Below are 122,859 nucleotides of genomic sequence, written 5' to 3'. Positions count from 1 at the left end.
ATGTTTTCCGACGAGTCCAGGTTTAGCTTGCAGTCTGATTCACGTCGGACTTTCATATGGAGAACGCCAGGTACCCGTTACCACCAAGACAACATCATTGAACGACACCGTTACGGTGGTGCAGCATTGCTCGTTTGGGGTGGAATTATACTGGGTTCCAGAACAGATCTGCATGTTCAAACCGGAACCATGAAATCCCAAATTTATCGGGACATCATTCTGGAACAACATGTACGTTTGTTTAGGGGTGCCATGGGCGCAGAATTTGTGTTTATGGATGACAACGCCCGTCCTCACCGAGCAAACATCGTAAACGAATGCCTTGAATCTGAGGATATAACCCGTATGGAATGGCCAGCATTCTCACCTGACTTGAATCCGATAGAGCATGTGTGGGACATGCTTGGCCGACGAGTTGCAGCCCGTCAACCACCTCCTACATGTGTACCGGAACTGCGGAGAGCATTGCTTGCTGAGTGGAGTGATCTTCCCCAAGATCAGATCGATAATTTGATACTCAGCATGCCTAGGCGTTGTACGGACTGTATTTCATCACATGGGAGACATACAATGTATTAACCATCATACCAACCATGTAATAGTAAGTTTTTGTAAAGGAGATATTTTTTACAATTGCGCCAGGGAGCAAAAACCGTAGTTTTTATGAATAGTATCATACATACACCATCGTTTTTGTTCTTCATCTTTTGTTTAATAAATGGGCTTTATGAATAAGTAACGTTTGTTTTGTTTCTGAACCTTTATTTGCCGGAGCTGGAATTCCTTAATTTATGGACATGAGTGTATTTTTGCTCTCCCAAGAGGGACTCATTATCGAGGTTTAACTGTATATCAAACCTAGAAGTTTTATTTCTATCGCACGAGACTCACGCAGATTTAAAATTTTATAATTTTCATGGCGAGTATGTTAGTAAATATATTGTATTTACAAAAAATTTTTTTTTTCATTTTATGGTAGTCAGAAAATTTTTTGGATGTTGCTTGCCTCTGTAGGCAACAGATAACGCTACTACAGTAACTGATATTTTTGATTACACATGGTCAGAGGCCTGCATAACTAGACCAACCATATTTTCTCGAGAGAAATACGGGACATCGGGATTCCAAATACGGGAAAGTACGGGACATCGCCAATTATCGCCAAAACCAAACAAAGTTGCCAAATATTGTTGAAATTACGGAAAAATCACAATGGCGAGAAATGATGCATTACTGCAAATTGCAGTGGATTAAAATGTATTCCACGAAAAAAAAAAAAGTTTACCAAGGCAAATGTGGGAGATTAATATTCTCATATATAGTTGTAATTATCATAAAATAATTTATGAGTTGAAAAATAATTTCAATCTTTGACTTCAATAAAGAATAAAAATTCAAGTAGGCTTCGTGTGTAATACGAGAAAAACCGGGACACTTTTGCCAAAAAGTCGGGATGGCCAAAAAAAACAGAAAATACCGGGACTGTCCCGGGAAACACGGGACGTATGGTCACCCTATGCATAACCTTTTCAGTTTACGGGCTAAGCATGCGGCAATTCTGCTGCTCGCGGGCCAGAAACTTGTATTTTTGAGATCAAGAATTAAGATTATTTCCATGGCTTATAATGTAGGTTGACAATGTTATTGGAAAGTGTGAGGTGGAAGCCATAGATGATGATCAGAGCTGGTTGGAGCTCTTAAAGCAGCTTTTATAATCGAGTTGGTCTGAATTTTCTCAATTTGGTTTAAGTTAACCCTTACTGCGGCAATCCCGAGATATCTCGTCTAACTTGACCCGCTTTATTTTGGCCATCCCGAAATATCTCGGGTTCTTAAAACCTTCTCATTTCCGCATTGACGAGCAAAGAAGAGTTGTAAAGTTTTTCTGCTGATAACGTCCCCCCGTCCTGTCAGTCAACCCTTTCGCCAGGGACGACGGAACATATAATATGCTCATGTTGCTAAAGCAACATCAATCATTTGAATGGTATTGCTCAGCAACACCAATCATCATTCAAATATAGCTCATTCCCCCCTCAGTTCGGGCGATGGGAGATTTACCAAAAAACGGGACATTTTTGTTGGATGTGTGACGTATGGTCTTCATACATATTCAAGTGAACATTATGTTTATTACTCGAGCAATACCAAACAGTTTTGACTACCGGCGTCTCTGCCTTCCGCTCAATCATTGAGCGTAGTAAGCTTTTGTTCAAAGTTTGATAACAGAACGGAAGAGAAAGGATGTTTTTCCTTCCCCTTCGAGGTTGTATACGATTAATCCTACAGCATAAATATCAGAAAACGAAAGTTTTTTCTCTTCTTTGTTTATTTATTTTCATTTCGTGTTCCGGGTAAAGCATTTATCAGCTCCCACAATAGAAAGTATATATTCTTCTTGAAAATAGGTAGCAATTTTTAGAAGGTTTAGCAATTTCCACTATGGCAGATATAATGCGATCAGGAAAATTTTTAAAACAGCTTAAAAGGTTAAGAGAATCAATGTACCAGGTAGAAAAGTACTTAGAAAAAAAAAATTTGGTCATCTCTCTATCTCTAATTATCGGACATTTAGAATCCTGTTAGCTGTCCCTTTATGGTAGGTCCACAAGACAGGCAGGACTGACCTTTGGAGGCAACCGGGTGCATTGAGTTTTGGTGGGGGAAGGTGCAACAACGAACTACTTTCAGAGAATTTTGAGTTGCAAACCACAAAAAAAACTTTTCAAATAAACAGAAATTGATTAAGATAGCATACAATGGTATTTTCTTTCGATATTGTAATTATTTTACAAACATATTAAAAAATATTTTAAATTTTCGACCGTTTTGGGAAAGAGGCACGAGTTTTCTGTGTTTCTGTCTGCGTACGTCTCTGTATGTAAGTACACGTTATTAATGTATGTAACGTACCTAATTATAATGTATGTAAGTACACGTTATCAGCACACGTGATATTATTGTAGTAATTCAAACAGACTCACATGAAAAAGGAAACAAAAACAATTTATTTTGTTAGCTCGACGGAAAAACAAAGAGTTAATAATAATAATAATAATCCAACAAATAAATTGATGATCATCTAAAAACAATTATTCACTAACCAAATAAAAGACAGCAGCACAGATTCGTTTTATGAACCCAATCGAATATAAAAACTATTTTGATCTCCAATCAATGGCACAGAGAATCATTCATTTAAATAAAAGAGGAAGAGTATTATTTGATTTTCTAGTTAAGAAACTGTAGTTTCGATTTGTTATTTTGTGAGGAAGTCGATGGCATTCGAAAGAGAATTCAAGGCAATTTTTTTCCAGAAGCGTTCAATTCGGTGTTTCTAATCTTCAAACTGATCGCCTTTTGACGATTCGAATTAATTTCGATGTTTTTAAGTTCCTAAAATGACGGATAGATGGAGTATGGATATGTACCTTTGTTTTGTTTTTCCCTGTTGGGAGTTTAGAAAAATCGTTTTTTTTAATTGGATAAAAGCATCAACAACCTGTAATTATTTTGTGAAGTCGTCGTCTATCGTCTCCGAGAGGAAATAGTGGCTATAGAAAACAGAACAGGGTTTCTTTTTCTTTGTGCCGTGTGAGAAAAGTAATATGTACCTTCTGTTTGCGCACTTAAAAGAGTGTAAAGTGAGAATGTTGTTGGTCTGTTGATTCTGTGAGGAACGTGCTATTTATTATAACTTATTGAGTAACTATTGTCAGGGCCGTCTCAAGAGCACCCCCGTGCCAAGTGATTTTTCTGAGGCCTACCAGGCAATTTGACATGTATGCTCCTTGAAAACATCAACTATATCTCATTTTTGTGAGGCTCCTCCCTCTTTTCTTGAGGCCCCCGACCGTGTCCAGGTGGGCCCATGCGTCAAGACGGCACTGACTGTTGTATATTTCCAGCTATGTAGATCTTCATGCTTCATTTGATTTTACATGAATAATAATATACACCCATGCAGTGCCGTAACTAGCCATTCCTGTGCAAGAATTTGCATTTAGGGCTTCCCTTCCAAGTGGGCCCTGTGCTGGTGCACCTGCCTTGTTACGGCACTGCATCCATGGGGCGATTAGCTGAACTTTAATATCGTTTAGCGTACGGACATTAGCTTATGAAGTAGATCAGGAAAATGTGTGGCTTCGACATTTTCACGCGTGATTCTCAATTCCTATATGATCTTAGACGTGATGCGGAGATGAATATAATCATCATCACGAGTGGAAAATGGCATGAAAATGTGGTTAAATGGCCAGCCCCGGATGATACCAGTGGTGTGTGGAATTCCCACGCGAATCCAGTTGCCAAGGTCCAACTACAGGATGCACTGAAATGGACTGGTTTGAAAACAAAAATCACGAACGCACTATGTTAAAAAAAATGAAACTCTGTGGGATAGAGGCCGAAAAACTTATCCAGGAAGCTGTCCTGTCACCCGTACAAAATCCCATTGACAGATGGCACAACTAATTGATGACATGAAAAGTTCCTTAGATTATTTTCTGGAGACATCCTGGTAAGATAGCGCAAAGCTTGATCAGATTATTGAAGTTCTCGATTTTCTGAAGGAGTATTCCACAATAAGAAATGGAATTGCCACCACATTCAATGTTCAGTATTCGAATCCGGGTGCTGTGTGTACCCTGGGATGGTTTTGCTTTGGGCAGAGGTAGGTGACCGCCTGGGGGCACTTATCGTATCAATTTTTTTATGTGCCTAGGATAGGGTTACCAAACGTCCTCTGTTTGGAGGACATGCCCTCTTTTTTGATGCCATTTGAAGCGACCTCTTACGTTTTTGAAAATTTGCCATTTTGACTAATCGCCGTCAAATATCCCGTAATACAAGAACCAAAGTTGCCTTCAAGCAAGGCAGATGCTGTTGTAACCACGGCTCAGCTTGCTCCAAGTTAATATGAAAAAAGACATCCGAAAAACTGCTCTGGAAGAAGAAGAAGACGGCAGCATCCATTTTAAGAATGAAATTGTTTGCTCACCAACAGCTAATGCCGTATACTGAAGTGAGGAGTAATGGGGGTGTTGCCTCTTCCATTCAAAAATGAAGAAAATAAGATTCAAACAACACTAAATGCAAATTCCTACGGCGGAATCGTCTCTGGAAAAAAAAGCAGCGCTTGGAAAAAAACCTTCTCAGGGTAGAGAAAGTAATCCCTCACATTGCTCCAGGAAAGTAATCGTAAACTGACCAGAGAGTATTTGAACAATTCATTAAAAGCCGGGGACACGGGGGGGGGGGGGGGCGGCAGATCTTTATTTGTTCTTGTTCTTTCTTTTGCTCTTTTTAGAGGTTCTGTTACAGTTGGGAAAAATTATTGTGGGAATATTTTTTTGTTATTATAGTGGCGTCATCTGTTGCGGAAATTAGGAAAAGTGACGTTACTAAGGGTGCGCGCACGCAAGCGTCCTCTTTTCCCTGTTTTCCAATCTGGTAACCCTAGCCAAGTGATGCCAGAAACTTTTGCACAAGCTCTGTGTGCATCCGAAAAATGAGAAAAGGCTCGAGGAACTTCAACAGTTACACGGCATACGACCATGACTAACGGTTGACATTTTCGTACTATTATGCAAATGACAGTTACAGGTTTCGAAGCGACGTCTGTCGATAAGATCATGTAATAACAGAAAGGACAGATTCCTAAATATCGTGGCTTGTCCCGCAAAACTACTTTCTCAAAACCACATCAGAAACTAGCTTTTCAAAAACAATTAGTCCATTTCAGGACACCCTTTATGAGTACACAGTACTCTTATTACTCTAGTTGGGTTTGGCATACGATCGAGCTCGTTGCGCTACCAATTAATTAAAGGCCCGCCAAATGTGCAGACACAGGCATTCTGTGTCATTCATTATACAATGTATACGGTCGTGTCCTGGCGAAATTCTGCGCTGATTCGCAGTCGCGAGGCCACTTTTCGTGACCCCCATCGGGGAGTTAAAATTCCTCGCCCAATTGTTTTTGCGCAACGGAAGGAATTCCACAAACTGATATTATTCCGGTCCTCGTGAAGATGGGTTCTGCCGTGGTTCCCTGATGAATATAGAGAGAGAGTTTCGTTGTTTTTTTAATATAATTATAACTTAACACTCATACGAACTTAACGAACACGAGAGTCGAATTGTTTTCTTCCATAAAGAAGATGATCAGCTCAACTTTTGTTTTTTTTAGGGTAAAACAAAACGTAATTATCGTCTCCGTGCTCATTAGCATTCATTAAAGTCTCGTTATTCGTTTTTATGCTCAGAGCACACAGTCACACTCACAGACAAAAAAAAAAAGTTACTCATTCGCGCACACACGATGTATTTCGGATATGTCGGTCTGTGGTCGTGAGTTCGACTCTGTCGAACTCTTGTGTAATAACAATCTCTAGGACGATTGATCGGTCGGACAGGAGGATCTTTAATGCTGCTTGCCGTAGACTTCTTCGAAACCTGTCTTTCCGGTCCACGGGAAGGTGCTGGGACAAGGCTGGCACGTGCGCATGTTCCTGTTGCCGCCTTTGTAGGAAATGGAGCAGCTCTTCGGGTGGTGGCACAGACCCGGTCTGTCGTGGTTCTTCGGGCACTGGAACGGTTCGAACGACTTGATGTGAGAGAGAGGGGTCGGGTCCCTCATCCACTGGATGGCTTGCCAGTTGGTGACCATGTATACGTCGTCCTTGGAGTTGATGTGCTCGATGAACTTCATGTAGCCGCGCCTGTAGTGTTGGGTCGTGAACCAGGCCGCATGGTAGAAGAGTCCGAACGGAGCCCTGTTTGACTCGTAGTGTCGGTTGAAATTCTTCAGGAGCATCTTGTAAACGTCTTCGGCGTTGTCCGGGTTCGCGCATGCGTCACCCATCGAGCAACGACCTCCTCTGTAATCGTTCCACATGACCATACCGACCTGCGGAAACAACGATAAATGTTGTCAATTAATGAGTTTCATAGAGAAAACGGTACAAGAAACATTAACACATCTTTAGGGTGACAGCATCTGCTGCTATCATGAATTTCTGGTTGATGCACACACAAAATGAATGTGAAAGAATTAAGGCAAAATAAAGGTACATCAAAACGTACAGCTGGGTACGAAAACATTGAAAGTATTCGTTAATTTACGTACAGGGTATCGTAGAATGGGTTCAGTGTTTTTGAAAAGCAACGCTTCTGGTAACAGATTTGTGGGACAGGCTACGGAGAATTTAGTTAGGAGGATTCCCATTGTTAGTAGAAAAATATTCCGGCAGATAGCACTGCCACATCAGCAACTATGATTCGACAATAAATTGAAAGCCTATTACAATATTCTAGAAATGTCCATTGTAATCGAAGTTGTCGAAGGAATGAAATGTCCTGTAAAGCAGCTAATAGAAATGCTATACTTTAAAGGTGCGTCTACATAGCCTCACGTGCCCTCATCCCTGTTCGCCGTGCTCTTTTTTTCCTTCTCTCCACCTACAACACGGTTCATCCATAGTATTATCGATGACCATAAAATCGTGGAAAGAAAGCAGTTGTTTGCAGCAACTATCTATTCTTTCGGAAGACTTTGTGTTGGCAGTGGGACAACTTCCACACAAATTTTATATTCAGTCCCTCAAAATCAGCTTCCAGAATTGTTTTTCCAGCACCACGAGTTTTTTTCCCCCGTTATTGAAAACTATCAGTACATTTCATACGGCGATCCCCCTGAAAGAACTCTGCCGCTAGATTTATCCTGTTGCTGAGATCTATTCAGGCCCAGCTTTATGGCAGAGTCCCACGGTGACAGTTTAAATTTTCCAATTTACCAAGCAATTTAGTATTTAGACACTCCCTTCTGATATATGTATAAATGACATTGGGGAAAACAAAAATAACGGAGAGGTAATACTTGCCTCCCAAAGTCCCGGGAAGGATTTGGTTGGACAAGGAGGTATCATGCACTCGTGGCTGAGCTTGTAATCCAAGGTGTAAGGGTAGAACGGAGGATTGTTGTCGAGCACCGGCATCGAGGAGTCGTAGGTGAAGTTGGCCTGATAGAGCATCTCGAACATGCTGTTACCTCCGACCTGCAGGAAAGGGGCCCTCATTCCACGGATGTCCTCGAGCTTGACTCCTCCGTAAAGGTGAAGGATCTCTCGCTGTCCGTTGATCTCTTTTGTCCAAGAATTGACCGAGAACTTCTCGCCGTGGCTATGCCTGGAAAAATAGACGGTTTTTTTACTGTTAAAATAACTGCGATTTTTGTGAACAATTTCTGCGATGAAGAGATCAGAATATTAAGGTATGATTCTTGGACTCACGTGATCGAATGCGATGCCATCTCGTGACCTTTCGAGTAAAGGGATTGAACCATCCCGTAATCGGTCCACTCGTGAGAGACGTAGAACGTACCAAGGATCGGGCACCCGTTTGGATTGAATCTGTTGTCGAAGAGCTCGGCGTAAAGCTCGTAGTTGAGGTCGTTGACGGCATCGTCGAACGTTATGAGTACTATCTGGGGGACCTGCTGAGCCCTCAGTCCTCCTGGAATGTCGATGTTTCCACACTTGCAATCCGGTAAGGCGCAGTTGGACGGCGAGCACTTCGATGCCAGCGTAAGGGGCTGGGGAGTGGAGTACACTGACGGGGGCCTGGATGGAAGTCTTGGGAGTGGCCTTGGTCCGAAACTGATTGGTCGCTTAGTCGCCGGTCTGCTTATACCCATTGGCAAAGGTCGTTTGGCTGCCTTCGTTGCGGTTATCGCTGGCCTCCTGGTGGTGGTCGTTGGTCGTCTCGTCGTCGGAGGAGCGACTGGTCTTTGTGTGGTCGTGGTTGATGTCGTGGATGGCTTCTGGACTCGTATGACGACTTTCGGTTTGGAATCCGGGGACTTGTCGTCGTCGTCATCATCGTAGTATTCATCATCGTCATCGTAGTAGTATTCGGCGTAATCGTCATCATAATCTTCGTCAGAACCTGGTACATCTAAATGGTAACAAAATATAGAATCAATGAGCGAAAACAATATACAGACACAGAGAATGATTGATAGTATTACAGAGAGTCTTAACATTAAGGGGGGATGCACAACCCTTTCAGTCCGCGGGCCAGATATGCGGTATTTCTACCGAGCTCCTGTGCTGTTTGAGTGGTCATAGTGACTGCCCGCTCGTGATGGTCCGGCACACTACACATAACAAGCATTACACCGAAACAACCTCCACGCGTTAGGTTCGCAACACGTATATGCACATTTCAACATGTACCAATTCGTTAGAAGTTCCGCAGAAGAATATGGACGAATTGCATGCGCGGTTTAGTAGTAGTGGTATTTCTACCGCTCGCGGGCCAGAACCTTGTATATAAAGCGTGACCATATGATCTGTATTTTACGGGACACTCCCCTGATTTTGGGGGTCCCAACTTTTTTTATGAAGTGTGTCCCGTTTTTTCTTCCATTTGCAACAAAGCTTAGTTGAATTTTTGGAATGGAAAATTAAGATTATCCCCAAGATAATTCTGTGCTCAGATGGCAAGATGTCATAAGAGTCATTTTTCTCCAAAAAAGTTGAGTTGTTCGCATTCCGGAGTCTCGTTCGTAAAAATTTTGGAAGGTGGCAAAATTTCGCCTTTCTCGTTCAGTCATGAGGAAACAACGGAGTCAAAAGTCAAAATGCAACAGTAATTTTTGCATTTTGCAAAATATTGTTTGCAAATTCGCCATCGTTAAAATTTTAAAAAAAGTGACTCATAACATTTTGCTGTGAGTACAGAATTATGTACGACTCTATTAGAATTAATTATAGTCAAATAAACATATTCATCTCACGTATTTGTCAAACATATACTTTTTTTAAGTGAATTACATTTTAACTTGTGGTACCCATCACACACACCATTAATGTGACTAGCAATTTTTCAGCAATTTTATCGAGTTGGCAACTCTACTTGCCTTTACTACTAAGTGCCTACTACTGGCACTTACGTTATAATTTTACTGTTGGGCAACTTTACTTGATACTGAAAATTTTTTCGGCTATAAAATGGAAACTTTAATTATCTTTCCAATTTTTTTTGCATATAATTGACAACTTTACTTGCCTTTGGCAATTTTTTTTTTCCATATCCCGTATTTTTTTTATGAAGGTGGATATCACCAGCATAAATGATTTGATTTAAATCATATCCAATTATAAACTACATTTGTTAATTATTGAACTACATTTGTTAATTATTGAACTACATTTGTTAATTATTGAACTACATTTTAGCTTAAAGTGCCCATCATTCTCCGTGATTGGCGATTTTTCAGTAATTTTGGTGTTAGCTGGCAAACTTTACTTGCTTTTGACCATTTTTTTTGCTGCGAATAATAACTTTACTTGCGTTTGATAATTTTTTGGCTATTGTTGACAACTTTACTTGCCTTTCACAAATCTGTTTGGCTGTAAATGTGCCTTGACAAATTTTTTGGGGTATCCCGTATTTTTATGAAAGAAATATGGGGGAGCCTAGTATTTTTTCATCGTGTATAATTTCCAAACTTTTTGTTCCATCGCCCCCTTCATCAGAACGTTTTTCTCTCATCGCCCCCAACTCAAATAAACCCATAGGATCCTATGTTAAATCTGTAGCTTCTATCACCCCCCCCCCCGGACCATTCCATCGCCCACCAGGGGGCGATATTTTACCACTTTGAGAAAAACTAGTGCAATGTATGTTTTGATACTTTTCTACCGGAACAACTTTCGTGGGCCGCATGGAAACCTTCGGCTTGTCCGGGGGCCGGGGGTTGTGCACGTTGGCAACTCTGTGGACCTTGCTTTAACAGGATCAGATTTCGAGGGGCTCACTGAAGGCTGAAATACGTACCTTGGTATGAAGGCCTCGAAGGAACCTGATAGCGGACAGACGGTGGTGGTTGCAGCTGAGGTTTCGCCGGAGTCCTATGCTGGTTTTTCTCGGCTTTCTTGTCCTCGCTGCTGGACAGGAAGGAGTTCTGCCTGTAAGGAGCGTCGGGTAGGCTTATTGCTCTGGGATTAGTACCGAACTGAGCATCCAGGCTGTCGCCGCCGTTGTTGTGCGACTGGTAGGAACGTCCCCTGTTGTTTGATTCGGGTCTAAGGCGGATCGAAGAATCGGAATCCCTCGGACGCGAGGTGTAGGTGGAAGACAAAGCGTTATTCGAGTTCGCGTTCGAGTTTTTGTACATGCTGCCGTCGGCCTGCTCGATGTACGGTGGACCACGAGGACTCACGGTCGCCGTGTAACCGTTGGGACGATTGGGATTGGAATTACGATCGTAGGTGTACACGGTGGGTTTCCTCTCCATGGAACTCGAGTCGGAGACGGCGTTCTTGTTGACGTTTCGTCCTCTGAAGTGGAACGTCGTAAGCACCGGAGCGCTGGTCGGTTTGACTGCGTAACCGTGCGTCGTGATTCTGTTGGTATTGATACCTCTTTGCCGGTCGCTCATGTTATCCCGAGGACGGTACGACATCGGCCTGGCTGTCGTGCCCGAATACCTGGCGGTGTTGTAGTTTAAGGCCTGGAAGTACCTCGGCCTCATCGATGGGTTGGGGTCGATAGGTGTCACGTATACGTTATTGCCGCCCCTATAGGCATCCCTGTTGTAGAATTTTGGTGCAGGCATCGAGTCTTCGTAGTCGTCCTCGTAATATTCAGAGTCATCGTAATCCTTGCGCTTGTTGCTTGAGGACGAGGATGCCGGTTTCGTCCTGAGTATGCTCGCCCTGGATTCCTCTCTAGAGTCTGGGCTTTCCGGTCTCGGTGTCGGTCTTTGGGTGACGGGCTTGAAACTTGCTGGCCGTGGTCTGGGAGTAGTAGTAGTAGTCGTCGTGCTCGGAACCATCTTCGGCGGGGCTACTGTCAGAGCAGTTGAGTAGAGAGACGAAACGGGTCTGTAATGGACGTGGGTCGCGTTCCTGGAAGCGGCGACGTAAGATTCGCTGTTTATCGGCGGGGTGTATCGCGTCCTGGATTGGTGCGGTGCTTTTGTCGGTCTTGGTGGCGAGATCGAGTTCAGGCTTAGGATTTCTTCGTTGTTGTCGTCGCCTCTACTTCTGCCGGAGTGAGACCTGCTGCGGCCGCTTGTTCTCGGCTTCGGTGTCGTATTCCCGAAAGTGCGTCGGTTGCCAATCGTCTGCTCGTCGTCGTCCGACATACCTTTAAAATGTGAAAAAAAAATGTTGTATGAATTTCTATGAAGGCACATGAAACATAAGCATCCAAGCATTCAACATGTCTATGAGGTATACATAAGTGTTTTTCAAACGGGCTTTCATGGAACCATAAAGGTGGGTCCACATCAACTCGTGAGGGTCTTGCTCGATATTTTTTGTGCTCATGAGGGAAACATGTATAGCTTTCACCTTTTTTTTTGCTTTTCACGTAGCGATGGTAGACGTATCCCCATAAAACACCGACTAGGTGCTTGTCCCATAACTTGCCATTCTGTTCAGTAATCAACTCAGCACAAGAGCACCCGAGCACAGTGTGGACACACCTTAAGGTCTCGAGACATCACTAGGAGTTCCGCGAGACGCAAATTAGTTATATGGATAATTATAAGAACATGGATAATGTATTAAGGGTTTCCTGAACATGATTACAATTCAAAGGATTCCTTAGGACATGAAGATCCCCTTATAAAGTCCTTCAAAACATGAAGATTTTGTTCAAAGGTTAATTAGAAAATAGAAATTTATAATTTTTTTTCAATTATTCCTTAGAAAATAGAAATTATTTCAAGGGTTCCTTAGAACAGCGGTTCCCAGATAATTTTAGGCGTGGACAAGCCGGAATTCTTGGTGACCTTCACTTTTGGTCGTGGACTCCCTCCCGGAAATTTTAGTGTCTGCCATGAACCTCCATTTATAGCAGTAAAAACTATAGCCATCTCTCAGTGAGAACGATCTCGAACAATGGAGGACATTCTATCCAGTATTAGTAAATACGATGGGATAGTAATGCCATCCACTGGAACTGCAAAGATCTAAAACAACGTTTCATACTTCCGTCGAGAGATGTCACCACAAGTACAATTTTTGTAAAATCATAACAATATTATTAGCGGAGTCTACCAACGTCGTACTGGTACTTTTGTGCGTCAGTTTAATTGAAACTTTTCTTTCTAAGTAATTTATTAGAATTATTTTTTTTCAACTTGGCATTTATTTATTTTTTAATTCTGTTACTGGGCTGTTGAACCCTCAGTAAAATGGATACGTACACTTGGGGGCCCAGGACCCTCCGATTGGGAACAACTAACTGCCTTATAACATGAAGTTTGCTTCAGGAATTGTGAAAGGGTGAAAAGGTTGATAAAAGCTTCTAGGTATGAGTGAGTTCCTGTATTGGTTATAGGTAGGGAGAGAGAGAGAGAGAGAGCCATCCAGTAAATTATGCTGTTTTTCAGTCGGTAGTAATAAATAAAATGGTAATTATATTAAATAATTTTTCAAGCTGTGAGACAGGGGTTTCCAGTTTTTATCGAGTCACGAGCGCATCTATGCTCATTATTGAAAGACTAGCTCCCACACATGGGCGGAGATACAGGGGGGGGGGCGTGGGGGTGTATTCCCCCCCCCCCCCCCAGCGTCAAAGGTGGAGTCGACTGATCTAATGTATATATGTATATATGAATTGACATCATCATCATCATCATGCCCCCCCCCCTCGACTTCCAAGTCTATCTCCGCCTATGCTCGCACATGACAATTGTCAAATGAACGGCTTTTATATAAAAGGAAAAAACCGCCATTAATTCAAAACTGAGAAAAAGCTTTTTAAAGTTATCTGTAATTTTAAAAATAATAATAAATAACTCCTTTTGTGAAAAAAGCATTTCGATTACTTTAGGTACATATTCAGCTGTTTTACTGTTACACATGCCACTAATATTTCCCCCTCCCCTCATAGCTTCATCATAGAAAAAGGCTGTTGGTTCTCTTTAAATAATTTCAAATTAATATTTATCTAAAAGGAACCAAGTAAAGCTTGACAATAGGTATAATTGGGTATTAACATGCCATATGTACTAATTAATATGGAAAAAATACAACTACTTAAATAAAAAGTCCCACCTCTTTCAATAGTTCAGATGTCGATGTATCTCAAAAAATTTTAAAAATGGTACTTTGTTCTTTTTATATAAAAGCCGTCCAAATAGGCTCAACCTAAAATTTGTGTGTTCAGTTGTGATCTCGATCAATATCTCTCGAGTACAAGATGATGGTATCATAAGGACTTAATCGAGCACTGAAGTGCTCACGAACAACGCGTTTAAGGGCATGGTAGCCCAGGTCGATAAGATACTCACCTGAAGTACCAAAGGAAGTTTAGAGGTGTCGCGAGTTCGATACCCGGTTCGTCCTTGTCAGAAAATTTTCCTGACACAGGGGTACAACAGAAATGGCAACATGACCGCAGAAAAAATTGCTACCGCAGGGAGTCCCCATTGAAGGGTTAGCGCACCATCCTCAGAATGAATATAAAAAACAAGCGTTCGGATCAGCAATAAATTGTAGGTCCCGGTCTCTCTCTAATTATCCCTCGTGTGCAGAAAATGACCGCTGTGCGACAAAAATGATCAATGATCAACACGTTTAAGATGCCTACTCTAACTTTTTTCTTCATATATACGTTTAATATGTTAAAGAGAATTTTTTTTTCCACAAGAGTTTATGATTCTGGTGCAGTATCGCGTACGCACACATAGGGGAAAGTCACCCTTCCGGTCATCACAGAGAAGGTTGACCTTAACGCAAACTAGGGTAGAAAGAAAGAGACAAGTGTACCCATTTTTTTAAAAATAATAATATTTTCCTTTCCATGTAACAGGTAACGTTCGCATTATACGCGTAATTATGCTTATTTTTTATTCGTTTTCTGGTGATGTATTCATACCTGATCCATCGCAGTTCTTGACGTTTCGAGGCCAATCGCACATGCGGAGTTCGTTGTTGAAATAGAGGCCAGGAGTACATTTGTCGTGCAGGGCGTCACCGAACACGCAGATGTAGTACTTGTTGCAGTCGGACAGGTCTTGGAAGTAACCGAATTGTTGCGGACATTCGAACTGAGGCTTGACTGCTCTCTGGGATGATGCGACGCTCAGCAGCGCTGCGGAAAAAAATGAAAACGAAATTGTATTGGATTTTCATAGCAAAGAAACAGTATAATCTATCATAAATAATTTGTTGGTGATTTTTTTCATAGAACTAATTAGTGTTTACTTATGTGTAAATAATAGCCATATTAAAATTCATGTATTTAAAAAACTCAGATTTATCTCATAAACAAAAAGGGATAAGTAGGTGATGAAGATATATTTATTTAGAGGTAAATTACAGCAATGCGTGGGTACAATTAGCCTCAACAGCAGGCAGCTTCAACCCGTTCCTCGCGAGCACCACGGTGCTCCCTGAAGTACCCAAAGTGCTCGATGTTTGTGTCCGATTTCGTGCTCGCGAGCACTCGATCAACGTTGTAATTAAACACTTTGGAGGAATTGCATTCAAGGATTGAAATCATCGTCATTTTATGCATTCGTATGTTAAACTTACAGTAAGGGTTATTGTTATGAGTACAGGCAGTGCTCGCGACTGAAAAAAGGTTGAAGACCTCTGCTCTACAGAACATATTCCCCGAACTTTTCCTTTTTGCGAACCATCGTTCCCTTCTGAATTTTTTTTTCATCTCTGCCCCCCCCCCCCAACTTTAGAGAAAGAGGGAGTGTCTTCCATAGGATCCTATACTAAACCCACAGCTTCTACCGCCCCCTGGACTATTCCATCGCTCCAGAAGGGCGATATTCCCACTTCTGAAAACATTGCTCTAGCCCTATTTTAGACGATGTTGAACTGACACTGTTATTTGATGAAACCAATTCAAGAACCTGAAAAAAAAAGTCTTCACATGTAACATTTCTTAAAATTCCTTTATTACAAACTTTGTCCCGCCAGTAGAGGGCACTGTTTGGCTTGAAATGCTTTAAAACTGTCACTCTGATACAACATCCAATAAAACGTCTTTAACTGGCACTTACCCAACGACTCCCTTCGTCAAACACCGAGGGGGACCAAATATGATCACCCGAAGGGTGAGCTCTGACATGGTTGCGGCCCCGGTCCGGGGCGATTTATCGTTGACAAAGGATATATTTATTTGGAGTTGTGGACATATAACGGGTCCCATTACTTCAATAGCCTAGACCCCTAAAATCATATAGAATTCTATGGGATGTAAAAAAAAAAAGATGGCGACTCATTCTGATCGACGCTTACGGAAGTTTAATAAGCATTAATACAGTATATACGTATACAACGAGAAAAGAAGTATGTACAACTATTATGACAAGGCTTCCGAATGTTATCCTTGAAATTTGTAAGAAAGGAACGGAATATGGTCATTATTTATGCCAAGGACAAGGCCTTTTTTCAGTTAATAGTCAACGCCCCAAACGGACATCCTTGATTTTTTACAAATATTATTTTCGGAACATTTCGTAGCCCTGAAATCAGCTGTAGACGAGAGAAAATGTGTGCGTGCTCTCAAGGATGCACCACTTATTCCACTGCTCTCCGTGATTATTATTATCATTTACCTACCTATTAGTTGATGGGCACTGAGTAATAAAATGACATTCAAAAGATGGCGACGATGAGATAAGATAAATCATCATTTTTTTTTCGTTGACCTTCGGGTAAAGTTAAGAACAAAAGAAGGGGAGCCTCTGCTAAAAATAAACAACCTAATCAAGAATAATCAAATTAAAAAAGTGTTTGGTATTTATTAGACTTATCCAAAACAAATTTATTTCGAGGGCGCATCGAGAAGTTCCGAGACTAGTTCTACACGAGCCAATAAATAGCCGTATCCGAATTTGAACACATCGCTTGAGAAGCAGGGATTGTCGACATTCATTGCCTTCATATCAACGATGATATAGTACGGATATCTTACTAGGGTGGAAACATCAAACGGACTTCTGCTTTTAGCTCAGTAGGTGTGTTATAGTCCTCTAAATCAGCGGTTCTCAACCTGGGGCCATATGGCCCCCTTGCGGTCCTGGGATATTCTAGGGGGGCCACGGAGGAAAATCAGAAGAAAGGTGATCCATGACAGGTGGTGAAGGAAGTCAGAGAACTGTGAAGAGGAAAAAGCTTTAAAAGTGAAACATGGTTGAAAAATATTACTACTTTCAGAATTCCTCAGATCCGTCCATAGAAATAGGGTCATCTTAACCCTTGGGTCTATGTGGCATGACCCGGGTCTTCGTGTCTATAATGGAGGGAGGGGGGACTGCATTATATGGAATCTGATACCATGATTTTCATATGTAAGCTGTTACTTCCAGCTAAGTATTTAGGGCAGCCAGAGCAACGGTTGGTGTGTTATGAGGGTCGATTTATCATGCATGTTCGTTGGATCGTACCGTATTTTACGCAGACCGTTTTTTAACATATAATTTGACTCCTGGGAGAGATGATAATCCGCCATTTGAGTCCGTGCCTAGCCAGGATTCCAGAGATTGGTCCGATTTATTAAAATTTCATTCATAATAAAAATATAGAAAGTATCTCAATCTTGGGTGGGGGGGGGGCCCTGGATAGGACTAGGGGGGCCACGAGAAAAAATGTGATCCATAGGGGGCCATGAGCTGAAAAAGGTTAAAAAACACTGCTCTAAATCATACCCATAGGTCCATATACAGTATCACCTATAGTGAGGGATCCTCGACATTGAAGACGTGCATACCCCCCAGGTTTACGAATTTCTTCACAGACTTCACCAGTGTGAGACACCTATGGAGGAGCGCTAACCTTGCTAGGAGCTCTTACTCAGGACATGTTGACGAACCTCTTGACAGAAGGTTCTCCCATGATGTTAATTTAGGTTCATCGAAGGATGATGGCAAAGCTTTTTAACTGTTTTCATGACACTTTTTATGTTTTGGTTCGCATGACAGACTCCGTGGTGCTTTTTATGTTAATGTGTTTAGTCAGGATACACCGACGAAGCTGGTCACGGTGCTTTTTCGATTGATGAGTTCACCCAGGACCGTTCCAGAAATTTCGTTTGGAGTGGTGGCACTTTCATTTCGGAAGGGGGGGGGGGACCAGACCTCCCCTCTCGTTACGGCCTTGGGGTTCCCCCATGGCATGCTGATCAAGCTCTTGACAGTGTTTTTCTGTTCGGATGCCATAATTATAAGATGTGAAGGTGGTAATAAACACTTACGTTGTATATTTCCTATCGTTCACCCAGCAACACCATCCAGCATACCGAATGTTGACGATTCCTGCTTCCCAAGCAGGATCCTACGCCACTACGCTCCGATATTTGTTCACTAGCAGTTAGGACTACTCTAAAAAAATTTTGACACACCTAAGTGCAGTATTTACATCGGGTCATTTAAAAATACACGGTGCTTATTTTTATAGGTATGAACGAACTTCCTGTAAAATCACGGGTCAGAAATAACCATAAATCAACAGTTTTTCTTCGTCAATAATAAATTCACAGTAGGACAAGAACGGCTCAGCCTTTACTGTAGGAAAACCATCCTCTTCGGAATGGTCCTTCCATTTAGTCACGCATGCTCTTTGCCTGATGCGGTAGGCATTGCCAGGCTCAAGTACTCCAAATTACCACGTTAGAATAAGAAAATATCACCAATTAGATCTGAAGGGTTGGGCATCTATCAAGATACTACCGGGATATTTTTACCCCAAAAAGAAAGAAAAAAGAACGCAAATCATAATTCACACACAGGACGTAATAAGCCATAATTCTATGTAGTTCAAGGACTATGAATACACAAAAATCTATAGAAATTTCCTCGAAAAACCAAACACAAGGATATTTATTCTATGTAATAAATGCCCAGTAAAATTTCTATTGCTATTTCAAATACCACAGAAAAAAAACTCAAAATTGAGGAAAAATTCGCCCTTGGCGATTCGATGGCGTAACGCGATGCATAATAATGTGGTAAATAATTAAGTAATGACACTATAAAGCAAACAGATTCGTCCTTTAGATAGCGAATGATTTGAAGAAAATGACTTTCGTCACGTGACTCGTAGATAAGACTGAAAAAAAGAAAAAAATAATAATAAAACGAGTTATATTATGGATATTTGGAGCACAGAAATAATAGAAACGAAGACGTAATTTGTATGTGACATTCGCAAAGTTCCACGAATGATGGGGGAGAAAAAAATTTGACCAATATAATTTCGATTTATTTACAAAATGGCTGCTGTAGAAGGAAATGGAAGACTATTGTGATATAGATTGAGAAGAAAAAAAACAAAGAAGAAACTTGAAATATTAGTTTTTTATTGTCAATATTTTTTTCTGTAGCCGACAAGATGGAAAAAGGAGGATCTAGTCACCACGCCCAATAAGAATATGTCCCGGAAATTTGAAGCCATTCGACCCAATTCATGTCCACCGCGCCCAAAGTCGAGCTAAACTTTCTCTGGTGATCACGATCCAGCCCCAACAATAATTATTAAAAAGTAAGACTATTACTATCGTGTCTGAACGAACTATTATCTAATGAATCCGTCGTTTAGGGGAGCAAAAAAAAAAAAAAAAAAATAGGAATATTGTTATTATTGTACATTATTGAATGGAAAATAATTTTCTTTTTTATTTCATTTATTTGGAAACTAGTTATCGCATCAACGATGCAAAAGAAAATTATAACAAAAGAAGAAGAAGAAAAAAAAGATTCATTTGTACAGATTAGTATAATTTTATTCTATTTCATTTTTTTTATGGGGGCTGTCTCGTTATTTTATTTGAAGAGAATGAAATGAACGCGGATTATGCAATGTTTTTGCTCAACGGAGGAGAAAAATGGTATTTGAGATCCGCCATTATTGTTATAAACGTCCCGTTTTATTTTTTTAAATTTTTTTGGCCTGTCGTTAACTTGAAATTTTTCGTTTTTCAAAGAAAGTTGCAGGAGATTAATTGTCTGTATTTGTTGACGGTTGGCTGGATTTTCTTTCATGATCATCGTGATGTACAGTTTTTTGTCTCAATGAAATATGGTCAGTCTAGTTACTCTTTCCATATTATTATAAGTAGATTACATTAATTCATCCGGAAATGAAATGAATAGTAACATAGCTGGTAAAGAAATGCTTTAAAAGTCAATTTGTAATCATATGATATTTTTATAGTGTACTATATATTATTATTGAATTAGTGCTTTTTTTTATGTTATGACATACATATAAAGAAATACATGTGAAATGAATAAAATAAATGAAACTCGAAATACATATTCTACATTGAGACATTTCTCTTCGAAATATTCGTGTATTACTGCCATGATACTCTCGAATTCTATGGTTAGTAACGTTCAGCTATGTGGCTGGAACTAATTATAAGCCAATCGATTACTCTCGAAAATCATAGTACATACCAAATTTTACAATAATTATATCCCCTAAATCCCAAATTATGGCCGGGTACGGTTCGTAAAATGCAACGACCTCGGAAATAGTGGCATATTTTTCGTCGTTATCCCTAGAAATTCCCAGAACTCTCTTCTCTCAATTAAAGCAATGTTTGTCTATTTTATTGATAACTAACGTTGAAAAGTTTTTTTATTACAAGTTTGACGCTCCAACTTGTTCAATGTCAGGACGTGTATATGGGATAACTCCCGTATGTTTCTATAATTTCGATCTTCTCGGTTTTTTTAGTTTTGTAGCAATGTCCTGTCTTTTCACAACGAAGCTTACTAGAGTTCATAATCTCAACTAGAACTAGAGATGAAGATAATTTGCACAATTTATAAAATATATTGTAATATATATATAATTATGATAATAAATATAAATATTCTCTCTCCCTCATATATTTGAAATGTTCATTTTCTTTAGGTGAAACACATTTTAAATCATTCCAGGCTGTAGCTATTGATGTAGCACTTTATTTCTCGCTGATTTTTCTTTATAAGCAATAACTGGCAATTCCGCTGACAACCAGCAACATTATTTGTGAAAATTGGCAATGTCGTGTACGTATGATTCTAATTTCCGGTGTTTTTTATCGATCAAATATGTTGATCGTCCTCAATAATATAATAACTCCGCGTGTAGTATTTGATTGCATCGGATTATATAGTTTTCATACTGAAAAGGTTTTGAAATTATCAACGACAGTTGTAACGTAAATTCGGATATAATGACAAAATTTCGCGGAATATTCGATGACGATTTAACCGAGTTTGACTAAATCCGCATGCTCCGTAAAATGTAAAAAAAATTGAAATCATGAAAAAAAAAAATCAAGTAATTCAAGCGGAAAATCTATCATTAAATTTGTACGTTAATCATTTAAACTCAATTACGGATACGAACGATCACTGTTATTATTCCTGTTCGTGAAGCGTTTCTCAAAAAAAAAACCCATCCACTTGTTTTTTTCCTCTCCAAAATTTCAACCTATCTCTTAAATCCGCACAATCAATTAGACGAGGAAAAACAAAGGATTATTGGGTATTTATGGTGACGTCCCACTCTCTTCCTTTGGGCAATTGAAATGATTGGCAATTGAAAGGACAGGAAATCACGAACGCGACGTAAAATAACAATGGCGTGAAGTGACGATTTTATTATCCATAATCTTCTCACGAAGAATATTTCACGACGCAAGAAATATGGAAGTCGCTTAATTTGCCTTTGAATAATAAGAAAAAAAAAAACGATAACCCCCCGTCGCGACCTTTCTTTACTTTCACTCGTAACACTTTGTGTCGTTTATCGTATGTTGAATACCTGCAACACCTCATACCGCATGCGATGCATGCGCAACATACCGTGACCTATGTGAAGCCCGCATACAATTATCGTATTCATACCGAAGACCTTTAAAACAAGAAAGTGAATGTGAACGCGATTTTGCGAAAGGTGAACTTTTATGTGTTTTTATTTAAAATATTTCTATCGTATTGTAACATGGAAAAGATTCATCACGGAATTCTAACGCCTTGTTTTGTCTGGACGGTCGTCTCGAATAATGATAATAATTATTATTAATATTATGGGCGGCATGTTTTAATGAGATTCGACTAAGAAAGTTATTTCTTGTTTAGGGCGTCTTTAAGGATTTTCGATTTTGTTTATGTTACTTTAGAAAAGATGTAAAGATTTTTATATTAATTTTATTTTTCTTGATCCAACTTTTGTGTAAGACACACACATATATACCAGATTTTTCGAAAAGAACTTAGAATAATGCCAACTTGATTTATTCAATGTGAAGCTGTGAGAAAATAAGAATTGAAGAGGTTTATAATGTGTTAATATTATTAGTTCGGTTGATATTAATGAAAAAATCTAGAAGTTACTTGCAGGGAAGACTAAAAATGCGAAAATTTATAAGTAACTATGCACTGAAGTAACTTTTACCTTACCGTCATGCCGCAAATTTTTGTGCCGTATGGTACGATACTTATCTTAAACCTTACTCTTACTTTCTAACTTACTTATGTGATATAACTTCGATTTGTAACTACTATAGTATATTATACTATAAGTAATTATATTATACTATAAGTAATTATATTGTACTATAAGTAATTATATTGTACTATAAGTAATTATATTATACTATAAGTAATTATATTGTACTATAAGTAAGGCGGATCGGCAGGAATGAGAGAAATCATTTGCGGACAGGCAAAAAATAAATGAATAAAAGAAAAGTAATTTCCGAAAGGGCAAAAGATAAATAAAAAGAAGAAAAAAATGAATAAATAAGATAAATGATTTGCGGACAGTTGGATTAATAAAAAAATAATTTTCGGACTGGCAAGAGATAAATAAAAAAGAGCAAAACACAAATAATTTGTGGACCTGAAAAAAAAATTCATTATTAGGAAAAATAATTCGCAAACCGGCGAGAGGTAAATAAATAAGAGGAATATCTTGCAAACCAGCTGACGGCAAAAACAGAAACAATAAGCAATTTAGAGTGTTTCATTTTTTAAATCTAAAATTATGTAGGGGCTGTATAGATTGGGTGTAATTTTTTGCAGGGTTCCGTTGAAGAACACTGGTTTGAAAGGATTCCACTCGGGCTCTTGTGCACAGGGCTTGAGCTATGTACACATCAAGTGTTTTATCGTTTCTTCTAGGTGCAACACTGTCAGACCAGACAAGGCCCGGGGTATGTCCCTTCCGGGATATAAGCCTTTTACTAGATGCAACACTGGCGCGATATTGCAACCCTGTCGAGGACAAGATTATTCCATACACAGACGCTCATCTCGTTCTTGCTTTTACTTTTCTCTCATTTATATACAGCATAAATAGTATTCATTGAAGTAGTATTCCTCTTAGTTGAAGAAATTAAATGGAGGACCATAATTGCTATTAGAAAAATGATCGTATTGAGCATGTTTGTAGTAAGCGCATTCAACTATATAAAAACGAGATTCAAAACTTGGTAAGAAAAATTTTAATTACAATAATTCAATCGAATCACAATTTTTTTTCAAGGGTAACAAACCATAGTTATTATAGTAAAGCATATCGAATTATAGGTGTCCATATAACCCCCTTATTATGCTTATATTGCTTATCGTGCCCCTTATATTGCTTATCGTGTTTCTTTCTGACATAATTCAATTAGAAATAGGAAAAATAAAAAATAATCGCATTGAGTATGCTCATAATAAGAGAGTTAAACTGTATAAAGATAAGATCCAAAACTCGATAAGAAAAACTTTAATTATATTAATTTAGTCGGAAAAAATCATCTTTCTTTTTTTTTTCCCGAGCAAGATGCCATAATGACCATATTCTATTATAAATAACGAATTATAGGTTTTTACACAATTAATTTTTGTTGTTGTTTTGCTGGACGTGATTCAATTAGAAGTGGAAAAATAGTTTTTTGTGGCTGAGGGGTTCAAGTAATATTCTTAATTACAGTCTTTTTATATCAGAATCTGTCACTCAATAGCCGATCGATTGAAAAACGGCTGTCATCGTACCCGTTTGTAATTAGTTTGCGGTTTCAGATCCCGTTCTTATAACATGCTCGACTAGAATAGACGTCTATTTCTTGAATTTCAAGTAATCTAATCTTTTTTGATTGTGTTATCAATCAATGAGGTGCCAAATCGAGTAATAGCGATAATGAAATCCGTTCACATTGTAGGTATGCATGGTACTCGATATGCAATCAGGGCGATGAAACAAATTTGCATTTTTAATGTCTATACTTAAATTTGTGAAGAGAGAAAACTTTGAAAAACACGTTTATTTTTTAACGATGTTTTTATTTCTTTTCAAGGAGCGTTATGATGCTATGTGAACGAGTGTTTTGCGTATATCCTTCACCCATTTTGACCTAGTTCAAGTAAATGCAGACCAGTTTGTTGGTGCTAAAATGCCTAATGGAATCAGCAAAAAACACCTATTTTTTTTCACCCTCCAATATTCATTTTTGTACTATGAATCAGAAAATTGTGTAGAATATTTTCCATTGCGTTTATGACTACGCCCGCGCTCAAGGTGCCGTGTGTCGAAAATGACGCTTATAGGGAAAAGAATATGTAAATGGGTATAAACACCAAATTCTGTGAGCTCCATAATTCACACGAAAAAGAGAGAGAAAAAAACCAGAAATCAGGTCACCAGATAAATGCGTTTTTTTCGTTCAAAATAAAAATAAAATGTATTTTACACTTATTAATAAACATGCCGTGCTTCGAATGGCTTTCAAAAGACCATTCGATGTATCAACCGACTAAAATTGGCCTCCAGGCTGTGTTGTGAGTGAAGCAGGTTCTGCATTCGCCTCTTTTTTCAAGATGATCCTATCAATTGGAGATGTTCTGAAGATATTGCTCAACAAATGAGCATTTCCTCCGGGTTTTTTTCTTCTCTTTTCACAAGTAGGCTCATGATAAGGGTTTTTTTCGTAAAGTTGCGAAATCAATAAAATTTTCGTCATCGATAACCCGAAGACATGGATAGGGTGACTAGATTTCTATGAGATGAAATCGGGATATCAAGTCGATTCTCGTCAAATATCGCCAAGTTACGACGACTTGTTTGACCAAATTGTCTCAGCGAGTACTACACGAGACAGATCTTTCAAATTGTAACTTTTAGTCACTGTCACTATAAACATACGTAGATATCTACTCAAATTAAATTTCTTAAAATGTATTCGCGATTTTCAGAGGTTTAAAGTCTGAAAAATACATGCTAGGCCAAAAGTCAATGCATAAAAATATTTATCGTAATAAATACAGCCTGGAAGGTGCCATATAAATGCCTTTTTTTGCCTATTTTCAAACTTTTTTTTTGTTGTAAAAATTCCTTTTTTGGGGTAAATGCCTATTTTGACGTTATTCCATGCTTATTCGTGAATTTTAGAGGGCATATTCCGTAGAACTTGGGTATTTTTAATTGAGAATTTAAAAATAAATTTTAATATTTAAAACATCTTCAACCCTTAGTATTTATTTTTTATTAGAAAGTTTTCTCCCATTAATTACAAATGCCTTTTTTTAGTGCTTATTTTAACTATTTTTAGTGTCGTTTTGCCTGTCCATTTTCATCATTTTTAGTATTTAATCTTCCGGGCTCTAGTAATGAAGTTACGGCTCATACAGGGTGGGCAAAAAGTCCGTAAAAACTTCAAAAATTCATAAAAACCGGAAAAATAACCGAAATAAAAAACGGTTTGCAGGGTTAGCATCGCTAGGTCACGAAACTTTTTTTGACAGGAAAGAAAAATAACTAAAAAAAACAGCCGATAAATGGTGCTGACGTATACAAGTCAAATGAAAGATACGCAAATAACGAACAGAATGCCTCGAAATCGTTCATTGCAGCAGTGTGTTTCACATGACCACCACCACAAGAGACAACACATTGCAGGTGAGTCACAAATTCAGCAACGGCGGAGTGCAGCAGGTCCATATACACGGTTTACAACGGTGAACTAATAGTGGATTAGGAGCGCAAGTTCTTATAACCGTCTCATTTGCATATTTCCACCGAAGTCGCTTGTACCAGCGGCGCCACCTATTGGCCGTTTCTTGAGTTATCTTTTACCTGTCAGAAAAATTCTTAAAAATAACTTTAAAAAAAAGTTATTTTTCTGCTTTTTATTCATTTTTAAAGTTTCTACGGACCTTTTTGCTCACCCTATACGATTAATCGAAGTTAATTTTTAGCTCTCGCGGCTAATTCAAAACTGAGGCCTATTCGATAACATATTCCAATGAACATTTATTTATCAACATTTTTTAATGTAGGTCTATTTCATTTTAAAGTCAGTTTACAAAATAAAATTTAGGCAGGCTTTTATCTCATGTATCCATGTGTACGTTTTTTCATGAAAGTACTGAAAATTCTAAAAGAAAATTTGAGATCAAACGTGCAACATTAATTCCATTTAAAAGCTAGGGTTTTTTTAGTTGAATGAAAATCACGGGCGGCTTATACGAAGGTGATGGAGAACCGTTCGTGTGTTTTTACGAAAACCTTTTTTTCCTCTGACAGCTTTCTGACTGCAGCTTATACATCCCAGTGTCTCATTTACCGGAAATTATGTTTCGCGCATAGGTGACACTATGTTATTTTTGTTTGACTTGAAAATGAGATCATTCCAGTACGTAATTAAGCCTATTATAATCCATGTTCTTAAAAACACGCACTGAAATTAAGTACCATTTGTGGATGTACCAGGGACAAAAAAGGGTATGAACATTGAAAATGAAATTCAGTAGCAGTTTTCCGTAGTGTTAGCTCATGATGTCCGATTTTTAGTGGTGGTCTGACTTCTACTTACACATTAAATGGCACCGAAACATACATGCATAAAATTTTGTATGCATAAATTTTGACTGCTTTCTTTTTTTCATTCTCAAAAAACACATTTCCATGACAAGCATGAAAACCCACTGAATAAATAAAAACATAAACAACATTTTACGGCAGACATAAAACAGAAAAATTTTAAATAAAATCCATAGTAAAAACTACTAAAAACGTAGTAAAGACAAGTGGAAGTAGTAAAGACTACTAAAGACACGATCCTTACGATCGTTTAAAAAAATACTATTGATTTTTTTGTCAAGTGATAACAAATGTGACAAGCATTTCACTAGGACCTCTATAGTTATTAATTTTTGAAACGTGTCACGGAGTTTTGGCACATCCCTGAATATTGAGTTATAAAATTAAGCAATTTCTTTGCATCCATGTGTGATTAAGGTTTCAGTAAATATGAAAAATTCAAGTTGATGTCGTTGAAAATGGGGGACGGTAAAAAAAATCTGGTCAAAACGTCAAAACGTGTAGTATACATTGTTACCCTAATCAGCAGTGTTTGATGTAGCCACGGCAATGAACGAAACAGGTGAAGACATTTATAATGCCATTGACTTTTTTAGCTCATACTTTACATCTGACGTTCATCTTTCGATAGCGCCTCTTCTGGACAGAAATCCAGTTAATGAACATCGATGAACGAATGAATGAGATGCTAATTGGCATTTTCGTTTTTTTTTAGACGTCACTGAACCACCGCCTTTTTCCCTAAATTAGTTAATAAGGCATTCGGGTCACGTATTTAAAGGTCTATAGTAATGAATTTCGTAATATGCTCGTATTTCCTGATAGCAATAACGTTTTCCTAGGTGCACGCGTTATCGCAGGGTCAATAGAGTTTCGTCAGAAGAAGCAAAAATGATTCATCGTCATCCCCCTGTCAACACGTCGGTATTTACGTAAGTGCCCTTTTATGACATTCGTGATGAATTAGAGGTAGACTTAGATTCGATAAACTCTGGGAGATGTCGCTCCTCAGTGTTGTAATAAGAACACTAATCGGAGAATCAAAAGCCGTGAGATGCATGCACACATCTGAGCAAAAAAATTAAAGCCCACTTACGTTCTATGCTGCAGCTAACGTACATGCTAAAATCAGGAAGGTAGCCTGTTACCTGGGTAAATACCATCTCTGAAACAGCTGATAGGCTGTTTACATCATCAGCAAAGACTCAGGGTGTCCACATAATAGCTTCACTTCTTCTAAGCATTGAAGCGGAGGTACATGCAGATGGAATAGATAAGCTCCTAGAGTGTCCTGGCTGTTCAGCTTGATGCTAAGTCTTGTACTGAAAGAACGCGTGCTCTAAAAACATAGGCTCCCCCTTTTATTTTCAATGCATTTTCTATTAGCAGAATATTTTATTTCACATGAAATGGTTCAAAGAATTTCAGAAAGAGAAGTGAAGGTACATTTGGAAAAGAAATGTTTCGAGTCAGACATGAGTTAATCGAGCTCTAGTGACAGTAATTCTCTCATGATTATTGGCGCTAAAATTCAGCTCATGACGCGGCTGCTTCATGTCAGCGTGTGCATATCAATGAAAATGTTCGTTGGCCGAAGTAGGAAAATCACGAAAAAATCTTTGTTCGTTGAAATATTCGAAAGTCGAGGAGTATCGGTGTACTGTACTTTCAATATTTTACTCCGCAGGAAGTATTCACACGAATATTATGCCCAATTTCCTACAACCAAATACATAGGTGATTTGGCGTCATCTGTCGGCGAAATTGGTAACTAATTCGAAAATTCACCGGGAAAAATATTTCTCACTTTATCCTGAGTGTTAGAAGAGTGCAGTGTTCCCAACGTAAACATCCATCGTGCTCAACATGAGGGACCAGTTAGACAAGCACCGTGGCGAACGGTGAGTGGTTTTGACACGTGATGGACGTCTGTTTCATTAGCGTTGGTGTGAGGTGACACCATTAGCAATAGTTCTCGTGAGAGTTTCGTGAAAGACAAATCATTACTATTATTAGTTTTCCAAGGTTAATAACATTTTCTATCGTTATCCTTCGCCAATATCCGAAATTACGCGAAACGATATCGTGGCAGGCGTTGATCTATTTCTCTCGCCGATGCTATCAGTGATTTCTATCATGGCTAATTGTTTTGGAACGAAGCCGTTATGAAAGTACGCTAAGTGACATCCAGAAAAAAAGAAGATAAAAACTGCGGAAAATAATGGTTAGAGATTACTGAACAGCGTGGATACATAAAGAGAAGAATATCCCCGCCCCCCCGAAAAAAAATCCCTTAATTAATTTCCATAATTTATGGCAAATAAGCTGCCACGAAAATGAAACAATGGCAATATGATCACTATAGTTTGACTTTGTTTTACCCTACTGCTCAACACAAGATTCAGCTTGCTGAAGATCTTTATATTATTGCTATAAATATATCCAAGACTTTAGACAGGCTCGGGACTGGGGGGGGGGGCAAGGAGGGGGCAACAACGCTGTGTTCCCAATTCGAGAAGAAGAGACCCTAGATTTAGTATTACATATAAGTGCAATAATCAGCTCTCTCGAGAAAAATTATTAACCAAAACGACGAGTAGCTGAATAATATAGGAAATAATACATCAAATAAATATGGGAAAAAGAAATGGTTCTGTTCTAAAAAAACGGGACATACGACCTTTTCTCCACGATAAGTCGCCACTCCATACATATCTTTCTGGATGAGCACACGATATTCAAGTCGGTTTTAATTTTGATTCTTGTCATTTCCGATACACTCGGTGTCTTCTACAATTTCTTTATTAAATCATTTGATCCAGAAATTTGAAAAAAAAAAATATTTCAAGGAACAATAAACAGGTAAGTATAAGAGGTATACAACGGTTGAAACATTCAATCACCCCACTTCACTCACAATTTGAAATATAGATGACAGCAGAGAAAAAAATTCTCACACAATACTAAATACGCGCTCACACTGTTCGGTACACACACTTCCAGCACAACTCACTCGGCCTTAAATTGCCCATGGCGATAGACCAGAGTTGTGCTCGGTTATAAAGAAAGGTAAGTAAAAGAGGCACACGTCCCCATCAAATGACATGGCGTTCCACTCGAAACCAAAAAATTACTCGTATAATTCCAACTGTACCCTACAGTTGACATTCACTGTCAGCAAAAAATTATTTGTCAACATCAAATTTATGAATCACAAGACAGATATATACTAGATATTCTATAATTTCAGGGGGTTTGGTATACTGCACTTTCTCAACCTGTGGTTCGCGGACCATAAACTACATTTTCATGTTGTTACAATGTAAGCAGTTGCAATAAAAATACATCAGGTTTCAAACAATAAAAAAATTCCAATAATTTATTGCATCTACACACATATGCACCGAATTCTCCGATATCGAGGGTCAAGCCAAACGCAATTTTGCATTCCGACTTTGTAAAAAATCTTTGAATAAAAAAGGTGGGAGTTTGGAGTTTGGACGTTGTATTGGATTGAATGATTTTTTAGGTCATCATATTGGGTTAAAAATATAACGGGAGGAATAGGAAAAAAGCTGGACTTCTATTTCCGGTCGTTATAATGGAACAGTCACAATAACTAATGGTCTTTGTAACGAGCGTAGACTGTAGTAACTATGACATTTCCACCCGGATGTAAGCCCCATTTATAGGGAATCCAATTTTTAGAAAAGACATTCGCAGACAAGAATCTCATACTTTCGATTTTCATCATATCAGGAAATTATGTTTAGATCATACTTGAATTGCATTTTATATTGATCATAATCTCGTATCTGAAATTGTTCCTGAAAACTAGGAGACGTATTTACTTTGATTACACAGATTGCCATCGTATATCACACCTTAGCAAATATCAAAAAAGGTAGAATCGGGGAAATTTCAGTGTTGCTTCTCGCCCACAATTTGGCGATAAAGATTGAAAAAACCAAACAAATATATTTGTTTTGTTTTCATTTTATGGTCCATTTTCATACAGAAACTAGGTTACAGTAATGAATTGGGTAGAATTGAAGCAATCTGGGTAAAAAAGAAAAGTCCAAAACAAGTCCGATTTCGGTCTTTTTTATTTCTTCCATTATTATTTTTGAACCATTTTCTTCCGAAAATGAACAAAATCCTTGAGAAATAAACATTAAAAGTAATGAAAAAAGAAAGAAAATGGAACGAAACTGAATGTGTGCGAAGTGTTTGTATCGGAAAAGTCCTTCAGTACCAACCGGCGGAAATCGCCACTTCATCCTGCTGGTAAAAGTGTTTGATAGCGCAATGGCCGAACAAACCCACACCCGAAGCCCAGAATATTAAGTTGATTCGAAATCGTGAAAACCCTACAATGTTATTTATAATGGATTAATGATTTTTTTTCTCATGTGTGTGTATATGCATGCACATTGTGCATAGGCGTTGGCTCTTTGTTCGAGGATGAGAAGAATGATAAGAGGAGTGGCAAATAAAGTTTCTCTCTCAAAGAGACAACTCGTAGCAAATGTTTGCGGCAACTGGTTCTATTTTTCTGCCAAATTGACCTCACCATGAACTTAATTCAAGGAGGAGAAAATATAACAAAAGCTACTCTCGAACCAATTCACTTTTTTTTTGGATCTTGTTATTGTTGTATTGAAAAAAAAAAAATCTTTAGGTCAAATCATAAGACAACTCCCAATTCTTGTCAAATGCTGTTTGTGGTTTTAGGGCAATAGAAAATATAAGAAAACAATTATTCTTATTTAAAATAATTTTGTTTTTCAAGTTAAAAATAATGTCCTTGAATTAATATGAATTTTCTGAACTGCACGTTTTGAAATGAATTCAATTATGAGCAACACTTCCGAAGGTGGATGAGACGTTTTTCTATATTATTATCTCACGTGAAAGCTTGAGAATTGGAATTAAGAGTGTCCTTGTGTGAAAATACGTAAATTGACTCGTAAGAGATGACATTGATTGACGTGTGTCAAATTTGCAGAGAACAAATCCCAAGAAAATACTTTACTTTGAAGTTGCGAAAACCAATTTCCATAATTGGACCGAATTTGATGGAATTGCAAAAAAAAAAAAAAATCGTGCATTGAAAGAGAGACTTGTAAACAAATTATATTTAAAAATATAATATATTTTTGAAATAATATATTAATACGTATAAGAAACTGTATTTACTGAAATACATAAAAAGCGTTCAAGGTGTCAATAAGTTACGATTGGCTGTTTTCAATTGTAGTGAACATACATCCGGTATTTTTGAAAATTTCTGAGTGACGTTTTACTGTCGTTTATTGATAAAAATGTAATATTTTGTCCGGTATTTTCAAAAAAATTCACTTATACTTACTATCGTCACTAAAATCATCGATAAAAATATTAGTTTGTATAACTTCGCAGCTGCTAATATCATGTTTAATTAAAAAAAAAATTTAATGGAATAATTTTTAATCTTTTACTTTCTGTTTCTTATTAAAGGTAATCATACGCCCTCTATTTAAGGTAATTTCTCGTATTTTTGGCATTTTTTTCAGCCGTCACGTCAATTTCATAAAAGTGTCCTATTTTAGGTACAACAATCGAAACTAAAAATTCCACTACTTAATTAAAAATGAAAGCAGGCCGTCAAAAAAAAGGGACATTGGTAAGTAATGGGTTAAAGCAAAAATTTGATGAATAAAAATTTTATAAATGTTATTGAAATAATGTTTCTTCGTCTTATATTTAAAATTTCAGAACATTTCTGTTTAGGACTGCAATAACGAAATGCATAATAAACTGATATTTCAGTGTTGATGTTGGTTTTATAAAAATCGGTCATTCAGGAAATATAAAAAGCATTTTTTTACATGTTAAAAAACAGTTAATGGAAAAATAAGGATGTTCGTTCTTATGTTAGAACAATGGCTGCCACGCCCGACTTCTTTGGGACAAGTTTATTTTATGGTTATAAACCCAGCTGGAAAAGGAAAAAAAAAAATTGGTAAAGTGTGCCAGTCTGGACTCGATACGCCGGTTATTTAGACAACGTAATAACAAAAGAAAATGCCGCCATTAATCACGTGATAAAGGATAAATGTTATTCATAAAAACACATTACACACACTTAATGGATTGACTTGCTGATAGGAATGAATGTTCGTGAGGAAAATACACGAAGCGTGTGAGAATCGCGTTCATTATTACGACACGTTCCATATTCCTCCATATTTTTCGAGTGAAATTGATTTCTTCAAAGATCTTATTTTACGAATATAAAGGCCGTTTCGGAAGTATGGACCAATTGGTCATGAAAGGAAAACAAAATATAGAAGAAACAAAAGTATATTAATGGTTGTAAGAACCCATGCATAACCTCACTATTTCGTTCTACCAAGAACATTTTCCCACCAAGAAACAACCCACATTTTTGATGATGTTGAAATACAGGCTGTGCCCAATAAATTTGGACGCATTTTAAAAAAAACCATTAAAAAAAATCAACGAACGGACGTACCGGGGTGCGGGATTTGCGTCTTCAGACTTTTTAGAGTTGGATTTTTTTTGATACAAGAAAAAGAAATGTCTGAAATTCTCACCGGTAGGTAGCTTACAAAAGTAAATGAAACCGGGCCGCGGGCTTCCAAAGGTTGAGAACCACTGGTCTAGAGCACTCAGCTCACCCAGAAAGTGAGGACGTGGGTCCGATTCCCCGTAAGAGCTGTTGAATTTTTATTTCTTTCCTAAATTCCTCTTCTCATCAGTAAGTTGTTGAAAACCTTCGCATGGATAGCGGAGAATGACGTCATCCTTTGATAAATATAAATGATTTGCGTACTGGAAAATTTGCGAGAGAAATAATTAGAGGAACTACAAAAAATGAAAAGGAGAAGAATCAAATGGTGGAAATAACTTGCGGACCAACAGGGAATGAACAGCAGAAATAATTTGCGAACCAGCGAAAAATAAATGAATGGGAAAAATCATCCGTAAGTCCTTCTGACGGCCAATCAAAATTATTAAACCAATTAAAACCAATATAGATACGGTATAATATTTAAAGTCATGTAGTAGCTATACATGAATTGGGCAAATTGTTTTGTTGACCGGTAGGAAATTCCCACAGACTGACACCGGTCAGCGGACCAGCAGTTAAACACTGGATTTAACCAACACCTAGAGCAAGAAGGTCTGCTTTAGAAGGTATTGGTTTAACAATGAATAAGAGAAAAAGTTTTTTCCCACTTTACAGGGCGGAAATATTGTTGAATTCTCATAGATTGGAAGAAACTAGCGAATTATGAGAAGAGACAATGTTGAACACGTGGGAATTTTCCCATGAAAACTTCATTAGCCTTATTACTGATTTGATATGGCTTGTGTGTGATATTCATGTTTTTTTTTTCCCCCTGCATAGAGTGTTTTTACCGTTTGTGGAATCTTTCCTTCCTCTACGGATACGTTTTGAAAATCGCTTCCTATTCAATTGAAACAAAAATAAACTAATCCGTTAAACACAAGACAACGATTAATACTGGAGACAGAAATGTGCAAAATTCGAGTGTGTAATTTGTGAAAATGTTCCTTTAAATATACTATGATGAGAAATAAGTCTTGGATTTATCACATCGTGTTTCCAAATGAGGTTATTCAACTCGCGTTAAAATAGTTAATTTATGTGTGACAAATATCACGATGAGACCAGCTTAGTCGCGGGCAGATTAACGCATTAACAAAGCACCGGGAAAAGAAATTAAAATACAATCACGTGATCTTCCATCACGCACTTTCTGATACGCTTTATAAATTTCTACCATTTTTGTTTATTCACAGCATAAATTTCGCGGTTAATGATTTACATCACTGGATTTATTCGACTTCCTATGAGAGAGAGGTGTCTTTTAGCTGCAAATCAAGAACTTGTTTATTAAAATTAATTTGAATTGATGAATTTATCTGAACTAGATGTTTCAAGAAATTAGACTTGCTATTATATTCAACTAATCTTCGTAAGATTTATGTTTCATGTCAGTTGAAACTAAGAATTAAGCTCAAACAAAATTAATAAATTTAATGATTTAAGTGACTGGTGATGGCACAACAAAGTACAAGGTGTCCTATAAATTCATAAATCGTTTGAAAATCCATAAATATTGAAGGAATTGGCACATTTGAATGCAGTTTACGGAAAAGTTCATCGCATGAAGGGATTTTTTTTTCTGGCGCAGAAAAAAGTTTGCTTCAATTTTTCTTGACGGTAGAGGACGCTGCACAAAAGTAAATCACTGGATGTATGCAAATCAGAGTCTTATAAAATGCAAAGTGTACGATGAACAGCTGATGTCTGAATTTTTTTTGTTACTGGCATTTACGTGAGGTTTTTATTGTGATGTTGATATTGGTGGATAAAGTGCAAGAGGTGAAGTTGTTCTACTTCTTCCACGGATAGCTGACTGACGCTTTACGAACTTCTGACGGAGTGACGTGCAGCACCCTCCGAAAAGTTGAACTAAATTTTTTTTCCCTCTGTAACAAAAAGTCCCCCTTCGTAAGAATAACTTTTTCGCAATCCGCATTCAAATATACCAATTTCTCCAATTTTTATGAATTTTTGAACTGTTTACGAATTAGTGGGACACCGTGTATTCGTATAAGTAGAACATATGGACCGTATATACTCATGTATAACCCGAGTTTTTTTTTTTTTTTGTCGAAAGATCTGTTCCTTGATTTGAGGGGTCGGATTATACACGGTTTTTAGGAGAAAATATCGACCCCCCCCCCCCACTTCACTAAATCATATAGCTACATGGCCCCCGCATGGCTGGCTTGAAGATCCGCGACGTCATTTTACTACTTTAGTTGGCGATACTGATCACTGCGCGGTTTTTGTAGCTACGCTCAAACCATGATGATGTCAAAGGAAAAGCAAAAAAACTAATCGATTCGAAATTATCGTTGGTTTTGATACCTTGTGGACTTTAGATGTGAGCATCCACAAAGCCTTTTAGAGATTATTTAAGGGTTTGTGGACCGAATGAATGAGTTACGAAGATGAAAAAACAGTAAAAAGCAGTGCGTGCTCAAAGAAACCCGACATTGGTCTAGGTGTGCCAATGGAATTCTGTTTCCACCGAAATCATCACCAAAGTGTTGTATTGTTTCGTCTATCGCATTGTATCAGTAAAACGCGATGGACGAAATTGAAGACGACATCCTCTTTGGAAGTGACGGTGGCGATAGCAGCACAATTGAAGATGAAAAGTGAGTGATGCCACACCTTGTTTGCTTTCGATGTAGAGCTCGGAGAATCAGAAGACAAAGGATTAGAAAGTTTGAACCACACACATGTTTTCACTGAACTTTCATTGCATGAAAATGTACGATTCTCCCCTATAAAATGCGGTCATTTTTGGAAGTCGACTTATAGAGACAAACAGACATGACCGCTGACCGCCCAGAGAGACCATCTTGGGATGGTTTGCGCTCTTTCCCAAAGGGATGGACGGTCTCGGAGAGAGTCGACTTATACAGGGATTTCCAATTTATTGAGTTTTTTGGGGGTCCTGCAGTCCTGGGGTCGGCTTATATCCCGGGAGAGACAGAGCCTGGGTCGTGTCTGGTCTGTCGGGGTCGGTTTATACACTAGTAAATACGGTAAGTGTAAATATATTCGATAACTTCTGTGATTAAACAGGCTGTTAATTATAAACTACATATTTTTTCCTCCCAACTCTTTATTTTAACAATTATCATCAATAAAGAAGAGGAAAGAAACTGCTTTTATATGTGATTTTGAAATCGACATGAATTTACAGAAACCAATTGAAAGTGATGAAATATTGCGTAATATGATGCAATGCGAATTATTTTCGTTTACGCAGAATTTTTTTCATACTAATTAGAAACATCATTAGAGTAATTGCGATGAAATTATGTTAGAATTAATTTGGTAAAAGGCTCAAAGCACAGCAGGATAATCTTGATACATCTGCTCTAAATACCTACGGTAATGTGACTGACTTCTTTTCAACTGACGAATTTTGCGAAAAAATTGTTTTATCAATTCTTTAAGTTTTATTTACATATAATCAAAAACTGTTTTATTTTTGTAAATGCAATGAAAGTTATAGCTGAGTTTCATTCTCTTAAGGCAACTCTTGTTAAATTCAACAAATAGTTTTCAAACGTATCTTTTAAAGATTCCTGTTTTTCGTTAATTTCTTGCATGCGAAACTTGATTTCTCATTAAGTATGCAAGAAATTTCCATGAAACTTTGCAAGTGTTTCTAATAATATTAGCTGTGCAATGAATTAATAACTTTGGTGTATGTTTAGAACGTAATAATTTACTGCTATTTATATAAATAAAATATTGAACTTTTTTTCAGTCAAAATTCACGAATTGACTCACGAAAAAAGGCGTCACATCGGGGTAAAGAAAAGAATTGCATAAAAATTTCGAAAAAAGTTTTGTTTGTAGAATTTGAACCATGTATGGATGAAATAATTTGCAAAAGAAAAACTGCATTTTATTTTATTTATTTGCGGCACATTTGCCGCTGTGGTGGTCGAGTGGTTATAGTGCCGGACTCGTGATGCGAGGATCCGGGTTCGAACCCCACAGTGGTGGTCGGCTGAAGTTGGTTTTCTGTGGTTCCCAACTTCAAGGCGCAAATGCGAGCCGATCTCCCCGTTAAAAAGTCTCGCCACAGAGAGCAACAGTCCTACAACGGTAAATCATTCAACCATAACACTTCACTCATAGTTTGTAAAACTGGGGGCAGATGACAGCACTACACATAACAAGCATTACACAGAAACAAACTTTACGTCAGGTTGCACTACACGTACACGCACATTCCCGCATGTACCGATTCGTTGGGGGGGTGCATGTGTGGTGTAGCAGTAGTAGGTAGGGGCTCGGGGATCCATGATGTTCTTAAGTCAGCCACCTCGTTGGGCAATTTGCCTGTTGTGGCGTTGTATTTGTATTTATTATTTTTGATTTTCGAGTTTTCTGCTTCATTTCACTGGTGCGGCTTATACAAAGAAAATGTGTCTCGAGCAGCCCCTGCGAAGAACATTCTTTTTCACATCAGGTGGATATCTTATCGACCAGGGTGACAGCAATTTATTCATATAAAATGAAAAATTTGGAACATTTTTAGTGACGTCAGTAGCTTTCATAATAAATAGGACCTACTACTGATCAATCACTGAATCGGCAGGGACATATTCATATGAATAAACAAATTAGAAATCATTACTATGAAAATCTGAAAAGAAGTGAAAATCACTGTTAAATTTATGTATTTAAATCATATTTATTTGAATCGAGGTGAATAATTAAGAAGTTACATTTATGAAGAAAAATGAATTAAAACAATTTCAAGACCGACCCATTCTCTGAAATTCAATTCATTCGTGCAAGAAAATTACGTTATTTTCATATTCATTACTTAAATAATGATCTCATTTCCTTTTTTTTTTGCCAAAAAATCCTTGAAATGAAAAAACTAAATAATGAAAAGGAAAATGGTGGCGTATAGATTGTTTGATGTGGAACAGAAAAGTTTCACAATGAAATAATAACAACAATAATAAGATCATTGAGCAAAAGAGTTCGGTGTGTTGTACTCGGACTGGTACAGCTTGTCTTCTTTATACTGAGTTTCGCAGTGAATTCAATGAACAATGAAAACAAAAATCGTCTTGATGAGATTGAACTTAGAGCAAAAAAGTTGTGTTTTTTTGGATATGAAGTAACGGTAAAAGAAAACAAATAGAGGATATGATGAAATATCCAATGATGGTGATCGGACATGTATTTTACTTATACTTCATGAGCCTTAAGAAATAAAAGCACGATTGCGATAACTTAATGGTAGCTCGAAACACAAAAGAGAAGAACGATAAAAGTCTTTGTTGCTTCATTCATTCCAGCCGAATTATTTGTTTCTTACAGAGGCTATTATTTACGGAATTATTTCTGGATCCTTTTATCCCCGAAACGTGATTTCGAGAGTATTTTCAAAGCAGTATTTTAAAAATTTTAAATATACATTAGCAATGCCCTGTAAAAAACTCCAAGGGAAATATGTTTTCATGGTCGATTTTTTTCAGAGCAGGGGACTTCAACGCATGGTCCGCGGGCTCCTACGGACGAAAATTAAAAAAACCGGAAAAAAATGTATTACAGAATTTGTTAAACAATTAATTTCAAAATTATTGAAATAAATATTTAATGAAAAATATTTCTAGAATGTTTGGTAGAAATACAGTATTTCCCGCATTAATCAAAAATATTTCCAGAATTATTGGCAGAAATATTTCCAGAAACAAATATTTATATATAAGAATTATAGAACGAAATATTTTAAGATTAATATTTGAAGATTCAATGGGAAAATGATTTCAGAATTAAATGACAATTCAGATTGATTGGAAAAAAAAAATCTCAGAATTACATATTGAATCAAAAAATAATTCAAAATTGATGGAAAATCATATTCAATAAAAAAAAATGTTCTTCCTTGCAAACTTGCTGCAGCATTTCATTTCTAGACGAGGGCAACAATTGGCAGTTTAGCCGACATTTGGAAATTTTTTTCACAGAACGGCATCAATTCAGGTCCGGAAACTAGATCCACCGCTAATCAAAAACTAACATCATGCACTTTTTGTTTTGATTTCTGCCTTACAATGTTGTGATCTGAAAGCCACTCACGTTTTGCAAGCGGACAACACTGAATCTGCTAAATTCTATTGTTATGTGCTGAATTCTATTGTTATGTGCTAAATTCTGTTGCTAAATGCTGAATTCTGTTGTAAAATGCTAAATCCTACTGCTCAATGTTAAATTCTATTGCTAAATGCTAAATTCTATTGCTAAATGCTAAATTCTATTGCTAAATGCTAAATTCTGTTGATAAATTCTATTGCTAAATGCTAAATTCTGTTGATAAGTTCTATTGTTAAATGCTAAATTCTGTTGATAAATTCTATTGCTAAATGCTAAATTCTGTTGCTGAATTCTATTGTTATGTGCTAAATTCTGTTGCTAAATGCTGAATTCTGTTGTAAAATGCTAAATCCTACTGCTAAATGCTGAATTCTGTTGTAAAATGCTAAATCCTACTGCTAAATGCTGAATTTTGTTGTAAAATGCTAAATCCTACTGCTAAATGTTAAATTCTATTGCTAAATGCTAAATTCTGTTGCTAAATTCTATTGCTAAATGCTAAATTCTGTTGCTAAATTCCGTTGCTAAATTCTATTGCTAAATGCTAAATTCTGTTGCTAAATTCCGTTGCTAAATGCTAAATTCTGTTGCTAAATTCCGTTGCTAAATTCCGTTGCTAAATTCTATTGCTAAATGCTAAATTCTGTTGCTAAATTCCGTTGCTAAATTCTATTGCTAAATGCTAAATTCTGTTGCTAAATTCCGTTGCTAAATTCTATTGCTAAATTCTATTGCTAAATGCTAAATGCTGTTGCTAAATGCTATTTTTCAAAAATTTCTCTCATTCCCAAAAATTTCGACTTATAGGAAGAAAACTTCGATTTGAGGAAGCATGTTAACACTAAAATACGGAAAAGGTTCTGGGGCGACTTATTACGAATTGACTATTATTTTATCACCGTTTATAGTTTCGATTTCAACAAGCGTATAAATGCGTATTCACGAAATTAATCAGCAATAATCAAATAAAATAGATGAGAAAAAAATCTTCTTGTGTTAGATATTAATCAGCAATATAGACATGCGTACGAAGCGTGTTCACTTTTGAGTTTTAATTAGGTCATACTGATTCGTATCTCACTCGCTTCGTTCGACGTGACGCCATGATTTCCAGTAGACCTTGAAAATAAAGTAATTCTCTGAGACTCGGAACGTTGCTTTATAACAAAAGAAAAAAATATATATTTATTTCCCCTATTTGGCCATGTACAATGATAGAATGTCGCGCGAGAATTGCTCTGTTATATTCAAGGTGCTGAATATGCTTAGCGTACAGTATGCATTCAATAAACAGGACATTTTGTTAAACAACGAAACAGAATTTCATTATATACGCAGTTCGTTACGGTTCGTAAAATTAATATGAAGATGAGACGAGAAAGTATAGGGTGTCCCATAAATTCGTAAATATTTTAAAAATTGATAAAAATTGAAGAAATTGGTATATTTGAATGCGTTTTGGGAAGGAAAAGTTATTATCACACGAAAATGGATTTTTTTTGATAAAAAAAATTGGGTAGGCTGTGTCATAGACATGGCCGCAAGTTCTGACGTGAATACGTTTTGTGTGTGTTGAATCGCGTGTTAGGTAGGTACTGACAGAATATAATTATGTCAGTACCTACCAAATGAAATAACGACATTATCACTACATAGTGACTCTTTATTTTACACTGTATGATAATTGAAATGTTATTTAATTAACTTCATTGTAATCATTGTAACAACCAGTATGGGACCTTGGTGTCTCCTTGGTGGTTTTCACTAACCTAATGTATTCTTATCTTCATCTAACATTAATAAAATTGAAATTGAAAATCATCACTTTAAAATAGATACTTTACGAGTCTTTAAAATAAATCTTTAGACCCTTTACGAGTCTTTAAAATAGCTACCAAACGACACCGATGTCGTTTGTTGTGAACTGCTTGAGATATAGCGGAAAAAATTTCTTACGAATCAGGACAGCGGGTTGGTGCCCAGACGGGAAGACATATTCAAACCGGAGAGATATCATCGGGTGCACTTTTACTTTGTCATGTGCATTTGACTATACCATTGCTTCTGACATGCGTTACGTACTGCCTGAGATAAGAGCGGTTAAAGAATTTCTTCACGAAACTTTTTGCGAATGCTCCTAGTATCGTCAGACGATTTCGATTTAAAAGACATATCTACGGAAACAACAACAACAACCATATTTTAACGTGAATAAGAAACCCCCATTTGGGCTTAAAATTTGGGAAAAAGTTGAATATAAGATATACCTATAACACTGTATATGCTTCTAAAAAACATCCTTCTTATTTTTGGAATAAAATTCTTGGCAAAAAGGGTTCCTTGTACACGCTAAATACGGTACTTCAAATTTTTGTCGATAGAGGACGTTGCACGAAAGTAAATCACACAATTCTGATCTGAACCTTTCTTCAACCTCTTCTGTGTCCGAGACGTTTGTAAAGCCTCATCCGGCGATTGTAGTAATCAGTAGTTGATTCTCAATGGTTCTCGAAACGTTTCTCACCGGCGGCTCCCTTGACCAATTCATGATTCATCTGTGGTCCCTGCCCCAGAATAGTTTGGCAGATATTTCCCCATATAAAAGAACCACTTCAAAGCTTGAACAGGCACACAAATCAATATCTTCAGCTCACCGCGATGCTCCTAGGAGCCACGACACACACTTTGCGAAATACTCTCTAACGCATGGATATGTTACTGCCAAAGCCCGAAGTGCCGCCGATTCGTGACGTGTGGTTTGATGGGTTGCCATAACTAACGTGAACATAATTATAACGAACGAATTTGCCAACTTGGTGATGATCCTGAATTATACCTTCTGTTATCGGGCGGGTTTTGGCCAGGAATCACCGGCCACTTTGCGAACTGGCCGGCCAATTCGGACATTGGCCGTTTAAATATTCAACGAAATTGACCAATTCACGAAGTGACCGGCCCCGTCGCGAATTTACCAATTTCGGGCTTCGGCAGTAACAGATACAAGTATAGGTCTTTCAAACTAGAACGTCTGTTCACCCTACTCACAGAGTCATCAGTAGTTCAAAAAGAATCACCTTATTTCTTTACATCTAATTTTTATCGAATCTAACCTTTCAAATAAGATTTTTTATCTTCTTTAATTTAGGATAAAGGTCCTGATACAGTCGTATTTCAAGCGGAATCCGATAGAAATTATGATCTGAGTCAAAGAATATTGCTTCAAAGAAGAGGGTCATTCACGCTAGGCCAGTTCATATGTTTCCTAGTTCGGAAAATGTACATATTTTTTTGACATTTATGCTGACCATATGTGTACGATTACGATCACGTAAATTGTTTTCTTTTTCTCCTCTTTTTGAATTTGTGATCCAATTCTATATGAACTCATTTTTCTTGCTCTTTTTTTTTGAGAATTCGTGATTCACAAACAACAGACACATTTTGGGAGAATGTATTTGACACTCGTCAGCTAATAAACTGCCCTTGAAACCAGTTCGGCATCGCCATTTGATCTTTGCGGACCAACTTCCAGATGCAGGTCGATGCTATTTATTAGGGAAACTAGTTCGATCCGTGGTTCAACTGATTTCGTTACATTTCACTCAAAGGTCTTTTTTTTATCCGAAGGTATTCTCACTTTATTTTTCAGTGGATATTATTGAGAATAGCGGGTTGTTTAACGTCGTAGAAACTTTCTTATCCAACTTACCTCTTTTCGGAAATGCCCTCGTGAAAAGGTAACGAGTTCATCTGAATCGGTATTTCTAAAACTATTTTTCACCAGTGGCCCCTTTGGACCACATTTTCTTCTTGCGGCCTCCTGTTTCATACAGAGCTGCCATCCTCATCTCTGAGCGAAACCCATTTTGCTTATTAATTTCATTTTTTTTCATTAAATCCATAGCACACAGAACTTTTTTTTATTAAGGTCTAGTCTCCGGGCTAGAGTTCGGTGTTTCCTTCTTGACCACTTCTGGTTCTATTGAGGGTGGTTTTATCATTATGGGACAACTGTCAAAGTTATGTTCTAGGGCCCCTTACTTAGCTGTAAATAGCAGTTTATATACCTGAATAATTACTCTCGAAAATTATAGCACCAGATCTTCTCATGTAGTCCTTACGCTCCTATAGACAACAGGCCTCTTGACCATGCCTATATGAACCCTTGCGTTAAGACGGCTGCAGTTCTTTGGGCAGTCCTGCTGTATTTTGAAAGAATCACGCTTTTATCTCCATATTTCGAAAAAAATCTTCATTTATTTGCATCTGAATTTTTTTCCACAGCGCGCTCTGGCCTCTTAACCATCTGTAATGGCTTCTCTTTCATTTTATTTTCACCCGTGATCGCTCTTCCAGGATATTCCAGGACCACAAGAAGGCTATGAGGGGCCCATTGGTTGACAACCACTAATCTACATCACTTTTTCTCAACTTGATTTTCCCAAAAAATTGCTCGTGGCTAATCGAAGAATAATGATGATGAATTGCAGTGTAAATAATTATAGAGAAGTAAAAAAAGTATAAGGACATATCGTTTTGAACATGGATGCTATTTTTTAAGGGTTGCTCAGATCATGAACGTTTTTTTTCAACACTATCTGTGCTGAATATATATATTCCTGGGAATTTCTAGAACATTTATGCAACTTGAAGTGCTTCATATCGCAGTTATATTGAACATTGAAGAACCGGACACATCCTGCTCCACGTCTCGGAGAGATATCAGAGCATTCCCAAAAACAAAGTATCATAGCCGTCTCAGACGATGGCAAAAAAACCAAGCAAACAAAGGTATAATCATCATGGAAAACGTCAATCTAAAATTATGTAGAAGATAAATAAAATTTAAACAAACTACGCCAACGGGAGCTGACAATTATAAATATGATTTTGAGGTGATCATGTATAGCCGTCCATCCCATAAGAATCTAATAATCGTCAATTAATCGATAATTTGTCACATTGATATTGCTAAAATTGCTGCTATTGATATTACAATACATAGAATTTGTTTCTAAGGCGCCCTATAGAACATAGATACTTCAATAATTCCGAAGAATATGTAATATTCGTATAATACGAATATGTAATATACGTAGAAATGCGTAAGAATATGGTTATTACTTAAACGATTGCTTCACAGAGTGGTTCCTAACCTTTTGCCACTCAAAGCTCTCTTGCTGTAGTTGCAGTAAACCCGTGCTTCTATATATTGCCATTTCTTCACTGTTAAATTGAAAAATGGGTTAAAACACTTACTGAGAAATCCCTTTTGAAACAAACATACACATATGATACAGCTTAGCTTACTCACCCACAGGGCCGCAGCAAGTGTGGGGGGGGGGGGAGCAGACGGGTCTGGTGCCTGGGCGCTAGATCAGAGGAAGTACCGAATCCGCTCTTTAACCACTCTTTCAACATTACGCGAGGGCGCCAAAATTCGAGATTACCCTGGCTCACCCAGTATCTAGTTGTATTCCTGCACACACTAGAAAATTTGTTGTAAAACCAATTGTTTTGATGGAGATAATACGGAAACATTATCTTAGAACATGCATACTAATTAAAAAGGGTTCCCTTGAATACATAACGTTATGGGTTCCTCAAGGGCAAAAAAAGGTTGAGAAACGCTAAATGCCATTCAATTCCAGGAAATTAGTTTGAGTCAAATATTGAGAACTTAGGATTATTTCTGAGATTGCATTCGGATCGGGAAGTATTAACTTATACAGAATTTTCATCCCACAGTACTAACAACGAATTCAGAACTAAACAACGGAGAATGCTGAAAATAACGAAAACAAAGAAGCTCAAGGTCTCTCTAGAAGGAATATCACGGCATTCATTGGAGTTTGACTAATTCACACGTATAGTATACCGTTTGACAAAATCGCCAACTAAACGCGTCAACGACCTATATTTTTTTTTCGCTCCTCTCTTTGATCCTGGAACATGTAGCGATAAATGTCAAACAACTTAACGAGGATGGGTTTTTTGTTTTCCTTCTGTAAGAAAGAGAAAGGTCGAGAACGACTGAACTCATCTCTCTTTCATCTGTCCCTGAGAAAGAAAAAAACGAGGATCTCATTCGCATTCACCGAGATGATCGGCCGAGACAATGCGTTTTTGTGTCCGTCACAGTGACCACTCAACTAAACACGACCACTGACCGTTAAGGACGACGATAAATAGATGTATTGAAAAAAAAAAAGAAACGAAAATCCAGGACCGAAACAATTTGTACCGAAGTTAACAGCATGTTAAAAAGATAACCGAAAACACACGCACATGGACCTTGAGAGGGAGTCGTGATTGGGAGCTCTCTCTCTTGGGATTTTACAAGTTGGAACGCCTTTCCCTCGGGGTGGTTTCGAATCAAGAACGGAAAGACGCGAAATAATCTTAATCCACAACCTTTTGTTCGTTTAATACTCATTAATCCGCCTGGAGCAAAGAAGAGAGAGAGAGCGACCTTGATTAAAAACAACAAAGAGAGCGTCCAGGGTGACCCCGATTTGATGCTCATCACCCATTCCTTTCTGATTGTTGTTATTGGTTTGAAGGTTGAACGAAACGTTGAGAACATCCCCGGTGTTTTATAAGGCTATTTATACCGTCCTACAAACGGGACGTGGAGCTGTTTTGACAAACCTAAGAAGAAATCTGGTAGCAAAGTAATTGTCGGACTCACGAGTATCCTATTAATAAAATATCAATTTCTATTTCGGTGATGATCTGAACACGAGCAGCGTTTGGCGCTTATTCATTGCGTATAATGTGATTTGAAGTGCATATTATACACATAAATGAAGTTTTTTGTTTGTAATTTGTGAGCACAGCAGTCCTGTTGTGGATTTTCGATCTGTGATATGTGCGTGGAAACGTATGCGCGCAGTCGTGGTCTGCTCTGTTCCAGCTGTGATCTTTCTGTGTGTAATATGTGTGTAGAAATCTGTTTTTTTTCTCTCTTTTGACACAATCTGTGTGTACAATTCCAGCTATGTTTTTTCCATCTGCAAAATTTTCATGTCTGTCTGTCTTTTTCCGTCTGCAATACGTATGTAGAAGTCCAGCAGTGGTTTTTTTCGTCCGCGACATTTTCATAGATGTCTCTGTCTTTCTTTGTCTTTTTCTCATAGGCGGAGATAGACTTAGTAGTCTGGGGGGGGGGGCACGGTCATTATTGCTGGGGGGGAGGGCAAGATGATGATGATGATTATATCAATTTAACTATATATATATGCATTAGATCAGTCGACTTCACCTTTGATGCTGGGGGCAATGCCCCCCCCCCCCCGTATCTCCGCCCATGCTTTTTCTGTCTGCAATGTGTGCGCGTGGAAGTCCAGCTGTAGTTTTTTTTTTGCCTGTCATGTTTGTAAAAGTCTGTCTGCAATGTGTGAGTATAGACGTCCAGCTGTGGTTTTCTGCATGCAACATTTTCATAGAAGAATATATTCAATTATTTTTTTTTGTCTGCAATATTTTCGTATATGCCTATCTTTTTTTTTTAATATGCATGTAGAACACCAGCTGTGGTTTTCTCTGCTTAAATTTTTTTCGTAGAGAGAGAGAAGTCTATCTTTCTTTATCTTTTTCTAGCTGCAATATGTACACAGACGTCCTAATGCAGTTTTTTTGTCTGCAGCGTTTTCATAGGAGTCTTTTTTTTTTCGTCTGAAATGTACACCTAGCTGCGGTTTTTCTGTTTGTGATGTGCATAGAAGTCTATTTTTCTTTTTCTGTCTGCAATTCACATGTGTAGAACTCCACCTCTGTGGTTTTTTTCCTGACCGCAATATTTTCGTATAAGTCCATCTTTGTTCTTCCCTGTGTATATGTGCTTAGAAATTCATGTTTCGCTATCTATGTGCGGTATATATGTCTGTAGCTTCAGTTCAAAACATGGAAGACGGATGACAGCACGAGTAAGAACACGAAATAAAATCCTGACAACATAAAATACGTTAGGGACACACACAAATATACCCTCCTTTCAGAGAGAGCCTGGTGCCACGAATGTGTAGGTTGCGGTTTTCCCACTGTAGAAATTTTTTCCTTTTGACGTCATGATGATAATTATTTATAATTGTAATAAAATATCAACTTCATCGCTAAAAATTTAATTTTTTCTCCTACCCCGGTTCATAATGTACACAGAGATAAAGAGGTGAACTGAACACTGCATTGTTTTTACCCATTTTCACGGGGTTTCAGATTTCTTTTAGTAGTGCCGTGTGAGGGAGAACGGGCAACTCGACTCGTTCAAGTCAACTCAACTCTCAAGTTGAGGCTACTGGAGTTCAAATTGAGTATCCCCGTGTGAGAGGAGGCCCTTAGGGGGATATATATGACCGGAGGTGGTGTGCTTTAAAGTAGCTGTCAGAGTGTCAGCACCGGGGAAAATGAACAGAAATTACGGGGGTTAAAAATTAGCTGGAATCTAAAATTCTAAACAACGTCTAGAATAGACGCTGCGATAGCGCAAGTTTGGTAATACTGCTCTGAAGAAGATGTCTAGGATATCTGTAAAACATTCTCTCAAAATCTGCGCATAAATCATGGGCTGTGTAAAATTTTTTTTGAGTTACGGCCGTCCGAACGCGATAAACAAAATCGGATAATTGCGTCTGCGTGTGAAAATACGGAATTATTTTCTCTTGAGAACTTCTGAACTTGAACCCTAAAAAAAAAGAGAAACAGAAGAGGCGAAAGAAGTGAGTGGCGGCACATGCTGTGGGGCACTCGCTCTCTCTCTATACCACCAGTGCGGAACAAAGTCGTTCACCGTCGTTTTGTCATCGTTCAAGTGAAAGGCACCACAGCCAAAATCCGTAGCATCGAACTCTTTGTGGAAGGTGGAATAAATCCACGTGCATGGTGTAGTGAGAGGCCAAAAACGTAGAACAGTTTCGTTCGGAGAAAACGCGGCGCAAACAGAGCGAGACCCATTAAAGGCTACAACAACGGTGTGTGTGTGATGGGGTAAAATAAAATACTATCTATTCACCTGTGAAAACATAACATGATCAAAAAATATTGGTCGTAAAACTAGATAGAAATCATGGGTCAACTAATTACTTTCAAGGAATGAATGTTCTGAGTGTGCTGATGAGTGTACACATGCAAGTTATACAATAACAGTTCGATGCTCTTCAAATTGGGATGTGGGATCGAATCTAAAATCCACACATTTCAAAAGTTTTCATGACAAAGTGCAAGATCAAGCATTTTTGTAATGCATGTGGTTAATTTAAAACGGTTTTCGCAGCGCTTTTGAGTAGCTTGTGGGTCTGGTTGTCAGAACTGCATGGAGCTTCGGCGGTCTTTCGACATTGTAATGAATTAATCAAAAGCCAGGGCCACACTCGTGTCAGTGAAGGCCTTCCATATATTTCAAGCTTGGCCATGGGAAAGTAGTATGGCCGCTCTACCATTGACAATGATCGTCAAATTCCGCTATGGATGGTCTAGTGGTCATAGTGACGGACTAGCATTGCGAGGACCCGAGATCGAACCCGCCTCCCTCCCCCCGTCGCCACAGTGGTGGTCGGCTGAACTGTGGTTCCCAACTTCGAAGCGCGAATGCCAGCCGATCTCGCCACAGAGAGCAACAGGCCTGCAACGGTAAAATCTTCAAACATTACACTTCACTCGTAGTTCGAAAAATATGTGGTAGATGGCAGCACTTTAACAAGCATTACACAGGAACCAGCTTCCCGTTAGGTTCACAACACGGACACGCACATTCCAATATGTACCAGTTCTGCAGAAGAATATGGACGAGGTACATGGGTGGTTTAGTAGTAGTCACGATGAACTAAATTTTTTTCAAAGTTTGACAAAAAAACTATATGTCTATTATTGTTATATAAATAGTTCTTTTCGCTCAAATTTCTGTTTTTTTGCCTCTCTCGTCACGTGGAGCTAATACAATACAGTTACTATACAGGGTACATAGCAGACAGGGAGGTATGGCATTTTACTGGCGAGCAGTTAATCCTAGAGGTATACTTCCAGTTAGAAAAAAGTTTCCAAACAACGTGTAGTACTCAGATATGTCATTCATGTTGCAAGGGGTTGTTTTGTCAAAATAAAAAAATAACTTATTATACAGTCACCGTGCGCCCCAAAACCCAATTAGAAACTTGTTGCCCTGTCTTTCCTGGTAACAAAAAAATAAAAATAAATAAAAATAATCATTCCATGTTTCTCTAAGTGCAATATTCACTGAGATATTCGTATTCGGAGAAAACCGTGTTAGATGCGGATAAAACGGTGCCCCCCTCCCACATTTGATGCTGCTTTTCCCCAAAATTTCCTCCGTTTTTCGAATCCAAGTATCTCAGTGAATATTGTACTTAAAAACGTGGATTTTTTTTGTTGGTATCAGGAAAGACAGAACAACAACTTTCTTACTGGGCTTTAGGGCACACGTGGACTGTATAAAAAGTTAATATTTTATTTTATTTTAATAACCTTGCAACGATTCGCCAGTAAAATTGCATACCCCCTGTTTGCTGTGCACCCCTGTATATAGGCACATATCACACGCTAGCGATAAAAAATTTAAAAAATATATATATTTGTGGTCTACCAGACCGTCTTACATCAGAACGTCGAACACTGGCTAGGGATCTTCAGACACTTCGTGAATTGGTCGGCTAAAGTGCGAATGATTTCTGTAAATTGGACTTTGACCAAAACTCTCGGCCAGTTCGCGAAGTGGTCGCATTTCGAACATTGGCAGTAACATATATAGTAGAAAGATACATTGCATGTGGGGAAAGGGGGAATCACTAAACAGTAGTAAGAAATAAGGGGAGGGAAGAAAAAAACTTCAGTTCATAGATTCTTCCACGTGCGTCAGGACGAGGTATCTCGTCGGTGATAGTTAAGGGGTTAAGAGTGGCTAGCAGAAGTACTGAACGTCCCAAACATTGCAAAGAGAAAATATCCCACGCGTGAAGATGGAATTGAATAGCTGAGATTCGTAACAGTTGCCTATTCCTAATTCCGAGGTCTCTTGGTGTACTACAATAGTCAACGAGTTTCCAAAAAAAGTTTCATTACTAAGCTGTCCGAAAAATGTCATTCACATGTGATTAATTCACTTCACCAATGATATTAAAGGCGACAGATTCCCGGAATGGAAATTGCAATAATAACAACGTCGTTGAGATAGTTGCAATCAAATCTCGATATGTCGAATGTGCAGCAGCCGACAAAACACTTTGAGTTATCGTTAGTTCGACTTATCGGAAATTTGAATTTCAGATTAGGAAAAAGGAAAGGTTTATTAAATTAACTGCGCTATTTACGAATATCGTATTATTTACGCTGACCATATTTCTTCGAGAGAAATACGGGAAATTGAGATTCCAAATATATGAAAAAAGGACATCGCCAATTATCGCCAAAAATGATAACAAAAGTGAACAAAGTTGCCAAATATTGCTGAAATTACGGAAAAAAAATTATAATGTCGGGAAATGAAGCATTGCTGCAAATTGCAGTTAATTAAAAGGAATTCCACGAAATAAAACGTTCATGAAGACAAATATGGGAGATTAATGTTCTTGTTTATAGATGCAATTATCATAATATAATTTATGAGTTAAAAAATAATTTCTATCTTTGACTTCAATGAATAATAAAAATTCAGGTAGGCGTCGCGTAAAAAATGGGAAGAACCGGGACGCTTTTGCCAAAAAGTCGGAATGACCAAAAAAAAAAACAAAAAAAACACGGGACTGTCCCAGGAAATTTCGGGACGTATGGTCACCCTAGTGTTAGTAAAACATGTTAAACTCCTGGAGATGAAGAAATTCGAAAAAGTAAGTTACTCCCTAATTAAAACATATTTAATTATTGAATGAAAATATTTAGAAATAACTAGACGTACATGTTGTATTTTGGAAATGAACGCATACGTGATACTCGTATAAGTGAAACAAATCATAAAAAAAGTGTTTTCAAGATTATTTAATGTCAAAAAATGCAGTGATTTTTGACTGTCCGTTTCTTTTTTTTCGTGAGAAAGTCATTCACATTTTGCAAGCACACAAATGTGCGTGTGTATGTGTGAATCTGCTAAATTCTATTGATAAATGCCAAGTTCTGTTGCTAAATGCTGAGTTCTATTGTTAAATAACATATTCTATTGGTAAATGCTAAATTCTTTACCGGTTTTTTTTTGACATTATAATTTGATATATGTTGTCACGTCTATGAATTAATGTTATCGTTATTGATGCATTAGCATGATTAGCTAATGCTCAAACAATACGTATACGATTCAATTCAATTAAATTCTGTTCTGTTGTTAAATGCTGAATTCTATTGCTAAATGTTGAGTTCTATTGCTAAATGATATATTCTATTGCTAAATGATATATTCTATTGGTAAATGATATATTCTATTGGTAAATGCTAAAAAAATTTTATTGGTAAATGCTAAAAAAATTTTATTGGTAAATGCTAAAAAAATTTTATTGGTAAATGCTAAAAAAATTTTATTGGTAAATGCTAAAAAAATTCTATTGCTAAATGCTACTTTTTAGATTTCTCTTATTCCCAAAAACTTCGATTTAAAGGAAGAAAACTTCGAGTTAAGGGAAAATTTTTTACACTAAAATACGGAAAAGTTCTGGGGCCGAGTGGAAACTTCGACTTAAACAGATATTCGGAGTTCGAGTTATCTGGAATTGACTGTATTTCGTTTCGATCTATGATATATTTGACTTCTTCCAGCAATAAATCCAACTGATATAAATATTGAGATTTTTATTCTGAACGTACTTCGAGATTGGAGGGAAAATTTAGGTCATGGCTCTACTTTTCTGCCGAAAATTCACTCGAGCATGAGAAGATAACTGCATGAAAAAAACCTGCGTGGCCATTTTTACGTACACATCGGGTCGGGAAATGGCGTACGCATAAGAGTGTTTGCATAGTTCCGCTGCAACGCCGCGGAAACCGTTTCTCCTGTATGCGTTGGAGCGTCAATTTTATTTCGATTTCAGCGCCATTTTATGCTGTCAAATACTGCTCAAGAGTTCTCAATATTAGATGCATTTCGTGTATGTTGCGTGGGAAGTTACACAATGTCCAAAGGATACATTTATTCCGACGTGAAAGTTCTTTTTTTTTTTACCCTTTCGTTGAATCAAACGTATATTTACTTGCATTTCCGGGTGAAGATACATTTAGAATTTTTTTCCAAATTTTATACTATAGAGAAATTATTTAATGTTTTTCGTAGGAGTAATAAACATTTGATCACATCAAAAATATGACACTTTTATAATATGAGCAAAATATCACGTCAATCAAAATAAAAACATAAAACTCAAGCAATATGAGAAAAGGATCACGACAGCATGGAACTTACGAACGTGAGCAAAGGATCAAGACAACAAAAACATGAAGCTCATACAATATAAGCAAAGCTCACGGCAATGAAAACATGAAACTCATATGACGTTAGCAAGAGATCATGACAATAAAAAGATGTAACTAATATAACATGAGCAAAAGACCACGACAACATGGAATTTACGTTGCATGAGGAAAGGGTCATGACAACAAAAACATGAAACTCACATAATGCACTAAAAAAATCACGGCAATGAAAACACGAAACTCATATGACATGAGCGGGAATGATCACGACAATGAAAACACGAAACTCATATGACATGAGCGGGAATGATCACGACAATGAAAACACGAAACTCATATGACATGAAACTCTATAACAAAAGCAAAGGATCACGCAAATGAAAACATGAAACTAATATACCAGGAGCAAAAGATCACGGAAACGAAACACGAAACTCATATACCATGGGGTTTTGTGAGCGGTTCTATCTATTTATCTGCCATGAGGCAAAGGTTCAAATAATGGAATTACATATGAAACTTACATAATATGAGCAAAAGAGATCGCAGCAAAAATATAGATTAATGCAAGATAATGTAATGTGAGCAGAAGATCACGGCATGAAATTCATGTAATGTGAACAAAGGATCGCCACCTGTCAAAATTGGTTGCACCACCCATGAAGTTGGATTGAAATCTTGGATAAGTAATTACACACGGCATGTGCGCGACGGGTTATCGTATTTCAATCAAGCAGTGAAATGCATTATAATCACTTTCATGATCAGTTTCGATCGTTCTTATCGTTCGAAGGAAATCAATATGACAGGAAGGAAAAAGAAAAGTTTATTATCGCGACAAGACAAATGAAAATAATGACAACTCGTGTGCTTGCGAATGTGATTAAGCCACAATTAATATTTATAATGGCGAAAGGAGTCATTCGTTACACGTATTTCACGCATTTGAATAAAACATGTCGGTGATTTTTCATGCAGAGAATGACATTGACTTCCAATTATCAAATTGAGGTAAGGGGTCAAATACAAATGGAAAAGCTCTTTCGTTAAATATTCATATTGTAACCCCCTTCACCCTAAAGACTATTTTATTTTTTTGAAATTAGCTGAGGTAAAGCTTATGGGTAGCGCCAGAGTTACGATATTTCCTATTGAGAAATTACGGTTCTTATTGGTGACCATAACTCATTGCAACAAAAGCAGGACACCCCGTCAGTTATTGAAATTGACTGGAGAAATTCCATAGAGGAATAAGGATGAAGTGCATGCGTGGTTTAGTAGTCAATTATCGAAAAAAAAAAAAAATTCGCGCCCAAAAATACATTGCTGCAATCAAATTAAAATTCAAGTAAAAGTCGCTAATCTAGGACCGAAAATGGGACCAGCTCTCTCAAGTGTATTACTATACACACAGCTTCTCTTTAGTTCTGCTTCGTGTCATACAATGGTGTGTGGTGTGGTGTGTATACGTTTAACTAAAATTACGGTATGGACATGGATAGGATCTTCAAATACATACTGTTCCCAACTACATAAATACTTTAACGTTTGGTAACTTTGATGTTACGCCAGGTAGTGAGTGGTCCATGATAAAATCATCGCGACAGAGGTGAGGGGTACTCCACTATGCTATAGCGTACTCAGTTTTTCAGAAAAAATGACGCACGGATCGAAAAAGCTAAAACTGACGTCAGAGAGCTAAATAAATTTCAGGAGACCCACTATTTTGGGATCCTTCAAAATTCCTCTCACTTTGGGAAATAAATGCATTAGTCATCCATTTTTTTTATGGTCAGAAATGATTTGGCTATGACTTTTTGAAAGCCCACAAATTCATTCTCATCCTCGATAATGACATATTAGACGGTGGTAAGGTACAAAAATTAAAACAAGAGTCGGTAATATTTCCCTACTTGTAACACATTTTTCACAGAGTTCGTTTGATTAGCAACAAAAATCACACTTTTGCTATAGGAATGCAGAGTAGTGTATTTGAAAACAGATATTTTGGCTGTATAAGGAAGGGGATGACATAATGTTAACACCTACGTTGCAGAACGGTGGTATAGAAGTCCATAGAGCTCTGTGCTTCATCTGTAAAGATAAAACGGTTCCCATTATGCTTTCGAACTTGACCACTCGAAAAGTGGCTCTAAAAAAACAGTCGTGTAGGTACAATCGTGAATGATATTCAAGTAACGAGTGTTGAATGATGAAGGAAATGAAAGTATTGTGCATGCTTTGTGTGCAAAGAGGATAAAATTGGAGGGTGGGGGAGGGAATTATTTAGGATGAAGGGTTGTTTAATTTAACATCTAATGAGATTTTTCCTTCCTTTTGTATCAATAAATTCCAGCATCGAATTTCGGATTTATTATATCTGAATTTCGAATGTATATACGTGGTGATTCACAACTCAACGTACAAACTTTTAGGGGAGGTAGAAAACTCAACACCAAAACAGAATTACATAAGAATGTATGACCGGAAAATATTTTTTTGTGCATAACTGTGGATGGTAAGAACTTTGAGCACTTGATGTGAAGCTTAACATGTACACGTACTATCCACGTGCAAGGTATCGCTGAATAAACAGTTTTTCTATCCATTATTGGGTTGTCATTTCTGCATCTTCGTTTATCCTCTAGCTGATCAGGTTGGGGTTTGCGGTCATACATTCCTATGTGATTCTGTTTTGTTTTTATGCTTTCTACCTCCCGCTAAAAGTTTGCACGTTGAGTTTTGAATCACCCTGTATTGTTTCTTCCTACGTTATTTTGAATCTGTTTGGTATTTGATAATTTGATACTTGTTTGTTTTGAAATAAGACTATTTTCATTATCTTTCTTTTTGTTTGATTAAATTATTAAAATTATTAATGAAATTTAACGGAAAATGTTTAACTTTATGTCATCATTTGTCATTTAGACATTTGGTATTTGAATGTGTATTGGACCGCAAGGAACCTGGGTTAAATGCCGACTATTTTATACATATATATGTTCTTTTCCAGTGGGTTCGATACAACAATTACTAACTATTGTAATGATGGAAGATAACATAACTTGGTCGTTCAATAACCCTCCAGCCGCGGGTGGTTTTTGAATTTTTCCGTACAAAATCCGGGGTATTTTTGTCTGGTATGTAGTTAGATCAATAACATAGCGTACCTCGCGAAATTTTATAGAATACGTGAAACGCGATATTCGCGTTTGTTAGCGGCAAGAGGATTCAACGTTATTTTTGCACGTGCAGTAGTACAATATGCTCTTCAACCTCTTTAGAACTGCGGACCGGTGGTAATAATTGAAAAATTTCGTGGAACTGCGGGAAGAAAAAAAGTTTACATACCGGCTAAAAATACACTAATAAGAGAAATAATTGATAGACGGGCAAAAAACCAATAAATAAGAGAAATAATTTGCGGATCATCAGTAAATAAATAGGAGGAATAATTTGCGGACGACAATAAATACACGAAAAGGAAGAATAGTTTGCCGATTGGCAAAAATACGTAAACGAAAGAAATAATTTGCTTACGGCATTAAATAAATACAGTTTGAGGAATAATTTGCAACACAAATATTTTATTTTATTTATTTATACAACATTGTTGGCCCTGTGGCCTATACAAGAGGATACGATTGAAAATGACAAAGATATTGTTTGATATTGGACAAAAAACTAGTGATAGTGGAGGGATTCGACAATAGAGCTTGGGAGTTTTTTTCCTTCACCAATGGTATGAGGAAGGAAGCTGTATTTAAAGCAGTCAGTGGAAGCAAAAATAGGGTTTATTTCAAGGGAATGGTCGAGTCTTCGAGAGATGTAGGATGGTTTTTCTAAGCTACCAGCATGGGCGGAGATACGGAGGGGTGTGGGAGGGGGGCATTGCCCCCCCCCCCCAGCAATAATGACTGTGCTTCCCAGACTTCCAAGTCTATCTCCGCCTATGGATACCAGAAGTATCTATGTCGGATTGACCATGGAAAATTTTTTATAACAATGTTGATCGAGGAATGAGACGAAGAGTACAGAGAGGGAGGAGAAAAACGAAGACTTCATCTCCTCCCTTGCTCACGACTGCTGGTCATCTTTCGTTTCCGTGTCCGAACTTAAACTTCATAAGTTCGGACACGGAAACGAAAGATGACCAGCAGTCGTGGGCAAATTGGGTGGATTTATTTTGGACTGATTCGAGTTTGTGTATATTACTGGAGGTGTAGGGGGTACCAGATCTCAGCGGCGTAGGAAAGTGAATAAACAGGACCAGTTAAATATACAAAAAACTGGAGAAATAATTTCAGAGGACCGGCGAAAATGCATAAATAATAGACCGGATGTATGCATAATGCATAAATGCCGACCGGAACAAAATGAGAACACTTCATAGACATTTCATTTATGACATCTAAAATTTATGCAGCGGCTACAACATGAATTGAGTGAAATGTTTCACTGATTGGCAGGAAATTCTCCCAATGACTGGCACCGGACCAGTGGTTGAAGAGCACCATATAAAAAATAATAATAATAAAATTTGTATTAGTTAACTATTTTTCTCCCATACATCGAAGAAATCCTGAGAAATACTTTTTAGGTGAATTTTCCAAACCATGGTCGTTTCTCGCAAAATACTCAATTAAATGAGAACATTTCTCACGCTGGTTTTCCTCGTGGAAACTGTACAGCCGAAGGTACCAAGATCTGATTAACTCGACAGGCCGTAAATTTTCGATTTACGTTCGATTTACATCAAAAAAGAAAGTCGTTTTCTTTCTTCTCCTTCCGACTGACCTCAGGTGCATGTAATGAGCTGTTTCTGCTTCGATGAGATCGTTGATAAGTTCCTGATGCGATCAAAAATCAATGTCCGAGGTGAGAAATGGTCCACATCAAGAAGAAGAAGCAAATATAATTCGAATTAAGGCCTTTTTTTTCCCCCCAGTAAAAGACTGATCTGATTCTTTCCAAGTAGCCGCTCGCCTACGTACAGGTAATTTCGGTGTCTGATACGGTGTTGAACATATAAATCCAGAGAGAACAATGCTCGCATAAATAAATCACTGACAATCTCCACTGCTGTCAGCATGACGGTACTTGTATCCCCCGTAATGGACGCGTACAGAAATGATGATGGAATTGTGGGTGCCGTGTCCAGACAAATTCCTATGACATTAAACCTCTAATATTGTTATTACGCGATGTTATCTGTGACATGAAGTGTTAGTTACAAGATAACATTCTCACGTAAGAAAATATAAATAGTTATGTCAGGAAATGGATAAGTATATTATAAATGTATATGTTACTGTCAAAGCCTGAATTTTGGCCTCACTGTAACCTACGAACGGAAGTTATTCCCCATCCCCGTTCTTCCTATATTACTGTTTAGTGACCTACCCCCCCCCCCCATATATTGATAGAGAATTGTTCTACTATATGTGTGTTACTGCCATACCCCGAAGTGCGGCCAATTCACGAAATCACCGGCACCTTCAGGAATTGTCCGAGAGTTTTGGTCAAAGCCATATTTTCAGAAATGATTCGGGATTTGTAAAGCGATTTGCAACGTGGCCAGAGATCCCTGGCCACGGTTTTATGTGATGATGTAAGATGGTCCGGTAGGAGCTGAATACATTTTTTTTTCATCGTTAACGTGTGATACAGGACTATATATATAGCATAAGCAGTATAATAATATACGGTATAAGCAGGGGCGGATCTAGAGCTTGCTGTTGGGAATGGTGATTCCCTCCAGATAGTGGATGATAGGGGGCCCATATATCCTGCATTGTCCCACATTTTCCGGGACAGTAACATTGATACAAGTAAAAACAATTTTCAACGGATTTATTAAATTCATATTCGCATATTATATTATCATATTCGCATTTCGCTTGGGGCGGCCCAACCTCCATAGATCCGCGCCATGGTATAAGGTTAACACCATGTGATGCAAGAAAAAAGAGCAATTTGAGAGAAAAACCATTTATATGCAGTCGAATCCCTTTATAACGAACTCCAAGAGACCGGAGAATTCACTTCGTAATTGCGAAATTTCGTCACAAAGGTTCACATTATTCCCATGTGAACTTATCTGGGGGATAAGAAAAGTTTTCGTGTTAAAACCAGATTTTTTCGCTATCGAATCGGGATTCGACTGTAATAATAATGGACATTTAGTTTTTTCTGCCAAATTTTGCAGAAAAAAATCATTACCGCATCGTGACTTCGGTTTGATGGGTTGCCATCGAACGTGGACATAATTATCACCAAAAAATACGCAAACCCGGTGATGACCTCGAATCATGTATTTTGTTATCGGACTTTGGCTAGGGATCTCCGGCCACTTCGCGTGCTGGCTGGTTAAAGATCGAAATTCGGGCATCGGCTGGGCAAATTTGTAATGAAATTGGCCATTTCGCGAACTGGCCAATTTCGGGCTGTGGACCTAATATATACGAGGTGTTTCACGAGCAGGACCGGCTCTAGAAGAGAATCTCTACCCGTGCGGGACTTATTATTGGCGTTCCCGTCCATGTTTGTTTGGTCGACATAGCTTTCTTTTTAGGATCTCTCGATTCGGATTTAGGGCTCCTCCTAAAGCAGCCACGCGGGTAAATACCATGTGAATTTTTTTCCGATTTGCCCACCCTAGGGATAGTATCTCAGCTGTATATCCCTTTGTTTTTTTGCTCATAGTGTCCCATAAATTTATAAATACTAGTTTAAAAATTCATAAAAACTGTAGAAATCGGTATATTTGAATGCGGTTTGCGAAAAGTTATTCTTACATAGGGAGATTTTTTTTTTTGGTGGTAAAAAAAAAAAAAGTAGTTCATATTTTTGTCAATAGAGGGCGCTACACGACAGCAATTCACTGAAAATATGCAAATCAGGGACTTATAAAATGCAAGTTGCACGATCTAACAGCTCATTTCTGAATTTTCTTGTTACTGGTGGCTACATAAGGATTTAATTTTAATGTTGACATGGTGGATGAAGCGCTGTTGGTGAAGAGATGGTATTTTTTTTTTCTTTGTTTCGGCCTAAAATATACTGAGAATTTGAATTTTCTGGATGTTAATGCCGAAAATGATATTTGGAAAGAAAAGTGGGAAAAAAAGTTCCCGGATGAGGCAAATCACTTTTCTTTCCAAATATCAGTTTCGGTATTAACATCCAGAAAATTCAAATTCTCACTGTTGGTGAAATTGTGTTACCTCAGGCACGAATCACCGGCTGAAGCTTTTCGAATGTTTCGGATACAGAAGGGATCCAAGAAAGATTCAAGTTCAATCACTCCATCCTGCCTGGTTTATATGGCCCTCTATCGACAAAAATTTAAACTAAATTTTTTCCTGAATTTAGAAAAAAAGTCCCCTTCGTGAGAACAACTGTTTCGCAAGAACACCGATTTCTTCAAGTTTTTTGAATTTCGAACAAAATTATGGGACACTGTATTTTCTTTCTCATATTTTACTTTAATTGTTGAATCAACCGTAGAATTTTTATGAATTTCGGACAATCTTCTTGGAACGACTCAAATTTTGAACTTTTGAATGAACCAAGTACAACGCAATTGGTTTGAAATGGTGAAAAATATGTGTTGTATAAGTATTACATATTGAATGAAAAGAATTTTTTCCCCTTCTTACTAAGACAATATTCTTTATCACAGATTGTATCTTAATCAGTTCACGTTTTCGCTGCTTTTGGTCTCAGTTACAAAATCGAAACGCGCATAATAAGTGCATAAATATGAATAACGTAATGTGTCAAATGAGTAAGTAACTGTAGCGTGGAAAGAAAAATGTTGTGACAACTGTGACAATCCTTTTTTTTTTCTGTCTTGGACACGCTCTGTTTATTTAATTCGAGAATTTCTTTTTTGATTTCGGTCAAATTCACGCACACACACTAACTCTTACTTTTATTCTATGTCACGTGTTACAACGTATTCCCATACGACTGATGGCAGTGAATGCTCCTTTTTTTTTTGTTATATCTTTCGATTAATTTTGAAGATGAGGCTGTGCAATACATCAGGGAGTTCAATGATACTAGGCACGCAGAAACCTTCTTCGAATAAGAAATTCCATTCTAGAAACTCAGAGGCGGATTTATGGTTTTGTCACCTATGGACGATGCAAATGCTGCCCTTTCCCCAGTGCCGTAACTAGGCAGGTACATCCGCATAGAGCCCACTTAGAGTGCGGCCCAGAATGGGCCTAAATAGATCAGAAGAGGGCGGGGCCATAAATGTAAATTCTTGCACGGGGGCACAGGAATGGCTAGTTACGGTACTGTCCCTCCCCCTCTGAAATTCTAGCTAATTTTTTCAACCATTGAGATTTGCCGCAACTCCGAACTTGCCACCATGGGACCTCTTAGTCCCACTCCTGTAAGTGCGCCTCTGCATCTAAGTTACTATTTTGGTCACTCATATACTTGCATACCCTCTACGTCACTCTTTTGGTCAATAACTGACCTATTCCCCTCACTCGCTGTTCCACTGTTTTAGTCACTGACTGACTTATTCTGTCACTCTCTATGTCTCTCGAATGGCTATTCATTCACATGCTTGCAAACTATTTTAGTCACCCCTCATGGCTGCACACTCGCTCGGTCACTTTTTTGTTGCTCATTGACCTGGTTCTAGGCCACTATTTTGGGAATTCACATGCTTACATACTCTCTAGATCACGTGATCATTTGGTCGCTCATCCATCTGGCTCTTTTAGGCATTCGTGTACTTGAACAATGTTTTGGTCACTGATGTGCTTGCACACACTCTATGCCACACTTTTGATCATTCATATATTTATTTGCACGATGTTTTAGTTTCTCACACGTTTTTACACTCTCTAGGTTTTTCTCTTGGTCGTTACTTACTTGGGCCTTGCACACTATGCCACTTTTTTTGGTCATTCACATGCTTGCATACTGTTTTAGTCATTCGTATGCTTGTAGAGCCATATGTCCAGGAGATTACACGGAACCAGATTTGCGATACATGCATTTTTATTGCTTGAGTTACCTTCATATCCGTACTTTGGTTTGAGAAAGTGTTAGTCTGCTTGAACGTGGAATGCCACCAAACTGCCATGTCGAAATTTGAAGATAATCACTTCTCGGTCTTCGACACAAAAGAATCATCGTGTCTGGATGTGGAACACCGGCACAATATGAACCCGACCACCAAATTTGACGCATTTTTGCTCTTTGGAAATATTAGGGTCTGCATAGCCTATATACTCGATTGTAATTTAGAGGTGTTATTGTGAGTTCTCATCCACTTTGGAAAAGGTTCGTCACCAGAACACCACAAATATGCATTCAATTACAAATACCTAGGCCATCAACAGACAACTTGCCCAACAAGGTGGCCGAAAGAAGTGGAGTAAAAATGTCTATAACCAATTTTCAGAGCAATACGTGTGTACGAAAAGGCAGTTTGATGAGAACATAGCTAATTACTATCATCACTGGAAATAATGAATGAAAATAGTCTGCTAATCAGGTCTGCTATTAAAAATGATGGCTTAAATAATGATAAGAAAAAAATCAATTTAATACACAATAATTTCACATGGTCACGAGAGCTGCCCGCGGGCCAGCTGTTGACTGCCCCTGATTTATATGCCGTAAAATAATTGTAATATTCCTTGAACTGATAGAATGTTGAGACATTGTCCTTCATAAATGTCTTATTCAATGCAACCATTTCAATCTATTGTACGGTGACATGCCTAATTCGATATTCTCTCCATCATTCTCGATACTTCTCTTTGTTCTGAAGAGATGCTCTCTTGACCTCGGGTATGTTATTATTATTTTTTCCACATGATTCGGGATCTTCATCACGAAATCGAAGGACAACCACTTCTATCGAACGTCGATACTTTCAACCCATTGATTTTAACGCGAAGTGACACTTACGTCTTTGGAATCTTCGGTCTGTCGACCAAAATAATAATTAAAAAAAAAAAGACTGAAAATTGTGACCTAAATGAAATAATCATTAAACTTGAAGCACATAAAAAAGAAAAGAGGGGGGTATCACGAATTTTTTCCCCCCAGTCCGCTAAATAATGGAACACATAACACGATAACGCTTCAGGAACGAAGCTTTAACGTATGAACCAGTTAGCATTTATGAGAGGCACGCTTCGTAGACGGATATAATGAACAAGATGGCGATGATATCGTTTCTCGAATAAAATGAGGGCTGTTTCGAAGCGTTTACAGGAAGAGCGTAAGAAGCAGAATTCACAGATAATGAAGAGAAGAAAAAAATAATCCAATAATAAAGACGAGAAAATATATGATGGTAAGATTTGAATACACTTCTATGAGGGAAGGGGGCACGCTCCGTCTGCTCCAATATATTGACTGTACGAGTCAGTGTTTGTGGCCGGCGTTGCAATAAACCACGCCAGTTTTATATTTCAAAAAAAAGTTCGAGCCAGAACAAAGGAGCCGACCCGATAGGGAACCCCGTAGGAACGAGAATAAGGATCATGATAATACCTTCCGCTTCAATATCAGATTATGAGAATGAGTGCATGTTAGTTCATATAATGATCGTATTGAATATGAGATGAAGATCTTTAAGCTTTGGAACTTTCAACAATATCTTTGGTGAAGTGGTCCGTTGGTTCAACGAATTTTTTTCGAGTGGTATTGGTTCCAAAACGATCTACTAATGGCTGTCAATCATCCCCAAAATGTTTGTATTCGTAAGCGGCCATAGAAGCAAAAAAAAAAAAACTAAAAGACACATACACGCGCGCGCGCGCGAGTGGTGGTGATTGATTTTCTCTTGTTTCCCGACTTTGAGAAATGAACGGCGAGCGAGTCCTCAATAAAACCAACTTCAGCACAATCTTTATGAGACATATAACTCTGTAGAAAACAGAAATGAAAGCAGACCCACATAAAAAATTGAGGCAACTGACTGTGTTACTTTTAATTTATAAGCCAGGTGGCAGCACTTCGAACAAGTTGCACGCAAGTAGGCATCCACGTCTACAATTCCTTCTGTAGTCCCGAAATATTCACGGTCGGGGAAGGGGGGCTGATGAGAATCAAGTGGAAAGGGAGTCATGACGGGCAGTTGGGGGGCACAAAGAGCTATGAAAAATAAATTGGATATGAAAGTATCAAGCGAAATATAGTGGGAAAACGTGCGAGTACTTTCAAAATCCAGCAGAACTTCCCATAGAACAAAAACCACCTTAATGGCCTGGGAGCAACATGTGCACAGGGGACCTACATGAAGAAATTTGGAACTAAAATTAATATAAAATAATAGAGGAAAGAGTGTAAGTAGTGTACTTCCAGCTAAGTACCGGAGCCCAAAAAAAAAAAAAACACTTTTCCCACGGACCGGTGATTTTCAGACTGCAGTTCATAAGAACAGGGCAAGAAAGAAGCTCGTCGAATTTTCACACAAGGGTCCGAATTTATGAAATTTTTGTTTACGATAAATTTACTGAAAAAATTTATTCAGTAGGTTGAAAGAGTTTCATTCCTGTATCTGTATGGGGATGGGCCAACGTTAGCTCGCTCTAAGAGAATACAGTAGCATATAGTCTAATTTCTAATGTATAGTGCTATAGTAGTGGAAGGTCTACTGTAGCTGGTGTTGGATGGGGTCCCGGGTAAGAGTAAGACGGGGGAAAAGTTTGAAGGAAAGAAATATGGTTAGAAGGAGCCATGGGCGAAAAAATGGTTAAGGAACACTGCTTTAGGGAATTATGCACAATTTTATGGCATCATTTTCTCAGACACCTCGTTGGGCATTTTGCCTGTTGTGGCCTTGTATTTGTATTTTTAAGCGTGCATAGTTCCTGGGAGGAATGCTTATGGCAGTGGTTCGTAACTTTTTGCATTCCACAGACTCTTATCGCGTTTAAGATGTCTACAGTCTTACTGTGCCAGCAAAATGAAAAGCACGGACGCTGTTATAAAATAATACATGCATTTAGCATATATGAATTGAAAACAATGATGTAATTGTTTTCTTATCCAAGCTCACAGACCCACCTGAAATCTCTCCAAGGGATTAAGAAACCCCTGGTTTGAGGTGAATGTGCAGTTTGATAGTAGTAGTCGAGCATTGTACAAAGCAGTTTGGATGACAATAAGTGGTCTCAAATTGCGAAAGAAAATGAAGTATAAAATTTCAGTCTTGCAGAAGGGCTGCGAGTCACCTCGGTTCTGCGTCTGATTTTCTTTTTCGTTTTGGCAATTGTTTCCACGAAGAAACAAAGTAAACAAGTAAATATTTATGAGAAACAAAGCAAATGAGATGCCATTGAATACAATACAATGAATACGAAAATCGGATGACTGAATGAGTTACGCAACTTAAACAATTAAAACGAACCAAAACGTGGAACAATTTTCCGCCTTTCGGAGACGTCCCATCACAAAAGAGACTTTCCAATTAACAGCAAATCCATCGATGCAACGATGATGACCCTCTTTGTCTTGTCAATCATTGCACATCCATCTGCATCTCTTTATGCACGAGTCTGGTCATTGAAGTTTTGACCAGAAAAAAACCTTACGTTATTGTTTATACATTGTTCGTTTTGTCTGGAAATATACGACATTTAGAAAAGAATCATGCTGCCATCATCATTAATAGAAGAGATCATGATGAAATATATCTCTTAACGATACATACATAGATTGACATTGCGTAAATAAATCATAAGAGTGTACGGTGGAAATGGGTCTCTTGTGTACCACAACCGTTTTGATGCCGTGGGAAGAAGAACTTTCGGATCATCCTTTTCCTTTTCATTTTTTTGCTCAGCATGCGGTTGAAAATACAATGTTTGCAAAACTGCAATAGCTTCATCACGAACTCCATTCCGTAGGAAATACGACACAACACATCAAATACCTACAAAAACAACGACGGAATTCCGACCTCATTTTGAGTGGATCGAAATCTTTTTCTCAGGACCCATTTTGTTTTACCCCTAATGTTTATTTATATTAACGAATTTCAATAGAATGAAACAACGTCACGACTGTTATATTCGACGAAACTATTTTTGATGAATTTCACGAAAATGATAAACATAGGGAACAATCACAAATACATTTACGTGAGTCGGTTATTACTTGAATTATAAGTTACTGGATAACCGATGGATATGTGGATAATAATACGAGCATTACATAAATCAAAACATTTCGGAATCTCAATAACTATTATTACTGCAGTTATTATTTTAGATATAAATTCAAACGTCGAACTACTCTCTCTACCATAATTTACGTTTATTTCTATCTCTTCAAAGATAGTTAAACTCTCTCAATTATTTATGAATGTGAATATCACCGATGTTTAACTGAGGATTTATTTCGGAATATCCCATGATGGTCCTCTATTAAAGAGGTTTTTAACCCTTAAATGCACGATTTTTTTTTTTCGAGATAATAATTTTTTTCATAGTTACTGACGCGTATTGAAAACCTGAAAAATTATTCAAAAAAATCTATTTCGAATTACACAGGACTTTATTGAAGACATGCAAAACCTAAAAACTCACACGTAAAATAAATTGCATAAAGTATAATATTACTTTTCAAATATATAACTACCTTCTTTGTGATCCAAACTACTAATTACGAATTTTTATTTCTATAATAAACTAATTTATAAGAAAAAAATTTTATTTACTTTAGTGATTTTGTGAACAAAATCACAAAAAAACAAAAAACAAATCACAAACAAGGAGTTGTTATCGTTAATTAGGACACCTACCAGCAAGTTCAAAATATAAAACGAAAAATATGACTTCAGCTTATGTGAAAAGGTGATTTTGAATTTTAATCTTCACACTGGCTGCAGTAATGAACGTTTAAAGGACCCTTTGCACATATGCGAAACTATAACATTTAACGGTTAATCTTCTTTGAAGAGCGAGCAATGTTTATGCTTAGCATCAGAAGTAGAGCACTCGCATAGGCTATGCTTAAACTAAGACCAGTGTAATACGAATTCTTGAATGGTTCAGATTGGATGGTTTTAATCGTTATTGTTCAAGATCTCGCGAGCACGAAGTAAGTCACCGTAGGATGCTTCTATGGGCACCGAGCTGAAAATTTCTGGTCTATTTTTATACGGAATTTGATAGTCTTTATAACATATTTGTTATTTCCCAGCATCTATTGAAATGTTTCCCAAAGTTTCCATTGTGGCTCCTAGGGGGCGTCGACAATCTTTGTTGGAAGAGTCGCGAAGAAATGGCGACTTTAATGTACGCCTGTTTAGTATCTTGAGGTGTTACTTTTCGAACACCACTACTCGTTCAGGGAAGCGGTGAACATTAGCCGGATGGAATCTTATGTTTCTGAAATTCTTGAGCTTCCCCGCATTTCATGTCTTTTCCGTTTCATTTTCCAGACTAGGTTATTTTGTCACACATAAAAAAAAGGAATCACCGATACCTCGATGAATTTCTCTTCAAATGTTATCTGGTGAGAAGCATAAAGAAAATTTCTCTGTCATCCTGTATCAAATATTATTTCCCAGTGATGACACTAACGAACGATTTGCTATATTTTATTTCAGTTTTAAAATTCATGAACGAAGTTTCATTCCTTTCAGGCACTCTTCATGAAACACCCTGTATAAAGGTCTATAAATGAAGAAAATAAACTAATACATAAAACAGCAGATATGACGAGAAAGATCTAGAAAATTTTTTTATGAAAACTTCCAAAACGCTAACAATTATTTTTTTATTCTTTCTTTCTAAGTAAAAATGTTTGAAATGCGGGGCGTCGAATCGATTCTCTCAGTTTTTTTCTGCTCTAGAAAAATAAGTTTTAATTACTCTTACGACTTGACTATAAATCTTTAGCCTGTAACACATACGACACAAAACCACCAGATAACAACCACATTGTCCAGTCATTCGAAAATAAAACTTCGTGAAACGTTATTTCTGGCTTTGATATCTCAAACGAAAATGACATACCGTATATAATTTCTAATTACTCTTCCCTACTTCTCAATTTAAGAGGGAAAAAAAACTCAATTTTCTCATTTGAGGAGGATTTTATTTCCAATGACAATGAGAGAAAAGAATCTTCGATATAAGAAAGAAGAAAAAAAAAAAAAATGGAGCTTCATCTTAAAACTGGTCATTCGTCCATGTCCGAAGCCAAAATCCGCCATTTTGTTCTGAATTAGTTAAAAGTCCAGTTACGAGATTTTCTTTTCTTTTCCATCGTGTGAGTCTCGTTAAGAAAGGCAGGACTTCTTTCATTTTTTTCCCCCCCTTTTCTTTTCTTTCGCTTAAGAAATAAGAAAACTTTCAAAGAGAGATGCTGCCCAAGGGAAAGGCAGGACTTGATTCCGTCCAGACGTTGCGTCCTACATTTTTGCTTTCTTTTTCTTTCCTAAACGTTATTACTCCGTTGATCACAAAACTGTCGCTCACGTTCTTTTCTTCTCATTTCAGAAGAAAAAAAAAATTTTTAGAAGAAAAGGTGCTAATTTTCTTTCTTTTGATATCAAGGTCGTTTCCGTGACGATCATTTTCTAGAACACCTATTATGTACTACTAACTTCAAAGACATTTTTTTCCGTTATTCATTATCCACTCACAAAATAATACTAATAATAATAACCATTTCTTGTATTAACCACGTTAATACAAGTTTAGTTTTTTGTTTTTCTCCCATTGCGTACCTATTTGTTATATATATATGTGCATTACTATTATTATTATTGTTATATATATATATTACTCGACCTACATCTTTCTAATATGCATATTTGTCATTAATTTCGTATTGAGAAATCGTGAACATTTGCAAGTTCAGCAACGATGTTATAAATTTCTACGTTTAATATGAAAAATAGATCAAGATTTCGTTCGTAAACTTTTTCCATATTTCACTTACTCATAAGGCAGTGTAATTTATGATTTTGGATATTCTATATATGAGAATGTCTGATGCACAAACATAGATATTGATTCATTAATTCATGTTCAGCAACTTCCCGTAAAAATCCATGTCTTTCAAACTTGATTTCTAGCATATAGAAATGTCCTCTCCACTTGTTAATGCAAGATTCATTGAAAGACTGGCTGTTTGTGGAGATGAATCTTGTATTGATTTCTAGCTCTTGCGGATGAATGTGTACGAGGTACATGTTCGGTTAAGTAGTAGTAGTAGTAGCTCTTGCGCATAATTCAAAGCAATTCAGCCTATCAAATAACTTTTTTCCCTACCATTCTAACTTTGAAGGATTCTAATGAGTTTGTGAGGTATCTTTGGGTGAGGATGTTTGAATGGAATCACCTGGCAGCAAAGTGCCTTTTGTAGTTTCATAGATCTCTTTGTGCGATGATGTTTGGATTGAATCAGCCGGCAGTTTTTGTAGCTTTACAAGTGTCTTCGTGCGTTGATGTTCGAATGGAAACAAAAAGAATTTTATGTCTTATAGGTGTCTTCATGCGATCATGTTTAAACGGTCCAATGAGTTTGGGAAGTCTCTTTGGGCGATGATGTTTGAATGGAATCATCTAGCAGGAAAGAAACCTTTTGTAGCTTTACAGGAGCTTTGCAGGCATCTTTGTGCGATGATGTTTGAATGGAAACAAAACAAATGACTTCATGTTTTACAGGTGTCTTCATGCGATGATGTTCAAAACGGAGTCAACTACCGTTAAACCGAAAGCTATACAGGCCACATCTCCATATGACAATATCGGCTCATTTCTCACAGACTGGATATATCTCTGGCAATTTATTTATAAAAAAAACGTACATTACAATCATAACAAGTATAAAATCATAATCCAAGTATAAAATCATAATCCAAGTATAAAATCATAATCCAAATATAAAATCAGTTGTAAGATCACAATCTACGTATACATTCAGAAATCAACATACAATCCTGTATTGCAGATTTTATACTTGTACTTTATACTTGTATTTGTTGAAATGGCGTCTCTGGAGTCAACTACCCATTTTCGTAGTTTTGGTTGTACTTTTTCCTACCATCCATTCTAACTCTGAAGGATTCTAATGAATTTGGGAGGTGCCTTCATGCGATGATGTTTATACGGAGTCAAATATCCATTTTTGTAATTTTACAGCCGTCTTTAAGAAAAGAAGAAATAGGGAAAAGATATGCACTTGAAAATATGCAACCTTGAATTTGGAAGGTATGTTGGGAGAGGAATGCTCGTGTGAAAAGCTTCTAGAGTGAAACATTTGCTTAGCAGTGCCTCACCTACGATTGTCTGTGAAGTACGTCCATTAATAATAGGAAAATGATTTCCTATGTCCTTGAGCCATTTTGGTATGAGTTATTCGTTTTGTGAATGAATATTGAAGCCATGAAAATAGACAAATATGCAAAATGAAAGAGAATACCTGCATAATACCGAGAAAACAAAATCTCCGCTTTCCGATTTTATTTTATGATCTCCGCTTTTATCTTGCGATTTCAAGACTGCCATTGCCTTATCAATGCAATAAATCCGCAATTTAAGTCTCGGATTGAGTCATTTTCCCTTCCACACTGCTTAGGAAGAGATAAAACCAGCCATGAGTCATACATGGTCATTATCCAATGCCATTTTTGGCCACGATATATATTGTGGGTTCCAAAAATTATGTGTGTGACCATTTTTAGTGCTAAGGTGAGGAGAGTGCATCGAATAAATGACTTTCGATAAATCTTTTACGATAATTTTAGACAAAGAAGCATCATTCCGGTCGCGTGACTGTGCTAGCAGAACTTCAATCCCGTATAAGTATTCGACAATCCATATTAAGCCTGAGCCTGAAGAGACGATCGAACCCGAATCGGCCCCGAGGCTGTTGAAAAAAAAAATGTTTTTTTTTTTTATCCTCTGAGGAATTCATCAGCCAACGCTAATTGGTCGAGTCAATCTCGATGAACTTTGGAAAATTAAAAAGTCGTAGTGGAAGGGTGGAAACTGCGTGGGAACTTTCCTCATTTGCAACACAACACAAGAGGCATTCATCTCGCGAAAAAAAAAAAACAGCAATAAAAAACACACCTCGTTTGCATTTCTTTTCCTTTTACCATTCACTGAATGTTGCCCTTGAAAATATCCATGTATTTGTGCGCAAAAGAAACGTGAACAAAATGGGATTCAACGACCAACGCTTGTTATGCCAGAATAGACCATGTGGGCGAAATGTTTTGAAAACTTCTCGATCTGTATTCAGTAGGAACATTAACGACGGCCACATTGAAGAAGGGGAAGAGCTGGTTCACGATGCTGGTAGTAATACCATCCGTGGGTGTTATGAAACAACTTCATGTAATAACCAAGGCTGATGAAAAAAAGGTACATCAGTTGCAAAACACGATTAATAAACATGCTAAATAATATTATCGTCGTGTCATAATTGGTTGTTCGTTACGTGGATTAGGTCCACTAGTAATGGCATTGCGTAAGATAAACCGCAGCTAATTGCACTTCTAAGTACCATACTTGAATCTTCCTTTGAATATAAAGTTCTCCTTTGTTTAAATGATCTCAGTTATTGAAAAACTGATTTCTCCATTCGAATTAATTTCATGTTGAAACCGATGTTTGAGTTTGTGGCGAAAAATTAACGTAATTAGGAAAAGAGATTACAGTGTCTAGTTTAATTTTAGAAAATTGCATATTCTGAACAAGACCTTTCTCATGTGAATTTCTGCCTTAACTTGAAACATTTTGATATTAAAGAGTTTCACAGTCGATTTCTTGATGCATTAACGAGAGAGGTTAGTCTTACATAGGGCATGGTTCGAATCCAGTACTGTCACACCCTGACTTACGTCAGTTATTCGTTCCAAGACAAACGACGTAAATCGAAGTAAATGTTTTTTCACGTACACAGCGCTGAAATGAGACAACTGAGTCTCAAAATCTAATATCTACATATTAATTCTCGACAAAAAAATTTGCCAAACGTATAACAAAATTATCGGTTATGGCTGGAATTGCTGAAAAATTTCCCTTAGGGGGGGGGGGGTACAAATCTGAAGTTAATTTGAAATTAAAATGAATTTCAAGGGGAAAAAAAATCCTGTCAAATATCATAAATATATGACACGAATATTCTTTATTTTATAATCACAATCATCGTGATGTAATTCGTAACCAAGAAAAATTACCTTAATATACGATTTCAGTTGAAATTCGAGCAAGCTTCATTGGAAATAATGGGAAACGGAAGCGTACAGTGTAAAATACGGGTCACAAACGATGATATATTTTTTTGTATCTATACAGTATTTGTCTTATGCGACTCTGGAAGAGGAAACATTTCACTTTTAAGAACATGACGTCGAAGTCCTTCAAGATTTGCTTTAAGAGCGTGTAATCGGGGTGAGGGGGAACACATTTTTTTAAACAAGACGTCGTAAATCGGGCTATCATTATATAGCTCAGCGTTTCTCAACCTTTCTGAAACCAAGGACCAGCAGAATGTAACGCCCGAGTGGCATGGTGGTAAGATACTGTCACGGTCCTGGGTTCGAACCCGAGGGAGGATATAGATAAGATATTTTCCCTAACGGAACTTGTGGCGACCACACACCAATAAACAACGCCTTCATTTCCAACCCATCTCATTAACGGCAGCAAATTCCGATGTGGCCAGAGTTGGTGCTTGGTGCAGTAGTAGTAGAATGTCTGAAGCAATTTTTGTACGCTTGTGTCCCGTATTACGGGACATTCTTTGAGTTTTGGTTGTTCCGATTTTTTTTTAATACAATGAATATTGAATTTGTAATACTTACTAAGGTCATGAATACCAACCGTTTTCTTAATACATAAACTACTTGTGTTCATCGGATCCCGTAGGATTACAATTCTGTGTCGATTCTTATGTCTAATCCACTGGAATGGAGGTATGCTTTTTATTCGAACCCATATGGGGAAAAAAAAACTAACATCAACTATACAAAGGCTGAATAATTTTTCATTCAATTAGAATTACATTTTATTATAATTAATTTTATAAAGTCTGCTTTCAGATTCCCTGTGCCATCGCCGTTACCATAGTTTGAGAAACATTGGTAAAGCAAATAGATGTGTTTCTGAGAGAGAGAAGTCGATCAGGATATGCGATTTTAAAAACTGTCTGATTATATCATCTGAGTGACCCCAATGATATGACCGCAATGTGGACACGTCATATATCAAGGCAGTCACAATGAGCGATTGAGATGAGTCATTTAGTAAATAAGTCGGTAAGTTGAATAATTGACATGAGCAGTTGCTCTCAAATGAAATTGATTGCAAGAATTTTTTTTTGAAAAATCGGGGGGGGGGGAAGATTTATATTCCAATTAATGAAACATGAATGTTTCGTGAAATTAAATCATTCAAGCAATTACTTTTTTTGACATTTAAATTATGCTCATTAATCAAAGTAAGAATAAAATCAACGTAAAATAGAGTCCAAGGTGTCTAGACTATCGTTCAAGTTTTCTCATAGATAAAATTGCTCAAGTTTATAGTAGTGAATCAAGTGATTCGAATTTACATTGGGCTGAATAAAGTCGCGCGTAGCTTTTTTGTGTTTATAACGGGGCTAAATAAATTCAAATGCACTTTCAGTTTATCATCGGGTTAAATAGTCATGTGTATTTCTTTCAATTTACTATGGGGGGGGGGGGGGCTAAATAAAGTGTCACATGTACTTGATCATGAGACTAGATAAAGTCACGTGTAACTTTTTCAATTTATTATGGGGGCCGGCCTAATAAAGTCATATACGAGTTCTTTTAATGATCATTTTTGTCGCACAGCAGTCATTTTCTGCACACGAGGGCTAATTAGACCGGGACCTACAATTAATTGCCGATTCCGAACGGCAGGCTTGTTTTTTATACTCATCGAGAGGTTGGTGCCCTAACCCCTCGATGGGGGAACTCCCTGCTTTTTGCTGCGGTCAAGTCACCGTTTTTTTTGTTGTGCCCGTGCGTCAGGAAAATTTTCTGACAAGGGCGTACCGGGTATCGAACTCGCGATACCTCTAAACATCCTTTGGTACTTTAGGCGAGTATCTTATCGACCGGGCTACCGCACCCCACGAGTCCTTTTAATTTATCATGGAGCTAAGCAAAGCTACATATACTTTGAATTTATTATCCGGTGAAATAAAATCACATTTAACGTGGGGCTAAATAAAGTCGTGTGTATTGCTTTTAGTTAATTATGGGACTAAATAAGGTCTTACTTAGCAGCATAGTAATTGCTTCTTTAAATTTATCATGTGTCAGATGAATCCTTTCTGCACCAGATGGCAACTTAAAATAAAGGTAACGGATATGGAAATATTTTGAAAGATCGTACGTCGGAAACGCATGCCAGCCTGTGTATTGAGGTTCGATCATTCCGTTACCGATAACGTGTGCCAGTGGAATGCCAGTATCAATCAAAATACTGCTGCTACTGAAATAGTGATTTCATATATATATATATATTCTTATTGTCTTAATAACATCACGATGTGAATTTGTAAGAGAATTACGCGATGATGGATCTTATCCATAGAGAGTGAGTGAGTGAGGATATTGGGTTTATTACAATCGCAATACGATTACGATACGCCAAATTTTTAATTAAAAAATTCTTTTCAAATATTTCTGATTAATAAAAAGTTTGGTTTTGGAAACGAAACCAGTCCATGGTGTCCTAACAGGTGGACCAACGGGTCTTCAACCAACATCATCTATAGCGGAAGGCCTCCGCGCGAAGCTCGTGACGTCACTGAAGAAGGTAATCTCACCTATAGAATTGGATATACTACAAAAAAATGTAAAGATGGCGCATGCGTCGGTCTGCTATATCCAATGGCTATAGGTGAGATGACCTTCAATGAAGTCACGGGCTTCGCGCGGAGGCCTTCTGCTGTAGATGGTGCTGCCTCAACCCTAGGCCCTGAATCAGACAGGAAGAGGGCAATTTATTGGAAGCTCTCACAAATTCGGAAGTTGTTTCTGTCATAACTTCTGGAATTATTTTTCTCACTTATTTTGATTATTTTTTGTAATTTCTAGAAATATTTTTCGCGCGTTAATTCTGGAATAATTTTTCACTTGTTGCGGAAATGTTTTTCATCACTTCGGGAATTTTCTTTCATTAATCTCATGTCGGATGCTGCTACCCTCCAAAAGGATATCGTACATGAAATTATGACTCAAGAAAGCCCCAAAAATGTCCGGGTCCTAGAAAATAGTCGCCGAAATCGTTAAGACGCCTCTGAAAGCAATCGTGAAACAAATGGATTTAAAAACCGGATTGTAAGTGGATTCGTACGATCCATCTCTGGAACCCCTGTGACCAAAATTAGGGTTCCGATAAATAGGTTAAGAACCCCTGGGGTAGGGGGGGGGTTGAAAAAATAGGTGAGGATAATTTATATTCGTTGACAATGGAAGATAAATCTGAAATTTTATCAATGGCTACTTCTCTCGTCTTTTATATTCTAATGAATTTTTTACAGCACAATGTTATCTGAAAATGACACGACAATTGCAAAATTCGACACTACATGACAACTTAAAATAAAAGTAACGGATATGGAAATATTTCGAAAGATCCTTCGGTGGAAACGCATGCCAGTCTGTGTATTGGGATTAAAATATTCCGTTATCGATAACATGTGCCAGTGAATGCCAGTATCAATCAAAATACTGCTGCTACTGAAATAGTGATTTCATATATATTCTTATTGTCTTAATAACATCACGATGCGAATTTGTAAGAGAATTACGCGATGATGGATCTTATCCATAGAGAGAGAGAGAGAGAGAGAAAGCGTATTGGGTTTATTACAATCGAAATACAATTACGATACGACAAAAGGAACAATGGGAAGACAAGATTTACGAAGTACGGAACATGAAACCGGAAGAATCGCGAAATGCTCACGCAAGGCAACATTTCGATTTCCGCGCTAAGCTCATAAAAGCATAGAAAAGAAAGCTTTATAGTTGGATGCACATTTACAATTAAGACAATGGCCGCTCACAACAACAACGGTGTAGATAGATTTATATTGATGTAGAAAAACCTGTGATTTATTTATATTCCTATAATAACGTATCAGCGTTGCTATAGATAAAAAAAAATCCATTACGATTAAGGAAGCTGATATTTTTCTACTTAATACAATTACGTTTATCATTTCTAGAAGATCAGTGTAATAATTATTATCGTAATTTTTATGACTGTTTTTAAAGAGGATGAGTTTGTTCATTTAGAGTGATATTAGTTTCGTAATGCGGAGATTAAGGTAATTTTGAAATGACTTATAACTAATGCACTTTATATCATATTTTCATTAACTTTATCTAATACGCGTTGCGCTATTCAACCGATATACACTATACAGCATGTTTTTTCTCACAAAGAAATGTTTTGTCATTTCAAAATTCATTTCTTCTCGGAGACGTAAAATCAGATATAATTTAATAGAAAGGGCTTGACGTTCCATTCTGTAGATTATGAGTCTTCACCTTGTTCCGCGTAGCAATGATTATGATCAGGAGATGAAACCCACATAGCAATTCTGGCAGGCACTCAGACTTTTATCAGTGTGATGTTAATCTTTTAATTGGTGTTATTTAATTAAGTCATCGATAAATGAGTGCATACTCGCGAATACAAAATTAGGTAAAACCATAGATCATACTCTGATTCTCTCGAACAGCAATTATGACTCCAATAGTTGTACCACAGCTTCCAAAAATCTTGTTACAAAAGAGAAGGAAGGCTTTCACGGCCGGAGTTTATGAATATCCATTCTCTTCGGGTTGTTATGCCGTGTTCGAGAATTTTTATCAGCAGATGTTTCGTCATCATTGGTGCACCGATGATGTCCCGAACACAGCATAACAGCCCGAAAAGTATGGATACTTTTATCATCTGATTATAATTTGAAAGTGCTGGACAATTGAATGTGATTTAATGTGAATGTAATCTCGTAAATACATTTACAATGAAAATGCCCGTAATAATGAATACAGTGATGAACGTCGTATTATGAACCTTTTGGAAACAGACACCTACGGTCCAAGAAATTCGTCCGCAATCGGGGAATACCCATCAATAAAAAGCGAAATACATTGAAGCTCTTTTCTACGAGATTCAAACGAGTATCTGCTGATAGGAGGTGTTGTTGTTTACCTATTTATTTTGTTTATTTTTTCATACTATTTTGTTCCACGATACTAGTTGTTTCACTCTGAGATACTTGCTGATTGTTTTAGGTTTGTGTTTGCTAATTTTGTTATTGTAAGTGTAAAAATAGAAAAATGTTTTGTGGTGTTACCCACCTTGAAATTGGCTTATAGCCAAATCAGTAAAGTATGCGTGCGTGTATGTATGTATATTTGTTTTCCACATTTTCGATTCTCCCGACGTTTTGATAAAATATATCCGTATTTTATTTGGTATGTCCAGTATTTTCAACAAACCCAACTTACATACACAATCTTCACTGAAACAGATAATGTGCATAAACATCATAACTGTTAAATGTATAGCTCTCACATTTCTTACATTTTGATGAAATGCATTTTAATCACTACTTATATGTTGTTATAGGTTTTAATTTCAAGTAGAGTTTAACCCTTTATGTTCCTGTATTTGGCGGTTTTGTCAATGATTGGCATGTGTTAGTAGCATGCCAAATGTCCTTTCTATCTATTTTCATTTCGAAAAAATATTATCACGGTGGGATTGAATTTATTCGTGCTTTAATTAGATCGAAGCACATGGTTACAGTGGATTGAACTTATGTGCTTTAATCTAATTAATCATTTTTCTCAATAAAAGTAAACACCGCACTGATATCAGTAAATATTTACTCAAATTATGCTGTAGGATACATAAATTTCTGCACTACGTAACTCGAAGAATAGAAGAACAGACGATTAACAGAAATGAATGAATTAAACCTGGTTTTCGTAGTTATACGATACGAGAAATACGAGCTTTTGTTTATTCGCAAAATGTTGATCGTAATACTGATTCGCAAACAATAAAACTTGAATGAGAATTAGAACGTGGATAATTAGTTATTTACGTATCAAATATATACAACCAAATTCGGTTATAACGACTACTCGGTTTTAGACTCGACTTTAACGCCAATAATTAGATGTGTGGACTGATTCTCATAGAGAATAATGTTCACGAACCTTGATTATAACGTCGATGACAACGCAACGACCTGATATGACGACATATTTTCGTCAATTTTGCTTCCATTTCTAGGGTTTTTTCCCAGAGAAATTCCAATCATTAGAGCTCATCACATTCAGGAAATGTTTATCTCGAAAAAAAAATTACATGTTTAATGATTCTACATGCTTATGCATATTAAGTCGTATACGGGAAATTCCCACATTTTCCCGTAGTTGTTTTCTTCCCGATTTTTTTAATGAATAAAAAAATTCCCGTTTTTTTAATAAAGAATACTTTAATTTTTAATTTTTAATGGGATTTTAAATAAAGTTAATTTGCATAATTTATAAATTGCGTTATAATGAATATGTTTATGTAAATATGAATATTCCTCTCATATATTTGCCATCTCTCATTTTGTGTTTTTAACACCTGTCGAAGTGCATTTTAGAAGACTTGCTAATACATATAACCTTACATACGCCTCGTACACATTCCTCTATGGTATTTCTAATGAACTGGTACATTCCGGAATGTGCGTGTACACGCTGTGAACCTAACATGAAGTTTGTTTCTGCGTGATGTTTGTCATGTGTAGTGCTGCCTTTAGTTTTACTGACCATGGGTGAGGTGTAATGATTGAATAATTATACCGTTGTGTGGGCCTGTTGGTCTCTGTGGCAAGACTTACTAACCGGGACATCGGCTCGCATTCGCTCCTCGAAGTTGGGAATCACGGAAAACCAACTTCAGCCGACCACCATTGTGGCGATGGTGGGAAGACTTCCTGCAGCATTGTATTTCCCGTCAAGGGTTATTTGTAAACAATATTTGGCAGTTTCGCTGTAAATTCGAAACATTTTTGGTGAGAACCGGCGATGATCCCCATTTCGCGTATTTTTCGCGATCAAATATAGTCACTGTAATCACAATGAAAAACAATTTCATTCGCAGTATTCGATTGCACATCTGATTAAACTTTTTTCAATAAAAAAAAATGTCTTGAAAATTTCACAGTCTCGGTTGTAATGATCACTCGGTTACAACGACAAAACTTCGCAGAATTTCTGATATCTAAAAAAATGTTATAACCGAGTTTGTATTTTCTGGAATCCTACTAATTTATTTCGGATAAAAATTTAATTTCAATTTCAATTTTATTAATATGTTAGATGAATGATAACAATACATTAGGTTAGTGAAAACCACCAAGGAGACACCAAGGTCCCATACTGGTTGTTACAATGAAGTTAATTCAATAACATTTGAATTAGATGTCTTTTCAATCATTTCAATCAAAAAGTCTTGATAACTTTGAAAACAAACGAGGAAATTACGTGTAAATACAAATAACGTTGATATTCATTTATTCTACGAGGAAACGAAAATCGAATTAATTTTAAACGAGAACTTCCGATGTTCCGATCGATTTGAATGCTCATAATTTCCGCATCATTCATAATAAAAACATTTAAAAAAACAAAATCGGAAATTCTCATGGGAAAATTTCCATTTCATTTATTCATTCTGCGATACAAGGATAAATGACACCCTGACGTAACCAAGTGACGTAACAAAAAGAAATAAATGTAAATGTTTTTGTTAATGTTACGCGATTTATATCGTGGAAAATACACAGTGTTTCCATACAGTTCATTTTTCCCCCTTGTTATAAAAATACATTTTCCCAAACAATATCATTGACGCTTAGAATAATGTTAATTCTTTTTTCACTGACGTGCGTAATGTATGTGTTTTTTCTCAGATAAAAGAAAAAAATTCGAATAACAAGGCTTAACTCGTGCACACATTTCTAGACGGGGAGAAAAAAATGAATGGAAAAAAAAAAAAAATAAAGGTAAATAAATGAATAAAATATAGAATGGTGTCGTTTTCCCCTTCGGCCAAGCGGAGCAAGGTTAAAACAGGAAATTATGTGTAAGACCGCATTCACATTTTGATATTTACTTCACTGTGCGTGATATTCGTTGTTGTTGTTGTTGTCAAACTTGTCGGGAAATTTCTACATTTTTTTGCTTTTTTTCTGCTAACGGTATTTCCCGGAAGGTCTAATGCGGTCATTTTTTTTGTGTTACTATATGGAAACATTTCTGAGTATTTTAACGATTTCTGCGTAACATTCCACAAGGCTATTGTTGTAATATTGGAAAATAGCTTCTCAGACATGCTCCATATTTACCCGAATAGATGACAATATTTTTATTATTGAATTTTAGGGGTCTTGTGTGCAGATAGAAATGCTTGTATAGTATTATGATACCTATCACGTGCGCTGTATCTGGATGGAACGGACTAAACCAACTCCGTCCTAACCAGATTATGGCTCGCCGCTCTGTCTCAATGAAGAGATATGAGCAGGTGGTCGAAGAAGTCCCGGACCATGCTGGTAGCTGTGAGTGTGTGTTGTGAATCTAACGTGAAGTTTGTTTCTGTGTAATACTTGTTACAGCGCTGCCATCTGCCATACATTTTGCAGACTATGAATAACGTGTAATGATTATGGATCGTTGTAGGCCTTTTGCTCTCTGTGGCGAGACTTTTTAACGGGGAAATAGGCCCACATTCGAGCCTCGAACGGACTAAACCGAGATTTAACGGATTTTGTGAGAATTTTCCTATAAGCATCTCGTTCTTTATCTAAAGAGGTGACCCGGTATTCACACGGGTACCCAAATATTTTACTACATCAATGTCTACATTTTCAAGTTTCGAAACTTCTAAGTAAACACGGCAAAATCTGTATGTTGCAGAATAGAACTATATATTAAAATTGGAAGCAATCGGAAGAACACCAATCTTTATTTCCGATAGTGTACCAACCTATAAAGCCTATGAAACAGGAAAGCCAAGTACCAGCAAAGACCCTGACTTCGACATAACCGGCTTTACCGGCCCCTCGGTAAAGAAGACGTTTGGGAGGTGCCAATAACTCGGGTCTACGTTTGAATAGACCCACGTACTGTTATTCGAATTTTTTTGAAATCCCATAACTTTTCCAAGTCCCTTTGTGAATTCCACATTTGTCTTTGTGAAAATCAGGTCCAACGTATGAGTAATAAAAGTTTAAAAATTGAACTTTTAAAGAGTGTGCTCTCTATCTGCTGGAATATTTATACTACATTTTACTGTCACAATAACCCTAATTATCCGAACTAAAAGGGGCTGAACCCATTTCGTATATGAGCTTATATCTCCGTAAAGCTATAAAACGGCTTAAATAAGAGGCTTTCATATGGAGATAAAACATTGCAGAAATTTGATTATTATTTATTTTATTCATTCGGTTTTACATAAATCAAACAAAAATTAGCTCATAAATTATTTGCACTATTTCTTTTGTATAACTGATCTCCCGTACACCCTCTCAGCCTGCACGTATCTTTGAATACGCACGTGTAAAAATCATTCTAGTTGATCTGGATATCGCAAGTTGTACTGTAAGTGGATAGGTTCAGAATATCAAAATATTAGAATATCGACAAAAATTCAAAGTATGGATCGACAACGATCCCTTGGATGGATTTTCTTCGTTTTGCCAATGTAAGTTATATGATGTGATGAATAAAATTGAAAATTGCAACTGAAATTCAGTTTCACCGGCGTATATATTTGTGTGCACATAGTCAACACGTGGCAATTAGATGCAAGCACGTACGTCCTATGAACTCGGAGAGAAGAGAGCACATACATGAAGAAGAGTATACGCGCGTGATAGGCATCTAATCTGCACGCGAAAAGTAATGAAGAATTCGATGCCATCTTAAATGATACGAGCTCTTATTTTTCGATGAGAAACCGATTGTGGATAAGTAAACATTTGGATAATATTTTATTTATTGATGTCTTCCAGTACATAAAAGGAACCGCAAATACAATCGATCGATTTTTTTTTTTGGAAGTATTTAGGTTACAAAGGGTAACAAAAGGAGATTAGTATCTTTAATAAGGAAGAAGAAAGCAAAGAAACCCAATCAAAAGAAATGTTTGTGAGAAAGAAAGATCAGGACAAAGGATAAAAAAGCCTTTCAAAGTCTTTTGTGTCCATTTCTTTTGCCCCGTTATAACGAGAACCAGGGTTATTGACAGATTCGTAATAACTTTCTTATCGATCATTTCAATCGATTTATTCGTTTTGAAGGCTGGAAGAAAAAAGGAAAATGATGTGAAAAGAAAAATTTACAATGATTATAATAACCGACATATGAAAAGTCCTTTTCAATTTTATTATTTTGCAATATTTGAAGGTTAGTTTGAATTTTCTTTGAAATATTCAGAGCATTCGATTTATATGAACTGGTTTTTGTCAAATCGACGGTAAAAGTGCTTTATGAGACATAATATAAAGGAAATGTCGTATTTCTGTGTGTGATGTGTTTTTGTTTTTCTTTCATTTCAGAAATAAATCAGTCGATGAAGTTTTCTGAAGGATGACCACGGGTTCCGTGTTTGACTTCCTTATGCAAGGGAAAAGAAATGCTTCAATGAAAGCGTATAAGCATGGAAAAATAAAACTTGTTGCTATACTTCGAGATCAATGGGTAATAAAAAAAATTATGTACGTATTCCTTATATTTCTAAAAAATATTTAGTTTTGAGACACATAATAGCCATTGAGAGAGATATACAGACAGCTTTTTCTCAGCCTAATATATCAAGGAAACAGATATTTTCTGGATGTTATGCCGAGGTGAACTCGGAAGGAAAAGTCCCGGCGGAGACCAGATGACTTTCTTTCCGAGTTCACCTCAGCATAACATCCAGAAAATACCCGTTTCCTTGATAATAGTCATTATTAAAACTGTAAAACGAAAAATTTCTACAACTTTTTTTTATGAGTTTCATTATACAGGATGCATAGCTAACAATGTGCACCGCAAATTACTGACAAACCGTTGATCCTAGAGGCATACTTCCAATTAGAAAAAGTATCCGAAGGAAAATGAAGACACTTTCCATAGAGAAATTGATGGTTTGCGAACCCTATGAACCTTCTATGAGTGAACAAACAATCGACAGGCGAACACTGATGCGATTATATAGAGTTTTTGTCCAAAAACAAGACAGTATTTTCATTCACACTCGCCTCAGCTGCTGTGAGATTGTGTTTCAGGGTGAAACTTTGATGGTGGTGGTTTAATTGTTTTCATAGTGCTTTGATATGGAAGATCGGGTATCACACGAACTATTCGAACTTGTAATCTCACTTCAAGGAGGTTTCGAAACTGTTGGTAACTGAATGAGAAATTATTGGTATTGATACAGGGATTCTTTGAACCAACGGATATTATATGAAGGGTATCGCACAGACAAAATTTGAAAACAGTTGACGAAATAAATTCTTTATCATTCAAAGAAATAATCTTCCAAATCACAACATAAAATTTGAATGTACGAGTATTAAAACACAGTTATGTCCTATTCGATCATGTATACAAGGTGATTCCATAGTTCCCCCTTTGTTCCGTTTTACAGGCGTACCGTTGATCCTAGAGGAATATTCCCAGTAAGAAAAAGTATCCAAATAACGTGAAGAATTCAGAAACGTTATTCATGTTTCAAGGGGTTGATGGTTATTAAAATATAAAAATTAAATTTTCATACGAACACATCCTGTCCTTGAAACTCCAAGTAAAAACAGTTCATATTTTATACCGTGCACCGCACAGGCTCTATCGACAATTGTCAATTTTAGCCATTGCCCCCGAAAAGGGACTAGACAGTGTCAGGTGCTTTATTGTATATATAAAAATTACAATGTATTACATGCATGACAATAAAGCAAATTGTTTTTTTTTAGAAAAAGGTAAAAAAAAGTAAAAATTCACAAAGCAATTAAAGAAAAAATTAAAAATGACAAAAAAATGGTTCGAGTCTATGGCTTTTGTAGCTCTACTGAATCCTTTGTTGTTTACCGTGGCCAGGACGGTTCCCGGACCACGTCTACTCTTCTCGGCTTGGTGGCTCGGGTGAGCCCTTCGTGTCGCTGTGGCCAGACCAGGTGCTGGGTATATCTCCTCTCTCGGCTTAGTAGGTGTCGCTGTGGCCAGACCAGGTGCTGGGTATATCTCCTCTCTCGGCTTAGTAGGTGTCGCTGTGGCCAGACCAGGTGCTGGGTATATCTCCTCTCTCGGCTTAGTAGCTCCAGTGAGCCCTCTATCGTGGCCGGGTCAGGTTCTGGACCACGTCTACTCAAGTCTAACATGTCTACCCAAGTAAAAACAGCATAAACTAATGGTCAACGCTTCTTTTCCTCTTTTATGCAATTTTTTCTCAACTTTTCTCCGATTTTGAATTCATATAGCTCAGCTAAAACTGGACTTAGAAACTTCGATTTTTTTTGTCCTTAAGTGGCCTTCCATTAGAATTGGTTTTTTAGGACAGGGTCCTTATATAAAGTTTTTGTATTTCAATAGCTATACACAATCCCGATCCCTCACAATATTGATGATTTATCTGAGTTCTACACGTTATTTGGGTACTTTTTCTAACTGGAAGTATGCCTCTAGAATCAACGGTTCACCAGTAAAATGAGGCAAGGAAAATTATGCATTTGACCTGTTATTATGTAATCACACTGTAGATCAGACACCTTGAACCCGTCACTCGCGACCACCACGGTGCGCCCTGAAGTACCCAGAGTGCTCGATGCTCATGTACAATTTCGTGCTCGCGAGCACTTGATCAACGTTGCAGTTTGATGAATCCACTTTGGATCAATCTCATTCAAGGATTGAAATCATCGCCTTCTCATGCATTCATATGTAAAACTTGCCGTAAGGGTGCTCTTCTATTGATGATGGGTACAGGCGGTGCTCGCGACTGGAAAAAGGTTGAAGACTTCTGCTGTAGATAAATGCGGTTTTGTGTTTTATTGTATCGGAATTTGTCGAGAAATTTCGAAATTCTTCTCCCCGGAAAGCACGTTTACGTTGTTTTTTTTTGTTCTCTTTCATTGTGTTTGATGTGATGATAGGATATTAATAGAGATAAAACACATACAAAGCGGGTGGTTATTTAAACATATTGGGCAACATTAAGTGTTTTGTAATTTAAGGAGAGTGGTACATACGTATACATTGTAGAATAAATGCTTTCTTCTTGCAACTTCCTCATCACGATCTGTAATTTGTCCTTTGGCCTCCTTAAGTTATAAGAAAAGCCGTAATTTTGGTAACATGGACTCGGTTTAAGGATTTCGAGTGAATCTTGCCTCGGGTATTTCTTTCGTGCATTCTACATTTCAGGTTGCCATTCATGCCATTCAAAAGATACACGTAGATTGTTTGTTTTATGCAAATCGTCACTTTCAATTCTTACACCGAAGGATTAACGTTGGGATTGCCTTACGGCGGATTAGCAGTGAGTGATATTGTTGTAAAAATCTGCATGTGACTTTGTCATTCTGAAAAAACATCCTAAAAACAGAAAAGTTCCTCAAAGAAATAACTTCTTTTTCTAAAGTTAGTACAATAAGCGGATAATAATAATAATAATAATTACTTATACATTTTTCCTATCCTTTGAGACAGGTTTCATCTATCGCTTTTTTAACGGGATAAGAACGAAAAAACAAATATCTTATCGTGCTTATCGGCCGAAACCATTTCTAATTCATCGATATTATAATTGTATAAACCACAAACTCAATAAACTCCGTAGGAACTCCTTGTACTAATCGATTTGGTTTTAATAGTCTCCTCTTTTTTATAGGTTTCGCAGACTTCTATAAAAAGTAATACTAATGACAATAATAATAAAACTCCATATTTAAGGAAACCATTTGAATAAAAAAAAATGTATTTTAAAAATAGGTATATTCAAGGATTTCGAAGGATATGTCTTTGTGTCGTCGACAACAGATGTCGATATGTAGGCCTAATCACAGTTCGTGACCCATATACGTTCATACAATTTGTCTTTCGATTGACTTTTCATAAAAAGCATCTTTGTCATTTGTCTTGCGTTAAAAAATATCGGGTAATGAACAACAACTCGAGGTTGTTAACTTCGATGTCATTCATCACGTACTACATTAAAATATGTGCGATTGTTCGAAGGCACATACAGAGGTCAACTCTCTCAAACTGGTAGAAAATTCTATTTTTATGGGCATTTTCAAAGATCACTCGAATCCATACTGCGTCATTTATGAAAAAAGGGTGGTCTCTCATAAAATGTAATGCAATAGGAACCTGAGATTTCAATAGCTTGTTCGACTAGTTTTAGATTTTGATTGAATGAGACCTTGTACTATCTCAATGAGTAATATTTTTCGTTATGCCATAGTAGAATAATATTTCTTTCGGTCACAAAAGCTGTTAACAAAAAAAAAAGTCATGATTCAAGTCTCTCAATGGAAACGAGACATGGACAATATATGGCACTGATGACGTGTACACTGCATTATACGCCAGAACATATAATTTTGTAAACATCCAGTCTAATATTAAATGATATAAAGCGTAATTTTAATTAAATTAAATCTAATTTCAATTAAACTGAATTTTTATTAAATTGTAAATTAAATTCAAATCTAATAAAATAATTTAATTCATTTCATTAGACTTTGAACACAAGCTGAGGCCATTTTATTTAAATTTTATAATTTGAATTGGTTGGTAGAATGTCCCAATTAACAACATTTTGTTTGTTGCAGAGCATGTGCCACTGTGATTTCACCAATTTTTAGAAATGCTTTGTTTGCATATCTTTTTTTTTTACCTTGAAAGTCGTTTTCTTTTCTTAACTATAGTTTGAGTCAAAAAGAAGATAATTATGTATTTGGAATGTGTAATATTGCTTCAATACATCTATTTTATGAGTGATTTTTGAGGCTCTATACGACTACTGTATAAGCAGTACATTTTGAGATAGAATTTTTTTTTTAACGATTTTCCATGCTTTCTATACGTACCATCAACTATGAAAAAAATTATCAGCTCTAAAAACATTGTCCGTTTAAGGATTAAAATTGTATAAATTTTTGGATGTCTGACTCTCTCCTCGTCTCAACAAAATACATATTAAGAGGGGGGAGCAAAGTTCTTGCCAGAAATGATAGGTAGCGTCAGACGAGCTGCAGTAGCCGTGTTTACAGCCTAATTTGCATAATCGCGATCGTTGTTTTGGAAACGTTAAAGCGTGTTCTACTGGTAGGAAAAGTTTTGTTTGTTGTTTGCAACTTTTAGGTGTAATACCGGGACGTGTAAAATGTCTGTTGAAAAATCTAAAATTCGTCACATCATTTGGTTCCACTGAAAATACAAACCTACTGCTTTCATGGCTGCAACCGCGATAAATTAGGAGAGCCCACTGTAAGTGACAGAACAGTAGGATACTGTTTCTGTTATGAACATTCCCCTCTATAATCCAGCTGGAAATTGCCCGGTGCGAGGGCAAAAAAAAAAAAGGTCGCCAGACGCACACCGACACACAAGAAGACCACATTGTCTGGTGGGATCACCGTGGAATAATTTTCTATGACTTTTTTCTTCCGAAAAGATATTTCTTTCTTTTATTTTTCCGTATCCTTTTTTCCAAACAATAAATTTCTGGCAAGAACTTTGTTCCCCAAATAATATTTTATGCCTCGTATCGGTTTCCACATATAATAGGTCTACATCACACTCATAGCAGATCATGAACACTTCAGAATTTTACCATAAATAATTATTTTAAGCGGAAAAAAAGTAATTATATACTTTACGATAAATCAAATGAGTTTTATTCTTGCACTGATTATTTAGTGATGTAGATAATTTTTAAATGCGGTCATAATGGGGAATGCTTTAATATAATACGAAAATTACTTATATTTAATTCTAATACTTACAAAGATGCATATCGAAATTTGAATATGTAATTTCATTTATAATGAAAGCTGGATATGTAATTATATATACATACATTTTTGTTTAACAAAAAGTTTATTAAAGTTGGAATTGAGGAGGGAAATAACCGGAAATCATGCGAAAAAATCCAAAAATTCGAGGATATAAAAGAAGGGCGTATACACCGTAAAAAATAACAACTAAATCACGAGCGTGGGTCGCACAGCAACAAGCGTGAAAGTAATAAGAGCAAAATGAATCACATTAAGAGAACTTTCTTATCGAAAATCATCTGATGTTATATTTTCTGTGCCCAGCGGATGACCCATGGTATGGCCTAGTTCCAGTTTTAAAAAAGAAAATAATAATAGGAGCAAGCATGCCTATAGTCACGACCATGGACACTAGTTTAATGTGGGTGTGACCACACAATCAATTGCTCGCCTCTATTTTCCTTTACTGAGAAAACGAAAGTCCTTGAGGAATTTCCACAAAGAAATTTATATTCATAAACAATGATAAAGATAATAATGAAATGGTGAATAGTCATAAAAAAAAGTAATTAAATAAATATCCGGAAAATATAATTAACGTTTGTTTCTTTTTCTTTGTAAATATTATTTGAATCGAGGTGAGAGTCACTATTTCAATTTACCAGCTTTGATTAAATCAATGAAATTTATGGCTTGCTTAACTTTATATAAGAATTTAGATTTGAAATGAGTAATTAGAACGACACGTTATTATTTTATTGCGTATTTTTTCCTCTAATGAGTAAAAACTAACGGAAAATCAATTGAAATATATCTTTTATTTAATGATTTATTCTGTACAAATTTAGTGGTCTTATGGATTCTAAACATTGCCGGCTTTAGGGGTATGCGATAGGTGCTACCGCATCGGGTCCAGCGGTTTGGGCACTTTACGATGATAAAAGTGAAAAAATATATGTGTATCAAAATTATTATTATTATTTTTATAGTAAACACGACGTCTGAACTTCAAATAATTTGATTTCGGCATTTTCAGCAATTCTGAAATCATTTTTCGCATTAATTCTGAATTTTCATCAATTCTGGGATTTTTCCTTTTATTAATTCTGAATTTCCATTGATTCTTGGATTTCTCTTTCACAAATTATGAATTTTCATTGGTTCTGGAATTATATCTTCCAATTATTTCTCATTTTTAATTCATCGATCCTAATTTTCATCGTTCTCATATCATTAGGCTCTCATCTTCATTAATTTTAACATTATTTCTTTCATGACTGCAAAAGATTTTCAATTCTGAATTTCTTTTTTTGAGATTTATAATAATTTTTGTGCTTATTTATATTTAATTGTGAGTGTTTCTTTTTTTTGAGTGGATATTTTTCAGTATTCCTGTATATTGTATGATAATGCACGAATCTTTGGACGCCAGATTCTCTTCCCCCACAAAATATATAAAGACGAAGTTAAAGATCCCTGAAATTATTTTAGCACCGGCCCCGCGTCTGATGAGGGCTGCTCTGATTCTAGAAACATGTACAGGGTGTTCGATAAATTCGAAAATAGTTTGAAAATTCATAAGAATCGAAGGGATTCGTATAATTGAATGCGGTTTGCGGAAAAAAGTTATTCTCACGAAGGAGATATTCTTTAGGTGCAGGAAAAAAATTAGTGCAAATGTTTGTCGATAGAGGGCACTGCCCGAAAACAAATCACAGAATTCTGCACCTCAACCTTTCTTAAACCTCTTCTGTGTCCGTAACGTTCGCCGGTGATTCGTGGTTGACGTAAAGCAATTTCTCTAATAATGCTTAATCCATCAATAATCAACATCACAATTAAAACCTTATGCAGGCTTCGGTAACAGAAAAATTGAGTTCTTAATCGTACATCTTGCATTTTATAGGACTCTGATTTGCATATTTCCAGTGATTTGCTTTCGTGCAGAGCACTCTACCGACAAAAATTTGAACCAATATTGTTTTTGCTGTTAGGTCTACCAAAAAAAAATCTCCCTTCGTGAAAATAACTTGTTCGCAAACCGTCGATATTCAAAGCACCTATTCCTTCAAGTTTTATGAATTTTTAATTTACGAACTCGTGGGGCACCCTGTATTATGCAAGAAAATTTTAGGAAATTAATATATTTTTCTTGAAATCTTGAAAAAACTATAAAGGCTCAACACTACTGAGGTTTGGGGAGAAACGAAAACACGTGAAATGATTGCCGTATTGCTGACTTTTCCATGGTGCATCGAACAAATTCCATGATTGATCACTGAATTGTTCTCTTTGGGAGTAATATTGTTATTGATGCACCATACTATGAAGATGGTGGGTTTTGTCGAAATTTTCATTCGTTGCTAATACATATTATCGTTTTAATATTCTTTCGGGTTTCGTAATTTTTTTCGCTAATCCCCTTTTTTATTTTCACGTTACGCCCACTCCACGCTTTTAAGGAATCAAATGGTTCTTTTGAGTCGTGAAATAGTGACTTTTAAACTGAAGTTATATGGGTTTTAGTAAAACAACTATGTACAAGATATGAGGTAATGGTATTATAAAAAAAAGGCTTTTGTTCTCTTGCATTGCGAGATGACAGATTCGTTGACAGTGGCTCTTATTGTTCTCTATAACATACCATGTTTTTTTAGTAGTGTAAAATTTTTATCCTATTAAATCGGATTAAGGATTATTCGCGTTTCACTAAAAACCTGAAATATTTTCTTTGGTGACATTCGGAACAAGAGCATAAAAAATAAGAGAGAGAGAGAAAAAAAAAAAAAGTGACGAAAGGCCAATCATCACTGAACCATTGCAATTTTTAAATACGAAAGGAGAAGACCGGCCATTTTCCGAGATGTGGACCATGAAAAGTGCGGCTAATTTACCGAGCTCGAGGCATTCATTGTGATAAGGGCAACGTTTATCTCGAGATTGAGTACAAATAACTCGGAATATTAAGGAATTCGCTCGAAAAATTGGAACAGTTTTTATTGTGTGTCGTGACCCTTTTTTTCTGTATCTCATGTATTTTGACACTTTGTACCAAATGCTTTTAAAATTGGATTTACATTTCGGAAGACAAAAAAAAAAAAAAAAAAAAATAACACGTTCGTAATTTCCGTTCTGTCTGGTAGATGACGAACAATTTTCTGGAACTATGATAAAGGAATGCCATACTGTTTGGATTTCGTTTCAATTCATGTACTGTTGAAGTCCGTTATAACGGTAGTTCACAGTCAGAGGGGAAATTGGCGTTATAACGGACTTCTCGTTATAAAACGAATAGTATAATACACTGTAGAAACATGTAAATGGGGAGAAAAATATATAAATTTACTTTTTTTCTTTTATTTTGAACTACCATTGCTGGAATTTGCATCTATAGTTAACTGTTTATGCATACACAATGTTGATTGTAGAACAAAATTTTGCACTTTGTGGTTTACGCAACTGGAGTATTCGTTGCACTACAAAAATGTCCAATAACGCAGAGAAAATGATTAATACCTGCTCTTTCCCTGTGTCCAGTTTTTAAAGATTCCCAAATAAAAACGATGGAGATTTTTCAAGGGATATAACAACGATTTCAAAACCAGAGGTCATATCCCACTTGCCCATTCAATACACCTACAGATAAAATGATGGTTTTTTCCACCTCCTATGCGTATAACAAAAAGATACCATATAGCATGTGTTGTTGCAGGGAGATGTACTGACATGCCCAGTTTATAAACTCATATGAATAGGGTGAAGAGATTACAAAAATGACCCCTCCATTTTTATATATAATTCCTAAAGAAAGCGAAAGGAAAACATATTTTCGTTGCCGTTATAGCCAATGTGTTGTGATTTTCATTATTCGCAACACAAACGGTTATTTTTTTATATCTTTAATATTAGCATTGAGAACCATTCACAAATTACTCGTAGTAACGAGATTCTTCTTATACGTAGAACTCGTTATAACGGACTTTTACTACACTTGCCCATACCATTAATTTTTTTTACATTTTACTCCAACATCACATCTTCAAAACCACATCGTTCATGGGCTTCAATACCGGCGCAACTCAAAAACTACCATTTTTTAATTTATTGCAAATTTCAGCATTTTTCAAAATAATCTTCGTCAAGGCAGCACAAGTGGCACGTCGAACAGTTCACTGTCTAACCGTCAATTTGCATAAGTGTCAGTAGAATTTCAAGGTTTGTTAATGCATCAGGAAAACTTAAAACTCTTTATGCGGCACTGTAGAAAACACTAAACATCTTTGAAATGCCATATATTTTTCGATGACGTCAACTTTTTCTTCTGAATTTTAGCAGGTGCAAATTAAGGAAAACGAAAATGTTTAAATTGAGAGAAATCAATTTTACAAAATATCTGGGCTTGTCAATGAAGAAATAAGAGTATTTTAAGAAGGTGAGATATCTCGTCAATGCCGCTTGAAGTGTTGAACTAATTTATCTCAAAACCTGTCTTTTTTTAGTTGCGCCGGTATTGAATCCCCCTGTGAGCGATATATAAATATTTCAGAATATTTGGAAGACCCATCACCAATTTACCATAATTTGTAGCACAGATGAGCAGTTAACTTTGAAGCTTAGAAAAATGCGTAGGAGGCTTACTTACCTCTAAAAATGTGTAAAAAGCATTCTTTGGAACGTGTAAAAGACATTTGTATTGGAAAAATGTGTAAGAGGTATATTCACGTTCTCTCCTAGTAATATGTAAAAATATTCATTTCCCCAGAAATAAGTAAGAGCCTTAAGTGTGTCTCTAGAAATACGTAGGGGTGTTCCTTATATTTGCATACCGTATAAATGCCTGAGGGAAGTGTCTTACGTTTTGCTAGAAATGCGCAGGAGGTTTGCGTACGCCTAGAAAAGCACGTGAAACGCGTACGCATGTCTCTTGCGTACGCGTAAATGCATGCGCCTAGAAATGCATAGAAGGCTTGAGTGTTGCTGGAAATGCTCAAGAGGTATACATACACCCTGGACATGTGTTGCAGCCTTAGAGGAAGAATAAAGGAATTATATACTTATATGACAGTTTGTAGGAAAATGCACAAACATGTTTGTCTGTCTCTAGAAATGTACAAAAATGCTCGCCTTTCTCTAGAAATTCACAAAGGTGTTTTCCTGTCTCTAAAAATTCGTAGAAGTGCACTCCTAGAAATGTGCAGGAAGCTTGAGTACTCCCTGTATATTATACAGTAACTGATTGTTTCGCAACTTTTCATACGTTACTCGTTTTTTTTTCCATATCGTTGATTATTTTCCGTGTATCCCTGAATTCCCCCAAGAAGATTCACGTGCCACAGGCTGGAAACAACATTTCTATATTCCAATACACCGGAAAAACACAGATATGAAATTGAAAAGGTTCTTATTTTACTTAAAATAAATCACAATCACAGCACAATTCAATCGACTTCTTATAGTGATCTATTTTTACGGACTTCAGAGGTGTTCCATGGACAATGGGTGAGGGTTAACGAGAGGAAAAAGAAAAAAGATGTACTGTTATAGTATCTTCAGACACTGGAGGGAGAAAGTAATAAGATGACCACCCACTCATCCGTCTGGAAAATATAATTATATTATAAGAAAAAAAACAAAGAACTCTGTAGAGGAAAGTGTGTCAAGAAATTAGATCAGGAAGCGTGTCGTTCCAAGTTTCGTTCCGAGTTGCGTTACCGTTTCTCGAAGCGAAGGCGAATCTTGGAAGCGATTGCAAACAAGAAAAGGTCTTAAAATTTCGAAATTCAAGGACTTGTTGTTTCTTTCAACATCATCATAAATTCAAAAATAATGTGTGTGTGTGTTTTTTTAAAGAATAATATCTAATTTGAATATTTACTGTTTTTTTCCATATACGTAAAGTAAAATGCTCATGAAACTAGGGTCGTCTATATGGTGGTGCGACAGGTGCGTCTCCGAGGTTTGGGGTGCTTTGCATTTGCCGAAATAGAAGTAAATAAATATACATTACCAAATAACATTTTTTTTTTGTAATAAACAAGATGTCTGAGCTTCAATCAATTTGATTCTGAAATTTGCATTATATTCTTTTTTAGTAAATTCTCGGATTATTTCTCTCATCAATTCTGAATTTTCAGCAATTCTCGGATTATTTCTTTCATTAATTTTGAATCTTCCTCGATTCTGGGATTTTCTTTTTCCACAATGCGGAATTTTCGTCAATTCTGGAATTCTTTCTTTCATCAATTGCAGGATTTTTTCATTCATAAATTCTGGAATTATTTCAAAATTCTGGAATTATTTCTATCATGAATAAGATATTGTGGAATTATTTCTTTCATTAATTGTGGAATTATTTCTTTCATCAATTGTAGAATTATTTCTTTCATCAATTGTGGAATTATTTCTTTCATCAATTGTGGAATTATTTCTTTCATCAATTCTGGGATTTTTTTTCCATTAATTCTGAATTTTTCTCTTTCATCAATTTTTAATTTTCATTGGTGCTGGAATTATATATCTTTCAATTATTTCTCATTTTTAATTCATCGATTCTAAGTTGTCATTAGTTCTCAGATTGACTACAACTGATTGATTAATTGATTTCAACTGATGATCAGTTTTGCGATCGTTTCTTTCATCAATGTATGAGTTTTTCGGTTCTATATATATATATTTTTTTGAGGGGATATTTTCCATCATTCCTGTATATTCCGTGATAATGCATGAAACGTCAATGCCTTTATGAGAGATCCCTTCTAGAGTCACATTTATTAACCATGATGGATGAATAATCTATTACTTATTTATTTTTTTATATTTATTACCTCCAAATGTGAATTTAATATCGTGTCTGTCGAGTTTGACTTGACGTGACTTGGCCTCTTTTTCGAGCGGGGTTTCTTTTTTTTCACTTAATCGATCGTAATTAACCGATTGGAGAATATTGATAAGTTTGATAATTCGGTAATATTTCTCATTTCTTGTATAATATGCATCTTTTTCTCTCTCGTTTGCGTCCAGAAGTGATCGAGAATTCTTTTCTTTCGCCTTAGGAAGCAGTTTCCGCAGAAAAAGATTCAGAAGGTGGCCTTGGTTTAAACGAAAGAGCCTTGCCAAGGCCTGAAGCTTTTATTTTTATTTTTTTCGACGCGTGTGAATTTAGCACTCCACCCAAAACGTCTGATTGTGGTCTGACCATGCAACGAATCGCCTTCGAAAGTGCCAAGTTGTTGCACGAATGGAACAGAACATATGGTTCCTTTTACCTGCGGTAGTATTTGTTATTATTATATATTTTTTTGCAATAAATTCTACACAATTTGCATACTGTGAATAAAGTTTCTTTGTGTGTGACATACAAACAACATAAGACATATAGAACAACACCCATTTTTCTTTCATAACTTCTCATTGACAGTCAACTATTTATCATCCAAATACTCCTTCGTTAGAATGAAAAATATATGATCCTAGTTCGAGAGAAATCGTCTTTCTTTATAAAGTTCTAAAGTTCGGTGCAGTGCATGATATCTCATCGACCTGGGCGTAAAATCGTCTTAACAGGATGAGACAGCTCGAACATGGCTTGAAGCCTCGGGTTCAGGGTGGGAAGTGGGAAGATGATGGGGGTTAGGCACTATTATATTCGAGGGTAAGTATGCGCAGGTTGGAACTTGCTATGAAGAAGACCAGACCACAAACTACAGTTGGACAAATCTTCGAAAATTTACATTCCTGGTCAAGCATGTCACTTAAAATAATAGATGTCCCGAATATTTATTTATAATAGATGCACAATATTTTACTTATTACCGGAAAATACTATGGCTGTATTTATTTGAGTATATATATTTCGTATTTATACCTTGTCATTATAAATACGAAAAATAACGTTAAGCTTGGACTCTGCTGTCACCTATTGAATAAAAACAAAACTATTTGTTGTAATTCTTAAACTAAAACTGTTGTTAGTTTTAAACCAATATGTGGAATAAAAATGAACAACAATTGGTGGCACGAAATTATATATTTTTATTTTCATTCTGCATATCGATATTAGTTTTATACGTCAAAATACCGGTTAATTTGTTTTTTTTTGGCGTAAATAAAAAATAATTTAGCGTCCAACATAAAAAAAAAATGTATTTACCGATATTTTGAAGCAAAACATTTACACCGGTATGCAGCATAAAAAGAAATTATTGTATAGTATCATTATACATTTTGTTTACTTTCATGCTGCATACCGGTTTGAAACCAACAACTATAATTTTACTTAAAAAATTATAACAGATAGTTTACTTTCTATTTGATAGGTGGCAGCATGTCGCTTATTTTTGTGATAGATATTTTTGTGCAGAAGAGAAATGCGCTTAAATCTTTTCTACAATTTTAAAATCAATCCAGAAGAATTTTTATACCTTTCGTACACTTTATATTCTGTACAATAGGGCGTAAAATATAGGTTTAAATTTGTTTTTGGAAAAAAATATATTTTCACGCTTTTATGTAAGCTTAAAAGTATTTTCTCTTCTTCCATGAATACCATCAGAATAAACTATTTTTCTGGAAGTGAAGTTTGCCGTTTTGCCGTATGTGAGGTCTCATGACCGCACCGGGCTGCTAAGTATTAGGACCGTGAAAATGTGATGAACTTTAACTCAATACCTCCTCAATAGGTCTATTCACAAACACCCATGACCAAAAAGTTTTAGCGTGCTCTATGGCTACTAAAAGTTTATAGGTATCTCACGAGCTCACAGAATACTCTCAATAACACCTAAATAGGCTTATTAACATATAACCGTACGTTCTGTGCCAGAACAGTTTAGCTGCTCTATCACCCCTTAAATTTTGTAGTATCATAAACTCAGAATCGCCTTTAATGGCGCTTCAATAGGTCTGTTAACGTATATTCATGCGTTAGATGCCAAAACAATTCAGAGCTCTCTAACGTCTTGAATTTTGTAGGTATCGCGTGAGTTTCGAATCCCCCTCGCCGGCGCTTAATTAAGTCGATTCACATATGCCAATGCGTTGTGTGCCAAAACATTTTATCTTGCTCCATCATTTTCAAATTTTGTAGGTATCACGAGCTCAGAATTCAAAGGCATCTAAATAGGTTTATTCACATATACCCATGCGTTTGGTGTCAAAACATTTTAGAGTGCTCTATTACCTCTTAAATTTTGTGCGTATCACGAGTCCATAATCACTTGTATTAAAAAAAATGTTAAGATAATTAGCATTATAGGAATCATAACAACGCGTTTTAAACTTTTTTCACCCATGCTCTCAATATTCGTATTAAATGATTATAATCAGCATTTATCCAAACGTCTCGGGCCATACAGACCGCACTACTAAATGATAAACATCACCACCTGCCATGCGTATAAAGGCCCATCTACGTAGCAATTCAACGGGGTCACTTTATTATATTTTATCACAATCCTTATTCGCACATCGGTGAAGTAATTGGATGTATATAATCATATACGATTGAATTGTTCGATGAATAAAACAGACGACGGTGTATTTTGTATCAACCTACGGATCCATATGGACGAAGAAGTGGAAAAGAAATAATAATAATAATATTTTTATTATATAAAAAGTGTAGCGCGTGATAGTAAAATAATGTAAATAGGTAAACGTGGAGTACGTAGTATTTCTTTTCGATCTCAAACGACGATATTCATGCAGGGCAATAACACACACGCACAAGCGCGCTTTTCTTATGCAAAATAGGAATGACCTGCTCTACAAAAGAACGAGTGGCCGTTATGAGAAATGCTCTCTTATTCAATAGCATTCCTTTTTCTTTCTAAGCATCTCGGTCGAAAGATTAGTTGCTCAAAAGCTTTCTCTTTTTTTTGTCGAGACAAATCCGAAAAGATATTTGTTCATTAATCATCTTTTTTATTGTTATTGTAGATTAGATGGAGCATCGGAAATATATAATGGAAAGAAATAACGTATATATCATAATAGGAAATGATTCGTATCATCGATATTCATTGAGGTGAAGTCAAGTTTTCCTATGGAAGGTTGAGACTTTCGTTATATTTGGTTGAGATTGCATGTAGGAAAATTTATAATTATTAAAGACTAAAGATTAATGAAACAAATGATTTCATAACTATTGAATTTAAAAATTATTAGAGAAAAAAATTACTTCATGATGTATTATTGTAAGAAAAATTATTTCATAATTATTGAAAAAATAATTAATAATTATAATATCATTACAATTATAATATCATTACAATTATAATATATATTTAATAATTATAATATCATAAATTATTTCATAATTGAAAGAAATGATTTCAATAATAAATGAAAGGATCAATTTCAGAATTATTTAAAATCCATAATTATTGTTCAGAATTATTTAAAATCCGAATTATTGTTCGGAATTATTTAAAAATCCAAACAATTTTATAGTTAGAGGTAGAAATACAGTCAAATCCTGTTATAACGAACTCCCAGAGACTGGAGAAATAACTTCGTTGTAGGGGAATCGCAGGTTTTTGCATTGTTTCTATGTAAACTTATCTGGGGGATTAGGAAAGTATTCATTATAAATGAGATTTTTTCGCTATAACGGTATTCGTTAAAACAGGATTTGACTGTAATTCCATTGATTATGAATTAATAAATATTCACAATTAATAGAAATTGTCTAAATTGTTCGCTGTTGGCCCAATAGTTAAGACACCACTATTTTCAGAAAAATAATAATCCATGGTCATTTATTTGTTCGTGCATAAGTTACTCTATACACGTACGTATTATGACCCTACGGTATACATCTCAGCTATTCAAATAACTTGATTTTACAGTTTTCGTGTATTTTTCGGTAATAGATTCATTAGAAATCATAACGGCAAGCCACGATGATTTATATTTCCTGAAGAGGAAAAAGAAAAAAAACCAGCAAGTAGAATAAAATGGATCAAGGCCTTTCCAAAGTTGGCAACTAACAAGTTGCTCACGTTTTTCCTTAAAACGAAGAGAAAAAGGAACTGTAACAACTCGGGCTTTCTCTTGAGAGAGTCCACATGTTCACCTTGAAAGAAGAAGAAGACATCACACAATAGAGGAAAGGAGGCAGAGCTTCTATTTTTAATGGAGTAGTCCTCCTCGAGATGATGGCAAAAGGAATCGCACCAAAAGAATGCCATTTTAAAGCAGTTCAATACGGCGGAAGAATGCCCCGGGCAAAGCCAAAATACACATTTTTTCATTCTTTCGATGAGGAGGAGCCTTGATTGATTTTTTTTTTTTCCACTTTGTTTCACGAATCAAGGTCTCGAGCTCATATAACAATGATACATCGAAGGCGTGTACGCCAATATAACACGAAAACACACAGAGAGATATAGACAACCGGAGCTTATTCTCACAATTAGCATTATCATTATCATCATTGTTATTACAGTAAATGACAGCTGGGGGAAGAGAAGGTGTATTTACTTATGGGTTTTTATTTTCAGCGTAGTGTGTGACTTATATTCTGTAACTCCATTAATTTTCATGCTCGAACGACTGTTGACAAACCACTATTTAGAAGAAAGATTAGCATTTTTTCCAAGTACCCATAAAAAAAGATTTGTATCAACCTGGATAACATTCAGAAAATAGTTTTAGTTGTTTCGCCAATGCAATTATTTTGTTACCCTTCTAGGTCATATATCGTAATAAGTTGATTTTGTATATACAAAGCCTTACACACCCTTATCTTTTGATGATAGAAATATATACAGTCTAATCCCGTTACAACGAATTCCAAATGACCAGAGAAATCACTTCGTTATAAAAAAATTTCGTTATTATAAGTTATTATTCGTTATTAAAAGGAATTCCAGGTTTTTCAATTGCTCTCACGTTATCAGGGGACTAGAAAAGTGTTCGGTAAAACAAGATTTTCGCTATGACTATGTTTTTCGACTGTTTTTTATATAGTATTTTCAATTATAAAAACATCCAAATAACGTGGTCATTTTAGATTATTTTTAATAGGGGCTATATATGAACCGAGATACAACATTTATTTATTTTTTAACGGTCTCCCCGTTCTCTAAAGTTCTAATTAAAAAGTTGCTGCCCTGTATCACCTGAACCAAACAAAAATATTTCCATGTTACTAAATTTGATATTAGGCAGGGTATTTGATTTTAAAAAAACACTGAAAATGAGGGAAAGAACAGTATATATTTATTCGAGACCAATTTCTAAATATTCTTTGCATTTGTAGTTCAGCAATACCTCTGCTAATATTTGCACTTAGGAACAAAATTTTTTTTGTTGGGCTCAGATGAACACATGACAACAATTTTTTAATTAAAAGTTAGAGGGCAGGGGAACCGTATGAAAAATTAAATTTTGTATCTCAGTATATAAACGACCCCTACTAAACTGAAGGATATATCTAAAATAAGCACGTTATTTGAAAACTTTTTCCAATTAAATGAATGTTTCTAAAAGCAACGGTTCAAAAAACAAAGAGCGTGAAAGTATATAACTTTACACCATGTATAGTAAACGTATGTGTATGATTTATGAGTGATGTTCTAACGAGTGAATAACAGGAAGGCTGGATTTTTCCATCATTTTACCTACAAATAGACAACTTTCTATGCGTATTTGGCACATTTGGCTTATACTATTTCCACAATTAGATAAAATTTGGTGAAAACTGTTCAAGTTCTTCTATGGTTTTGCTATGAATTTGTTTAAGCTCGATAAGTGTCAATATACAGAATAAGCTAGATGAACATGTGAAATAAGATTATAGAATTTCTACTGGTTTCAATGAAAACTATTCAATATCAGTTCAAGATACAGCGGTATCCACCTCTCTACGTGAATGTCCGAAAGAAATAAAAATTTTACGTTAGGGTAAATGTAGAATGTGCGGAAAAATTATGCAGGAGAAAATGAGAATAATAGTTTCATTCTTGTGAAATTATTATTGGGGAAAAATAGAGGGACATATAAATTTTTATAGCGACCCCCAATCGAAAAGTGTCAATAAATGATTGAAACTCCTAATATCTTTTCACTAATGATTATTTAATTCGTGAAAAATGGCAAAAATCAAAAATCTCAATCACCGATATCTCGACGAATCTTAGTCTAAATATTTCGGGCAGATTCCTTAGATATAATGGGGGGAGAGGGGAAAAAAAGATTAACTGATATTTTTCATTGAAAAGGCCGCATAAAGGTTCTAATTTCTATATCGCTCCCGATAATCATTTTAAGAAGTTGAAATTAATATCAGAGATGAATTTTCCTTTTCTTGTTGATGATTTTCCATATTCAGAATGTACCTTTCGGACAATCCGAGAGAAAAACTCGTTATATTAGTTACTATTCGTCCATACATGAACTTTTACCAATGTCTCAAAATGTGGCAATGTTTTTCCTTGAACAATACAATCCGTGGAATTAGCCTGTACTTTGTTTCAAAACTGAAATTTTTTGCACAAAAGTTTCAATGATGAATGAGACAGCATTTTCATGCTAATACTGTACACTGCACTGTTTTTGGAATTGTTTCGGAGTCCACATTTGAATATTTATTATTAACAAATAAAATATAAATTTCATTGTGCTTGTCAAGTTTTTCTTTTCAGTGGTTTTATTGTAGCAATAAAAGAGAAAGAGGCATGTTTTTTCATACATATATCCTGGAGAGAGAGTGTTGAGAATTGCTAACAAAGGTCATGTCTATATTTTTCTTGGACTAGATATCGTTGCATAAGTCACGAAAATCTCTTCCCAAGGTTTTCTGTTCTGTCCCTGGTGTCAGACAGAGAAACGCAACAACAAGTTATGGCCCGCTCGGATTTTGCATATCAAATCGTCGGATTTTCGAGGCTTATTTTTACATGTTGAAGCGATATTTTTGAATTCTTGAAAGATCTAATTAACATTCAGACAATTCGGAATTTTCTATATTCGACAAAAATAAATGTTACGATTTCTTCTGCAGCCATTTCACATCACGTACATTTCGATACCTTGAACCACTATTCATGGGAAACATGTGTAAATTTTGAAACAGTCAAATACCCTTTTGCATATTAAATTAACTTTTTGTAACACAACTTGGCATTGAAAGGTCTTGAACATGTTTAGTTCAAAAAAAAAATTTCCATCATGTAGTTTCAGTGCGATAAATCCATACACAGTAAAAGTCCATTTTAATGAGAGCTCACAATCACAAGCAAAGTTTTCGTCCTAACAACTATCTCGTTATAAGCGAATTTCAATATTTTGTTCCATCAGGATGTAAATTGTAGGAACTTTGATTTTATATCTCCATTATAATCGTCTTTTAGATTAGTGTTTCTCAATCTTTTTAGCCCATGGCTCCCTTTGGAAAATATTTTCTTCTAATTTCCCTCGGTCTTACCCAGGGACCTAACCTCATCCAGCACCTCCTAGAGATAGAAGGCCTCCGCAGTCTGCTTGTGACATCAGTAAGTAGTCCATTTTAACCTCAGAATATTCAGGGGAAAAAAAAATTCCCTGCTCGTGCCAGTATCATCGTTGTCAGGGTCGTGTCTGGTCTGACGGAGTATCATCGTTATGAGGAAAAGAAATGATCGGGGCTCAGAATTGGCGATTTCTATGCCCCACATCCAATCACTATGCGGTACTTTTGAACAAATCAGGAAGATTCTACGCCAAAATAAGAAGAAACGAAACAGGATGCTGTATTTCAAAATGTGGCAAACTTGCTAGGTAGTCTGAATGACGTTTATGGCAAACAGTGCAGAGGTCTTCTATCTCTAAGAGGTGCTGCCTCATCCAAGAGCGAGACCCTTACGACTTTTTGAATTGAATTTAGTCAAAACTGAATTTTTTTAATAAGCAAAAATTTTGTTAGTGAAGGGGGTCTGGATCCCCGAGGGCCAAATACGGATCCGGGGGGGGGGGGTGCGATGAAAGTTACACCCCGTTCCTAAAATTAAATTATGGGGTAAAAATTGTTCCGCCTGTAAAATACAAGACGATCCAATGTGAACCTACATAACATATATCGTCACTCTTAACATACCTTCTTAGATTCGCGCCTAACCTAGGCTAAAGTTAAATGAGCTTTCTTCTTGTAAGGTTTCTATGCATGGCCGTCTCAATAATTCTATATCTTTATATGTAATGATATATAATTCTATATATATCATCGGTCCCCGGACAAAGTGATGTTCTAAGGCCATTACTTTGTTTTAATTCCATACTTAGCTGAAAGTGTGGTTTACAAATTTGATTATTTACTCGCGAAGATCACAGAACCAGATCTCATCATCTAGGCCTCCCATGCGCTGGAGGCCCACGTGTCATGTCTGGATGTACTCATGTGTTGAGATGGACCAAGTTGTATGGGTAGCTCTGCTGGGTTCTGTAAAAGTACTAGTCAAATTTTTTTTTCTCACAGCATTTCATTTGAAAACTATTTTCTGGAGACAAATGTTCTTCTTAGCGTTGGCCCCTTGGACACCTGTCTTGGCTCCCCCTTACGCTTGATATTTTTGTCCATGGTTCCTCCCCCCGTAGAATATCCCATTACGACAAGGCTTGAGAACCACTGTTTTATACCATTTCGTTCTAGAATTAGCAAAAGGTCTAGTCATGAAATTAATTTTTGGTCTCACAGCAGGTGACTTTTTGAAAATAGGAAAATTCAGAAATGAACTGTTAATCGTAAACCCTGCACTTTTTAGTGATTAACCTTCTTGAAGCGCCCTCTATCGACAAAAATCTGGACTTTTTTTCTGTACCAAAAAAAATATATTCCCCCTTCGTGAGAAAATAACTTTTTCGCAAACCGTATTCAAATATACAAATTCCTTAAATTTTTATGAATTTTCAAATAATTCACGAATTTATGGAACACTCGTACTTAAATAAATATATGGCGAAATATCTCATCCTTCATATTCCTGCATCTCTCTATATGCTTTAAATTCTGAGATTTTTCAAAGCAATTTAAAAAAAAAGGTTTTCTAATTTATTCTATGTTTCGGAAAAGAAGTGATTAGTAATTAGATGACCATTAAAATAACAGGGAAGAGATCAACCCATTTTGCCAGAAAATCTAGATCCGCTCTTTTTTTTTGTTTTTCAAAGAGGAAAACTTCGATCTATTTAATGGCTGCTGCGAATGAATATCTTCGATCGGATCGCGATATTGGGGAAACATATATATATATGCTTGGTTTTTTTTCCCGATGAATTCCTCAATTTTTAGGTCAAGTGTAAATGCGCTCTGATATAGCAAATGTGATTTCAACACAAAATATCTCTTATAATGTTCCTATTTTAGCCACCTATTATTATTTCTTTTTTCCACTTTTTATCTCTAAAAGCAAAGTGTTTGGGAGGAAAATGACAGCTCTTATAGAGTGAAACAACAAGTTATAATGTGTGAATTACATGCAATATTTATACATTGCTTTTATTGCAATATTAACCCCCCCCCCCCAGGCAAATAAGTCTATCCTGTTTTTGATAACGGAAACTCAAAGTTTCCAATAATTAAAAATTTATAGAGGGTGATTCTAAATTCATGGGACAAACTTTAAGAGGTGATATAACACTTCTAAACAAGCATTTTTGCCCATAGTAGAATGTGTGGATGAATCGCAATTGCCTTGTATGTGAGATCAGTATTCATAGTTATCTTCATAATTATCAAAGTATAAGTTGTGATACGTTATTTTCGTACTTACGAAATAGATGGGATGAATGAGGAATTTACTATCTTTGATTACTAAATGCGAAAATTTGATTTTTACCAGTTTTCAATAAAATCTTCATAATTTATGCTTTCTGAAGTGAAAATAGGTGGTAATTTTGTTAAGTACTTGCATTCTAGAACTTTCAACTGAGTAAAGTACAACACTTGGCCCCGTAATTAAACTATAGAAAGAATTGTTGCGTCAGTTTAGTTCGTTTTTGCAAATGTGTGTGTGTGAATGCAGAATTTTTCATTTGAAGAATATTTTTGCGGATGAATGCAAAATCGATTTGAAATATGCGTCTGCGGATGAATGCAAAATCGATTTGAAAAATGTTTTTGAGGATGAATGCAAAATCGATTTGAAAAAAATTCCTGCGAAATTTTGGATTTTTTATTTGCAAAACTTACGTGGGTCTCCAAGTGTAAGTTATGGGGATTATCTTCTCCCACGATTTTGGTAACGATAAAAAATTCCAACGAGATTTGTTGGATGAAAAAAGTCGTTACAGACAATACTACAGAAATGTCCCGTAAAAATACAGATCAGATGGTCACACCATTCACGCTGTAAATTGGTAGTCCATCGAATCATTTCAAACATTTTACTGACGTGGTTTTTCATAACGTGGGTTTTTCAGAAAGATTGAGAAATACTGTATAAAAATTAATTTGAAAAACGGCGAGATAACATAAACCGTGTATTCAATAGTGAAATATTCCAACAGTCATTTAATAGTAATTATTATTTCATCTTTACTTGCGCTCGATTCCAAAGCCATTTCCGATTAAATTATAATTTGAATATAATTAAGTATAATATGGCTGTCGCAAAAGTAACGGTGCCATTAACTTGCTGGATAAACAGATGGTCCATACGTGCCATTATGAAGATAATAGATCTCTTAAATATCATCTACGGAATGCTATCTATGCCATAGGATTGGTGCATACGAAACGGAATCATTAACCGAGTCTCTCCCATTTTTTTTTCTTTTATTCTGTAATTCATATTAATTCGCGAAAGACTATTTATCCCTAGTTTTTTTCCCCGTTATATTGAATAACGGACATTATATTTTTCAATTACTGTAAATTATACGATGTGATTTCGCAACGAGGATGCATTTAGTGCATGAGATAATTGTTATTATGGGGTCACTCACTTAATTTTGCGTCATTTTCTAAGCAGAACTGTATTAGCCTTCAGAATGGGCCGTTACCTTCTTGTAACGGTTTGCAAATGCGATTTCAATGAAGATGGAGGGGGAAAGACACGTGAAAAAAACAGGGTGGAAAATATTCTTATCTGACTTGTGAAATCATTCATCTGTTATTAAAAGAAAAACGTGATAATTTTCGGTTCGTGGTTATAAAGATCTGCATAATTACACGTATTAACGGCGAAAACTGTCGAATTTATCACCTCCAATGTACTGTGAATATTACACGATTCTGGTTTACTTTCTTAACGACACGTATTACGACGTACGTCTTCCATTTTTATTACAAAACATTAAAAGAAAATTCAAAGAACTCTCCTGTGTATATGTTACGATAAATGTGATATAAATCTTTTTTTTAAGCATAATAACCGGTCATTATGCACAATCGCCAAACATCTCCGTAACTTTAATATTGAATCTTTAAATTTATCACTTTTACCGGTGAATTTTTACCCAAGCGCTGTTGGTAAATTTGATAAATGCTTGAAATTTATCGCCTTTATTTGTGATTATGCATAATACCCTAGTGTAGTTGGTGAATTGGATAGATATTAAAAAAACTCCAAATAAGTCTAGTATGTATGTGATGAATATAGTTGGACCCCCGATATAATGATAACAAATTTTACAATCGTGCCTGATATAATGATACAATACATGTATTAATTATCACGCATAGTATATCAGTACGATTTATCGTGTTTATCAACGACGCGACGCTTGGGTAAAACTATGCATAATCGCCGGTAAAAGTGGTTAATTTAGGGAAATTTATCAAACTTATCAAAATGCTCGACGATTATGCATAACAACCGGCTATTAAGTATAATAATAACAGAATTTTTATCACATTTACAATAACATATATTTTTGAACTCCAATTTAACGCCACCAGTTCTGGTGCTATAACGAATTTGGCGTTATATCGTACCACGGTTTTTAGCGCGTGTAAAGCCTAGAAATGGAAGATTTGCCCACTGAAAAAAAAAACTGGCACCAAGCAGTTTCGGCGCCCGCCATCGGGGGGTTCCAAAACCGGGTTCGACTTTATATGAAACATTGCCCATTGATCATGTAAATTAGGCTTAGTAAATTGATTTAAATTACTGGAAGGTTATGGAATCGTTTAAAGATCCATTAACCTGTAACCCTCTTAATCCCGAAGGAAACTTTGAATTTTACGTTATTTTCATCTATTTTCCACTGTGAAACTGGCTGAAATTAGTTTCCGTCTACAGGTAAATATGCATTGATTGGTGCCAAGATTGTTTACAAGATGTAAAACTCATTTCAAGGTCTCTGTTAGGATTTTATTTGGCTGGGTGAAGTTTTTCAAAAGTATTGTCTATTGTCTACAACTGGCGAGAAACGCACTCGATTTATTATCTCATGGACATCTTGCCTTACAAATAAGAACTGTTTTTTTTTTCAGTGATGCGGTTTTTACTTGAAAAGGTCTTGAGATTACATCATTGATAGCGTTTTGTATCATAGCCATTGTCCGAAAACCGTTTTATGGTCAAACATAAAATATCAGTCCCATTACAATTGTTTCACTGATGTAAAAAAGAGTTTGTTTCATGTAACACACGTTTCATAATATGATAATATCATACTATATACAGGTATCCCTCGCCTTACACGATTTCGCTATAGAGCAGTTTTTAAAGTTTATTTTAGGAATTTCACCCTGCACAAAATTTGGCTTAGAATCTAATTTATCATGTTATCATTATTATTTATTGTGGAAATGGGCTTGCAAATCGAAACTATATAAGATAGTTAAATCCTTTTACGACGAAATACGTGGGATCTGATGATGTTGCTGATACAAATATGAAATTCTCAGATGCAACTCACCAGGTCTCACCGATGAGCAACGTTTGGTAACACATTCACAACGCCATGAGAAATGTAATCCAAAATAGCTGTTCTAATGAAACTAGAATTTTTATATTTGCGAGAAATTTCTCTGGCTGTGCTACTAACGTTTTCATCAGGAGACGAAAAATGCTGCTCGTCATACGAATCTCGACTTCATTATAAAGAGTTATCATACCAAGCTCTTCAGGAAATAAAAACATCCATACTCACTAGAATCAATAAGAAGTAGTGAAGACAGGAAAAAGTAGTAATTAGATTCATTCATATTGCCTAAATTCAAGGGATTTGTCCATAAGTTTGAATAATTAATTAATTTAAAAAATGTTCCTTGCTATTGAGTTCAATTTTTTTTTATCCTTTCTGTAGAAAACCATTCGCCCATCCCTATCTTTCTCATGCTAAATTCAACTCACTTTACGAAATTTCGTCTTACGCGAATCAATTAATCGCGTAAAGCTGGGGAAACCTGCATATGTATAACAAAAAGCAATTAAATTATGGTTGGAAATTTGAAAAACTGTAGGAATTAATTTTTTTCTCGTTAAAAGTACCTTGTATCTTGGAATAGGAGCAGCATGAGCATATGCATCGCAGTTTTCGGGAAAAAAATCCAAAAAGAAATGCAATTCAATAGAATTTTTATTTGTCAATAATTAATTCTAAGATTTTTCCGGGGGGGGGGAAACGACCGCAATCGCCTAATCAGTAAAAGCACTGCAAGCCTTTAAAATTCATTTTTGCAAAAACATTAGTGCTAATAAATATGTATTTATATGGGGGATTAAATCGAAATATTAATATTTAACATTAAAATGTTACTATAATAAGTTAAATTTAAAAAAATATTTATTTATATATATATTTCATAGTTGTTAAATTTACAGTTTTTCAAAATTAGGGAAATTCCTCTTTTTTGTACGCATTGAAGTTTCATTCGATGTGCTTCAAAAAAATCTTTTACAAGATTAATAAACAGCCTTAACAGAAATAGAAAACGAAAGAACTTGGAGAAAATAATCTCTCAGCAATAAAAAAAAAAGTGCTCAGAGAACTCGAGTAGGTCTCAGACTGTAAAATTGAATATTTACGCGAATACATGATCGCTCCGAGGCTTTAGCGTATGTTTTATGACGGAAAACAGGTTGGAACAAGGTTTCAAATGAAACCACGTTTCATCGAGAAAACTCATGTAAGAGTACAGCCGATAGATTATTTTATTTATTTTCGTTATAGAGAGTCTGTTCATGTTTCAGAGCATCAGATTCTCGCGAGAGTAAGTAGTGCGTGCAGAATTAGAGCAAAAACTCTCTCTCGTAGGAAAGAGACAAATAGGCCAAAAAATATGAACTAAACGACTGCTCTCGAGATAGGCAAATAGAAGAAAAAAACATAACGAGAAAACGTTTTGCATTATACTCGTAAAACTTTTTTTTCACTTTTAAAAACTTGAATATCCCACGACGAAAAATAGTAAAAAGAAAAATAGAGAAAAGAATCACATGGTGAAAGTAAGAAAACGCCCTTTTTAATGGAAATTTTGCACGAGAGCTGGAATGAATGAAATCTCGTGTGCATATATTCATTCGTAACGAAGGTTATAGATGGTTAGTATAATATGGCACGACGAGGATGGTTGGCAAATAGTCTGTTGAGAAATTTATATTTACTCATTTATAGAGTACTTTATTGAAATGATTTCAACATTGAAGGAAAGTAATAATCATATTTATACTTCAAAAGAGTATAAATGAGAAAACAAAATCGAATACTTCATAAATGACAATCGTCGCATTTTCAATCATAAAAATCGGGTGTGTCACGGAATTGAAATCACTTAAAAACTGGTCGCAGTTACGTTATTAATCGTTCTGAACAAAGAAGACGTGAATCGGTAGTCCTGAAAATATTTTTATATACGGCCCAGAACATGTAAACTTTAATTTCCAAACTTGATATACTTTGTATAATTTATACTATAAAATAGTTATAAATTCAAAATTAAAATGTCTTCAACTGTTGTGAATGATTCCTCTCTCTCATCTTGTGTTCCGTGGACTCATACTGGTCCGTTAGAATTTCCTGCCGGTCCTTGAAACATTTTGACCAGTTCATATATCCCTGCATAATTTTAGATTCAATAAATACTGCATTATAACGTCTTAGAATTGGTTTTCATTTCTGTTTCAGCTGGTAGCAGAGATCTAAAAATCATACATATCTTTTAGAAGTTGGCAAGTTTTTTCGCTCATTTATTGATTTTTTTAGTCGGACCACACAAAAATTCTTTCTCAAATTCATTTATTACTTACTATATTCATTTATTTTTTTCATTTTTTGCTGCTTCCGCAAATATAATTTCCTCAATTTACTTATTCTTTGTCGTTCATTAAAATTATTTCTTCCATTAAATTAGTTTTTTGTCGGTCCGAAAATTATTTCTGCCTTTGAATAAAATTTTTTGCCAATCCGAAATTTTTTTTCTCCTATTTATTTTTTGCAGATCCGCAAATTATCCGTCTTATTTATTCATTATTTTTCATATTTATTTATTTTTTGCCGGTCTACAAGTTGTTTCTTGCATTCAATGAATTTTTTGTGGATCTGCAAATCACTTATTTATTCATTATTTCTGGAATTTATTTATTTATTTTTCTGACTCACTTTATTTGTTTTCTCAAATTCATTCATTTCTTTTACCTGTTCTCAAATTATTTCTCCAATTAAATTAATTTTTTTTGTCACTGCAAATGATATATATATGTCCTAATTATTTATTTTCAGGTCCCAAGTTGTTTCTTTCCTATTTATTTATTTTATTCATATTTATTTCTTTATCGGTCCTCAGATTATATTTCCCTTATTCATTAGCTTTCTCCTATTTATTTTTCACCGGTCCGTAGATCATTTCTCACATTTCCTCCAGTGCTGAGCTGTAAAAAAGCGTTGAACAACACTGATCTAAATGACTTTGCAACATTGAGTGATGATAATGAATCATAGAAGAATTATATCTTGGGACTATGACCTCCTACGCTTGAGTTTTTGACCCATCTATTCTATACCTATTTCCTTCACAATTGATGTAAAGTTGTTATTCATAAAAAGAACTCTCATATTCACCCATTATTGAGCCAGTAGAATGATAGCATACACTACTAAAAATAGATAGAAAAAAATTGGAGATTTTTATAAAATTTTTAAAGCAAAAAAACACGGCTTATATTGACCAAAGGTTAATGAAATGATTAAGATTGACGTTCAAATACGTAACCAACAACTACAAACAAGTATAAAACCCATTATACAAGTGCATCAATCATAGAAATATGATTTAAAAGAATAACACTTCTTTTTGTGAAGCTTCCAGAATATGATGCTCAAAGACATTTTCCGTCTCACTTATTTTTAATACATAACTAAAAATAACTTTATTAGTTAGCATTCATGGCGTCCTCTTTTTTTTCTGTAATGACACCATGAACTTTCCCTTTCCGTTCGTCACAATTTCTATGTCGTCATAATGCTAAAGTTAATAAAAAATGCTTGCTTGCGCAACCACTACTTATTTAAGTTTGTACTGCGTGTACCCCTTTTCCTTTCCATTTTTCCAACTGGTTTTATATTTCGTTCTGAAGAAAGTTCAAAAAAGCTAGAAGCCTTTCTCTCGTGGAACGATGTCAATGAAGAAGACCAAGCTGGTCATTAATCAATAAAAGATGATTAAGTCTCGACGTCTTTAGGTTGTTGTAGATGACAAGCGCTGTTGTCATGAAAAATTGATTTCGCTATCCCCGTTGCCTCATTGTACGTACCTGCGAGGGAAACAATATCTTAAAACGAAATGGAAATCGATCGGAAGGAGGAGATTTACTTGATTTACCCCCCTCCCCCCGGTCCAGTTTATATTTGAATATATATAGAGTACCCCATAAAGTAAATTGTTTAAAAATTCATGAAAATTGAAGGAAATATTTGAATGCGGTTTGCAAAAAAGTCATTCTTACGACAGGAGTGTTTTTTAGTTACAGAAAAAAAAAATTTGTCTATAAGAAAGCCAGGGAAACCAGTCCGGAAGAAGTGGTTGGACCTGTATCTTTCTTTAGTCTCTTCTGTGTCCGAAGCGTTCGTAACCTTCAGCCGGCAATTCTTATCTGAAGTAAAACAATTTCACCAATAGTGCTTTATCCACAGATCTCAACACCACAATGGAAATCTTATGTAAGCGCGCCAGTAACAGGAAAATTCAGAAATGAACTGTTAATCGTACACCCTGCATTTTACAGAACTCTGATTTGCATATTTCCAGTGATTTGTTTTCTTCAGCGCCGTCATTCAACAAAAATGCATATCTTAAAAATATATGACATCCATATATTTGTTATGGACATCTTTTTTTCAGCCACCTAGTTGGGCATTTTGCCTGTTGTGGCTTTGTATTTGTTACATCAGGCGAGTGTCTTATCGTCCTGGGCTACCGGGCCGGTTTTACCCTTTACTAATCCTTTCAGCAAATTAAAGAAATCCACTTTAATTGAGTGTTGATGTATTTTTGCAATTAAAAATATGATAACAGCATCATTGTGAAATACATTTTTCCATGAATTCTGAAAATCATTTTTTCTAACTATTATGAAATCGTTTCTTATTAAATCTGAAATTATTTCTCTCATGTGTTCTGGAAGTAATTTTGAAATTATTTTTTTCATCAATTTTGAAATACATTGTTTCATTGAAATTTTTCCCAGCATTTCTATTATTTCTGTAACTATACTTAATAAAAACCAAGTTAGAAATTGCAATAAAAACGAAACCTATATCAATATAACTTTTAGTAATCTAGCTTCGGTATCCGTTTTAAATCAGCGGTTCCCAATGGAGGATGCCTGGACTCCCAGGATTTCACGGGCTTACGGTCGAATTGTAGAATTATAAAAAAATGTAAGTTGAAAAAAAAAATAAATAAATAACATTAGAAAAAATTATTTATTTAAATTAACGTGCAAAAGCATCGCTGCAACGTTGGTAGACTGCAACAGCAGTATTGTTATGATTTCAGAAAAAGTGCACTTGTGATGACATTTCTCGATGGGAGTAATACAACACGTTGTTTTGGTTTTTCTGCACTCCAGTAGATGACACTTCTATCGCATTGCATTTACCAGTGCTGGATAAAATGTCCGCCATTGTTCGGGAACATTCTCTTGGATAGGCTGTAGTTCCTGCTACTATAAATGGAGATCCATGGCAGACACCAATATTTCTAGGGGGTGGAGGTCCACGACTAAAAGTTTTCGGAGCCGCTGTTTTCTAAATCAAGAATTGTTTTGTACTTTGTGATGTTTGCAGTCCAAAAAGTATAATATGTTAAGGTATAGTAGAACCTCGATTAACTGGGATAATGGGTCTAGGGTCATGTTGGATAATGAGATTCTCGGTTGATAGAGACAACTTGACGAAAATGTGAAAAAAAAGTCTACGTCGATGATTTACTTATCAAGAAACGTAAACTTATTTATCAAGAAACGCAAAAATTTGAACTTCTATACATATTGTTGAATATAATAATTAAATGCAAAAATATTTGCAAGTCACCGGTTTGAATGGTATCCTTACTCGTCATGTGGCTCTCCATCAGTGAAATCTATTCGTCACTGGTAGGCCTCGATGGATAGAGGCTCGGTTAGTCGACGCTGTATTATATATATTGAAAATTTTGTTTCTTTTTTGAATTGCTACATGTGCATTGCATACCCTCACTATTTCTAGTCTCAAATTTGAAAACTTGTCACAATCTCATGCCTTTCTATGTCAACGGAATAGAAACCGTATAGAAATAAAAAAAAAACAAATTAAATGTAGTTTATAATGATCTACTTTCGGTTTCGATATTCGTTCGTTATTGAACAGATGTTACGTGTGCCTGTTATGAGGAAACACGTTTTTCCCAATGATTTTTGATGCACACATTTTCTACTCTAACTCTTATAGCGGCTTTGTTTCAACTTCTAGAAATATGACACTTTATCTCTCGACTGGTTATTCGTCCCACTTTGAAGACTTCCCAGCGTGAAAAAAGGGCTCTTTCTCTCTTCAGATAAAAATTAACACTCTCCCCAAGCATGAATGATTTCATGCCTTTATTATTTATGTCCATACACTGCATGTTGGCCCAAGTCGATCGATCGTCCTCATCGAGGAAAAGTGACGAGAATCATCGATGCCGTTACAACACAGGCGAGCATTCTGGATCGTGCTCCGAATACTAATTTGCATCAATTAAAGGAAAGTTTTCACAGATGGTGTCACAAGTAAAAACTTATTCGTGTGCAGTCAAAAAGTCACTCAAAAGACAATGGTCGGTGACATCTTGAAGCAGGATTCGCTTCTGCAATGATGCAATCGATTATGAAAGATGACCGCACGTGGGTTTCGTATCATATTATGTTTTTATTAATACCTACAAATCAGGGCTCGACGAAGCTAAAAAAAAAAAAAGGAGCCAAACATGCTTTTTCCTTAAGAAAAACGTCCTAAATCGTGTTATTATTATTATTTCACATTTCTGGGGCTTAATGACCTTTGTTTTGAGTGCGAGGAGTGATGTTATGAAATTAGGAAATTTTATGCTATCTCCTTACACTCCTTTTTACAAGCACATACAAAACAATTTATACAAAAATTTTTAATACCGATTTTCTGGGTGGACATGGTGACCTGGGATTTGCACAGAAGACGAAATATTTCACTGCTAAAAAAATGTCATGCAAGTAAAAGGAAGAAATTGTAATTTTCAGGGGAACTGAATAGTGTGACCACATATAACCCGTTTTCTCTAGAAATTCCTGTATTTTCCTTATTAATGCCTTTTTTTTTCAGATGCCCTGTCTTTCCCGTATAGTAAATTTCCATCAAAACTCAAAACCCACTTGAATTTTTGTTTTTCTTAGCAAAAATCAAGGGTTAAAATTGTTTTGCAACTCATAAATTATATTGATAATTTTGAATAAGATAAATATGAAAATTTATCTCGCATGCTTGTTATACTAAACCTTTTTTTTGTAGAAGTCAATTTAATCCACTGTGATTTGCAGTAGCTCTTTATTTCCCTCCATTGCTGATTTCATCATTATATATACATGTAATTGGCTACTTTACTTATTTTTGGCATGGTATTTGGTGGCAATCAACAATTTGCATTTTTTTTTAATATCCCGATTTCCTTTTTTTTATTTTGTAGAAAAAACATCGTCCACCAGGAGCTAAAACTACTTTCTTCACCTCACACCAACTACGGCGATATCGCTATATTGCAATTTACTGCCGTTAATGAGTTGGGCTGGAAATAAAGGTGCCATCTATGGATGGTCACCCCAAGCTCCTGAGGGAATATAACTTTATTACGTATATTCTTCCCTAGTTCGAACCTGGGACCTGACGGCAACCTCTACGGTGGTAGACGAACATCTTACCTCGTTGATGCGAGGATTTTCATTTAGGAACTTCTAATTTTTTCGAAGCGCATGCAATTTGAAGATTTCAAGAAACTTTTTTATGAAAATACGAAAAATCGGAAGAATTTGGCTTCCTATCGGAAGATTTTAATCAGTTCAAAAAAAAAATCGTAATTCTTCATTGTGAATCGGAAGCATTGGCAATTACGGATTTGTCATGACATGCTCTAAATGAATTAATATTTTATGAAACCTCTCCAAAAAATGGCCGAAAACAGGGATTTCAATTCAAGGTCTTAGTGTAAAATATTCGAAAATTGCATTCGCTGTTACGTAATCAGCATAATTACCTCAATGGCAAAATGAGACAGCATCGAGGCATGGTAGAACAACCAGGAAAATAATTAGAATTTTTCAATTTATTTCAACCAAAAAAATGACTAACGAATATCGATTACGCATTCTCGAGCGGAAAACATTTTTTTTTTCCAATATCAGTATCGAAACTATATTTTAAGGAAAGTATATGAAATGAATAAATGAGAAAAAAAAAAGAAGGTCGCAATTAATTGTGCTCAAAGGAGCGAATCAAAAGAACTAATTGATTTTGGGTTATATATGGGTGAAAGAAAGAGAATACAAATATAAGCCACACACGTACAGAAATGTACTAATCGTTAATCTATATAAAAACGCATGAAAGTTGAGAAACGGGTTCTTCAAAGTCCTTTCATTTTTTGTTTTCTTCTATGGCCGCGGTCACCGAAGCCCAGAGTTCAGTAGAGCGAAAGCAATATAAAACGAAGGAAAAACTCGTACCACACCCCACAAATAGCCCGAAAATTTCTACAAAAAAATAAATAAATAAAATAACAAATAAACAAAGCATTTTTTTCTTCTTCAAAAGATACGAAGAAAATTTATGTTCCAACTTTCGAATTCGCACTTTCCGTGGCATGAAGGTGACCTTGCTGTTCCGTTCACGCCTTCCTTCCGTTCACAAAAATAAATAACTGTTTGGAATTCTAAAAGAAAACGAGACCAGAACAATTTTTTTCTCGTCCTTTTTTTTTTTCATGGATTTTTTAATTGAAGTTTTGACCGTTTTATATTCCTTTTGTTTGCGCATCGTGAATCTCAATTTACCTTAAGTACACCCAGTCGAATTTCCCAATCGCCTTTGGCAAGCCATTAATTATGATTTATTACGGAAACGGAGTGGTTTTTGAGATATTGGATCGATTGTGTGCAATATACTGTGAATGCAATTGAAGAGGAATTTTAGCAAAAAATAAATAAATATCTTACAATACGTTCATACATTAAGTTTCTCAAGTCCACTAGAATTTCGTAACATATTGTGGTCATCATTCTTATCGTTTCTTGCACGAGAATCAAATTAAGGGATCTCGCACCTTTTAACATGGGAAAAAACTATATGCTCTGATAGGAATATCATTAAAAATACTGTTTAACCATTGATTTATTTCAAACTTTCCACACATGTTTTTTATTTTACGCGCTATCCAGTGTCGGTATAAAGTTTTATGTTCCATAATACTTAATTCTTGTGTGAATTTGGAAAAAAGCGTTAAAAACGGATTGCGTGAATGATAAAATATCGTGGCATCAGTGCAATTGAGTAAAACTTGATACAAAATAAAAGAAACTGTTCAGTTCATGAAATGAAGCGGAAGATTGAGATTTCATTGACTCAATCTTATTTAAAATTAAACTTTAAATTAAAAAAAAAATTTAATTTTAATTCGAATTAACAATGTTCAAAAATTAAATATCAGAGATATGCAAAACTTTTTGGCATAGGATAGCACATAAAATCAAAAACTGTGCAAAACAAAATATGTGCAAATAGGTTAAAATAGTATTTTTTTATTTTAAATGGAACATTTTTTTGGAAATTCAAAGGTCCTATTGAGTGAAATTTTAAAGTTCGTTTACGAAGTAATTTTTTTTATGATTCTTCAGAAAATTTATTTTTATTTTCGATCTGGAATTACTATTTCATGATCATGACCAAAAGTAATTTTTTTAATTCGTAAATTGTGAAAAACAAGATCGGGAGTCACATGGTACATGAGATCTCCCGGAATCATAAATACTGATTATTGATTCTAGTTGAATTAATTTAATTAATTAATACTAATCAAAAATGATTCAATTGGAAATTCACATTAATTACAATAAAATATGCTTAATTAATGTCTAGTTCGTTGAAACTTCTGAAATATGTTATTTAAGTAGCCAATCACCACGTAAAAAAAATTATACAATCGGTCTCGAATTGGATGGATGAGCTGTCAAAAATTGTTAAGAGTAATTAAAAGATAGTTTATTTTGTACCCTTCTGCTCTATGCATCTCGTTGTGTTTAGGAAATCGCCTGGTTGATATTATAATGCTACAATCAGCAATCAAAAATGTAGTTATTGTTATTAATTTTATACAGTGATTATAAATCATACTGAGCGCTTCAATTTTCTAAAAATACTCCTTTGAATAAGTTTTGCCCTAATGTGTGGGCAGTCCGAGTCCTACAGGGTGCCCCAAATCATTGAAAAAAAATATTCACATTCAGCGTATTTTTCCCCTAATTTTCCACCTTAATACTGTATTTCATATTATTTTGCCATAGGCAAGTTGGTCCAGCTACTGCCGCTGGAAAAAAAATTTATTTTTACCGAAGTTGAAAGAGGCATCTGATATGGTCATGATTTGAATTTCAATGAATTTGTTATCAACATTTTTCGAGATGTCATTTCATCAGCATGATTGATTTCCACTTCTTTTATATAGTTCGATAAACTTTTCTCACTAATTCATCAAACCACTACCAACATTGAGTAATAAATAAAGATAAATGTCATCAATCAATAATCTGCATTGGTGATTCATGTTAGATTCACTGTTTTTTGTTTAGTCCTAGTTTGGTATTTTGTTTCCCCAAACATTCGTAAATAGAATTTGGAATGAGCAATTTACGTATGCAAAAATACAGGGTGTAAAGTCAAGTCCTTTTACATATTTTATTCATGCTCCCCCCACAACAAGGGTGGAGCTGACAGGGCTTCGGTGTTGGGGGCCCGGGACAATTTCCAATTATTATTATGTTTATGTCCTACTATCATATCTGAATTTAACTGCTTTGCCTTATCATTTTTCATATCTGATTTTAATTTTAAAATAACCGTAGAATTTTCTGTTATTTTCTGACACTATTTGTGAAATACCTTTATAATATGCTATATACAAACCGGCATCTTAAATGCGTGTACCGATTTCCTTATCCAAAATAAATTTCTTTGAAAAAAATAAGGTACGCATAGTATAGAAAAAAATCTCTTGTGAAAACAAACAGGGCAATCAGGAAATACACAAATTATATGGTGTGTTGATTGGGAAGTGATAATTAGTGAAAGGGAAGGCAAAAAAAGTACTCTGTCTTTAATCAAATAACAAGGCACTCAAGCAAATAGTTGCAAAACTGTTTAATTAGCGCCAAAAAAAAAAAGAAGTATCAAGAAAACTTTGGGAATGCTTTAATGCTCTGATTACCGTCCCTTTTGTGTATTTATTTTACTCTACTGGACTTGGATAGCTTCCTGTCAATCCCTGTAAACACCTTTATATTGTGCTTCACATTCAAACTTGACTGTTTATTTTCTCAAAATAATCACCTGGGTGAAATATTGCTTAATAATTTATCACCTTTAGTTGTTATTATCAAGGCTACCGATATAATGTTGAAAAATTATTAAATTAAGTACCATCTTAAAAAGAAATATTTCTCGTGATTTCATAGATGATTGACATGTATCACTCCCGGAACACGTGAAATATACCTATATTCTTAACCTAAGAGTTCCGTAGAAAATGAAATGGAAAATAAAAAGAAAAATAAATAATATTATTTCAATGTGCGTCTTTTCGGTTATTACATTTGTATGTGAGTTTTCTCTGCACACACTTTCCGCGTCTTATCGCTTCTTCAGTAAAGCGGGAAGTAATGCGGAAAAGTATCAAACGTTAAGTTCCGCAAAGCCATAAACAAAATAGATTGGGATCATTTTTTTTATTTGTGCATGGTGCATCTATAGGAATTTCCTTGAGGAATTACAATTCCTTATTATATCATAAATTACGTAATTAACACTTTACTTTCCGAACATATTATTAATATTACTATTTTAAGGCAATTAAGACCAAAATTATAGACTTCTCATTTACTAATATTTTTTAATCATTTCATTTCATTTTTGTAATCAATCCTTCAACTGACGAGATATGATGAATTATTAATTAATTATCTCAATTAATTTCGACCAGAAAATTAAATTATCTTATATTGTTTTTTTGTGTTCCTACCTTTAGATACTAATGGTAAGTTTTCAAATAAAAAACATTTAAAAAAGAAAGGATGATAATCTACCGTACCAAAAATATTTTTAAACGTGATAAATTTTGAACTACAAAATAACAATTCATGCATGGAAGGACTAAACATTTTCAGCGTTTGACACATTGCTTGTGAACTGGGTGTAATTATTTCTAATTTTATGAACAGTATAGAGAAGCATTTCTCAACCCGGGGTTCCAAAACATCGTTAAGGGTTCCACGATGAAAAAGTTGCAAATAGCTGGGTTCTAGTTGGAACTATTCAGTTAAAAATGTGCCCTCTTAAAACTTCTCTAACTTAAATTTAGCTACAATTCATACACTGTAAGTATTACATATAAACGTAGGTATTATTTCAGGGATTTCTCGTAGATTTTTTGGATGTCACTTCAAGGGTTCCTTGGAACATAGATATTCGTACAAAAGTTCCCTGAGACATTCCTTCAAAGATTTTCCTGTAACACGAGTATACCTGCAAAGGTTCACTGTAACATGGATATTTTTTCACGAGTGCTCTGGGCATATGTGTGTGAGTGGAATGTGGATATTTTTCGTGGGTTTCCTTCGGCTGTACATACATTTGGCTATACAGGGTATTTGAACTATACAGCGTAAAAAGAAAGGGAGTTTTAGAATATAGGATTCCACCCGGGTTTCGGAAGAGGTTTTCTAGATTTCTGCGTTACGAAAAGAAGTGAAATATTTCATCGATGTTAAAAAAAGTATCCATGTTTGAGTAATATCTATGCGATTTGTGTGTTTTTTGGGTTTCCGTTAGGGGCCCTTATAACCATCAAGGGTTCCGTGGGGCACTCTCTTAACGTCAAGGATTCAGCGATAACTAAAACGTTGAAAACCTATACCCTGGAAAATGTATACTATTACAAGGTTCCATGGAAAATGTATACAATTACCAGAAGGTTCCAATTATTCCGAGGGTCCTTTGCTTCAGAACATGGATATATTTTTATAAGAATTTTTCAAGGGCAAATTTATTCAGAAATGCTAGAAGAGGGCATTAACGTTGTATACATCACAAGACAATTTTTGCTTATCATCTCTTTGTACATAACTTCAAATATTTGGTAATAAAAAAAGTTGAAATTATTCCATTTATATTAATAACTGTTTTTTTCCAAACAAAAATTATTATCAATACAAATACGTTAATATGCCTTAAAAGTTTAAAATACGAATTTTTGTTTTAATAATCAGGTTAAACCTCATTAGTCATTCAACAGGGTCTAGAAAAAAGAAATAATCAACGCATATGAAAAATGCATAAGAAAATGATAGTAAAAGACTTACCAAATAGAATCAGAAATAAGTATCCTAGTAGACTGGAATAGGAGAAAACACTTTTGTTGAAAAAGAGGAATGTCCACGAAACACTGCCAGATGCCATAGTTCTTTGTTTTAAATTACTTTACTCTATAAAAAGTCAATAATTTTTTAAATTTCGTACAAGACAAAAGTTTCTAACTTGAAGAAGAAGAGAGTGAAATTTTGTACAAGAATTTTTTTTTATTTTCCGATTTCCAGAAACAACAACAACAGCTGATTTATCGAAAACCAGAGCAATAAGCCGCGGGCGGCATCAGTCAGGGTATGGTCCACTTGGTGCACACGCGGCTCTTTTCTCTGTCCGACATGCGCTCGATCAGAGGTATGATCGAGTTTTGATTTCTCCCCGAAGTTTTCTTTCGCAGATAACTAACTCTTACCTGTCAAAACTTGCGCGCTTTTCTTTCCCCCCTCCCCTTCAACAATCTAGGCCACACCTGATATTTACAGCGACATCTAGCGGCCGTGTAAGGAACAACTTTCTCCAAGGCTGTGTAACAAAACTCGATTACAGTGATACCTCCGCTACGAAGATTATTCGTTTCGGTTTCATATTCGTTAGCCGAAACATGATTTCCCATGGGTTTCAACGAAAAATCGTTTAATTCGTTCCAGGGATAAACCTAAATTTCGAATTTTTATGAAATACTGTAGTAAGGCCGGAATTACACTATGAAAGTTTGATAAAAGTTATTTTATAAAATTTAAAAAATGCAGCCAATAAGACTATCAGTTGTATTTGCGCGAATGTAACCGGTACGATTATTGGTTGCATTTTTTTCAAGTTCTATAAAATAACTTTTATCAAACTTTTACAGTGTAATCCCCGCCTAAGAAGTGTTTCTCAACGTTTCCGAAAACAAGGACCAGTAAAATTAATGAAACAATTTGAAGGATCATTTGTGTCCCGTATTTCAGGAATGTCCAGTAATTTTCCGTTCTGTTTTGTTTTATAAATTCGTCCCGTTTTATCAACGATATTGTGATAATTATGGCTAAATTAAAAATATTCGTCTCACATATTTGTCAGATTTAACGTTTTATCCCCAATTTTTGTTTTTGGAATTTCAATTACGTTTGATGATTGTGCCTACTTCTGACAATGGTTTTTGATGACAACTGGCGATGTTCAGTATTTTACGGATAATTATTTGTGAGATCCTATAGTTTACCGTATTTTATTTTTCTGAATAAAATATTGTGGTCAAATCATTTGAATATTTTTTTTTTCGTGAAATACATTATTGTTTAATGCGATTTGTAGCAGCCCTTTATTCCCACACCTTTCAGCAATTTTAACAGTAATTAGCAAATTGCATATAAAGCAAGAAATTGACATTTTTTGGCAAAATTTAGTGGTGTATTCCATATTTACAGTATCGTAATTCCCTGCATTCTCCTCTATGATGTATGGTGAACCTAAGTATGAAGGTATGATTTTATTTGAACCCATATGGATATTATTAACGCCAATATCAACGGCTGAATAATTTTACCAAGTCTGCCTGCGGACCATAAGTTGAGAAAATATGCTTCAGCCTTTTAACGACTGGATTGATTTTTAATTGTTTTCCCCTTTTCATTTCCCTCTCTCATCTTTCAGTTTAGAGATAAGAAATTTTTTTTTCCCTAAATTAAGGGGAAAAAGGGACATTGTCCATTAACAGCAGTGCTTCCTGCAGCAACTTCTTTTCGGTAATGTGAGTTCCAACTTGAGGCACGAAAATTT

The 122,859-nt window shown here is 35.9% G+C and overlaps 1 protein-coding gene across 1 annotated transcript; it reads right to left on the bottom strand.

Moving 5' to 3' along the window:
• Positions 1-3,449: 3,449 nt before the first annotated feature.
• Cda5 (Chitin deacetylase-like 5) lies at positions 3,450-121,472 on the bottom strand. Its single transcript, XM_089236036.1, has 6 exons — positions 121,095-121,472; positions 14,899-15,114; positions 10,843-12,156; positions 8,292-8,955; positions 7,884-8,187; positions 3,450-6,910 (listed from the first exon to the last, which is right to left on the bottom strand). The coding sequence occupies exons 1-6, from the start codon at positions 121,189-121,191 to the stop codon at positions 6,425-6,427; spliced, it is 3,081 nt and encodes a 1,026-aa protein (XP_089092162.1). The 5' UTR covers positions 121,192-121,472; the 3' UTR covers positions 3,450-6,424.
• Positions 121,473-122,859: the final 1,387 nt, after the last annotated feature.

This window comes from Pholcus phalangioides, unplaced genomic scaffold (genome assembly GCF_987345545.1).
Source record: "Pholcus phalangioides strain wild (caught in Gottingen) unplaced genomic scaffold, Ppha-v1.0 ptg000009l_1, whole genome shotgun sequence".
Classification (NCBI taxonomy): domain Eukaryota; kingdom Metazoa; phylum Arthropoda; class Arachnida; order Araneae; family Pholcidae; genus Pholcus; species Pholcus phalangioides.
The sequence above is the reverse complement of the archived record's forward strand: the minus strand, read 5'-3'. Positions and strand labels throughout refer to the sequence as shown.

Coding starts and splice junctions, on each gene's coding strand:
- Cda5 (XM_089236036.1), bottom strand. CDS start 121,191: ATGGCATCTGGCAGTGTTTCGTGGACATTCCTCTTTTTCAACAAAAGT. Junction 15,115..121,094: donor CTTATTTCTGATTCTATTTG/GTAAGTCTTTTA, acceptor TTTTTTCCGCAG/CGCTGCTGAGCGTCGCATCA. Junction 8,956..10,842: donor TTCGAGGCCTTCATACCAAG/GTACGTATTTCA, acceptor GTTACCATTTAG/ATGTACCAGGTTCTGACGAA.